The sequence below is a fragment of the Meriones unguiculatus genome, chromosome 1 (assembly GCF_030254825.1).
Source record: "Meriones unguiculatus strain TT.TT164.6M chromosome 1, Bangor_MerUng_6.1, whole genome shotgun sequence".
Lineage (NCBI taxonomy): Eukaryota > Metazoa > Chordata > Mammalia > Rodentia > Muridae > Meriones > Meriones unguiculatus.
This window is the reverse complement of record NC_083349.1, coordinates 69284303-69406198: the sequence shown is the minus strand read 5'-3', so window position 1 is coordinate 69406198 and position 121896 is coordinate 69284303. Positions and strand designations below refer to the sequence as shown.

The following is a 121896-nucleotide window of genomic DNA, read 5'->3' as shown; positions in this document are numbered from 1 at the left end:
AGATTCTAACATCAATTGTTTGGGGTTTATATCTTGTCCTGGCTAATGTGATGTCAACTTGACACAGGCTAGAGTCATCTGAGAGGAGGGAGCCCCATTTGAGAAAACACCTCCATGTCGTTGGATTGTAGGCAAGCCTGCAGAGCAGTGTTCCCAACTTTCCTAGTGCTGTGGCCATGTACTGGTGTTCCTCATGTTGCGGTGACCCCACAAAGACAAAATTATTTTTGATGCTACTTTGTAACTTTAACCTTGCTTACGGCTACGAATCATAATGTAAACATCTGTGTTTTCAATGGTGTTAGGTGATCCCTGTGAAAGGGTCTTTCAGTCCCCAAAGGGGTTACAACCCACAGGTTGAGAATCACTGATGTAGAGCATTTTTCTCAATTAGTGATTAATGGGGGAAGGCCCAGCCCACGATGGGTGGAGTCATTTCTGGGTAGGTGATCCTGGGTTCTCTAAGAATGTAGACTGAGCAAGCCATGAGGAGCAAGCCAGTAAGCAGCACCCTTCCAACCCTTTGAGTTCCAGCCCTGTCTGAGTTCCTTCCCTGACTTTATGCAGTGATGACTACAGCATAGAAGCACAATTCAAATCAACCCTCCCCAGGTTGCTTTTGGTCCTGCTGTTTCATCACAGCAAGAGTAACCCCAGCTAAGGCCTACCTAGAAGTGAAGTCGCTGGGGCCTGTGGTAGTTCTCCTTTTGAGGAGTGTCCATATTGTTTTCCATAGCAGCGACACCAATTTACATATTGCACAAAAGAGATGGTGTGATGGCAAGAAGCCTTTACACACAGCTGACACTTCAAAATGGGGGGTTCAATAGTTGCTGACCACATTTTACTAAGCCACAGAAGAATTTAAGGTTTTTAGCTTTGAATCTGATTTTATTGTCAGAGTGTGGATTTGAAACATACATAAAGGCAAACTCTAAGTGAAGTCAGCCCTGCTGCTGGGAGAAGAATGTGAGTGAGTTCACTCCAGCTGAACAGATGCTGCCTTACGTGATCTGTAGGAGAATAGGGCCGTGCTCTGCTCATGCCTGCAGGTGACTGCTGCCTTGCCTCATTTTAGCTTTTGGTGTTCTGCATTTGGGGTCTTTGACATTTCTTGGCTTACAGCCATGTCACACCCTTTTGTGCCTTTGTTGTCATATGACCTTCTTACTGTGTCTCTGTTCATGTGCCATCTTTTAAAGACACTGCTTCCCAGAAGCCATGGCTGAGTGCTTCAATGTGATCCTAGTATTAACTAATTGTGCAGTGGCCCTATTTTCTAATAATGTGGTTAATTTTCTCACTGTAAGATCCCTAATATTGAGAAGGACACCTCCTCTAAGCATTGTTGAATGAATGCATACAAAAATAAAGTGAATGATAACAACAGCTGCGCCTGCTGGGGGCTATCCTGGTCTCTTTGATTTGCTGCCTGTGGCTTCTGTGCATCAGGATCAGCACGGCTTGTGTCGGCTACTTTCTCTTCAGCCCAAACCTCTGATAAGCACCTTGTGCAGAGCAGAGGGAACAAAAGCTGTTTTAATGTTTTCCATCTGAACGCCAGGCCTGGCCTGGTACGGAGACGGCAAGTCGGAGGAGCTGAATCACCCTGGAGGAGCAGCTGATGACCCACATACAGATCCAGGGGCAGGAATAAGGGGAGAGGAAGCCTGGGCTCCCGAAGCTACAACAGCCAATCAGGGAAATGCCCACTTAGCTGCAAACCAAAGCCAAACAGGGAGGGTAATGGTGTTCAGTAGAAGCCCACTCTCCTTCATCCATCGTCTGTTCTTTCATTCATTCATTTGTTCATTCACTCACTTTCCAACACTCATTTGACAAATATCTATTAAGTACATTCTGGTGTTCTGTGTGCTGGGGCTTTAAAGGCAAATTCCCCTGTCTGAAATCTGTTCTCCTGAAGCTTGCTCACAGTGGAAAGCTTGATGATAAATAAAGATTGCCCAAGATGGGCAAGAAATATCTTGCAAGGCTCTCACCAAAACCAGGGAGGGAGCACCAGGAGCAAGAGTGGAGAAGCTTTGTTGGGTGGTGGGGAAAGTGATCTTGCAAAAGGCACTGTGCACTGAGGGGACACACTCCCCTCCCCCTCCAGAGGAGCACTCCAGGCTGAAGCGCTTGTAGAAAATATCTGGATCCTGAGGATAAGAGCTCACACAGAGCTTGAGAGAAATGGAGCACATAGGGCTGGAGTTGGGAGAGGAGGGGGTCAGGAGGGGCTAGCTGTGGTCAGATTGGTGGCTGGCCAAAGTGCAAGACTGCTCAGTGCTTAGGTTGTGTGGAGTTTGGAGCTGGGTCAGCCAAGAGGAACAAGAGAGACAGTGGACTTTGGAGGCCCATGTGCCTTATACCTGGGCCTCTTATCACACCACACATGAGACCAGGCAGGCTACAGGGGTTGGCACTGGCCAGCAACACAGTCAGGATGAGAAAAGCTGAGTCAGTCCTGCTCATAAGGAGTCAAGCCTCCTCCCACTGAAGCAACCGAAAAGAGGTCAGTTGTAGGGAGGAGGCACAGTGGGCACAGGTGCACCTGGTGCACGTTATGGAACCAGGAGCGGTGCCGAGGCTTGAAGGTGCAACCTTACTGCAAGGCTCACTCGTAGGGATGAAGAACTGTGCTAATGTCACACTGCAGAACGCAGACATGCTCTGATGCCTGCATCCTTGGCTCCTTTCCCTACCTTCATAGCTAGCCGGTAATCTTGAGGACATTCGTCTTCTGTCTATCTTCTGAGCAGTTCCTAAGACACCTGTCCAACTCCCTGACGCCACTTGAGTCCAGGGCCTGCCCTGGTTCCCAGAAGAGCTTCCTGACCCATATGTGCCCCGTTTGCAAAGAAGCTGCCCATTGGTCACTAGACCCTGAGCCCATGATGTTCCTGCTCAAGCCCTCAGGATTGCCTGCTCTGCTGCACCATATCCAGGCTCTTCCTGGCCCCTTACTGGCCTCTGTGGCTGTCCTTCAAGCCTCATTCTCCCTCACCTTATACCATGGCTACAGAGAATCACTTGCCTCTCTCGCCCTCCCCCTGGCCTTTTGCATAGGCTGTGCTGGAGGGAACCTTGTTTCCTTGCCCTCCCTTAGGCGACTCACATTCCATCTTTGGACCTTTATCTTCTCCTTCCATTTGTCCTAATGTCTGGCTTAGGTTAAGATTTCTTCTGTGGACAGTGGGGCACTTGCCTGAATTGCTAGTTTAAGATTTTTTGAGCACTAGGCAAGTGAGAAAGAGCTGCATCAACTGGAAGTGTCCGCTGTGGAAGGAGGAGGAGTGGGTGTGTGTGGTCCTAAGCTTTACCCTCCTGAGGTCATTCTTACCCTTTCCTGTGGTCTGTCTGCCCCTTCTCCATCAAGTGCTGCCCTAAGTTTGCTCACTAGATCATGCAATTGAGGCCAACTGTCCTGGAAGCTCTAAGCAAGAAGAGCTTTCCTTTCCTTTCCTTTCCTTTTCCTTTTCCTTTCCTTTTCCTTTTCCTTTTCCTTTTCCCTTTCCTTTCTTTTCCTTTCCTTTCCTTTTCCTTTTCCTTTCCTTTCCTTTTTCCTTTTCCTTTCCTTTTCCTTTTCTCTTTCCTTTTCCTTTTCCTTTCCTTTTCTCTTTCCTTTTCCTTTTCCTTTCCCTTTCCTTTCCTTTCCTTTCCTTTTTCCTTTCCTTTTCCTTTTCCCTTTCCTTTCCTTTCCTTTCCTTTCCTTTCCTTTCCTTTCCTTTCCTTTCCTTTCCTTTTCCTTTTCCTTTCCTTTTCCTTTTCCTTTTCCTTTTCCCTTTCCTTTCTTTTCCTTTCCTTTCCTTTTCCTTTTCCTTTCCTTTCCTTTTTCCTTTTCCTTTCCTTTTCCTTTTCTCTTTCCTTTTCCTTTTCCTTTCCTTTTCTCTTTCCTTTTCCTTTTCCTTTCCCTTTCCTTTCCTTTTCTCTTTCCTTTTCCTTTTCCTTTCCCTTTCCTTTCCTTTCCTTTCCTTTCCTTTCCTTTCCTTTCCTTTCCTTTCCTTTCCTTTCCTTTCCTTTCCTTTCCTTTCCTTTCCTTTCCTTTCCTTTCCTTTCCTTTCCTTTCCTTTCCTTTCCGTGTGTAGGGGAGACAGAGAGAGAGAGGTCACGAGAGAAACAGAGATAGACACAGGGACAGAGATCAGGAAATAGCTACTGGATTTGTACAGAGATTATCACCCCCACCTCCTGCGACAGCCTTTCAGCGGAGTGGCAAGAGGGTCACTTGAACATTGCCCTTCCTGCAGCCATATTTGCTGAAGCAGTGAGCCACACTTCCTGGCTGCCTCTCCACACAGGAACAAATAGCTCTCTATGCAGAGCTCTGAGGCCTGGACTTGAGAATCCCCTAAAGAATGTAAAGGGGGTTTAGAGTTTCTTAGCAGAAACTGCCTTTGTAGAAAGAAAAATGGGAGGTGTCAACATTTTACTCTGGCCCTCTGAGTCTAAACAATAAAAGGCCTGTTTCTCAATAGAATTCCCATTCGTTCTCTCTCCTCCCACCTTCCCTCCCTGTCCCTGCCTCTCCACCTCTTCCCAAAGCTAGTTTCTCAGTTTCTTCCAGGCCCATGAAAACAACTGCTCTACCCATGACTGTTGTTTGTTTCATATGTAAATAATGATCAATTTGGAAAACACCAAAAAGCAGAAGAAGAAAATGGAAATATCAACCTATACTTAAAACATTTGGAGGCATTTCTTCAGACTCTTGCTTTTCTCTATATATTTATGAAAACTGAGAACACATCACATATACTGCTGTTCCATGGCCACACACCACAAGCAATTACCAACTTTCTTCAGAATAGTTTTGCTTACTTATTACAAGGGAATACAGTTCTTTTATAGTTAAGAAGCAAAATTAAAGAATAAAACAGGTGGCATGGGAAAATTGACAAAAAGTACTAACATTCACCCTCTAGAGACAATTAGCACAAAGTATGAGTTAGCTGTTCCTGAAGATACAGATTCTGTGAGGGCTGGTGCTGCACACCAGCAATCCTAGTACTTTGGAGATTAAGGCAGAAGAGGTGTGTGCTTGAATCCAGCCTGGGCTCCATAGTGAAGCACTGTCTTGAACAACAATAAACACACAATAGCGTGTATGCACAAACACATACATTTATGTGTGCGTATGTGTTTGTACATATTAAGATCCAGTCATGCTCTCTAGTGGGACACTACTGCTGTCATTTTGGTTTTGGTGTGCCTGTCAAGCTCCCTTCTAAGTATTTCTGTTTCTGTCCATAGGTTAGCATTGCTGTTCGCTTTGACCAGAGAAGCTTCTTTCTGTAGTCTCTTGTGGTTACTGCAGACTCCTTAGTGGTCAAAATTCTGAGAGTAAGTAGCTGTTGAATAGTCAGCCTTAAATGGGACATCTGAATCACACACGCATGTGCACACACACACACACACACACACACACACACCCTTGCCACCAACCCCTCAAGGCTCAGAGAGCACCAGGGTAGACAGGAAGGGATGGGATGTTATGGGATGCTGCCTTTGGGCACGCCATGCTCATTTCATTCTTGAACTCTCAGAAGCTGTGGTATCAGCACAATATCAGCACATAATAAAACCTGTCAGCATCCTCTCCTGGACTGGGGAGGAAGCTCACAGGGCTAGCCCCTCCCCCAGGATCTACAAGCAGCAGTGGTTGCTAAGGAAGGGAAGACATTTTCTTCGGTGGTGTAGTTACAGGTAAATTGACCATGCTCTTGTAAGTGACCCTAATTAAACTTACTGGGTCACCAAGAAAAATAAATAAACATACACAGGAACATGGAAGGAAGGCTAGTTGGGAAGAGGACTGAGAAAGGGTAAAATATATGTTATGGTTGTTTAGCTGGCTTTTTCTTGGGGGGGGGGGGACTCCTAGCAGTGAGAGTGGGGCTGTCTCTGATTCTTTTGCCTGCTCTTGGAACCTTTTTTCTCCTACTGTGTTGCTTCATCCAGCCTTAACATGGGGGTCTGTGGCTAGTCTTGTTGCATCTTGTTATGCTGTGTTTGATTGCTATCCCTGGGAAGCCTGCTTTTTTTCTGAAGGAAAGTGGAGGAGGAGTAGGGGAGAAGGGAGGAGGGGAGACTTGGAGGAGGGGAGGGAGAGGGCACTGTATACTGTATGAGAGACAAATAAATAAAAAGAAAAATGAATTTAAAAGAGAAGAGGCAAGAGACTGTAAGGGTGGATATTAACATGATATATACCCACTATTATGTATTTATATTTGATAAAAGAAAAGAAAAACTTTCAAAAAATATCTCAGTTTAAGCACTTAGTTTTAGGAAACTTAAAACAGACCACATGATATGTTCACTGAGCCACTGATGACCTCACATAGTATGAAGTATAAAGCCAACTATTTTATTAGATGGCTCTTTTATGCTATTCATCAGAGGCTATTGACCCTTGGGGCCTACTTAATAACCTGCTCTCAGGCCAGGCCAGATCTCATGGCTACCTTGGCTCCAAGGAAACAGTATTTTGTAGTTTGCATGCTCCAAAGATTAACTTGGTCCCTCCTGTGAGTAACTGGTTCTTTTCAGATTCTCTGCCATGTTGTGATGTAGCTAAGGCATCCTCACCGGACACTGAACAGACAGAGCACCTGGTCTTGAACTTTGACTCTGCCAAATCATGGGCAAACAAACCTTTTTCCTTTATGCAGTATTTAGTCTCAAGCATTTTGACATATCAACAGAAAATGCACTAATCCAGTAGTTATATCACATACCCAATATCACATACAGAAGCTGTACCCTTCTGTGTGCCAACTGCAGCACTGTGCCTTGTGACTGGCAGGTGCCCAGTGGAACTAGTGGGTTGACTTTAATGCTCTAGATTTCTTGGTTGTGGACTTTGTGAAATTTCTGGAGACTGTACATTTAGATAATCTTTGTGGGCCTTTAAAATTAGCACATATTCATTATACAAAAAGGTGGGTTTATTATAACATTTTCACATATGTGCATCATGTACTTTGATTATAGTTGCCCTGCATTACCTGCTTTCATCCGCCTTTCCCCTCTGCTGGTTCCTTTCCTCTTCCCTGTGTGTGTCTGTGTGCGTATGTGTGTGTTCCTTTTGATATGATATATGAATAAAAATTTATCATTTGTCTGGCTTATTTTTTTAATCAATATGATGATCTCAACTTCTATCCACCTTCGTGCAATGATATAATTTTATTCTTCTTTACAGCTAAGTAAAACTCCACTGTGTGTTGCCTGTTATATTTTCTTCTTCCACTTGTTCACCGCTAAACATCCGGCCTGCTTATGTGGCTTGGCTGTGTACGGTACAGCAATCAGTGTGGATGTGCTGGCATCTCTGTGCTGTGATAGCCTCCTTTGTATTGTCACTCAAAGGGGCGGTATAGCTGAATCCTATGTTAGCTCTGTTTTCAGCTTTGGATGAACCTCCTGCTGGTTTCCATTGTGTCTACTCTAGTTCATTTTCCCACCACATGTACCAGGTTTGCTTTCCCTCTTCATCTTCATCCACACTGGTTAGTGTATTTTCCTCTTAGTGACAGCCATTCTGACTAGTTGAGACGTATGTGTCTCAATGTAGTTTTGATTTCTATTTCCTTGATATATGAGGGTTTTGAATACACACACACATACACACACACACACATACACACACACACGGAACTTTTATTCACATGTTTCAGTTGTCTCTTAGGCTTACTGCTTCTATCTGCTAACCTAGGTCTAGTCCCGGAAGCTTCCAGCCTCTGTACAGTCTAACCTAGGCCTAGAATGTTTTCTGCCTCTGAGACTTATTGTTTAATAAACTCATCCTTTCTTGTTCTTACTGAGCTCTGGGCTGGCTGGTTCAGTTCAACTGTTCTGGCTCCAATTCCTCCCAGCTGACTTAATCAATCTGGCTTTTCTCTTTGCCTCTGAATTGCTGTGCTTGGCCTCAAACTAACTCTTGGAATTTACTCTAATTTTCTGGCTCCTTCTCATTCTTTGCCTCATTCTGTCTTCACCTGTATCTAGCTTGTTCTCACATTCAACTTCTCTTGGTAAAACTCTCCTCTCTCTTCACATTGCCCTTAAATAGTTTCCATTTCCTTTTTCTTCTCATGAGAGTTGGGTGTATCCAATTCTGTCAACTATTTCTCTGATTCGTCACCTTCTCTGCAACTCAATTAGGTATCACTTTTAAACATGAGCACTTCCTACTACAAACTAACTTTACCTTAATTGTTTGGGATTAAAGGCGTGTACCACCACACCTGGACTTAAGCTTTTCTTTACCTGACACTTTCTCTATACTAGGCTAGCCTTGAACTCAGATCTGCTTGCCTCTGTCTCTTGGAATAAAGGCATGTTTGTATTCCAGCCAGATCACATAGACATAGAAGATCTTTGGGTATGATTTCTTGCCAGAGCAGATATGTTCTGAACACACACACACACACACACACACACACACACATTTAAATATGGTACCTGTGCTTTTTTGGAGGACATTTTGCCTAATATGTGGCCATTTATTGATTTGATTTTGGCATGTAATATTTTAAACATTCTTTATATTTTTATTCTATAGACTTAAACATATTAACAGAACCCATGAGCAGAAAATGTTTGTTTTTCAAAAACTTAAACAGATCTGTCAAAATGACAGTCACAACCTTTGATTCAGAGAGGATTTTCAGCCATCACTCAGTTGTTGCTGCAAACATGCCTGAAGCTGGTGTTGACATGATTAATTTTGAAAGGAAGGTTGTGTTAGCAAAGATCTGGAACTGATCAGTGGGGAGGCAGCAGCTTGCGCCTGTCTCATTGTGCCTTGGAGTGGGCCGTAGCTGATGGGTACACTGTGAAGCTCAGATCTTCAGAAAGGAGAGGCTGGTGTTCTTGCCTATCTGGATGGGCTGCAAGTCAACAGGGAGCCTCATGGCCAGGCAAAGAGGGAAGAGGTCAGCACAGTTGCCCAATGAGCCACAAGGGCAAATCAATCCAGACTGTTTGTGGTTCCAAAAGCCAGCAGGAATTTGCTGCGCACTTCTCCTTGTGTGTGATAGGGCAATGGTTTGGAATGAGGGCAGGGAACCTTGAGTTATTCCTCTCCAGGTGCAGTCAAGACAAGAGCCAATGGTTCAAGTGTCTTAACCTTGTGCCTTTTCTCAGCTTGACTCATCTTCTGTAGTCAGGACCAGCATAATGTTGGAGAAGTTGCTCAAGAAATGAGCCTTGTTGGGTTGTGACTGGAGGAGGCCACAGGGCCAGAAGTCAAGGCCTCTTAGTGAGTGTAGGAGCCTAATGGGCTTTGGACCTGATGACAATCAGATAAGTCACTTGAGCAAGAGAGAAATAAGGACAGCCAATGGCTGGGCTCTGGGAGGAGGTGGCCCCAGCAGGAATTTTGTAGTGGACAAGCGTAGGTGTGGATTTACAGATAGCAACAGAGAAAAGACAACTCTTGTATGCTCCTTCGTTCTCCTAATAATTTGAAGTCAAAGTTCAATTTCAGTGGACCTCCCCTGTGGAAAGACCAGTTTCAGGCTATCCTCCTTTTCACCCGCAGGGAGTAAAGAAGGAGTATACTTCATCAGTTAGCAAGTATCATCATCATAGATGTTTGTGTGTGTGAAAGCCTGAGAGGTCTTTTAGATGAACAATTGCTGTTGATACAGAAACAGCACTAGAGGAAGATTATTTCCCAAAGAAGCAGGCTTCACACTGGAGCTAGTGAGCCTACACCCAAGGCCAGAGGGTTGACACTAGGCCTAATAAGTATTCCCTCTGGACAAAAACAGCTCCTCTGTGAATCCTCACACTAGACCTCTGACTGTACCACTGTCCTCTTCTGACCCCTGCTTCAACCCACTAAGAACCCTCCCAATCCCAGAAGAGCAAAATGGTCAGGTGTCAAAACTATGGTCAATGTTAAGGCAGTGCCAGACCCCACCACAAACACACACACACACACACACACACACACACACACACACACACACACACACCACTGATGTGGGGCATGGCAGGGGGAGGAGAGAGGAAAGAAGAAAGGAGAGGAGAGAAAAGGAGAGAGGGGGACTAGAAACAAAACCCAAGCTGGATACTTTGCATGTGCTCAGTGCTATTCTAAGCTGTGGAGGAAAAAACTTTGCTCATCTTATCTGTAAATCCAGTGTGTAGCATGGAACTCAGCACACAGCAGGGCTTCAGTAAAACCGTTCTTGAGAGAAATGAATGGGCACCTCAAGAAAGTGGGAGTTCCTCAGAACAAGCTCCCAGAGGAGGCAGAGTCAGAGCCTAGCTGTAGACTTGTGGCCTCTGTGAATCCTGTGCCAACTTGTTAAGTGAATTTGGAAGGTACGTATTGTGTAGGCTTCCTTCCGGGTGGTAGGGACAGTGAGCAGACAAAATTAACCAGTGCTTCCTGCTAAGAAGCTGAGATCCTGGTGGCGGGCTAGATACAAACTAGAACCCTCCCATGCTATGGAGTGATTCTTGGTGATTTGTGGACTTGAGGAAAATGAAGGCAGATGAGGGAGATGGAGCCTGGAGAGAGCAGGGTAGGAGGAGGTTGCCACTTTTATATGAAGAGGTCAGGAGGGATTCCTAATGAGGGTGCTGGTCTGCTCTGGGGCAGAGCCTAGCACCAGGGGAGCCTCAAGTCTCTCCAGCCAATGCTCCCAGACATTCTTTCCCCTTTATGTCTTCACAGAAGCTCTAGGAATGACATGGGGCTGGGGGGCACCACGTACGGGGTGGGGACAAATGGAGATGGCAGATGAATGCGTATCTGGCATGGTGATAGGCATGCCCAGGTGGCCCGAGACTCTTCAGTATTTGAACCTCAGTTTGTGGCTTTTCAAGACTTTACTCAGTGGTCCCCAAGCTTGAGTGTCTGTTCTCCAGAAGCCAGTGGCTCTCAGGCAGTGTCATTAATGAGATGTATGTGGGTTGGAAAGGTGTGGCTGAGAGCATTTGTTTCTGCAGAGGACCCCAGTTTGTTTCCCAGCAGGCCGCTGTCTGTAACTCCAGTTCCAGGATGCACAGGATACAAAGACATTTATGTGAGTGGAACACACGCACACACACACACACACACACACACACACACACACACACACACACAAATCTAAAAACCTGATTAAGGAGGAGGAGGAAAAGAAGATCCTTGGCAGTACTTAGCTCTCCTCTGGGAAGCGGTGGGCAACCTTGAGCTATCTGTGCTGAGGGAGTGTGGTTAACACCTCACTGTGAAAAACACTCACACTGCTTTCCAGGTTGAACGCCACCACCCACGTTGCAGCCCCTGGTCTTGGAGGGACTCCCTGGCAGCTCTCCTGTCAGGCAGCCAAGCTGTCAGCACATGGGGCTGCTGGGAAAGCCCTAGCCAGGTGAAGTCATCTGAAAGCCCGTGTCATTGACCATGAAAGGAATATGCTATTAACTGGTTCGTGATTGTGGTTTGTGATCCTGCAGGCTGGGGAAACTGGGGTGCCTATTGCATGTATACCTTAACTGTGGAGAAACTCCATGGTCACCCTTAGATTCCAGAAGGAAAAGCTGGCCCCAAATGACAAGGGGTCACCTGTTTGCTCTTTATAAGGAACTTGACTTCCTTGGCTGGAGAGTGGAGTTTAGTACTGGGAAGCTGCATAGCTGCAGAAGGCTTTGATCTTCCTGGTGAAGAGGTTGAGGAAAGAGAGGAACTGTCAAGACTGCCTTTCCAGAATGCAGTGGCAAATAGCTGCAAGGGAGAGTGCATGGAACGCTGCTGAATACAGACTGGCTTGGAGAGAGAGGAGGCAGCTTGCATCTGCCTCCCACCACTTGCATGGTTCTATAGAAGAGGGAGCATAGACCCTGCCTCCTGGACTGTAGCCCAGGGCCAGGGAGCCTGTTCCACATTCTGCCAGTGAAAAACAGAGCAAACACCTGTTCATAGTAGTAGAATAGAGCCCTCTTTCTAGGGAGAGGGAGAGAGAGACTGAGTGCAGTTGTTTTTGCTCTAGACAACCATCATGATCACCTTGTGTAATGATTTAGATTTTTCTTACTATTTCAAAAATGTAAGTGGCTGGGTTTTAGCTCTGCATCAGCATGTTTAACATCCAAGAAGTGCCCTCTAGGCATTTCAAACCGCTTTTATCTTTGTTGTTACTGAATCACCAGCCTGTTTCTCAGTTGTGAGCTGTGGAAACAGAATAGGATTCAGAGGTGGGGCACAGATGCACATCACTACATGACCCATTTCACTTCATCTCGGAGGATTCTGGGGCCGCCTCTAGCACTTCAGGAAGGTGCTCCCAATTGATTAGCCAGATCTGTCAGGAATGAATGAAGAACAATTTGGGCTCCCATCATCATGATGCTTATAAACCTAACTGCAAGAGTTGGGTTTGCTGGCAAGCACCAGCAAATGAAACCCTCTACTGAGTCCATCTCACACTCACACAGTGGCAGAGACTCATTTTCACAAAGTTTTATTGAGACGCAGTCATACTCGCTCATGCACAACTCTGGGCAGCTTTTGCATTGTGTGGCAGAACTGAGCAGTCACAGACAGACTGTGGTCCACAAAGCTTCAAAGACCTGTCACTGGGCTCTTTGCACCAAAGGCTACCCACTATGCCTTCGAGCAGTCTATAGAACTTTATATTTTAAAAATTGATCATTTCAGTTTTAATTATGTGTGTGTGTTCTCACATGTGTACACATTAGTGACAGGGAAGAGCTGACTCTTCACTTCTGTGTTCAGTCACTGAACAGGATCAGTTTAAGCAGAACGCCATGGTGGACCCAAAGGGGTAGGGCTGTCAGTCAGCTGTGCTCCGGTAGCAGGTGGTCTGAAGAGGGATCAGAGAAGGCCTTTTGCAGCTGCTGTGGCATCCATCATTTATTCCCTGTGCATCCTCAACCAGGCTCTGTGCTAGGACTGAAGACTACCCCATGGTTCCTGTCTCTAAGGAGCTTGTGCTCTGGCTGGGAATACCAAGGGTGCATATTGGTGCAGGCAAAAAGGTGTTCATTGATGACAAAGACAATAATAAAAAAGCATGGGGATGTTTCAGTTAGATGGCAGGAACAAGGTGTTCTAGGGAGTCAAAGAAGAACCCTAGAGAAAAGCTTGAAATGTTCCCATTTGGCATTAGGCAGGCATGTGTAGTGTGTCTACATCATTAAAGGTTTTCCTGTGCCTGAGCTGCCTCCACACCACTGGCTCTCATTGAGGGCCTCTCAAGTACCATTCTGCATGCCAAGTTATGCAGTTTTATTAGCCATCATAACCTATGGTATTGAAGAAGCAATGGGCAGCTCAGCCTCATCTCTCTCCACGGAGCTCTTTCTCCTCCTACTATTGGGGTGGCCAGTAGAGCCAGGATGTGGGCTTTGGGATTCGACAGCTGAGGACAATCTGGCAGGACGCTCTTGCTCCCAGCTACCACACTGGCCGTCTCTGGTTGACTTTGTCCACAAGGTTCAGTCTGGCATATCTGACCAGGCTGCTAATCCAATAGCTTCAAGGATTAGGATACAACCCTTCTTGGCCACAGGCAAACCAGGATACTGGCCATCCTCCCAGTGTAACCTTCTTCATACTTTCTCTGATTTCTCTCCTGTTATTTTCCCCTGTCTCTGCAGACTTCCACATTCCCAAACCTACTTCTGTACCTCCCTGCTATGCACGCAGCCACCCTCGGCCTGTCTTACCCTAACTTATAGACACTCACCCAAAGTCCCTATCTCTCCTTCTTGAACAGCCAACACATTTGGGGAGACACCACTCTTAGCCAGCTGCTGGGAAGAAGACAAGCTGGGCCAGCTGTGTCTAGGTAAGATGCTCACTGTCTTCAGTGGGCCTGCTGGCTCTGGGCCTTAAGACACGGCATTTCATCCCCACTAGCTTTGTGTAAAAACCTTCAGCCACAATATCAACCTTTTGCTTCCTCGTTCACTTTAAAAGAGTCATCTTTGTTTTTCTCACCTTGAGCTATACGCATCCTAAGATCCAAGGCTGACACAGGACATAAATAAGATGTTTGTGTGAGGAGCTTGAATAGAAAGGATGTGGAGCTTGTGGTTTTGTTCCTGGATGAGTAGCTTTTGGTAAAGTCACACACACTTTCTGGCTTCTTATGACCACCTCCTTGAAATGGCAAAATGTCTGTCTTTCCATGTTGACAGGGGTGGAAGGAAATGTATGACAGGCCTTTATGTTCTGAGGCTGCTATGGTGCTGCTGTACCTCTGCTGAGGGAAAGCCCCTCCGTGGCTGGTTCTCTCACATGCTCTTCTTTCTTATTCCTCCTGTGATTTTGAAAGTAAAAGGTAGAGAACAATTGTCCATGAATATTCCACCACCACTATTCAGAGTAGCTAAACATTCTCTGTCAGTGGGTTAGCACATTGTAATGTATTTATAGGATGGAAATTTCTCACCAATAAAGGGGAAAAGAAGTATACTGGCTTTGAAAGCATTATGCTTAGCAAAAGAAGCAAAGCATGAAGGTGACGTATTTATGACAACCCTTATGGAAAATGTCCAGGAGAGGAGAATCCAAGCAGATTAGGGATTGCATAGAGCGTAGCGAGGCTTCTTCTGGGGGATGTGGTAAAGAGGGGAGGTGGAAGGGAAGTGAAGACACTTGAGGCTGACTTTGTCATCCCTGTGCATATGTATGCTCCCTCCACGCCACCCCCACACATGAAGACACAAATTTGAGTTTTAGTTTGTCTCAGCATTAGTTCTGCAGGCAATTCCTTGGGACACTGTGGGGGTCCTTTGCATTGTCTTCTTTAGACAGGCCCACATCTTCAGCCTCCTCACTGGCCCTGACTGCTCCTCTCTTTCGCTAAGGACCCTTTTAATGAACTCTCCATCCCTGAAATGTTCTCTGTGTGTGTGTGTCATAAAGGCAGAGAGCCACTCCAGCTTTGCCTCAGTTTTGTATCTCCAGGGATGGCCACTAACACAGGGGTCAAACTTGTTGAACGAATAGCTATAACAAAGTGGCTCTGTTTAATTTCCTTCCAATGTTCAATATCAGTAAAGGCTTATATTTCTATAGAGTTGGGGGAAGTCCACCTACATTTAGCAGTCAGGCCATATAGGGCTGCCAGGATGCAAGGACATTAAGCAATTCCAGGCTAGCTGACACCCCCATCCCCTGCCCCAAACCATCTTCTTTACCGGATGTCAATGATACCTTGGGAAAGAATGGTGGCTGAAAAGGCTGGGCAGATGGAGAGAAGACCCCATCACTACGAATAGGAAAGTTATCACCAACTAGAAATGGTGCAGGAGCTTGAACTCAAAGGAGTGAGTTCAAGTCACCAAGGCTCCCTGTCCCCATCAGCGCGACCAGCAGGGAGTTGCATACTCAGTGTCAAACATGCTTGCCCTCTGTTGACCCCCTTATGCTGCTCAGCCCCACTTGTCTCTTTCCCAGCTCTCCACAGGCAGTGAGAAAGAACTCTTGGCAACATAGACACAGCCAGGCCACAAGCCTAGAGCTCCACGTGACCCTGGGATCCCGAGCGCAGCCGCCCCCATGGAGAATGAGGCTATTGAACACAGGGCTTTGCTCCCCCATTAGAAAATCCCCACCAGGCAAAGCCAAGAAAACACACCAACCCTCCCCCCTCCCCGTGCAGCATCATTAAATTGTAACAAGCCCTAAAACTGGCTCCAGAAGCCCGGCTCTGCCTCTTCTCATGCTCTGAAGCTTGCGATTGGCTGACCAAGCTCAGCCTAGCAGGCCTTATCTCCGGCTGGTTATTATTTGATGAAAGAGCCTTCCTCCTCCTCTGCTGTTGCAAAACCATCCCGAGAGTGTTTGCTGCTGCCTGCGGTGCTTTTCTGGGGGTTACTGCAAAGCACCTGAAGGCCTCCGGCCTCCAGCCACTCAGACAGGCCTTTGGAGGAGCTTTTAAACCAGCCACGCCTGAGGCTGTCCTCCTCTGAGGCTGTCTGGGACAGCTTTGTTAATCAACTGACTGGAAATAATTCCTCAGACATCACACCAAGGACTCAGGTACTTGAGTAACTGGGGACACAGGGATCAGTTTCTCAGGGTATGATGGCTTTAGACACGGGGGGTGGGATGAGTCTGGGAAGGACATGAAGGGGAACACAGCACAGGCAGATGAAGGGGGAAGAGGCAGGTCTAAGGAGAAGCAGACTCCTGGAAAGAAGTTGTTGGTAGCTCGGGTGGAGTGCAGAGGGGGTTTTTAATATAGCTTTTGCAAGAGTTTGCTTGCACCTCAGGCAATTCTTCTTGAGGTCTACACACTCCTTAGACATCTGCCATCTGTCACCGCAGCTCAGAGGAAAAGTCAATGGCTTTCACTTGAAACATCACTAAATATGATTGAAAATGGGAATTGAGTTTCAGATGCTATGCTGAGTGATCAGAATCCAAATCCTGGGGTCCACATTTGGGTGAGATAAAGGAGCAGAGGAGAGGAGAGGTGCTGAGCTGAGTGCTCTGGGACAAAATTCGTCCCCATTTTACCTCAGATCCGTGTTGCACATGCCCTGGCTCTTCCCATGCCACCATCTCACCAGTGCAGTGGTGTTTTCTGATCTGGGCCTGGGAGAGTGCTCTGTGGTGAAGCGCTACTACAGACGAGAGCTGAGGCTCCAGGGTGGATGGAAGACAGATGAAAGGACCTCATGTTAGGTGGACCTTGAGATGGCTGAGGAAGAAAGGACATGCTGTTAAAACAAAGAAAGCCATTTTACTTTAGTGGTTGGGTGGGAAAGAATTCTTTCATGCTACTTTGGGTTTTGTTTGAGACAGGGTCTTACTGTGCATTCCAGGCTGACCTCAGACTTACAGAGATCTACTTGCCTCTGCCTCCTAAATATTGGGATTCCAAGCCTGTGCCACCATGCCCAGCTGCTTTGGGGTTCTTAAGTCCCTTTTCCCCCATCATCATAGGAATAGGAATTGCCACACAGATAGCCTTTCCCAGTCACCCAGGTGTCTCTCCTGTTGTCACAGTTTTCAAACATTTGGATCTGGATTGTCCTGCTTTGTTGTCTGAGGTGGAAGGAGGGGATCACTCCATTGCTTATGGTTCTACAGCGATGGTGGTCTCTCCTTGCTCTCCACCCGTGGGTTCCCCAGGAGCTTCTTCTGTGGGACCCCATTGGTATTTCTGGGAACAAGAGTCACAGAGCTGCGGTGCTCGTTAGAGTGAATCCTGCCCCTCATCATCCTTAAGGGACATGGCTGAGGGACAGAGGACAAGCCATGGCTCACCTCGCTGATTCTTCTCTGTCATCTGGGGAGCGTTTCCTTCTTTCCCGAGGCCTGGCCGCCCCAGGTTCTTCTTGCTGTGCTCGCCTTCTCCCTCACTCCTTTTCTTCTCTGTCTTGCTCAATGGATGGCACTTGAGCCCCATGACCCTTCATAGACATACTGCACCACATTTAACACTTTCTGCTTAAAAGTCCCTCCCTCTGCCCCTGATCCTGGGCCAGGTCAAGTCCAAGGGCTAGGAAGATTTCTCTCTGTTGAGGGGATCTTCTCTCTGCATTCAAGGCCATCGGCTCTGATGAACTTCCTAGACTACCCCAGGATGTCTTGTGATTGCCCCTTTCTGACACAGTGCTGGTGCCAGAATGACAGCTCTGCAAGGGTCGACTGGGCGTGGCAGCCAGGCTCTGCAGCAGCACTCTGTCTGATATGCAGTACTCTCACTGCTCATAGTAGCTAGCATTGATGGAGAACCTTCTCTCTGCTTAATACTCCTCTAAGTGTGTCTCACCGGCTGCCTCAGCCTTCAGGATGGGCTGAGGAAGAAACACAACAGCCTTGTAGGGGATGGCAGACTGTAAGTTGAGGGTTACGCACAATTTAGGGCAGTAAATGGAGATGTCAGAGTCCCTTATTTTCATGGCACAGAGTGAGTCAAGAAACAGACATGAGTGACAGCAGGCTAATATGGGTGTGTGGCTGTGAGGACACGGTGGTTAAGTGGGCAGAGACCTCCAGATGGCATGTTCTGGGGTCTGAGCTTCCCCATAGAGTGCTTTCCCCCCTCACTTCCTTCTGCAGACCGAGGGAGATTTTGCATCTGGCTTTGAAGTGAACCAGCTACCAGTGTGAATGCTCAGTGTCTCACAGCTGTGCTTTGCTCTGGTGACTCAGTGTTCTCCTGCATAGATTGGGGGGTTAGCAATCACCTTGTGCTCGCTGCTTAGAGCTGGAGCTGGGACTACACATCAGGCCGGTCTAGACTCAGCCTGGAGCTTTGTCGCTCCGTGTGAGCATTCCTTGCACCCTTGGCTTCCGTCTCACAGCATCCGCTGCCTGGCCCCCTGCAATCGTTCTGTCAGGCAGATAATCTTGCCCTGTCTGTGTCCCCTCTCACTGGAGGATCTATGTAGAGCGTCTCCAGCCTCCCTTTCTTCCCTGGCTCTCAGATCCGGCACCTGCTTAGGTTACCATGCTCGTGGGAGCATACTCTTCCCTGAAGATGTCCTCTCTGAGCTGCCCTCAGTCTTAAAGGGATCACGATCCCTTCTACTCCCGGAAAATGGTCTTGGTATATATGGCTTCTATACAAAAGGCCTCAATTTAAGGGATTATTCTTATTAGGTTAATCTTATTAAAATCATAGCATAACAGGGGTGAATAGGTCATTTATATCTGTAACCAAATCCTAGGTTTTTCCTTGGTTTTCCCATCTGTAAAATGGGCACAGTACTTCTTTCATGAAATGACTTTGAGAAAGAGATTCTGTGACAGACTTACTGTGTTTTCAGCACAAGGAACAGAGTAGAGAGGGAAGCAGAGAAACCGGTGCCCTTTTGTAGGCTAAGGCTGACTGTTACACCAGGCATTAAAAGCAGTACACAAACAAATAGGCCATTTACATCTGTGGAGCGGACAAAGAAAGAGGCGGACGAGGGAGTGGGCGCCAGGCTCGCAAGGCTTGTTTGGTGAACCACAGCACTGACACGTCTCACGCCTCACGCTCGCTTCAGCCTGCATGCAGCAGTGGTGCCACTCACTTTGGGGCTCAGAGTCTGTGAATAAGAGTTGAAATCTGGACTGAGAGGTCCCTAAGACCGAGTTGTTTATGCTGACAGCCGAGATGCTCTTGGCCCATGTCCAAGCACATGGCAAGAGAGAGCCACGTCACTGTTTCTGGTGCTTTTCTCTCCTGTTTCTGCTGACAGAGGGAGGCTGTTCCAGGGGGAACTTCATCTCCGGGAAGACCCTTGCCAGCACTTACTCCCTTCTTCCCACTGGCAGTGACAACTACTTCCCTTTCGATCTGTCGGTAACTATGTCCTCCTGCAGGCAGCATTCTGCACCCCTTCCCTCAGATCCCACAGGTACAGTTTGGGTGATAACCCACCCACTCTCTGCTGGGGCAGTTCTGAGAACAGGAGCCCTGGGGCTGAGGTGTGAGCTGACAATTAGGAGATGGCCCACGGCCTCTTCCTTGGTTGACCATGCGTGCTCCTAAAGCTACCTACTTGGCCTGCCCTAGGAGTACCGTGTGCCTCTGTCCAGCGTCTGTTATGAGCTCTCAGGCCAAGACCTTAGAGACAACACTTATTAAAATTGGTTAGCATATTTTCCAGACAAAAACAGTGGCTGGGGAGGTGATGAAAGGAGGCTGCTAACCCTGGCTCCTGGACAATGCCGAAGGAGCCTCTATCGTCCTCCTACCTTTCCTGTAGGGAGCTTGCACCCTCCCCCACCCTCCCCCACCTAGTCTCCGGCAGTGTATCAGTGCTCTCCATTTCCTTTTCTCTACCTGGGGCCTCACTTCTACCTTTAGCCGTCTATGAATCAATCCCTGGCCATTGCTTCCTGGGCCCCAGGTGAGAAAGGGACATCCCTGGGCCTGGAGGTTTTAGCCACAGATGCCTGCAGGAAACAATTACTGGCAGGATGGATCAGCACTGTCATTTCAAGGCACAGAACACTCGCACTTGTGTTCTGGATTTGAAAGTGCTCTCGGGATGGGCACTCAGAGGATCAAATGTTGAGAAAGGAACAAAGACGCTGTGCAGAGAAACACTCTACCAGGAGCACTTCCTGGGGCAGCCCAGAGGCTCATTGTTCCCCAAGGCGGCCACCTCGCCCTCCACTCTGGAGAAGAAAGTGACATTACCACTGTAAGGGGAGAGTCCATTGTCAACACTCAGTTCCCAGAACCTGATCACCCACCTCAGGGCCATCCAGTTCTTCAGTTGAATTTCAGATGTGGATTATTCTGGAGGTTTAGGCTGGCTGTGACCATGAAAGCACTTTGTCACCATTCTTGGGGGCCTCAGGGCAGCAGCAGCAGCAGCAGCAGTGTCTTGCACCTCACTTCAAAGCTTTGCTTTGTCTCCAGCCAGAATAGGGGTGTGGCTGTGTATTGGGCTTTAAGTGTCCTGCCCCAATCCAAAGCAGTCAACCTCCCCACCCCCAAAACAGCAAACAAACAAACAAACAAATCAAGCTAAACAAAAGCAAACCACCACCACCGGTCACATAGGCCCCTCCATCTGAGTCTTTCAGGGCCAGGACACCCGTTTTCCTGTGGACCCTTGAACTAGAGTCTCTGCAGAGGATGGGTGGCTGCCATGGATGAGGAATCTTGGACCCTGCTGGTAATGCTAACTATTTTGAGTCAATTCCAAATAGCAACTTGGAAGAACCAGGGCCTGAGGAAATGGGAACGTTAGCCTTGACAATGGAAAGCAGTAGCAGAAGGCTGGCTCCCTGTCCCCTGGCGCTGCTCCTAGATGGGTCTCCACAAGGACTTACAAGAGATGCTGAGATTTTGTTTACACGTGCCAAGCACCTTGCAGCAGATTTGACCCCAGAAAACTCCCCACTGAGTCACATGTAACTGTCCTGTTCACTGATGTTTAGCGTGAGCCTGCTGGGTCAGCTGAGGTACCTCCACACCAGGCAGCACAGCGGTCACCCTTAGATAACCGAGAATATACCATGGGTCTGAGAAGCGTCATTCTGGGTTCTTTGCTTCTTCAGCGCCCCTTTAGGAGGCCAACATCCCGATATACCTCTAGTTAGTCCTGGGACTCATCAACAAGGCAGAGTCAGCACACTTAAGGAGTTCACAACCGAGAAGAGGTGGCAGGTCATTAACAGGAACTGAATGTGACATTGCAGAGCGCGAATGTGGAGCAGGGCAGTGTGTTCACAGGGCAGCCCAGTCCCTGCTTTTGACTTTCTTTCCCTTCTCTGCCCTTGTCATGGTTTATCTTCTTACTCAGTTGAGTGGCTCAGCAATTTCTCCAACGATATTTAGTGGCTCTCAGATCCACACAGGCGATGCCTTTTCCAGTAAACTAAGGATAAAACTACAAGACATGTGTTTGTATGTGTGTGTGTTTGTTCACGTGTGTGCAGGTTTAAGTGTGAGGAGGTGAAGTGCAGGCCGAGGTCAAATGTTATTCCTCAGGTGGTATCCACCTAGTTTTTGAGACAGAGCCTCTAGCTAGGACCTAGGGTTTGCCAATTAAGCAAGTCTGTCTGGACAGTGAACTCCTGGCATCCACCTGTCTGTGCCGCCCCCGGGCCCCATCACACATGTGCACACCACATCCAGCCCTTGACTTGGGTGCTGCAAACTGAACCCAGAAATTCATATGAAGTGGCAAATGCTCTACTGGCAGCTGAGCCCCAACCCCCAAGTCTGCCTTTGTCTCTGTATCCCGGTATCCCAGTAAGTCTCGTCCAGCCAAGTGCTGCCTCATCACTGAGGTCGATGCCCATGTCCAAGCCCAGCAGGGCTCCCAAGAATGTATTCTATAGTGTCCCAGGCTCGCTGAGTGGCAGCGATGAATCTGAATTTTATCACTTCCTATGACACTCAGCTAGCTGTGGCAGTCAGACCATTAAAGAGAATCTACTGTCTTCTTAGAGTCCCAGGCTCCTGTATGTTTAATGCCTTGAGTATCTGCTTTCTGGGCCAAACTCATGAAACTCTAAAAGGAAAATACCCATCTCAGACAGCAGTTGTAATGGAAATAAAAGCCCTTGGTACCCCTATGTTATCAGGCTTCTGAATTTTTTATTGGTCAAGATAAAAGGAGTTGTGTTAACCCAGGTCGTCAGCTTCCTCTTAGATGCTGCTGTAGAGATGGCGGTAAAGGCTGCCGGCACCTGCCTAGGGTGGCTGGGTCCTCTGTGTACCTGCTGAGGTTGGGAATCATGGTGTCTTTACATCTGCTCTGGGTACACATGGAGGCAGGCATCTGCTTATCTCACTGTCTTCAGTCTGGTCCAGAGCTTTGGCAACCCTCACTCACTAGTGCTAGAGGGAAAGTACATACCGGGAGACCCAGATTCCAAGAATCTAGGTGGTAGTATCCAAGTACTGTGCTGCAGTTGGATGCTTCTGGGTTGGCGCTGTTTGAAGTGGGCAGCTCTCACACTGTGGTCATGCTTCTGGGTTGGCGCTGTTTGAAGTGGGCAGCTCTCACACTGTGGTCTGTGACGGGCGTTTAGCCACGTGTGCAAGGTTGGCTGTGCCGCAGCAACTGCATAGAAAAATTCACACTTGGACTGAGAGCTGTTTGGAGTCGGACTTGTGCCTCATATTGATAGATGCTTCTCTCTTGCTGTCGGCCCACATCTCTCCCTCTGGACTCAACACATCTCTTGGTATGTACCATAGTGGGAGGAAAAAAAGATGGGGCCTGTTGGGGATAGTGCAATAAAAAGTACTAATCTATATTTGAGACAACTACTTTCTGGAAGTTTCTACTTAAAAACTGTGTGGCCCTTGACTGGTACTATCTTTAACTTGCCTGTTTAGTTATTAGAAGTTTTTTTTTTTTTTTTAACTTCAGTACTGTAGTTGATCAGCAACCAGAGGAAGGGAAGGGGTGGGAATGTGAGGAGCAGGAAGCAGCAAAAGCCTGCAGCTGAGAGCTTGATGTTGGCTTGCTTCCTGGTCTTGTACTGTGGTCTTCTGGAAACTTCCTTGAGTGGTTGCTCCAGAGCAGGTCTGGACTGGGGAGCTGACACAGTTGTGGTGGACTTTCTTGGGCTGCTTCTCCAGCACAGCTTTCCCCACTGCACTCATCTGTGTAGCAGCTGGAGGGTGCATGCCCAGAGCCGTGTAGAAGGCATCAGTGGTGCTCTTACTGAGGTGTGACAGCAACCAGGTATGTGACCTGAGCAAGCAGCTTTCATTTTTTATTTATTTTTGTAGTTAAGACATCGTATCATCTTCATTCTTTGAAAACTTCACTCATGCGTGCAATGTTTCTTGATAACATCTACCCCAGCTCCCTCCTTCTGACTTCCTCTGCTCCCCTCAACACATCTTTCCCCTGTCAACTGCATCTCTTTTTTAAAAAAAATTATTCCCCACAGAGTACTGCTAGTGCCACCCAGATGAGAGTGGGTATGGGGTTATCGCTGGGACCCTAACCCTCTGCCCCCAAATAGCAGAAATAGCAACTGCCAATAGCTTCTCAGTTATGGGTAAGACCTTGGGAGCTCTTCCCAGCTTAGTGCTAGAATCAGTTCTTTCTTTCTTTCTTTCTTTCTTTCTTTCTTTCTTTCTTTCTTTCTTTCTCTCTCTCTCTCTCTCTCTCTCTCTCTCTCTCTTTCTTTCTTTCTTTCTTTCTTTTTCTTTTTGAGATAGGGTCTCATTATGTATCTCTGGTTCTTCTGGAACTAAATTGTAGGCCAGAATGGCCTGGGGATTCACAGAGATCTGACTTCCCCTGCCTCCTGAATGTTGGGATTAAAGGTGTGCTCTGCCACACATGGCTCATGTTGGAAGCTCTTAACTGGTTTGATCTTGTCCAAGGAACTACAACTGCACACGTACAACAGCACACTAAGTCCATAGAGCATTTCACAACAGTTCTCCCATCTTTCTGCTCGTACACTCTTCTTCCTTGAGTCTTGTGCGTGAAGAAGTGCATTAACAGATTGTTGATCTGGGCCTTCCTCAAAGCAGTTTCTTTTGAAGAAGATTCTGTGATGCAGAGATTGCAGAAACCTAGGCTGCTTACTTATGTATGAAAATGAGAAGGCACTGAGAGCAAGGACTCCCTCTATGGGTGCTACCAGACCTCTTCTTCCTCCTGGGCACCAACTGCTACCACCTCCCCTGAATTCTAAGTGTGGCCAGGCAGAGGCATGCCTTGGGCATCATGGTGGCTGTTGTGTTGACTCTGGGGAAACCACCCTGGTGTTTGGAACTCTGGCGTGGGGAGTCATGGTGGCTAAGTAATAAGGGCCTCAGGGTAAAGACTGTGAGTCTGTGTTTCTCTGCACTGAGGGAAGACTCTAGGGATCTTCTGGAGAGAGCAGTTCTTAACAAAATAAGTTCTCATCTAACCCCAGTCTTGCCAACTTGCTCATCTAACCCCCGTCCTTGGCCCATCTTGCTGAACCCAGGTCTCCTTTCAGAACCTCAAATTCCCATCAAAGCTGGGAAGCCCATGGTGAGGTCTATCATTGCTCAGAACATTTTGAAAATTAAGTAATATTATACATGGAAAGCACTGATAACATGTTCTTGTTGGTATCAAGTACTAAAAAGAAAACAGTTACTAATCTATACTATTTTTGCTGAGTTTATTGAAACTCATACAATATATTCTGACCATATTTTTTTCTTCTTCCAACTCCTTCCAGATATTTCCCACCTCTTCTCTTCCCTGCCCACCCAACTCCACACTGGTGGAGTTGAATAACTCCATCATGTGGAGGTGGTTTGAATAAGAGTGGCCCTCATGAACTCATGTTTGAGTACTCAGTCCCGGTTGGTGGAACTGGTTAGGAAGGATTAAGAAGTGTTGCCTCATCAATCCTCATTTAGAAAGACAGATAGGATGTGCATTGAACGTATGACAGGAGTCTACTGAAGGCATCTGAAAGACTCTAACTAGCAGTGTTTTCAAAGCAGATACAAAGACTTATAACCACACCTTTGGCAGAGTATAGGAAATCATATGAAAGAAGGGGAGTTAGTATGATGGGGAAAGGATAGGAGCTCCACAAGGACCAAATAGATCTGGGCACAGGGTCTTTTCTGAGACTGGTATTCAACCAAGGACCATGTATGGATATAACCTAGAACCTCTGCTCTGGTGTAACCTGTGGTAGCTCAGTAACCAATTGGTTTCCCATAGTAAAGGGAACAAGGACTATTTCTAACAGGAACTCAATGGCTGGCTCTTTGACCTCCCCACCCCCAAGGGAGGAACAGTCTTGTTAGGCCACAGAGGAGGACTTTGCAGCCAGTCCTGAAGATAAACCAGGATCAGATGAATGGGGAGGAGGTCCCCCCCTATCAGTGGACTTGGAAAGGGGCAGGGAGGTGATGAGGGAGGGAGGGTGGGAGTGGGAGGAAATGAGGGAGCAGGATACAGCTGGGATACAGAGTTAATAAAATGTAACTGATAAGAAAAAAAATAAAATTATTAAAAAAAAGAAACCAGTTAGGAGATTATAGTTATATAAAATTGAGGATTTTTGCTTATCCTACTAAATAACAATAAAAATTAAGAAATCTAGTATAATCCCACACTCATGTCAAACATGATGTAATCCAAAAAAGATCTTAGATGTTGTTATTCTGGAAAGTTATACTTTGGCTTTCAATAATTTTCAAAATGAATGCAGATCATTTCAAAACTTAATTGCAATAAAATTATTAATGGAAAAAAAAAAGAAGTGTTGCCTCGTTGGAGGAGGTGTGTCAGGCTTTGAGGTTTCGAATGAGCCTTACAATTCTCTTCTGTCTTGTGGTTGGGGGTTGAAATGTGAGTTCTCAGCTGTTCCTTTACTCCATCATCATAGACTCTAAACATCTGAAACCGTAAGCCAAATTAAATGCTTTCTTGTGTAAGCTGCCTTGGCCATGGTGATTTATCACAGCAATAGAAAAGTGAGACACTTCAGTAGCCACTATCTGCAAAAGTAAAGATATGGCAAACACATGGTTAAAAGCTCAGGAGTTTGGTGGAGGAAAGGTAAGAGGCTGACTCGTTACTGATTTAAAAAAAAAAAAAAGGAAGCTTGGAAAAGGAACAATTAGGGAGGGGTTTCCAGGCCCTGAGTACTGATTAACAGGAGAGGTGACACCTCTCTTGGACACTGGTTCCCCCATGCTGAGGTTTCCTTCTTGCTCAAACACTGAAAACCTGTGTTTAGAAAACTGCACAACAGTTAAAGAAAATAAAGCTAAGACCCACAGGTATCTTGTAGGAGAGCTTGCGTCGTAGCTGTTGCGAGTGGGAGAGCTTCTTCAGGGTCAAGGAAGTTACTGTCCTCTCTGCTATGTCTCTAATTACATAGCGCTACCCTGGGACGGGAATTAATTATCCATCTTAACAGGAAGAAGCGGCTAGGTATTACACGTCACATGCTCATACACACAGACTCATACACACAGACACACAGAGGTACACACACAGGCACATATGTACACACATCCTACAAATACCACACAGACATGCCATACAGATATACCACACACATACACTATACATACCATACACATATATCACACATGGATTATACATATATACTATATACCTCATATGCATATAGACTAAATAGACTATATACCAATCACACAAACCATACATATCACACATATCCACTATACATACCATGTACACACCACACACACATACTCACAACACGCACACCATGCTAGTTACATACCGCACATATCACAATACAGCATGTCCACATTACACACATCACACACACACCACACATACACTTCATCCATACCACACACACCATATATACACATACACCACAAACACTACACACACACCGCATGTGCCACACCCACTACATAGACAACACACACATACCATGTACACTGCATATACACACCACACATGCCATACACACAGTGTACATATCACACATGTACACCACACATATATCACAGAGGCATCCCATACATTTCTCACACATTTAGAGCACGCACACACCACACATATCAAATACATATATCACACATACACACATATACAACTCTCTCCCAGCACCACTCACTCCTTCTCTGAATGCCACATATACTCCATACATACATGTGCGTGCACACACTCAAACTCAAACATCAATTCCCTGCCTCTCTGAGCAGAGCGCCCAAGTACAGGCCCTTTAAGATCCAGCCCCCAGGTGAGTGCTTATGCCCAGCCAACACTGTAAAAACACATCCTTTGTCCTTTGGGCTCTCACCATCCCCAAGTCCAAACCAGATGCAAGGTACTGGTAAACCAGTCTATTGCTTTAAGCTGATACTCAGCATTGAGACCACTCTAAAGTACCAAACAACTGTGCACACACAGTTCCCAGCTTCCCCGGGGGCCAGCTGGAGCATGCTCTGTGCTGCTCGGAGCTGTGGTCCGGCTTTGTGGCTTCCAAGTTTGCTTGCTCAGAAAGGACCAAGTTGTCCAGGCTCAGTGGCTGGGAGAGGCAGCACTTAGCATAACTGTGTCCTGTGCTCCGTCCTCAGTGCTGCCTCTGAGAAGTGTGCAGACTACAGGGAAGACCACAGTCAAGCACAGGCAAGCACTCGCTCGGCCCTAATTCCTGTGAGAACCCCGAGTGGCCACCTCCCCTCACCTGCCTGCTGTCGTCAGTATTTGTGGACACTTACCTCACACAGATCACATGCTTGATGCTTTTCTTTCACTCTATGTGCTCTGTGTCTGTGTGTACATGTGCACATGTATTCTGCGTGTTCATGCGTATGTGCACAGTATGTCAAAGCTAAATGTTGAGGTCAGTTGTTTTCTTTATTACTTTCTGCCTTGTTACTTGAAACAAGTAACAAGGTCCTCTCACTAAACCTTAAGCTCACCAATTCAGTGAGACTGGCTGGCTGGCACACACAGGAACACTCTCTCCACCTTCATAGCACTAAGATTACTGGCGTGTGCTTCCATGCCTGGATTTTTATGTGGACACTGGGGTTGAATTTAGGTCATCATGTTTGTGTGACAAGCTGTGATGTCACATTGCCCACTGAGCCATTGCCCAAGCCTCTTCCCCCTCATTTTAATGTTTCCAGTAGGACATAGAATAAAGACTTCAAAAGGGAATGGTTAGTTGTAGCCCATTGGTCAATTCCTGACCATCACGTGCTTGGTAAATAAGGTTGTGCTGGCACACAGCCCCATTAATTTGCTTGTACTAACTGTGGCCTCTTCCACACAGCAGAACCAATCAGCTGTCAAGGCGACCATATGGTTAGCAAAGCCCAAAATACTATCTGGCTTTCTTTCTCTTTTCCTTCCTTCCTTCCTTCCTTCCTTCCTTCCTTCCTTCCTTCCTTCCTTCCTTCCTTCCTTCCTTCCTTCCTTTCCTTCCTCCTTCCTTCCCTCCCTCCCTCCTTCCTTCCTTCCTTCTTTTAGAAAACACTGACTCCTAACTTACAGTCTTAGTGTTGGAGTCAATCATGCTTGGGCTCAAATAGGGTTTTGGTTTCTTGTTAGCTGTGACATTGGAGAAGCTGCATAACTCCTCTATGAAACACATCTCCTCAATGTGGATGATAAATGCCTACTTTGGAGGGCTTTCGGGGAGGCTTGAATGAGACTGTATTTATAGAAACCTACACCCTTTTCCTAGCACCAAGTAAGTGCTCAGTCAATAGTAGCTCTGGTGGTCATTAACTCCACATCAAGCAAGTGTGAGTGTAGGTGACTGTTATCGTCTGCATAGCAAATGCCTGTCAGTAGTCTGCCCTTGCTGAGCTTCGTTCTGCTAGGAGCAAACAGATGATGATCAAGAAAAGAAAATGACAGGTTAATTTTAGATATAGAAAGTGCTGTAAATAAAACAGAATGACATAGAACAGAATGACAAGCCCAGGACAGAAAGTTGCAAATGGAACTAAGAGCTAAAAATAAGGATGACTCAGCCATACAGAAACTCAAGAAGGCATGTTCCTGGCAGGAGGAACCAGAAACACAGAGGCTCTGAGCCAGAGATGAGCTTAGACTGGTCAAGAAGAAAGAGGTGGCCTTGGGGACTTGTGGTCCTGCAGGAGAGGAGAGTTGCAAAGGACTGGTGAGGAATGGCAGATGGGTTAAAGAGCGTGAGAGCTTGTGCTCTGGGGAAGGGGTGCAGCTCAGAAGCTGGGAAATCTGAGACAGAGATGGGACAGAAGTGCAAGCACTGTGGCCTCATTCCTGATCTTTTGCTCCTTGCTGCTGCCATTGGCCCGTGTTGGAATCAGGAATGAGCAGGGGCTTCTGTTGTGAAATCCCATCACAACACCCTACTGAGCTCAGCCATCTGCTGGGGCTCTTCTCCATAGAGTGCCCCTAAGTCACCTGACAAATTAGGAAAATGCCAGTAACTCTTTGAAATCAGTCTTTATCAGGAATCTTGGTGCTTCTCCAGGCAGAGCACTTAAGGAGCATATCAGTCAATGTAATCTCAAAGCCCAGCAACAGAAGACCCCCAGATAAGAGCTTAGTCCCCAAAGGCCACTCAGAATTCATGGCTCTGGTTCCTATAATTAGCATTTCTATTTTGTCTGAATCACCGAACAGGCGTGAAGGGCCTTTGTGATAATATTTTACCTGTTTGAGGCTTGAAAGAAAGCATCAGATACCATCAGTTACCCAAACTGCCCCCACAATTGGCTAATAATAGTAGCCACAGTCACAGAGTGCAACTGTATTCACTGCTTGGAAGTGACAGTATACCCGCTGTAACACTTGGAAGTGACAGATTGCTACTGTGTTAGTTTCCTTGTTGCCATGACAAGATACCTGACAGAAGCAACTTAAGGAGACAGGGTCTGATTAGGCTCACAGTTTTGGAAGATACCATCCATCCTAGAGGAGAAGGTACCTGGAGGGGCTCAGTCAGCATGGCAGGAGCTGGTGGCACAGCTCATTCACATCTTGGTAGATCAGGAGGTAGAAATCTAATTGGTGAAATGAGGCTGGGCTAAATAAAAAGATAGGCCCCATGGGCCAGTGGTTCCTGAACATCCCCCAAAGCACCACCCACTGGGGACCAAGTATTTAAATGCATGACCCTATGTGGACAATTCTCATTCAAACCATAATCCCTACCTTCTTGTGGTTTAGATGAATTTTCTTTTTATTGTCTTCATTCTCCTTCTCCACCACCTTCATCATCCTCAAAATAAGCCTTTATTGGGGTATCTATAAATCAGCTTTTTGTCAGTATACCAAAGTACCCGAGGCAGGCTAATTTTATAAAGAAAAAAGGTCTACTTAGTTCAAAGTTCTGGAGGTTCAAGGTTGAGGGGCCACAGGTGGTGATGACATTCTTGCTGGCAACATCCTGTGGTGTCACATGGCAAGACGTGGAGGCTATGTGTATCTGCAATCCCTTCCTCCTCCTTATAAAACTTCCAGGATCTAACCATGGGGTATCCCTTCTGTGGCCTTATATAACCCTATTCACTTCCCAAAGACCCTACTTCTAATTATTTTACTTGGACAAAGTCTACATCCCTATTACCATTCACGGGCAACTTTGCTGATTAAGTTCTGTGTGCGGGGGGGAGGGGGGAGGGGAGCAGCCTGATGATATTGCAGTGGTAGAGCACTTGCCCCGTATATACAAAGGCCTAGGTTCAAGCCCAACATCTGTCTGTCTGTGTGTGTCTCTCTCTCTCACACATACCATATCCTATATCAGAAATAATGTGCAAATGTGTGTTTTTCAACAGAGCATGTCTTTGCCTCACATATGTAGCTTGCTTATTTATTTCTAATTTTGAGTAATAGCCTCATGTAGTATAGCCCGGGCTGGCTTCAAGTTGAGACTGTTCTTGAACTGCTGATCCTCCTGTCCTCTCCTCCTAAGTGCTAGTGTTCTGGGAATGCACCACCACACCCATATAGTATTATTTGGTGGTGAGAATAATCTACTACTTTTTTTTAAAATCTACTACTTTTATTACAGTATAAAGCAAATGTTATTATTAGCTTTGTTTTACAGATGAAAAGAAGAGAGTGAATGAGGAAAGATATATAGATAGAATTAAAAAACCTAGTTACATAATTGCATTTACATCAACATTCCTTCACAAAATGTAGACATGTGATTGGTCAGGCTATAAGTATTAGTTCAGAATAATTATACTTTGGGACATGTCTGAGCAGCAAATATGCCTTGCCATAATCCCAAAGCACATTCCTAATTAGCAACATGATACATATATATGCCACCATGGTTTTAGAATAATAAAAATTTGCCAGTCATATGTTAAGGAGAGCCAATTGATTGTTTTGCTAAATTACAATTTGTCTGAGAGTCACTCTGGTTAAATACACAGAGTTAATTTACTAAATAGGCAATTTTATGTTAGGTACCATAATCATTATTTGAAATTCACTCTAAGTACATACATGGGTTTGTCCCAACTCTGTAGAGCTAAGAGTCAAGTAAGACTTATTTCTGAGAAGCTAAAATTCCATTCATTCCAGGATTTGATCAGTTGCTGAGGCTTTAGATAATCATTGACTTTGGGTCTAGGTTGTATTTGTTCGATAGTTAATGAGCAAAGTGACCTAGAGCTTTAGATGGACTACTGGAAGGACTTCACTTACAAACACCCTGGAGAGAAACCAACTTCACTGGTCTGGACATTTATTTGCCTATCTGTGGACTGAAGTTACTAGGCATTCTGCAGTTCTTACGTGTGATCTACACACGACTCCTGGACATGTAGCAGGGCATGAACAGAACTGGTGAGAGCCTTTGACTGTGAACCTGCAGTCATTGATAAGTGGGGGCACACTGTACCGTGAGAAGAAATGAATGTGCAGCGGGGTGGACATGTTCTTCACCCCGAGTGGCAAGTTGGCGGGAGCAGAGAGTCAACTGCAGCCAACTTCACCTGTAATGCCGGACAACGGAAACCCTATCCCCAGTATCTGTGTTGGGAGGTGACTTTCTAGCGCAATGCGTGATAGCTGGACCAGATTTGACTAAAACTTAATCAACTGTGTTTTGACTTTGTATTCACATTTTCCTTTATATCAGATTTGTGTAATGAGACTTTACCTTGAGTGACAAGTTGGTTGATGACTCTTTACTTCGGAAAGCATCTTTTTGAGAATTCATAAGTTAAAAGCCAAAGACAGTTGCACAGAGCTTGTTTCTAATGCCCAAGTGAATATATTTTTTCAAAAGAAAATCTTTGAGCTTTTCCGTATCTTTGAAAATAATAAAACCACATTTTCTCAGAAGTATGCTAAAAAACTGTGACTGTTGGTGGCTCTTCTGCCTAATTAGACTTAATGAGAGAAGTCCCAGTTTTCTTTGAATTCATTAGAAACAGAAAATATGCAAAGTAGTTCTGACCTTCCTTTTTATGAAAATTCTTTCTTCTGACAAAGGCTGATGCTGAGAAAGAAAGGATAAAGACAAGACCATCTCTAGCCGTTTCTAGTTCTTCCTTTAAATATCTGAAAAGTGCTTTCATGGTTATTGGGCCGAAGTATGTTCAGCTCTCATCTTCACCTTGGTTTTGTTCATGGCTTGGACAGGCCATGGCTCCAGCCCTCCCCCTGTATTCTTGCTCATGTCTGGGTCCTAACACCTAGTGTCTTCTGTACTTACATTGCCCCTTAACGCTGACCCAGATGCTGGAAGGGGTGTGATATAGACAGGAAATCCACTGTCATTTTTCTTCATTGTTAGAAGAAGCAGTGTGCTTAAGGAAGTTCACATGCATCTTTCTTGAGGAATTGCATTAATTATTCTTCTGCTGCTTTGATAAAGCACTGAAGCCAAGGCAATTCACAACGGAGGAAGGGTTTATTGGGAATATGGTTCCAGAGGGATGAGGGCATCATGGTGGGAAGGACGGCAGCTGGAGCAGGGAGCTGAGTGCTCACATCTTCAGCCACATACTCGAAGCTAACCAGGCAAGCTGGAAGTGGTGCGAGGCTTTCCCAAGCGATGAGAAACATCGTAGCAAGGCTGTGCCACCAAAACCTCCCAGAATGACCCCATCAGTGTTCAAATGCCCATGACCACAGGCCCACTTCTCATTCAGACTAGCACTAGAGGCCTGGGTGGCTAATTTCAAAGAAAGGATGAGAAAAAAATGAGGAGAGGGAGTTAGGTAAAGGGGAACATTGACAGGCAGTGGAGAATATGCTTAAGACATTAGTATATAATGAATAACTGAGTGAATTTTAATTGGTTGGAGCAGAGATGGGTGTCTGACATGGCCTGTGTTGCCTCTTTAAATGCTTATTCTGGATAGTGTGAGGAGGGGATGCTTGTAAAGGCAGAGGATGGGAGAACTCATCAGGGGGACCCATGGTTAAACTGTTACGCCTCCCAGATAAGAGATGGTGGGTGGTGGCTTGGTTAGGCTCGAGTAGGGGGAGGGGGACATGTGTATGATGTCCCAATATGGGACTCCACATTGGGTTGGCTATGGGAAGAACTCCAGAATGATGTCTAAGCTCCTGGTCTGATAAGTAGAGTGTATAGGGTAGAATTAGAGAGAGCCTGGGCCCAGCAGAAGACATCAAGAAAAGTATATCCAGTGTGTAGAGAAGAATTCAGGAATGAGCTGTCAAGCCAAGGGAAGGTGTTTTCTTTTCACTCATCTTTAACTTATCCCATAAACCATCACACCTCATACAAGAGTGTAAATTTCCTTTGAAGCTGTTCGAATCTACTAGGGTCCCTCTGGGGGATAAGATGCCTACTTCCCTTTCATTCCCACCAGCACTGTACCATCACCTCTGTTATCTTCAGAGGTGCAATTCTGAGCCCAGTGAAGATGAAGACACACCTTTGTGTTAGCATGTGCAATGGCCTGGCTTCTTAGAGGTTCCTGCATCTCTTCCTCCAGATTAAGGCCTTTGCATTATATTAGCCCAACCAAAATTGTCACTGATTGTTCTGGAGGCCATGTGGGTCGTTTCTTTCCTCACATGCTTAGTGGGATTATGTAGTTAGTAAAATGTGAACAGAACCGACCTGAGGGTGAAGCCAGCAGAGCTCACTACGTTATCTTTCACCAGTCTTGAGACTCCGTAACGTGCCGTCTTTACGGCTTCCTTCTGCCCTGCTGGCTCAGTGATCTCCACAAGCACAGCCCTGTAGAACTGTTCACCAGTATCCATGCAGCATGTGCTCAGATGAACTTCTGTCGTCTTAACACTTGGAGCCACTTACTGTCGTAACTCAGCCCATCCTGACTGACCCAGAGAAACAAGCCGGAAGGGTTTGTGTGAGCTTTGAAATTTTAGAGAAAAATCTTTGCTGGGATCCAAGCTCAAAAGAATAGGAGCCTTATTTATGCTCCAAAGGACTCCACAGGGAGTATGTTTCCAAAGCTCAAGGCTCATTCCTGAGCTCTTTTGAGATGAGAGTTGTCAGAAAACTGGTTATGTCCACAGCACATCTCAGGAGGCCATAACAATGGCCATCACCGAGAAAATTCCACCTCAGGCAGCCACTGTGCTAAAGCTTTTTATAGATTATTTCATTCCCAAATACTCTAATCAGCGAGTGAACGTCAGACAATCAGCATTCCAGGTGGGTGAACTGGGGTCAGAGAGGGCTACAGCAGAGGCAGGTTCAGGAGGGGAAGCAGGTCCTTTGGTTCCACCGCCCTTACGGAACTCTCAGACATTCCGCTGTTCAGGTGTCTGTGTATGGGTGCGTGCGTGTGTGTGTGGTGTACGGATGTGTGCATGTGTGGGTGCATGTGTGCCTGTATGTGTGTGCAAGTGCATGCATATGTGTACGTAGCACATGCATGTGCATGCTTACATATGTGTGTCTGAGTGTGTATATGCACTTGTGCGTGAATGATGGGAGTGGGGAGCTCTGATTTCCCAGTGGACTATTCAGTCCTTCAGTTAGCTCCATCTGGATGACGAGGCCCTGTGCTCTTCAGGCAGGGGGCTCCATTAAAGGATCTGTTTTCTCAGGCTAAGGACATGGCATCCCAGCCCTCTTTACCAGGCTTCATAAGACTTATGGGCATATGTTCTGGAGTCAGACAGATCTGAATTACCCTGAGGGTCCTGTCCCTTAACTGCATGCACTTGACGGTCACTCTGTGCCTCAGTTTCCCCCCTGGAAGATAGATTTATAAGTAGTTCCTAGCCCATGAAGCCGTGGGAAGGACAGGTCCTGCCTTTCCCTCTCTGACATCAGGTCCTTTCTGACTCCTTCCCTGCTGTCCTCTATAGAATGAGGAAATGATGGGCTGGGCTCCCCTGCAGCTTGGATTTGGCTCATAGGAAGGCGGGGTGGTATTTAATGTGCTGAGAAAGGAAAGACAGTCCCTAGTCCACTCGGGTGGTGACCCTGGTTTAGGTTCCTCTTGGCATCCTACTTCCTCTGTCCCAGCTGACTCTCTCCAGACCTTGGGAGTGTAGGTTGTTTTCTTGCTAATCTCTGGTTGCCTCATACCCCTTGTGCTGCTTCAGTGATTCTTGGATCTTTCTAAGAGTTCCCTGTGTGAAAGTCCCACTCTCCAGCTCTCTGGCATGGACTGTTTTCCTGGCTGCTGCATGGCCGAGAGGCCTGGCTGGGATAGTGCCTATAATGTGCTTGGAAGTGTGCTTGGCAGGTAGCAAGAGCTGGGTAAAGGGAGCTTACCAAATGAACAGACTGCCCAGCAGCTCCTGCACTGCCGACTTGCCCCAGGCAGGCTCTTGGGGACATCAAAGCTCCCAAGCCACTGGCCACACCTACCAGATTGCTCAATCTGTGGTCCTACCTGTTTGTTGGCTTTTACCTAATCTAACCAGGTAAGAGAGATGCCAACTCCACCATGGCATTCACATGTCACAATTTTAAGTTTTCAAACTTCTTACTGTGGCTTCTGGCACATCGCTTTATCTAGTCCTGACTTTCTAAACCTCCTCTGCTCTTTTCTAACTGCTTCATTCCAGACCAGCTTTGGCTCAGCTTGCTGGCTCAGTCTTCCCTCTGGATCTGGCATGCTTCTTTGGCTCCTGGTCAGGTATGCTCTGTGAACCTTTCATGGGAAGGTAATTTTCACCCTGGGTAAGAATGGGGCCCTCTACCTAGAAACCCTCTCTGATTGTTACTGCGATTTCAGGCTCCCGTAAGGTTCTCAGTTCTGTGATGCTCATCATATGAATTTAGATGAGACAAGGCACAGTATAGCAGGTAGCAGACGTGGTTCTAGAACAGGCGGCACTCTTGAGGCTGAGAGTGAATGAGGACCAAAGAGGCCACCGAGGAAGGAAAGGCTCTCCCGGGGCAAGGGTGGACAATGGTCAGAAAGATGATTGTACAGGAGAGTACTCTGGTTCCATGAGAGTAGACAACAGCCAGATTAACCCTATGTTGACCCATTTGTTTAGATAGGCTTTCTCCATTCTTGAAGTTCCAGGAACAGATAAAGCTTTCCAAAGGGCTTATTCTTATCCAAAAATTGACAGATTGACAGGCCCATTTTTATTAATTTTTTTTTGAGCTGAACTTTCAGGTAGCCCAGGCTAGCCCTGAGCTGTGTATGTAACTAAGGGTGGCTGTGAGTCTCCAATCCTTCTGCCTGAGTGCTGAGATTACATAATGTGCAACAAGTGTCATCATCACTTAATAGAGGAGAAAATAATAATGTGTCTGGCTTCTACCAGAAAGCTAGATAGTAATCATGATCTTTTAGAAGTGTCATGTCGCTATGCAGGGTCAGAGATAGGATTCTTATTTCATTCTTAGGAAGACTAAGCAAAGTCGTGACATTTCTGTTCCAGAAGCTGATTAGGGCGGGAGCCACCTGCAATGATCTTCTGGCCTACTAATATCTAGTTGGCGACCTGCTGTGACCATCATAAGGCTGGTCTCCTCACTATTCTGCGAACATAGACTTTTATTTTTGAGACAAGGTTTATTTGTCTAATCCTGGCTGTCTTGAAGTTCTGTAGAGCAGGCTGGTCTTGAAGTCAGAGATCCGCCTGCCTCTGCCTCTGAAGTGCTAGGATTACAGGCACTTTACAGTGCAGCCAAAGAGGGGTGACATGGGTTCCTGATATTCTTTATTTTGTCTCTCCTGGTTTACTTTGTTCCCTCTAATCCTCTTGTGTGCCAAGGAGACTCTTTACTTGCCAGGACCTGATTTATGCATGACAAAATATTTTTTCTGCTGCCAACGTAGTACAAAGCAGACTATTAGTGGGCTGGGATGAGTGAATGTTGAATTAACCCATCTTTAAGCCATTCCCTAGAATTCAAAAGTGGTCATTTTCAGACATCGGCCCCTGTCCCTTACTTGAGTATGCATGTTGCAGGGGGCCATGGAGAGGTCCCGGCTCATTTTTGCTGAGTCTTCTGGTCCTTGCCTGAGCCCTGTGTGCCTTTCAGAGTTCCATTCCTTCTATGACAGGCTCTAGCATGTGGGCCTTCCTGAGGCTCCAAAGACCCACTGCACCCTGGAGGGCCTGCTGCCTCCAGTACTCTGCATCGGATGAGAGGATTCTCACATCTGAGCTAAGTCCTTGAACTACGTTCCCTTCTCAGTGTGTGGGCTATGCTGAATTCTACCCCTCTTTCAGCCAACTTTCCTCTCTAGCTGAACACAATCTAGCTGAACTTCCAGGGAGAAACAAAAGCTTAAAGTTTGTCTTGTTGACTACAGACCCCAGCGCAGTAGTTTCTTCATTCGTTTTTGCGTTCTATCTCAGATTGCAACCCGCGTGGCTTCCCTGAAGATTTTAGAGAGACACAGGACTTAAGAAGCTAAGACTGCCTATACTCCAGAACTGAGAGGAAATAGCTTTCATTCCATAAGAGTGAGCTAGGGTGGCTTTATAAAGACACACTAACTAATTTCTCTATTACCTGATTGCTCACCCTGCTTGCCTATGGCCAGTTTTTCTTTTAAAACTAATCCACCACCCTGAGGCACAGCTAGTGGCTGGTGGCATGCAATCCACCTAGTTTCTGCCTTTTTTTTTTTCTGAGAAGTTCAGCCTTGCCCCTCACCCTATCAGCTAGGCACTAGGCTATGCTAGAACAGGTTTTCCCAAAGTCTGACCATTTCGGGTAGATTTGATGGTCTTCCAGAAGGACTGTAGCTCCAACCAGCCTTGTCATGTGGACCCTACCCCATCTGAGCATATGCATTCTTTGAACATTATTTTTCAGTAAAATTAGACTCAGTGTTGGGGAATTTTTGTTTGCCTGTCTTCTCTCTCTTAAAATGAGACCCAGCATGCCTTATACCCCAGCCCAGAAGTTTATATTACAATCAGCCACTGTTCTGTCCACTTCAAAACTTGTAAAAAAGGATCACTTGAGGCTGTTATGTGGTTTGGGGCCATTGGCTGGGTTTACTTTTCATGGTACAACATTTTGGAGGGTCTAGAATTTTCTAGGAGTCAGACAGTCATTATTTGCTTCTCAGAAACATTCAGATTTGATATGAATCTTTAAACCAAAGGCCTTGTGTAGAAAGAGATGTTTTCAGCCAACACCATACTTCACATGGGACTACTCCTTTGAGGTTATTTGGAGCTTACTCTACTAATCCATTTACTAATGAAGCAACTTTCAGTGAAGGTGAGGTCCTTGCAGTGCTATAAGTGTGTCCAAAGTATTTCAGTGATGTTCAAACCCCTATGGCCTGAGGTTACTTCTGAAAGATATCAAGTCCACCCCTTCCACTGCCAGCCCTCAGTCTGCTAGGCTGACAAAGCTGATTTCTAAAATCCTTCTTTTCTATTTTTTTTAATTTCTTTTTTTTTGAATTCTTTATTAATTATACTTTATTCACTTTGTATCCCCCCTGTGGTTCCCTCCCTCCTCCTGTCCCAATCCCTCCCTTCCTCCACCCTCTGCATGCATGTCCCTCCCCAAGTCCACTGATAGGGGAGGTCTTCTTTTCTTTCCTTCTGATCCTAGTCAACTAGGTCTCATCAGGAGTGGCTGCAGTATCTTCTTCTGTGGCCTGGTAATGCTGCTTCCCCCTCAGGGGGAGGTAATTAAAGAACAGGCCAATCAGTTCATGTCGGAGACAGTCCCTGTTCCTATTACAATGGAACCCACTTGGATACTGAACTGCCATGGGCTACATCTGTCCAGGGGTCTTAGGTTATCTCCATGCATAGTCCTTGGTTGGAATAGCAGTCTCAGGAGAGATCCCTGTGCTCAGATTTTTTGGTTCTGTTGCTCCCCTTGTGGAGTTCCTGTCCTCTCCAGATCTTACTGTTTCCCACCTTTTTCAAAAGAGTCCCTGCACTCTGCTCAAAGGTTGCCCAGAAGTCTTAGCATCTGCTTTGATAGCCTGCAGGGCAGAGCCTTTCAGAGGTCCTCTGTGTCAGGCTCCTGACTTGTTTCCTCTTTTTTCCTTCTTCTGATGTCCATCCTCTTTGCCTTTCTGGTTAGGAATTGAACATTTTAGCAAGAGTCCTCCCTCTGCTTTCTCAGACAGCTAGGAATAGCGCGTCTTCAAGATCCAGCTATACCACTCCTAGGCATATACCCAAAAGAGTCTCAAGTAAACAATAAGGACATTTGCTCAACCATGTTTGTAGCAGCCTTATTCATAATAGCCAGAAGCTGGAAACAGCCCAGATGCCCCTCAGTAGAGGAATGGACGCACAAATTGTGGTATATCTACACGATGGAATATTACTTAGCAATAAAAAACAAGGAAATCATGAAATTTGCAGGTAAATGGTGGGATCTGGAAAAGATTATCCTGAGTGAGCTATCCCAGAAGCAGAAAGATGCACACGGTATATACTCACTCATATAGACATATAATATAGGATAAACCTACTAAAATCTGTACACCTAAAGAAACTTTTCTATTTTTTTTAATGTAGTTGAGTCATTCTAGCACAAGAAACTTGCCCACAATTAAAGTCAAAGCTGATGTGCCTTTGCTGGAGAGTGACAGAATTTTGTCACATGTTAGTGTTTACATAGGTGAGTCCCTGACAAAATCTGGACATCTTAAGGGAAGCAGGGAAGCAGGGAAGCAGCAATGCCTGCTGTGTTCCTTTAACTGGTAAAGCAAAGCTGGGCCAATCCTCACAGTTGCTTTTATTTTAGGTCACATTGCCCTGGACTACAGGTCATGTGATCATCTTGGCTGCAGCAACAGTTGCAATATTCTGCAATGAGATTATCATAATTGGCTTAGACACCTTGTTTCATTCTTTTCTCTAAGCCTGGCAAAAGATCACCCTGAACAAAATCAGAAGGAAAGAACAGATAGATGTTAGATCAACGGCTCTCTCAAGGAGAGAGACTAGGGAGATCCTAAAAGCTACGAGCTGAAGAGCTAGAAGCCGATTTGAATCTTTTGGGAAAGATTCAAACAGGAGTTGAGTAAGTATTCTAGACTATGTTCTCCAGAGAAGGGGCTTTACTGTCTTGCTAAAGCTGTACTTAAAGCAGAGTGCCTGGCATAAAGTAGAGGCTTTATAAACATTTACTGAATAATCAAATTCCTAAAAGGAACCTGGAGAAAAGTAGAAGATGAGAAAAAAGCCCGGGTCTCTTCATCATTCAAATGACTTCTCCTAATAGAATTTTCTAGAAGAATTGTTATATTTTAGATCAAGCAATGCCATGGATACTGCATGATTGAGGTTTGAAAAGTCAGCTAATTGTATTCTTTTGTGGAGAAGTGTACATTCATAGGTGGATCGGTAGAAACTGGAACAAATGTCCTCAGGTTCCCTTTGATCATCAAGGGAGGCCTTTTGAAGAGGGACTATTAAATAGGCAGTGTAAATATTGGAAAAACTACCAGAGCTTAGTGTGAGAAAGGCTTCAGTTCTGATCCTTCTTCACCTTCTGTCTTTATGCAGTTAGACTCTCTGCTGTTGTCACGTTAGTTATACACGCTATAAACTGCACAGTATATTGTTTTTAATTTTTTGTTGTAAGTAGTCTGCCATCTTTTAAAGATATTTTAATAAGAAATTACTTCAGGTCCTGAAGGTCTTGTAAATTCTTGGTGTAGGTTCAGATTTAAAATCTATAGCATTTGAAAATCAGTAACATTTATTATATAGCCTATGTCTTCTAGTAACGAATTCTTTCAGTGGTTACTTTTCCCCTTTCTTTCAGCGACACCAACCACACACACTCACTCCAAATTCCCTGATGCTACATTGATTATTTATTTCTAGTTCCTCAGTGCAGCATTCCACATAGCACTGACATAATGTTTTAAAGTATGTTATTTTATTTTTTGGTGATGTTTAATCTGTTGTTAATTCATTACAAGTGTTTATGTGTGTTTTATGTTTTAAAAAATCTCAATGGTTTTATGTCTGTGTGTTTGATTTGGATTTTTTTTTTTTGAGACAGGGTCTCTTATGGCCCAGTTAGCATTAAACTCACCTTAGAGTGGAGGCTGACTTTGAACTCCCGATTCTCTGCCTCTACTTCCTAAGTGCTGGGATTGAAGGCCTGCTCACCATGCCCGCTTTTATGTAGTGCTTTGTGCAGTCTACATGATTTCATGCATGCTCCCGGGGTAAGCAATCTCCCTCTCTCCCAGCCTCGTTTTTGCTGAATCTTTTCCCAGGTCTTTATTCTGCTTGCTGTTAACTCCACTATCCCTAGCACTCTCAATTTATGGGTTTCCCCACTTCTGCTATGCATTACTCTGTCACTCTTTCTGTTTTTTCCTCTGCATGCCTAAGAATTTCAATTTGACAACACTGGGAATCTCCCTTTGTGAGGGTCAGGATATTTTCATATTCCCTCTAAGTACTGTCATGCTTTATTTTTAGGTTTTTTTTTTTAGCAATTGATCAAGGGGTAGGGGTGGTACAGGGTTTTAAGATTTGTTAAATAGGACCATAATAGACTTTCCTGTAGGGCTAATTTTGCCCTGCTACTGAGGTGAAGTCATTTATGTCATGAAATATGGGGTTTCCAGACTCCATCTTAATGGTCTTGTACGACCACGGAGAATCTTTTACCGGTAGAAACAAGAATGTCCCTCCCCCCATCTTGTGCAAGCCACAGTGAGCATTCATTCTTCTTTTCAAGTTTATGTGCTCTTCTTCCCTGGATGTGGAAGGCCCAGATATGTGCAGGTTAATTAGCTGAGGACTGGACTCTGCGGGTTTCCATGGCTCCTTTAGCCACTTAGCTTTCTCCTCTCTGGTATGTGCTCCAGATCTGACACCTCCGTTCCCCCCAAGCCAGTCTACCTAAACCTCCCCGAGTTTCTCTGTTTCATACTGAAGCCTGAGAACTCTCTCTAGCTGATAGACCGATGTAATTTAAGGCTTATCTCATTTTAACCCCTCCCATTGGACAAGATGTCTGCTATTTGAATGTCATTGTTTCACATCTGCCTGTTTGGTTCTGGCTGTCTTAGATAAGACGGTTAAGTCCACTCCCATTGCCCCATCTGAAGTGACTGGACTGGTTACTACAACTCACTCTGTTGATAAAGGACATTGTTTAGGGAGTTGCCTGCTTCCAAAGCAATGTTCATTAAGTAACCTGAACTTGGCATGGCAACCCACACTTACATATATATTAGCTCTTGTGCAAGAAGAGTTCCTACAGCTGAGTTTTACATAAGACACATTTTCCATCTGGCTTATAGTTCAGAATTTTTCTGTGTCAGTCTTTCTACTATATTTCTTGTTGTTTGCTTTTTACCAATCTAAGGTTTTTCTTTTTCTTTCCATGTTTTGTTTTGTTGTTTGTTAGGGCACAGTATTCTGTGAACAAAATTTCATGATGTTTTGTGATAAGAAATTTACTCTTTGTAGCCAATGTACAGTCCTCTAGAACGTTAGTGAAGTGTATTTGTTTTTTGCTAAGGTACATGTGAGGCTAAGTAAAGGCAGGTCTTTGACTTCAAGGCCTATAATACTTATTCTATGAATACCTATTTCTATTCTCTGGGGCTGTTTCCCAGAAGAAAATATTTTACAGGATGGGTTTATAAAGAGAAGTGGAAACTGCAAGTTAAGGAACTCTTGTTTTTCTTGTTGAGCCTTAGCTTCAGATATTTATGGGGTGCTTCTTATAACACAGCATTACACATTAATTAGGACCAGCGATGCAACGCACGGCCATCACCAGTTTGTAACCCTCAGCAGGTCTGACACAGGTTGATATGGTGCTATGGTTCACCTTCGAGATGTCACAGAAGCATGTGATAACTGAGGACAGGAGTAAATAATGCTTGTAGAATAGTTCAGGGACCACAGAATGCCGGGATGAATGGGGCACGCATAACCAAGGTGGTAGCACGTCTCAGGAACCACCTTAGGGACAACTGCTGGGGAAGGAGGCCTCTCTGTAGGCCTGATGGGCCTGGCCAGACATTTGGACTCTAGGGAGCTATGGACATGCTTTTGTTGGGCTATTTGTGCACAGTTTTATTCTGAGCAGAAGATTATGCTGACAGCATGCAAGCTGGACAGGAACCAACAGCAGGTGCCTGAGGACAAAGACCATGTCTTAGTCCTCTCTGTGTTCCCAGATTCTAGTTCCTGTTCAATATGTGTTGAGTGATGTATCTTTTTCATTTTAAATTGCTAATACTTCTTGATAACCATTGGCCTTGTCAATAGCGTTGGCAAATATTGCAAAAGAGCCCTTTCCTGCCCAGTGTTGTTCTGTTCAAATGGCTTAAGGGAGGTAAAGTTTGACTCGGACTTCTTCAAGCCATTTTTAAAATAGGTATTTACTAGTAAATTGAAATATAATAGTTACACGTGATATGGAATGATGTTAATGATTTATGAGTGCAATGCAAAGTAAGTCATGCTAATTAGCATGCCATTATTTCACTTACCATTTTTTTTTTTTTTGTGGCGAAAACATTTGAAATGTATTTTTCAATACTCTTAGGAAGCTAGGACGCGGTCATTTAACACAGTTACCGCAGATACTGCTTTGTGCAATGTACCTCAAAGGAAAACAGCCGAGTGTTCCTGCCTAGGCGGCTCTGTACTTTCAAGTTGTCCATTCTTCATTTTTTTTTCTCCTTTAAGACTGAGTCATCATAGAAATTTCACAGCGTTATTTTTGAATCCCTGAGTCCTCGTTCTCAACAAATTCAGCTTGGCCTCACACCTCTCACAAAAGGGCAAGCTCATGCACAGGGACCTAAAATAACAGCCCACATGCACTCCACTACAGGGCCTGGCCCTGGTGGGACCACTCAGGTTAGCTGAGGCCGCCCAAGAAAGATGACGGACAGACAGACCCTCCGACCGATGCCAGAACGGACCGTGAAACCATCAGGTTCACTCCGCGGGCTAGGCACCACCCTTCCTGCCTGCGTATTAGGCAAGGCTCCGCGGCCGGTGGCCCCCGACGTCACTGTCCCGCGCCGCCGCGTCATCACGGCGCGTCGCTGCAGCAGGCGCAGAGCCGGAGTGCTGGCAGCTGCGGGTTCCCAGGCGCGAGCTGGCCCGCGAGTGTTGAGCGCGGTGCGGGCTGCGGGACGCCGCTGGGCCGGAGCGCGGGGACAGGTGCGTGGGCGCCCTTCTCCCCGGGCCCGCCCGTGGCTTTGCAAGTGTCCGGGGCGGACCCTGGAGGAGGCCGGGCTCCGGGAGGGCTGGACACGTTGGTGCCCGAGGGAGCCGGCTGCCACCGGCAGGGTTGCCGTCTCAGCTCCCCGGCAAACCGAGGCGGCAGGGGCCTGCGCGAGCGGCTGGCCCGGGCACCGCCCGCCGACAGAAGCCACGCGTGGTGCGGCTGAGCGCCCTGCACCCCACGGTGTCCCGGGCGTGCTGTGGAGACCCCCTGTCCTCCCTGCAGCCTGTGACGGTCGAGTCGGATGGTATGCTGCCCATTTTCCGGATGGGAAAATGAAGGTGTAGCAAGGTGTAGCACTTAACCGACTTGTCCAAATTCACACGCGTGATGTGCAGCTGGGCCCTTGAATTCCAGATGGGGGCCCATCTGCCTCTGCCTGTGTCTGACTGTCAGATTTCGTATTCTCCCTTGCTCAGCGCAGCTGTCTGGAGAGTTTGGGATTTTCCCTATTCCTTTTTTTTTTTTTTTTTAATTCTCCTCCCAGGTCCTGTAAAAAAATCTGCCCTGACCTCGGATAAACCCTGTGGTGTGGGAGGAGCAAGGCGTGGACTTCTCTTGGCACAAGCCTCCTTTTCCTCCTCTGATCGCTTCATTTCTTTTCTCAGGCAGCAGTGCTCCCCCTGTTGTGTGGCCGTTCTGGACGGGAAGTTGGTAGCTGGGGGTCAACTCTTTATGGCACAGAAGAACTTTCCCCCGAGGTGCGCTGCCTTCCTTTGGTGTCAGCTCATTACTCATGCTGAATGGCTAAGGACATGGGCTGTTGGTCTGAGGCTAAACAGTTACTGGAGCAAATCTACGTGGGCACTGTAAAGAGGCCAAGTGTCAGTTCCTTGTAGAAAACACTGTTCACAAAGGTGATCTTTGACTTTAAGAGAAGAATCTAATGCTGGTGAGAAAAAGCCAACAGCTAAAGTACTGAAATAAAGATCACATAACAAAGTCTTTAAAAAAACAACAACAACAAAAAAACGCCCTGTACTTATACCATGTATTACACCAAGTACGCTTATGCTGGGTCTGGAGAGGTGGGTCATCGGCTAAGAGCGCTTGCTGATCCTTCAGAGGACCAGGGTGTGGCTCCCAGCATACACATCAGATGGTTCACAACTACCTGCAACTCTAGCTCCAGAGTCTCTGATGCCCTGTTTTGGCCTCAGGCATCTGTATGTGTATGCATATGCATGCACACATATTCATAGAGTGCTACAGGTGTATCCTTGTATATTCAGGAAATACTGGGATATGAATGTTGATCTTTGGGATAGCTTAACAGACATGTAAACACATCAGGCCAGATAAGTGTTCTGCCACCAAGCTATGGTCAGTTCAATCAGTCTCCTGTAACAGATTTGTGTAGACATCAGCATTTTGAGACCTCATGTTAAGTTTCTGATGCTTCCTTGAGTAGTACTTATTTTCTTCCAGCACATGATTTGGGACTTCTACGTTGTGACATGGATGAGTCTTCAGTGATACGTGGCACAATAGATGTCTCTTGTTTGCCCAGTTCATCAGAATACAGCCTTGGCCGATGCAAACACTCAAGTGAGGATTGGGTGAGTTTAAGAGAAGCCTTCCAAACAGTTCACTTAAACATTTGCAGTGCTATCAAGGAGAGATTAGTCATCACAGAAACAGCTTCCAACTTTAAAATACCGCAATACAAGTTTATATCAATATTTGGTTATTTTTAAGTATGTCATATCAGTGAGAGCTGAACAATGAATGAAACCGAAGTTAAAGAAAACTCTTTAGAAGAGTAGGACAGGGTTGGCTCTGTCAAATGGTGTCACTGTCATTTAAATTCTAGGCTTTCAAAGCTCTTGATAACAGAATGTTATTACACGTACTTGGTTTTTCTCTCAATATTGTAAGAACACTTGCTCACGGTGTCAGGCCCTCACTGTTCTCCTGTGGGAGTGTGCTTTGAAAGGGCATGGGTAAGGTGGACTGAGCATAGGGGTTCAGAATGTGTTTTCATCCCACTTTAAGAAGTCCCTTTGACGCTCCACAAGGAGAGCAACTGAACCAAACAATCTGGGTACAGGGGTCTTTTCTGAGACTGATAATCCAAACAAGGACCATGCAAAGAGATAACTTAGAACCCCTGCACAGAAGTAGCCCATGTCTAAGAGGGTTCCCCAATAATAGGAACAGGGACTGTCTCAGACATGAACTCATGGGCTGGCTCTTTGATCAGTTCCACCTGAGGGGAGAGCAGCCTTACTAGTCTATAGAGGAAGACAAAGAAGCCAGTCCTGATGAGACCTGATAGACTAGGGTCAGATGGAAGGTGAGAAGGACGTCCCCTATCATTGGACTGGGGGAGGGGCATGGGAGGAGAAAAGGGAGTGAGAGTGGGATTGGGAGGGAGGAAGCTACAGCTAGGATACAAAGTGAATAAACTGTAATTAATAAAAATAAAAATTAAAAAAAAAAAAGAAGTCCTTTTGGCCTCTACAACTTTGGGTTACTATTCTATTCTCTGCTTCCATGAGGCCAACGTTTTCAGCTTGCACATGTAAGAAAGGCACTAGTTGCCTTTGTGTGCCTGACTGTTGTTGAAATAAGGAACTCCAGGCTTGGTTTTTATTCCTTTTTGTGGCTGAATAATGTCCCACTGGGTAACATGTGTGTTGTGGTTTCTTTCTATTCAGTCTCTGGTGAAATCGCAACTTTATAATTAAACCTGTGAATGCATGTAGCAGCTGTTAAAAACTATGATTGTTTTTAGGAAATCAACTTTCTATGTACCAAACTTTTTTCCAGGTTATGCTCATGGGATAAGACACCTTTCATGAAAAATACTCAAGGCACATGTAAATTATACTGCCAAAGAAGGGAAACAGCATCATTTTCTCTTCTGTTTCAAATATCTTAGTTTTAGAGACCAAGGGGATCAAAAGAACTCTCTTGCCATTTAGACACAAGTTCTGCCTTCTATTTCTTAGGGTGACTGTGGGTTCAAACCTACCTTCTTCAGATCTGCAACGCTGAAATGGAAGGAGAGCCTTATGAGCCGGAAGAGACCCTTCGTGGGCAGGTGCTGCGGTTCCTGCACGCCACAGAGCTGGGTAAGAGCTCTCTTGCTCACACACGTTCCTGCCACATAGGGTTTTGGTTTTATGGATTTAGTTGTTTGTTCTTAATGGACTTGGCTCCTTTAGGACTGAGACTTTGTAAGTCAAACATTTCTGGACTTAAAACTTTCATTGCTGCTCGCTTGGTGAGTAATATTGGTGTGGGTTGGGGGGTGGGAAGTCTTACTCTGAGTTAATGTCTGTAGAGTTGTAGTGCTCAACACCCGCTAGCTTCTGACTTTCTGGCCCCAAGAGTGTCTGTGGTTTCTGTTATTTTGTTGAGGAATAAACATGCCACACCTTCCTTGAGGATTGCCGATTGGGTGAAAGGTGAGCTTCTGATGGCATTTGGTAGAGGGATGAGTTAGCAAACAGAATTTCCTCCCCTACTGATCTAAGGTGAGAGTTATGTTTTGAAATGTATTAGATGCCAGCTCTTCCTGAGATGGACCAAATATTTAGGATCAGAAACTGTCATGTACAGAGGTTGCCTATAACTTGTGTGAATGGCTAACTGTGCTGGGTAAATTCTCCACCTGAGGCTGGCTTAGGAGGCGGTTCCTTTGTGAGCCTGGCATCAAGGGATTTACTACCCTTAGCAAGATTTAGGCAGAGCCTGAGTAGTTCTTATTCAGTGTTGAGGTCTGCCCAAGAATGGCTTGTTAGAGATGCTTCCTTTAAAGTGTAAGTGCCTTAATGCAAGATTTGTTATAGGTGAAGGATTATGAAAATTGCCAGACCAGGACTGAGGCCAGCTTGGATTTAGAGGATAGTGGAAACAAAGATTTAAATAGAAGGCCATGTGGCTTTTCTTTTTAGACTGGCCTCTCACCTAATTCTAATTTTGAATGCAAGACAATACCTTAAGTACAGTTCTGCTCCCAACAGTACTGCAGCTGTGGTGCTACAGGGTGTGATAAGTCAGAGCTGCCTGGGGAGGGAGGGTGCTTACTGCTGGTGATGCTAGGCCTGGCTTAGATGGATGGATTGTAGCAGGCTGTTGCTTTTTTGTAGAGGTAGTAAAAGATGGAAGTTCATCTTGAATTTCCTCCATGTGCATTTAAAATACTTTTTAGTGACCGTTTTTAATTTATAGTCTTTGATATTTGCCTCCATTCTTTGAAATCCTAGTTTTCTATAAAGAGATTAAGTAATTTATGTATCTTGTTGACACTTCTTTTGCATTCATTTTTGAACTTCTACTGTTTTGCTTACCTTGATAAAGGAGTACACTGTCCTTTCAAGATTACCTGTCAGGAGAGAGACTGGTAGCTGCACTTCTCACTGTCAGGTGCTCAGTCATTCCAGGGAACAGAAAGGTCTGAGTGTTGGTAGCCTCAATTTTTTACCCCTAAAATAATCATAATTCTCATGTGCCTGGTGGTCGTGGTCTGAGGGGTTTAATTCAGTAACTGGCTTTAGGATGATACTTTGTATTTGGGGAACACTTAAATCTGTGACTGAAGCTGACATGGGTCTCTGCTCTAAATGATTGGGTGGAGGAGTGTGCAGGGAGGGAAGAGATACCATTGCCTTTGGCTTTAGGGTTTCAAAGTAAGATTTGAGTTTGTGACTATCTTTGAAGTATAAAAAGTACTATTCAATAAAACACATTTTCTTCATTTTGTAAGTTTTGAAGCAGCAATTCCTGCTGTTGTGCTTGGATTTCAAATGTCACCTAGAGATATTAGTGGGATTCTGGACCGTAAGTCCAGCTGTGAATTCATGTCTGCATTCATTTTCTTTTTATAGGAAACTTTTTTCAACCCCAGTATCCCCTCTCTGGGTTTGCGGAATGTTATTTATATAAATGAAACTCATACAAGGTAAAAAGGCATTTCTTATACTTCTAATAAGTTGTAAAAGTATGCTAATTAGCATACTTTAAGATGTTCTGTGGTTTCCAGAGTGGCTGGAATGTGAGCTTTGATATACCTGACTTCATCTAAAGATTAGAAGCAGGATTAGAGGCCTGCCACTGTTGATTGCTGCTCTTCTGTCAGGTATCCCCATGTGGTATAGATGCCTCCTGTGGTGTTCTTATAACACATGCAGATACTGACTTTGCTAAGAAGTAGGAAGTATTTCTCTGACAAGAGATATAGGTTTGTAATTGTTACATACTTCAAAACAAATGTGGCTTAGCTCAGTGGTTCTCAACCTGTGGCTCACACATCAAATATCCTGTTTATCAGATATTTACATTATGATTCATATCAGCAAAATTACAGTTATAAAGTAGCAATGAAATAATTTTATGGTTGGGGTCACCACAGCATGAAGAACTGTGTTAAAGGATCTCAGCGTTAGGAAGACTGAGAAACACTGTCTTAGCTTGATGATCTCCTGAGCTTGGTTTTCAGAACACATCATGGAAGGAGAATGCCAACTCGTGAAAGTCACCCTCTGATTGCCATGCATGCTTGCATGTGCATAGTGCCACACAACACAGGACTTTAAAAATAAATGATGAACAGCTGTCCACTCTAAGTACTGAACACCTTCTCTGTGGAGTAAATGCACCCTTTGTCAGTGTGCATCCACTGTACAGAATGGTGGGTCTCAGGTTTTCATGGTGTGTGTCACTGTACTGTGCTTAGCGTCAACGTTCCCTCCTGTGGCCCCTCCTTGCAGTAAATGTTCTTTGGTTTATTTATCCAAGATAATAATTATAATAATAAAATGAGTTCTGACTTCTAAATTTCATATATTCAGGGATTTGATAGGTGCCAGAGAGAAAGAGGCTTTTGCTCTACATAGGTCAAAGTTAGAGGTTAAGAAAGAGTTAGAAGGCTGTATGTCCATGAAGCAAGAGAAACAGCAGCCAAAGGGGGGGAAAAGGCCTTATGGGGTTCCAAGAGCAGATGCCCAAAGGCAGTAAGAGGTGTGCCCGGTCATGAGAAAGGCTTGAAATTCTAGGAAAGGAATCCAGGACTTGGATTTGGTCCTCAATAGTGCTGCTCCTAATTTGATGAAGAGAGTCTTGTGTGACCATCGCAAGACTGGCTGTCAGTGTTAAAGTTTGCTTTTGTGATAGAACCAGTGTCCAAGGTCAAGTTTTTAAAAAATTTTAATTTTTTTCCCATTGCTCAGGTTCCTCTCTGTCTAAAGCAGAGAGCAGAGATTGGTCGATGAAGTTTGTTTTTATCTTCTTTTTCTTAGTTGACATGCCTGTGGTCCTAAGTAAAGAAACAGTTTCTTCTTCATGTAAATAGACGTTTTACATATGAAGCCAACATTTTTGTCTGTTACCTGTGATTAGAGCAGTTTTTAAGGCTTTTTAAAAAACATTGGTTTTGTTGACAATGGCCCAAACTAGTTACCAAGTACAGATGCTTGCCTGTTGAGTGAGGATGCCTAAACGATTTTACCAGCAAGGCCACGTCCTGTCCTGCTGCACACACTCAGGTCCATCCGCACACCTGCTCAAGGGCATTGCTTGCTTACATTCTCAGGTGCTCACTCATGTACACTGTCACTTCCACACAAACTGTTTCAGTCGATACAAAGGGGTGTCAGAGAACACTTGGGTGTATATTGTAGTAGTCATCTGAAAATGTTCACTGAACACCACACTGGGTTAACCTTTCAGAAGATGGAGACAGAAAAGGAGGAATCAGAAGGCAGGTGAGCAAGTTATTCACAGACAGTTCCACTCTTTGCATCTTTTCAGAGTTATTGACCTCACATTTGAAATCTGCTGTCAGTATCACTATGGAGCAAATAATAATGTTGCCTTATACCATTGTCACACATGGTTTCAAATTATCACATAGTGAAATTCATGGCTGCTTATTCTGAAGTGCATCTCTGTGTACCCCCAGCTAAACACCTCTTACTCATCAATAAGAGTATGTAATTTTCCTTAAATAGACCTGATGTATATTTACAGTAGTGTAAAATGCAAGGATTTTTTTCCCCCATGCCTGTTTTAGCTCTCGAATAATGATACAGAGACCAAATATTTTTATTCAAAGCTTCAGGCACTATAGCTGGGCAGATACTGAGCTAGTCTAACCCAGCTGTGCTGGCCTGGCCCTAATTCCTATCCTCATGGCCCATTACCTGCCATCTTGGTCTCACTTTGGCACACCCGTGTTCATCTGCATTCTCATGGTGACTCCTCTTCCCTGGTACTCCCCAAGACCCCCTCACTGGGTTTGGAAGTCCCACCTTAACTGTCCTGCTCAGCTTTTGGCTGATCAGCTCATTATTACTCAATCAGAAGGTGATGGACACTTTTTCTTACAACATTGAGACAGGAGATGCTCCATAAGAATGACAATGCCAAAGTCCAAGTCTAGACTGCATTCAGATCTCTGGGTACAGAGATCAGCATTTGAATGCAGAGTGTACAGAAACATGCTGCAGCACAGTGGAAAAGTGTAGATATTTAGAAGCCAGGTGTCTTTGATCTGATTAGGTTTTAATTCAGTTTAAGACTCAGTGCTTATCTTGGATGAAAGCTCTAATACAAAAATTGTCCTTCTTGTTGGGAAGAGACCTCAGGCTTACTTATGTAGCCTGGAGTTGCAGCTGTGCTGTGTGTTCCCTCCGTCTATACCTGCTCATACACAGCTAGTGGGAAACATCCTACTTGTCTTCGTAGTGCTGTTCATGAAGTCACGTTCTTCTGTTGGGTTACTATTCAGCAAATAAGACAATTTAGATATGATAAACAGTCTCTCAGCTTCACTTTTACCTGTGAATTTATGAAAGCAATTATGAGTCAAAATGGCTGCGTAGCATCCTGACCTCTAGGACTGTTGGCAGGAATAAGTGACCTGAAACTCTCTCTGTGGGCAGAAGAGCACTAGGTAGTGGAGGTGTGCTGGGGTACTTGCTGAGAAGGCTGGTTTATGTGTTGCAGGCACCGAGGATGGCTGGCAAGACGACTTTCTTACATCCTTTTTGTTCAAGAGCGAGATGTCCACAAGGGCATGTATGCCACTGGTGTTACTGAAAACGTACTGAACAGCAGCAGGTGAGGGCGGGCACACTGGATAAGGGGGGCAGGGTGGATGTGGCGATGGGAGTGGGAATTAAGCCTCTTCTGTTGGTTTCTTTGCTTCCTCTAGGGAAGTGCTTGCATTTCTAAACATTAACTGTTAACCCACAAAAGAAATGGAGGAAAGTCAGGATAGTGGAAAGTGTGGTAAAGAGTGCCAGGGGGGCGGATGGTTCTGTTCTGTGCACCGTGTACTGAACAGGTTTCTAGAACGTGCGAGGCAAGTCATGAGCCAAAGTCAGAGATGTGCACACATGTGCCTATTCAGTTTTTAGATATGAATGTTGAATACTTGAGCCCAAGTCCTTGTAGTAGGAAGCCATTGCTAGAATCTTGGGTAATAAGATTTTTTGTTCTCAGAGAAACTTGTTTTCCTGAGAGAGAGGCTTCCATCAGCAGACTAACAAGGGAAAGAGCTTTCTCATTATTGTGTACCAGCCTCCCTGAAAGAGGTTGTCTAACACAGTGAGAAACTGGAGTAGCCTTGGGGGAAAGGAAACTAGATGATTTTGAGGTGTAGTAAATAACTTCAGGGGGTTATGAGGGAGCTAGGAGAGAGGTAGCAGCAGGGACAGAGTTTTACTCTCTGAGGGAGTAAATGAGCAATGGAGCTTCCCTGGGGATGGAGTGATTAGATTACTCCATCAGGAGACCATCAGGAGACCAGCTGCAGCCGGCCTGATGTTGCCTGGACTTACCCAACCTGCTTAGTAGGATTCTAAGAGTTTCAGATAATCTTGTCTCTTTGGGGAGAAGTTTTCTGTCAAATAAGGGAATTCCAGGGAGCCCCTCCCAGTGCCTTAAGTCAGAGGAGACTTCAGAGAGCTGGGAAGCCCAAGGCAGTTTTTAAGGCCTTCCATTTACTTTTAACTTAGAGAAGCTCAGCTTGCTCCATGTTTGAGGGTGGTTTTCTAAACCTCAGAGTATGGGAGTTTGGATGAGAGTGTTGCTGCTCTGTCTTTTGTGTGTGGCCCAACTCAGAGTTGTAGCTGGAGTTGTGAGTTCAGAGATGAGGTGACTGAACATTTAGAATTCATAAGGTTTGTTTGTAGCTTTTTGGGGGCTTATGGCTCTAACCCCAGTGGTGCTGATTCATGGTAGGAACTCAGGAAAAACATTTTAAATGAACTATTGAATAGTTGACAGTAGAGATATCATATTAAATTCCCAGAGATGTATCCTAGGCCCATTCAGTAAATGTTTGCTTGTTAAAACTTCAGGTAACTAGGGTGATGGAACTACTGTAGGTCAAGAAAAGCTTTGTCCAACTGGGATGAGCTTTTTCTTTAGCACATTTCTTATTGCTCAGTGCTGATTTTAATCCTGAGCTCTGCCTTTGTAAAATGACAAATGGAGGAAAAAAATGGTTCAAACGAAAGAAAGAAAAAGTAAATAGTTATGTCTGTTTTAATGCTTCTAAGAGTTTTACATATAATTCTAGTGGTGACAGTATAAACAAATGACAAATTTTGGTTGCCAAAGAAAAATCATACATTACCTTGACATTTTTTGTGGCAGTTTGCTGTACTTTGTTTATTATACTAAAGCCATTACATAAAGCTATTTTCATGACGTCTGCATGTATTTCGAGTACAGTCTTCATTGTGGGTTATGTACACAGGGTAGCTTTCCTTTTCTCTTTTTCTTTGCTAAAATGTACCATGACTGGGGCATTCATGTTCCACAGCAGTCAGGCCTGTCCAGATTTCTAAGGGATTCTTTGGCTTAGGAATAGGATATTCATCACTTTAAAATGTTGTAGCTGTTATTTATGTATGTATGAGTATGTGTCTGTATAGGAGGAGGCCAGAGGAGTGTCCAGTCCCCTGGAGCTGCAATTGCAGGCTGTGTGAACTGCCTGATGTGGGTGGTGGGAATCAAGCTCAGGGCTTCTGCAAGAACAGTACATACTTGTAATTACTAACCCATCACTCCAGGCCCTGGCCATCAGTATTGATAGACAGCAAGAGCTAATGCTCCTAAGTTGTGTTTTCTCTTAAAACTCATATTTCTCTCTCAAAAAACATATTAAAAAGAACGTGCATTTTCTGCATATTAAAGACAATGAACATTTTATTGTTTTTTGTTCTATTCATTTGTAGCTGTAGTTTAGGAAATATCAAATATGTCCGCTAAATAGAGTCAGTTTCATTGTCTGACTTTTACTTTCACATCAGAGTCCAAGAGGCAATTGCTGAAGTTGCTGCTGAGTTGAACCCAGATGGATCTGCCCAGCAGCAGTCCAAAGCCATCCAGAAAGTGAAGAGGAAAGCTAGGAAGATACTGCAGGAAATGGTTGCTACCGTCTCTCCAGGGATGATCAGGTATTACAGGGCTAGGATGGCTTGATGCCAGAGCTAGCGTAGGCCCTTCAAGTAGATTAGAATCACTGGATCTTCCTTTCCTAGCTCAAGGAGAAGATGGGAGGGAGCAAATATGTTGATGTCTTTCAATGTTCAGTCTTTCTGCTCACGTGTGAGCTAGCACAGTGGTGGCTTTAGTCCGCTTTCACAGTGTTTTAAGTCAAGCCTGGCTCCAACAACCTCTGCTGCTGATAGGTAGCAGTTAACTCTATTATGGGTGTCTTCTGTTCTTCTCAAATGGCTGAGTCAAGCCTCACAGATCCATGTCGTACAGGGAGGGCTTGAGTGTTAGGAGGATCCTTTTGCTTACTAAATTAGCTCGGCCATTCACCGTCGAAGTACTAGGTGCCACTAGTCACAGCAAGTCGACATGTCTGTGAGAGGCTTCTGTTCACATGAGCACACTCATTCTTCAGATCATTCCTACATGCACACACATGAAGTCATTTACAAGTACTTTTAGGTTGTAGACTCAGAAGCTGAGGGTGGCAGATTTATAACATACACATGTGTCTGTGTGCATAGAGATTTATATGTTTTTATTTCTTTTAGGCTGACTGGCTGGGTGTTGCTAAAGCTCTTCAACAGCTTCTTCTGGAACATTCAGATTCACAAGGGTCAACTTGAGATGGTTAAAGCTGCAACCGAGGTAGGATTTCTGTGCCCCATCACCCCGTTTCCCCAGAGTGTGGATTCTGTGTTTCCCTTGTATGTGTGTTCTGTGCCCCATCACCCCGTTTCCATGATGTGTGTGGAGTTCAGCTAGAGCTCATTCCGAAGGTCTCTGTGCTGTTAGCTCTTTGAATCATTTGGAAGTCCCCTCCCCCTTGTGAAAACAGGGCCTATCAGATGTGTAGAACTCCTTTTGTAATTTACCTTGCAATAGTCCTGAACAGCAAGTCATGCAAATCGTGAGGCACAGGTAGACATCAGCCCTAGCTACAGATAGCCCTAGCTACAGACAGTGAGTGACTTTTCTCAGTGTTTTAAATCAAGCCTGGCTCCAAAAACCTCTGCTCAGTTTTCATAGTCAAGCTGCCTCTCAGGAGAGGTGTGGGTCAACTTGAACTGTTATGTATCCCCCCCGTCAGCTGCTGCTGGTGTAGTAGAGCGTTAGCTGTGTAGTAGTGGTCTAGCTGTGTGGCCATCGATAACTGATTGGAGCAAGTTTGTAGAGAGCAAATCAGTGGTTTGCCAGTGATGAGTGACTGTAACCAAATGCGGTGGCAAAGTGGGACTGAGCGTCAAGTCCTGAACTTTCAAGCTGCTCCTTCCCTCTGCCCTAGACGAATCTGCCGCTCCTGTTTCTACCTGTGCATAGATCCCATATCGACTACCTGCTGCTCACCTTCATTCTCTTCTGCCACAACATCAAAGCACCATACATCGCCTCGGGCAATAATCTCAACATCCCCATCTTCAGGTGAGATCAGTTTAGGCTGAAGTTAAAGACCGTGAAAAGAGAGTTTTGCCAGACATATTGGACACACCTTTAATCTCAGTATCCAGGTGGCCTAGGGAATTGGATTTCTGTGAATTTATGCCATCTTGGTTCACACTGCAAGTTTCTGGCTTGCCAGAGTTATATAGTGAGTCTCTGTCTCAAACAACAACAAACAAACCAAAACCAAAACTGAAAAAAAAAAAAAAAACAAACCAAAACCAACCAACCAACCAAAAACAATTGTTTTAAGTTTGGGATTAGTTTTGTTATATTTTTATACTTGTCATTCATAAAAGTGATATTGGCCTTTTTATTATAAAAGTAATGCTTCCTTGTTACATTATCAAAGTATCCTTTGGATGGTCACCGTTATTTCTGGGCTGCTTTGTGAATTGTGATTGGTATGCTTGAAGGACAGTGCCACATGGATGAAAGGCCATTAAAAGGCAATGGAGTAGCTTATGGTACCAGCCCTGTCCAAGGAAGGTGTTTAAAGGTAGAGAAGAGTAATCAAGAGTGACCTCATGATGTGGAGAATCCAATGTAATACTTTTTGCTCGGTAATTCCAGAGGATGCTGTGAATTCTACTTAGAGGGAACAGGGTGTTCGGAGGCAAAGACTCAAGAGCATGGTGGCAGGAAAGTGAAGGACAGGCAGGCAAGTTGGACTGTATCCTGGGAAGCCATGACTCTCAGCTTCACATCCAAGCTCATCAGCATTACAGACAGAGATCTGCAGGCAGGAGCAGAATTGTTTTATTCCTGTGTGTGCAAATGAGCCCCCTGGAACCAGAGTTACAGAGGGTTGTGAGCTGCCATGTGGGTGCTGGGAGTTGAACTCAAGTCCTCTGGAAGAGCAGCCAGTGGTTCTAACCGCTGAACCATCTTTCCAACTCCTGTTTCCTGTTTTGTAAAGATGGTTACACTTGATTTCAGTTTGATAAAATTGTTCTTATCGCATAGAATTATTCTTATCCTCTTTCAAGCATCAGTTGTTTGAGAATATTGTCCCCCCAAGGCATATTTGTTCACTTGACAAATTTGGCATGGGTCAGTGTCTATGTCTCATACTCTGTCTGGCGACCACAGGCAGCATGGTATAAAAAATTTTATATACGCACACTATATGTATATGTATATATGTACATGTTGTTACATGTATATATGTTTACATATATACAGTATAATTACACACACATACATATGTGTGTAAATAATTTCTGAAATAGAGTTTTATTTTGTAGCTCTGGCTGGCCTGGATAGACCAGGCTGAGCTTGGATCTTGTCTCAGCTTCCTGAGATTGAAAGCATGCACCATCATGCTCAACCACTGATTAACTTTGTTTGTTGGCAATTTCATAGATGTATTTAGTGTATTCTGACCATTCTTCTCCTTATGCTCTTTCTTATCTTCCTCTCATCTCTATTAACCCCACCCCATTTCTACTCAAAATCTCCTTCAAATCTGTGTCATTACCTTTGCAATGACCTCAACACACTTGTTTTGACTCAGAAGTTATGATGCAGCCAGACTCCAAAGGCTGAGGAATGCGTGAGATCTATCAGCAGCATGGAAAACGAACACTTGCATTTCCATTGTCAATGTTGGAATGCCGTGTTGGGTTTCTTTCTGGATGGCAAATGCTTTGGAGTATCTTGACACTTGAGCCTTCTTTTTACATTTTTCCTGATAATTAATTCATGCGTTCTCGAATTCGCAGTACCTTGATTCACAAGCTTGGGGGCTTTTTCATAAGACGGAGACTTGATGAAACTCCAGACGGACGCAAAGACATTCTGTACAGAGCGCTGCTTCATGGGGTGCGTATAGGCCATAGTTGTCCTCACCACCGTAGTGCCGTGTGTCCTGGGAGAGCAATGGAGATATGTTGGAACTGTTCTCGGATTTGGGAGATTACTGCATAGATAGGGGTGATCATTTTTTTTTATCACCCAAATACAGCTTTGGTTAGATCCTTTGATGTAATGGGTATGGGGGAATGTTTATGGGATGGTTGTCATCTTTGTGTGTGTGTGTATGTGTGCGCGCATGTGTGTTTTGTCCTAAGATTTAGCTGTCCTGAGCTCGCCTGAATTGCGTGGTCTGCTTATGTGTGATTCTCTTGTGTCTCAGCATATAGTGGAACTCCTCCGACAGCAGCAGTTCCTGGAGATCTTCCTGGAAGGCACCCGCTCCCGGAGTGGGAAGACCTCCTGTGCTCGGGCAGGACTGTTGTCAGTGGTAGTGGACACTCTGTCCTCCAACACCATCCCTGACATACTCGTCATACCCGTGGGCATCTCGTACGATCGGATAATCGAAGGGCACTACAATGGTGAACAGCTGGTAAGGGCCAGTCTGCACCAGGTTGTCTTCAAGCTTTGCTCTTATATTTAATGATGCCGTTTCACTAAACATGGTTTCTGTGTTGCACATCTGAAACCTGCCTGGCTGGGCCTGGTGAGTTGCCTTCCTTTGGTTTGCTAGCCTGTGAGAGAGAATCACAGGTGTTTTTCTGGGCTTGGAGAAGTGTGTGAAGTCCTGGGTCAGTGCTGTCCTTGATCATGGGATTGGAGGTGGAAAGCCACTTGTCCTTGGGTAGTGATTTCAGGGTTGATTCTGTATGTCTTTTAGTGAAGCCTGAAGATTGGCGGGGCCATGTTTGCAAAGCAACTGCAAACTAATCTGCGAAACGGAAGTAATTTTTTCAGTACGCTTTTACCAAAGGATGCAGAGTCATAAATACTTAGATTGGATCATTGCAATGTGAACTCACCTATATGACTAGCACCTGTGTGAAGGAATGATCAGGACCCAGAAATCTTACCTGCACCCTTCCTATTTGCCCCCTTAGCAGAGCTGTGTGTCCAGCCTCTTACAGGAAGCGTGGTTTTCCCCATTTTTGAACTTTATATGGTAATAATAATTTACGTGTGAGCACAGGTGCTTGTGAGGCTCGGCCATGTTGCTCCACTCAGTTTAGACTCCACAGTGGGGGATGGTCCACTGTGTGAAGAAAGCACACACACAGCTCTTTGAAAAACTCTGAGCACATTTCTCTTAGAGCTTTTGGGTTGACTTTGGTCTGTGCGTACCAAGGCAGTAGCTGTGAGCTTTGGTGTGCTCAGTCGTAAGCACTGCCAGCACTTGGTGCACGTCACCCCAGTGGCTTTACTAGGCCGCAGAGTTCAGCATTGCTGATGGAGTGTGCACAAGGGCCCTGCTACCAGTGTGTCACAAGTTCTAGGACACTTGGCAACCTGAGGCTTTAAAAATCAGGGCACCTTGTGGGATGGTGTGTCAAGCAAATCTTTTCTAAGTTCTCACCAGTGGAAAGACCACCATGAGGCTGGCTGGCGTTCGGTTGCCTAATGTGCACACAGCCTCTCGTGATCCCCACTTCTGGTAAATGGTGTCTGTCCCCTTTGTTTTAGTCCCCTTTGTCCAGCGTAGCAGGACATTTTTGTCCTTCACTGTTCTGTAACTGTGTCTTTATGAGTTGTGTGAATACATACGAAGTATACTAGCATTAGGTGTTTCTCCTTGCTCAGTTTCCTCTCCTGAGGACAAGGTTGTATCTTGTGAGCATCTTTGAATCTAGACATGTTCTGGTGATTTCAAATTGAAACAATCAGACATGTGCAGCCCACCTGTGAGCCGAATGGTCTCAGGGTAGCTGTGAATGTAGCCTGGCCCATGGCTCCCGGCCACTCACTCTTCTTTCCTTGCTGGTCATTGTCTGTTTTTCAAGGTTCAGTTCAGGTTTGTAGCAGAGAATCGCTCCAGCCAAGCAGTGTCTGCCGTCTCTTAGCAGGTGGGAGGCTGCAGGAGAGTTGCCTGGGGAGACCCAGTCTCAAAAGAAACGATAACCACACGGAACACCCTCCCCTCCACTGTTGTGTTTAGGGCAAGCCCAAGAAGAACGAGAGCCTTTGGAGTGTGGCCAGAGGCGTTATCAGAATGCTGCGGAAGAACTATGGGTATGTCCGAGTGGATTTTGCACAGCCATTTTCCTTGAAGGTGAGAGTCTGCTGTAGCACAGGCTGAAGCTTGTTTTTAACCTTCTAACCTTTGAAGATCAAAATATAGTTTATATGTTATTTTGAAGGGTGTTTTCCTTTCTTTTAATTTTTCCAGGAATATTTAGAAAGCCAGAGTCAGAAGCCTGTGTCTGCTCCCGCTTCCCTGGAGCAAGCACTGTTACCAGCCATCCTTCCCTCAAGGTAGGCTGTGGGCCTGCGCTAACTTAGCCATCCATGACTCTCGTGCTCTGTTGCCTGGGACAGCAGCTTAGCCTTAGACGAGAGCTCCCATCTTCATGGCAGTAACATTTCTCATGATTTAATAAGTACGTGGGAATGTGCCCTCTCTCTCTTTCTCTAACACACACATTTGTGTGTGTGTGTGTGTGTGTGTGTGTGTTTATGCATGAGATAGAGATAGAGAAAGGGAGAGTATGCTTTGTTTAATTATATGTAAAACCTCTTTGATTTTGTTATGTTGGATTATTTGGTTTATTGCTTTTGATTATGTGAACTGGGATTTTTGGTGATCTGTTGGGTAAGTGAGTGAGATGCATAGAAGAGTGTTTGCTAATGATTGAATTTTCCAGAACTGAAAATGCATTGTAATTTAGAGCCCTTTCTTTATTGTAGCAAACTGTTGAGTTTTCAGATGTTTAATACATGATCTCTTGCTTTATGCATTCTTTCTGCCAGTGAGTTTGGAAGTGATATACCAAAAGACTGTTTAGACATTAATAACGTTTTCTGTCTGAAAAAAATTAGGCTCTACATTGTAAAGGAAAACATTCCAGAGAAATGATCTATTTATGATTTAAATTTAAGATGTGTGGTGATCAGAGCTATTCATACATTTAGGAATTAGTTCTATGTTGTGTGCCTATAAAACCTAGCACTGGGTCTGTGGGTGTCATCCCAGCAGGCGGAAGGCAGGAGGAGTGTTACAGGCTTGAGGTGGACCTAGTCTGTATAGTTAATTTTAGCTTGCCTGGGCAATGGAATGAGTTGTCATCTCAAAATTAAGAATAAAAATAGGCTAGGGTCAGATGGAAGGGGAGGAGGTCCTCCAATACAAGTGGGCTGGGGAAGGGGCAGGGAGGAGATGAGGGAGGGAACGAGGGTGGGGCTACAGCTGGGATACACAGTGAATTAACTGTAATAACTAAAAAATTATATTAAAAATAAAAAAATAAAAATAAGACTGAATTGTGGGGCTGCAGAAGTTTGATTTTATCTTTTCAGACCTAATGATGCTGCTGCTGAGGGTCAAGACATGGAGCCCAGAAACACAGCGGATGAAGCCTTCCGAAGAAGGCTGATTGCAAACCTAGCGGAGCACATTCTCTTCAGTGAGTGTGGCTTCACGCTTCCCTGCCCCCCCAGTTCACACAGCACGTGTAGCAGTGTAGGCTATGCATTGTTGTGGTTAATTTAATGCTATGTCTAATAATGTTTATTATTAGCCCTGTAGTTATTATGGTGGTATATATAACCCACTATCACAATCAAGAAAAGACACAGATACCTGATAAATTTTGGACTAGCCTTATCTTAATTGGGCCTTTACCTCCCAGCCCTACCCCAGGCTACGTCCATAATTCCACAAATACTTGCTTATTCTTTATCTATTCATGATAGCCATGTGCTCCTCCCAGGCTAAGCCAAGGCAGTTTGCATCCTCCTCCCTCCTCCTTTGAGATCTTGTCCCCTTCCCAAGATCCCCCTGTCCCCAAAGCCCTTGAACCTTAGCCACACCCACTACCTTCTGCTCTTCCCAAGCATAGGCCTTTTAATCAGGCAGTCAGGGATAACTGGGGAACATTCCTTGGCAGCACATGGGTACAGGAGATAGTTCGGCAGGGCGGTAACCAGATCTCAAGGCGTTGAAGTCAGCCTTTGACTACTTAGCCCCAGACCAGGCCCTGACAGTGCGTGCTTGGAACTCTGCTCAGGTTAGTTCCTCTTCAGGATACATCACCTACTCCGTAAGTGACAGGCAAGATCCTGGAGGGAAAGTGATGGCTAGGGGTGAGTGTCTGAAAATTCAACAAGACACCCAAGAGTGTCTGATAAGAGCAGGTGCTCATGCAGTGGTCCTCGTGCATATTGTGGATCCTTCTGCTTGTGACTGTGTCCCTGAACTACCTTATGGAATGACATCCAGAGAAAGAAAAAGCTGGCTGTCTTTCTTTGCTGACCCCATGCACACTTTTATTCAGTAAATATTGAGCGGCTGCCCATGCTAAAGCGGTTTTAGTGTGGGGTGCAGAAGGAGCCCTTAGTGGTTCTGCACTCTCACAGCTTCTGCTTTTGTCCTGGGATAGCTGTGCACAAACAGTGCCACCAGACTAACGAAGCAGAGGTGAGCCTGTCGCCATCAAGCTGTCCTTAGATTCCAAGTTGCAGCACTGCTCATTGTGTTGCTCGTGAGGACCTGGACATAGCACTGTGCGGTCCTGGGACTCAGCCCTAGTGGGCTGTTCTCTTCTCCATTTCCTGGCCTGCTTCTGGTCAGCTTCTCATGGGTTATTGTGGACACGGTTGTACAGGGCTCCTTCCTTTGTTTGTGTCTCCCATTCTCCCACTATGGCTGCCTTTTTCCTACTTGACTCCTGGCCAGAGGATTCTTTTTGTGTGTCTGTGTGGGTGTGTGGGTGTGGATAGAATTGTGGGCTTTATATGTTCTAAGCAGGTGTTCACCCCTGAGCCAGGCACTTGCCCAGGGAACTCTCCATTAAGAATATGTGATTGTGTCTCCCACACATACTTTTCAAACACTGGAGGCAGCTTGAATTGTGAGTGAAGTATTTCTAAATTCACTGTCATTTCAAAAGATTCACAAATGGCATCTCTGTTTCATATTTTTCTATATGATGATAATTTTCTACAAATTAAGAGTGCTGAGCCCCAAAGCATCTGTTCTAGATGTATCTCCCCTTCTCCCCGTCTCTCCGGGCCACACTGAAGAGTGGAAATGCAAGCACACCGAGCACCCTTTCTGAGTGTAGCCAGGCTGCACCCTTACTGAGTGTAACCAGGCTGCACCCTTACTGAGTGTAACCAGGCTGCACCCTTTCTGAGTGTAACCAGCTTAGGGAGCGTATTGATGTTTTCAGAATGGAGTCTCAGGACTTTGCGAATTCAACTCCAAATCAGGAGATTAATTAGTGTACAAGTTAGGGTTGGAGTCCTTATTTTATGGCTTTAGATCTGTTGCTCTTTTGCTTTCATTTTACGCCATGGAGACCCACAGGAAGAGGGAAATAAGACTGCAGCCCACAGTGTGCCAAGGCTCACAGTTGAGGGCGCCTTGGAGCTCCAGAGTGCATTTATATTTTGGGTCTTGGTATTTCAGTAAAGATGTTTCATTTCCTGACCTCATCTACTTGCTCTGCACTGAAGCTGGACCTGTCTTAGAATGTGGCCTCATGACTCGTGATTGCTTTGAGGCTTCATTGTGCCAGGACACTGCACATCCAGGGGTATTTCCTCTGTAAACTGCAGTTGTGGGGACTGTAGTAAAAGACTTAGTTCCCTATGCTCCTGTGTAAAGCTGAGGTAATTCTAAGGCCCGCTTACATTAGAGCAAGGCCAACTAACTTAACCCTGTGTTTTTTCCAGCTGCCAGCAAGTCCTGCGCTATCATGTCCACCCACATTGTGGCCTGCCTGCTCCTCTACAGACACAGGCAGGTATGTCTGAATCTCCTGGTGGTTCAGCAGGAAGCCTGGCTGTTTGCAGCCTCTTCTCAGCTAAGGCTGTGAAATGAGCAGTGAAAGGAGCAAGGAGTCCTACCCTGAGGTCACCATGCCAGTGAGGGAAAGAGCCAGACTGTAAATGCATACAGTGGAACGGTGCCCTCTCTGGTTGCTGTAGTTAACATCAGTAACGCAATTGCATACACACTTAGGCATTCTGCTGGAGAACAGTTTTCAGGCAGTTTGCTTTCTGTATTAGAGGCCCCTCTGTCCTCCCACAATAGGCTTGTGTAGCTCTGCCATGGGAGAGACCATGTCTGCCATGATCTTTAAAGAAGTGTTTGTGAAGTGTGTTTAAAATGAAGGGAATCCTCATCAGCACTCAGCACTACTTTCAGACTGCATCTCCCTCCCTTTTTGGTTCTTGTGCTCAGTTTTGTGATGTGACATCTGCCCATGACATTCCTGGGAAGCAGGTTCTTAGTGCCTTTCCTACTTGCTGGCGCTGATGGTCTGGGCCTGTCTCTGTGGGTCTTGCAGGACAACCACAGCAAGAAGAAAATCTGGAGAAATCAGGTTTTCTGTTGTCACAATCCATTTTTGTCTCTCTAGGGAATCCACTTGTCCACATTGGTAGAAGACTTCTTTGTGATGAAGGAGGAAGTTCTAGCTCGTGATTTTGACCTGGGCTTCTCTGGGAATTCAGAAGATGTCGTCATGCATGCTATTCAGCTTCTAGGAAACTGTGTCACAATCACCCACACTAGCAGGAAAGATGAATTTTTTATTACCCCCAGCACAACTATCCCATCAGTCTTTGAACTCAACTTCTACAGCAATGGGGTACTTCATGTCTTTATCATGGAAGCCATCATAGGTACGTTAGGGCCTGAAACATTCTCAGTCTTTCTTGAGACTACAAGGGTCTGGAACCCGTAGTGATGTCTAGTTGTTTTAGTTGCTAGCCCCTTGTTGAGGGAATGCACCACTGTAGTTTAGTCTCTAGAGAAAATGTTGCATGCTCAATTACCCTCCATAGTACTGCGTTTTTCACTGTGGAGGCGAATTAAGAGAGTTGTAGGAGAATAAAGGTCCTTAGCTTTTGGACACTGGGACCTCATGGAATGGGATTCTGTGGGACTTAACTTAAATTTCTCCAGCAACTGCAGACTATTACTTTTTATTTGTTTATAACCTCTAATGGTAAGTTAAAAGTCAAAAGTTTCTCTCTGAGAGCTGGCAGTGGTGATTGCATGTTCCTTGTTTCCTCAGCCTGCAGCCTTTATGCAGTTCTGAATAAGAGAGGCTCCGGAGGGTCTGCTGGCGGCCTTGGCAACCTGATCAGCCAGGAGCAGCTGGTGCGAAAGGCCGCCAGCCTGTGCTATCTTCTTTCCAATGAAGGCACCATTTCTCTGGTGAGTGAAGGCTCCTCTGTGCTTCCTGACCCTTTCTTAACTGTTTGCATGGAAGTGTGAAACACCTTTACTTTACTTTTCTCTTAGAGAGTACTTGCCCCATTGCTGTAGCCTTCTGTTCTACTCCCAAGTCTCAGTGATGGCTGAGCCAGTATGGCCTTGCCTGTCTTGGTTTGTGTCTGGTTCAGTGCCCAGGTTCTGAGGCATGAGAGCTGCTGTCAGTTCTCAAGACTGTGCAGAAGGTCCTGTGTCAGGTGTCCAAAACCAGCACACCCACTTGTGGGGGTTGCAAACCCAAATGATAAGTGGATGAGCCCCAGAAATGAGCTTTTTGACATCCAGAGGCTCAGAAGTGTGAGTGCGCAATTTATCCCACCCTGCACCTGTTGATGTGTAAAATGTGGCCCACATAGTAAGCAGGTTTGGGGTACTCAAAACCACGTAGAATATTTCTGTGCACTGCACTGTTCTTTTTCTTTCATATAACTGTATCTTAGCACATTTACGAGTGTAAATTGTGAATGTGACCTTCTTGAACATGCTATTTGTGTGTGGTTGACACTCGGGTCGCAGGATCACGAGGGGTGTGGGTAGGCAAGGCTCCTAGAGTGGGCTGCATGTTTTTTATGGGTCCTTTTTGAGTTATTGGAGTGTTGTGTTTCTTCGTTCATAACTTGTGTGGACTATCTTCATTGTAAGCTAGCTCCTGCATGGAGATAATCTTAAAACAAAAGAAACCAAATGTTCCAAAAGGTCCAAGAAGCTGATCCTTGCAGGGATCATGAGCTCAGTGTTCTCTCTATAGTTGGGACCATACCACATGTACTGCTGCTCATGGGAAGGCTCTTTTCTCTGGCCTTGTCATGGCCATTTCTCAAGACAGTGGACATCAGAGATCATAGGACTTTTTCAGGTGGTGCTGAGGTGGTGGGATGGAAGGACTGACAGCTGCTCTACAGTCTTGAAGAAAAGTATGGGGCCGATTCACCTGTAAATGACTTTTCTTTTTAGCCCTGCCAGACTTTTCACCAAGTTTGTCACGAGACCGTAGGGAAGTTCATCCAGTATGGCATTCTTACAGTGGCCGAGGTAAAAGAACAAACCTGCCTTTATTTTCTTTGTTTAGCTTCTTGCTCTCACTTTTTCTACCAGTTATTTATTTAAACCAGTGTTTCTGCCACCTATTTTAAGCAATAAATACATTTGCTATGTTTTATGTCCAGATGGTAAAGAGGATAGTAAGAATGGGGTACAGTTGTCTTGGGTGTTTAATATTTGATTTCTTTGTAAATGTTATTTTCTAGATTAAAGTATATCTTGACTTGATTCTCTAGCATCCAGAGGTTGATTCTAGGATGAGACATGAAGCATATCTGGCTGCTTGTACCTTGTGCATAATATATTTTTCTCTTGAGATTTCAAGCCTGGTCAGATAGATGCGGTGTGGTTGAGAGGGACTGGTAAAGCAGCTATTCATTCAGAAGATATGAATAAGTTCTATCTTGTAACTCCCTGGCCTCCATCCATCTTCCTCCCCGTTGCCTCCCAAGTGGTTTTGAGTTTGGAAATGTGTATGAGAGATGTGTATCTGAGGAAGATCAGGCTGAGAAGCTGCTTTGTTGGGGTTGGCTGGCCGAGTGCTTGGCTGTGTCCTTAAGAAGACTTAGTTACTGTCAACCATCTTCTTGGCATAGCAAGATGACCAGGAAGATGTCAGTCCTGGCCTTGCAGAACAGCAGTGGGATAAGAAGCTTCCAGAACCTCTGAACTGGAGAAGTGATGAAGAAGATGAAGACAGTGATTTTGGTGAGGAGCAGCGAGATTGCTATCTGAAGGTACTTTGGTGAAGGATTCTGGGTATATAACAGTGACACATTAAGTTCATGCTGCAGCTAGATAAAGGGGACTAGTGACTGACTCGTGTTCAAAGGACTTCTGAATCAGCTCTATCCAGCACTGGTCCTTTCCCCCAGTAACTCACTAAATTGGATAGTTTGGGAACTGTTAAGTGGAAAGAGAATAGGATTTGAAAAGCCAGAAGCAGAAAGGAGGTGACTTTCTGCATCTACATGAGAAGCAAGGTCACCACCCTGCCCCCACTCTCCACAGGAATGACACATGGGGACTCCCCTCCCTCCATCTGGGTTTTACTAATTTCACCATTGGACAGTGGTCTTGCTTCATGCGCTTGAATATATAATTGCTCTTCCCTGCTTTTTGCATGTGTGAGTGACTATTACGCTTGGATTGTATACCCTGGAGGACTCAGCCCCTAGACTGAGAACTTGTTATTGTCGAAGGCCGGCTTTGACAGGTCAGCATGCACTGAGGCAGGCATAGAGTCAGCAGCTGATCACTCAGCTGACTTTTCTTCTGAGGGTAGAAAGCTTGATTTTTTTCTGAGCCAGTACTCCAGTGACGAGTGGCTGGGGGCAGGTTCTGCTTATGGTCGTTGAAGAGAAAGAGAGAAAGGGGGAAAGGAACCATACACTTAAACACACACACACACACACACACACTTTTGATGGGTCAAGTGAGCTTCAAGAAACTCCCATATATATATATGTATATATATATATATTTAATATTAATATATTTAATATTTAATATATTTAATAAATAAATATATTTAATATTTAATAAATATATATTTAAAAATTTTCCTCCCATAGTGCATATATATATATGTGTGTATTTTATACATATATGTTATATGTATATATCTCCCAGCAAAATCTTTCAGGCAGCATAAAAATTGCAATCTGGTTACATTTTATTTTCCTTTTAGTGAATGATCATGAAAAAAACAGTATATTCCCTAATACCTTTACATAAAAAATATTTTACATATTACATGTGAAGAAAAATTATTCCCAAGGACTCACATACATTCCTAACTAAGCAACCTGTTATAGATTAACAAAGTGTAAGCAAGCAAGCTAATTTTTTTCAGCCAGTTTCTCTTTACTGGCAGGCTGTAATTTGTGGTTATAAAGAAAGGATCAATTATTTTAAAAAGTAGTCTTATGAAGATCTTAAGAGAATCACAAATCTAAACTTTTTATAAGACACAATCAGCCATTTCTACTTTAAATTCTCAAGGTGCACATCTACTTACTAACGACTTTTATTAAATCATATCAAGAAGCTGAGGGCAAAAATGGGTACAAGAAATTAACCATCACCTTGATCACCAGCTCATCTTTAGCGGGTCACATCAGCAGGGCTAATTGGGGCTGATAGTGTTCTTGCTCCCTGGTTTCAAAAAGTCCCGAGCTCAACTATTAAGAGTGTGCCTTTCTGAACTTCAAATTGTTCCTCAAGATTTTCTACCTCAGAGCTACCAACAAAACCATCTTAACCTAACCTTACTAACAGTCTATATTTCCAAATACTTTCTAAGGATGGTGGTCATTGCTAACACTCTACATCTCTAAATTCTTTCTGAGGGTGGTGGATGAATCATTAATCTGCTCCAGCAGCAATGCTTGAAAAAGACCAAGCACTGTTATTCTAAATGCCAGTGATCCTGCCCAGCGAGGGGGTGGAAACCCTTAGAGTTTTCATACAACTCATATGTTATGAGGGATGTGGTGACTGCAGGGACAACAAGCCGCACAATGCTCCATAACAGCCTGGAGTCCTCAGGACGTGTGGTGTTCGGGGCTCTGCCTCTCTGTGGTACATCCACCATGGTTGTGCTAACCCGTGGGCCACACTCCATGAGTTCTAGAGCCTTTTGTTGTTCCTCTTGACTGGGTCTGGACATTTTACAGTCCTGGCAGTCAGGACAGCTTCTTCTAGATGACTGTTTAGTGACACGCTCCCATGGAAGGAAATGACTGCACTGAGGAGTGTTCTGGTCCCCGCTGATCTTTAATCCTGTGCCTGAGCAGTGGGCTGCTGTCTGCAGTGCTAGTGGGAGGGGCTTCTTCTTAAGTCCTGGGTTCTCCCAGAATTTGCCAGCAGCTGTGTCTGCTTTCCCATTCCTTCCTGTGACCTCCCCTCCTCTTACACTCTCAGGTGAGTCAGTCCAAGGAGCATCAGCAATTCATCACCTTTCTTCAGAGACTTCTGGGCCCCTTGCTAGAGGCCTACAGTTCTGCTGCCATCTTTGTTCACAACTTCAGTGGTCCAGTTCCCGAGTCTGAGTACCTGCAGAAGTTGCACAGATACCTTATCACCAGGACGGAAAGGAACGTTGCAGTGTATGGTATGTGCACTCATAGTTTTGGCTTTTTAAAAAACTTTCCAAAAACCAACAAATGAACAAACAACAAACCAAAACAAAGGCTGTGTGTTGGTGGCACATGCCTTTAATCCCAGCGCTTGGGAGGCAGAGGTGGGCAGATCTCTGTGAGTTTGAGGCCAGCCTGGTCTCCAGAGCGAGTTCCAGGACAGCCAGGGCTACACAAAGAGAAACCCTGTTTCAAAAAAGCAAAAACAAACCAAACAAAAAGCCCAAAAATGAAAAAGAAAACTGTTTTCCTATTATTAATGTAATTCTATTACCTTTGGGAAATTGGGAAACGTGCAGAATTATGCTGACCTCTCATTCCATGGATCTGCCATATGAAGTGAGCTATGTATACAGTTATCTATTCTGTCTGCTGTTTTTCAGCTAACATGATGAGTGAGAGGCATACGTGTTCGTGTGGGTCTGTGCTGTGTAGTCTTTTACTGTACAGGTGCCACCGCTCTTTCATTCTGCTGTTGGAGGGTGTTTGAGCTGTTGGCAGCAGAGAGCTCCTGTGTACAGTGCTGATCTGCACTTCCCAGAATCCAAGGCATAGGCTGCCACTGCTGGGCAAATACCCTTGCATTCCTGTAGGACAGTCAGTTTTCAGGACCGAAGAGAGCAGAGGTTCTTAACCCTTTCATGCCACTTTAGAGACACCTGTCCCAGGCATTTGGCTAATAGTGGCAAAGGTGAGTTGGCAGCCTTGTTTCCTGAACTCTGCTCTTGAGCTTCCTGTGGTCGTAGGCTCACCTTTGTGTCACTGTCTACCCTCAGGGAATGTTTATTCACCATTCTTGTAAGACTGCAAGATGGATGCTTCGTGCATCTTCCTTCTCTCCTCCCTGCCTCGTCTTTTCTCTCTTTTCTTTAGTAGATGGTAGGGTAGGTTTAAAGAGATAGCAGGTCACTTGAAGAAGGCTGTGAAGTTTCCTGTAGCAGCAGAGAACTTGCTGGCTTCCTGTTCTCATCCTCTGTGGCCTGTGATGTGGGGACGTGTGTGTAGAGCCTGAGCACTGACAGGCCTTGTTGTCTCTCTGCAGCCGAGAGTGCCACGTACTGTCTTGTGAAGAACGCTGTGAAAATGTTTAAGGATATCGGGGTATGTGTCCGCGGTCACGCTGCCCTTTGTTCTGTGTAGCTCTGAGCTGTTGCTCAGCCTTCATGGATCTAGAAGAAACACTCTCTGTTGAGCTAATGGGAATGTAATTCCTAGGGTGAGGGTTGGGGCGGGACATGCTGAAGGCTTGTTTGAATGCACCAGGATTTTTCTGGTTTCATACTCATTCCTAAACTACAATAATAGGCTTTAGGCAAGTTTCAGTGTTAACTATTCTGTTATTTTCTTGCATGTTCACTAGTATTGCTAAAATTAGTCTCAGGTTTATCTTCATGTATGATGAGTTCCACAGAGCTGCATGTGGCCTTTTATAAAGGACTGACTGTAATCTAATATAAGTTGTGAACCCCAACGTACTGCCTGGACAACCCCCTGAATCCCTGTCCTCATACCTCCAACGCTTTCATCAGACAGCACACCTCCATGCTTGCATTGGACAGCACACCTCCACGCTTACCTCACACCACACACCTCCACGCTTACCTCACACCACACACCTCCACGCTAACCTCACACCACACACCTCCACGCTTACCTCACACCACACACCTCCACGCTAACCTCACACCACACACCTCCACGCTAACCTCACACCACACACCTCCACGCTAACCTCACACCACACACCTCCACGCTAACCTCACACCACACACCTCCATGCTTGCCTCACACCCACACACCTCCACGCTTGCGTCACACCACACACCTCCACGCTTGTGTCACACCACACACCTCCACGCTAACCTCACACCACATACCTCCACGCTTGTGTCACACCACACACCTCCACGCTAACCTCACACCATACACCTCCATGCTTACCTCACACCACACACCTCCACGCTTACCTCGCACCACACACCTCCACGCTAACCTCGCACCACACACCTCCACGCTAACCTCACACCACACACCTCCACGCTAACCTCACACCATACACCTCCACGCTAGCCTCACACCACACACCTCCACGCTAACCTCACACCACACACCTCCATGCTTACCTCACACCACACACCTCCACTCTTGCCTCACACCCACACACCTCCACGCTTACCTCACACCACACACCTCCACTCTTGCCTCACACCACACACTTCCACGCTTACCTCACACCACACACCTCCATGCTTGCCTCACACCCACACACCTCCACGCTTACCTCACACCACACACCTCCATGCTTACCTCACACCACACACCTCCACGCTAACCTCGCACCACACACCTCCACGCTAACCTCACACCACACACCTCCACGCTAACCTCACACCATACACCTCCACGCTAGCTTCACACCACACACCTCCACGCTAACCTCACACCACACACCTCCATGCTTACCTCACACCACACACCTCCACTCTTGCCTCACACCCACACACCTCCACGCTTACCTCACACCACACACCTCCACTCTTGCCTCACACCACACACCTCCACTCTTGCCTCACACCACACACTTCCACGCTTACCTTACACCACACACCTCCATGCTTGCCTCACACCCACACACCTCCACGCTTACCTCACACCACACACCTCCATGCTTACCTCACACCACACACCTCCATGCTTACCTCACACCACACACCTCCACGCTAACCTCACACCCACACACCTCCACCCTTGCCTCAGACCACACACTTCCACGCTTGTGTCACACCACACACCTCCACGCTAACCTCAGACCACACACCTCCACCCTTACCTCAGACCACACACTTCCACGCTTGTATCATTTCTATGAAGCAGCCTTAGCATTCTCTTTCCTGACTTTTGGGTTGTGGACATAGGTCAAGGGCTGGTAACAAAAGTGCTTCCTTTGCGCAGTCTGTTCTTTGACTTTTATTTTTCTTATTTTTCTCTTCAGGTTTTCAAAGAGACCAAGCAAAAGAGAATCTCTATTTTAGAACTGAGCAGTACGTTCCTACCTCAGTGCAACCGGCAGAAACTCCTAGAATATATTCTGAGTTTTGTGGTGCTGTAGGGATCTCTCAGCACCGATCTCAAGCAAGGAGCTGAGGAGTCCCTTGCAGGCTCCAGTCTGACTCCGAGTGGCAGGTGTCCTGGAGTGGCCCAGCCTGCCTTACCCCGAGGAGACTTCCAGAAAGACACGTGCCTTCTGCCCCCCGTGGACTTGTACTCCTCCCAACACAGACGCAGTGGGCTGTGCAGAACACTCGTGCCGGTGCCATCTGCGATTCATGATCACTAGGTCACTAGGTGAAATCTCAGTAAGTTATTTTGGAGTTTATTAAAGATTCACATTTTAAGTATGGCTGTTCAGGACTAGTTACTGTGATGGACACAGAGGTGTATGTAGAGCTGACCCTTGTATAGTAGTATGTGCTAGCGTTTCCTTTAAAATGGCTGGGTCACCCGTTCTGTCTCCATCCTATTGCTGTCAGCGAGCTGTGGCTGCATGTGAGCCTTTATCTCAAGTGCTTGACTGAGGAGCAGCGCTGCCCTGGCTGGAGACTCAGCGTGCTTGAGTAGCTGCCGGGAGCAGACATACTGTGTAGGTCAGGAAAGGAGATACTGTGAAGAAAGAGCTGGCATAGGAAGTGAGTGTGGTTGGCAAGGGTGAAGCTGCACCTGCCAGGAAAGTGGCACCGAAGCTTTGCTCTCGGGAGGAGTGCCATTGAGCTGTAAGGAGCACATTTTCAGAGTTCCCGCTGTCCATACCTGCACCCTCCCTGTGCTTTGCGTGGTGGGCATCAACTGCTCCTGAAGTACCCTTGCCAACAGCAGCTTGCTGGCTGGCAGCACAGCTAGAGAGATTGCTGGCTGTGGCAGGCACTCTCACCCAGTGGGTGCTGCACCCCAGTCTGTGTGACTAGTTCTGAGTGGTGCAGTGTACAGCCTGTGTGGCACAGGGAGCCTGCTCAATGGCAGGTGGTTGGAGGCAGGTGTAGGTTTAAGCTCTGAGAAGAATCCTTGCTTCTATATACCCAAACTCCATTGCCACTTAAAGGCGAATAATTATGAAAATATTTCTGTTTTAGTGGGTAGGTGCTTTTTTGAGATCAAGGAGCATATAATTAGATATTTGTGGTAATTATGGCAGTTTCTTAATGATCATGTGATAATACAATTTCTAACAGTCTACAGTCCATATCCATGATTTATATGGAATTATGAATTTTTCCGATGAGTGTTGTATAGATGATTTGAATATATAAAAGTATTAGGGATGAAGTTTGTACTTTCTTGAACTTGAATTTTAAACACTAATTGTATCCTCTGAGTGACATGTGGGTGTTGGGGGAGGTGGGGCCCCACCTGGCATTCCACAGTGCATGGAATGGCTGGTTTGGAGCTCAGAGCAATAATGCTGTGCTGTGGTGGCCGCCTCGCTTCCCCACTGTGCATGTCAAATCTGTTCCTTTGCGTCAGTTCACTGTCAATTGTAGCGACTTTGGAGCGGAGATGTTCACCTTTGAGCCTTCTGTATTACTGACTAGGGTAGAATGGCACTTCCTTGGCTGTTCTTAGGGGATTCCCGGAGAGTCTGGTCTCCCTTGGGTGCACCTCATCTGGGGACTCAAGCATTTTGTTGGTCTCTCTTCTTTCTTAACCCTCTAAATGGAAATTGAAGGCGCCCCTCTGTCAGGTGGCCGCAGCGCCCTGGACCGACCTGTCAGAGCGTGCTGCCGCCCTGCCTGTTTCCTCTGCATGTCACTGCTGCTCTCCAGCCCGCACAGAGAACGTCCCTGCCCCGATGTGGTCTCCCTTTCGGTTGGTTTCTTTTAAGGGACTGCAGTTCACTTGCTGTCGCCAGACACTTAACTCACTGTGAGGATAAGTATGCATGCTTTTGTAATTAACTGGTGCTTTGAAACCTTTTTTAAGGAAGAAAAATCTCAACCAAAGTTATGCTCATCCTGGCAAGCTGACCCTTGAGTTCATTTTAGCACAACTCATTCTTCAGTGCCTCATTATGAAAGGAAAAAAAATCCACAAAAACAAACAACAACAAAAACCTGCATCACAATAAGGCTTCCAGGTAGCCCTGTTCCCTAATAGAAACATTCCCCTTGTTTTCCAGCAGTGGGTGGCTTCCTCGAAAGGTTAAACAAACTAGGTGCTTGTATATAATTTATTACAGTTTACTCTATGGCATTTCTGACAAACTGAAATGCATGCCCTTCAGGGGAAGACTGTGAGACAAGTAAATAAAAGCCTAATACTAAGCAATATGAAGCTGCACCTGCTTTTAGGTGGGGCTAAGCCAAGTAATTCAGAGGGGGAGTGGTATTTGCTCTCCAAATCCTAAGGAGAATGAAGGCAGAAACAAGTGTTAGTGACCTCAGCCAGGAAAGCATGTCAGACCTTGGAAGTCAGTAGGGTGAGCGATAACAGGGAATGGAGGCATGGACAGGCTGTTCTGTGGCCTCGTTTCCTGCAGTTCCGTATCACATGAGTGCTCTGAGATGTGTGCCCGCTCTGATACATGGGAATAGTAGTGCCCTCTGTGCTGAAAGTGTCTAGCACCTGGCAGTACACAACCCTCTGAGCACAGCAGCTCCCCACCTGTCTTCACCTCAGGACCTTTCTCCTCTCTGGGACACCCCGATGCTCTCACTGCATGCCATGGAAAACATTTTCAGAAACTACATTAGCTCTTTAAGCAGACCAATGGTCACAGTGACCCCGAAGCAGAATTTTGCATGCTTTTTGTATTGTCCATGATGCACCAAGTGGACGAATATTTTTCCTCACTGGAAAGAGTAAGTAAGCACAGAAAATTGGCTGAAACGCTTTCCTTTGATGGAAAATCAGCCACCTGTGACCCTGGCTTTTTTAAAACTTAAAAGTAGCAGAATTAATAGAAGGTTTAATTGAGGTAAATAATAAAGGTTTTAATTCAGTTCTAGAAGAAAACACTGCACAGTTGAATGCAGATTTTTTTGTCCATAGATAACTGTAGTGTTTTGAAATGATAAACCCTATCTTTGAAGTTTATAAGACTTACTATGGGATGTAAATCTGTTTTTTAAAAACACTTTTTAGGGGCTTGAGAGTTGCCACCTGGCATTTAGTTTAGTACAGCCAATGACTGCTTCCAGAGACTCTTGGCCTTACTTCTCAGCAGCTAAAGGGCTAACTGTGGCTATGGAAGGCGTTTGCTTCGGCATTTGCCCATTGTGCAGAGCAGTGTCAGGTCGTTGTAAAAAGAATCGCTACTGTAAGACATTACTGTATGATTTTGTTAGTGACACTGCCTTGGAAATGTTGACAGATTTTTATGTCTGTTGGTGGTGTATTCTGAGAAGCATGGAGATGGAGTTTTGTTTTAATAAACCAGAAAAAAAACCTTCACTTAATTTTTATGTCTTGGATTTGTTGTTAAGACTTTCGTGTTAACCATTTTCTCATGTTGATTTGACTTCACGTAGAACTTTAAAAAAATGTTACTGTGTAACCTGAGGTCAGCTTGTGAGCCTCCCAGCCCTAAGTTTGGCTCACATCCCTACAACCTTGGAGTGTTTGAAGAGAGAATGCCTGCTCACATCGCAGAGATCCCCTTTGGGCTGCTGAGACCGTTCGCGTGCTTTCTGCCATCTACGTTTCATATGTATTTAACTTCACAAAAAGTGCAGTGAAGTCCTAGGTTTTCCCACTGGTTTATAATAGCTGCTCAAAAGTATTAGCTTACTTTTTCTTTTTAAGAACCAGTAGTTTATTTTATGAAAGCACATGTATTTTGTAGCTCCCTTGGGTGTGCCCAGATGTAGCCGGCCCTGGCCAGTGTCTGGAGATGGTGGTGGAGCGCACGTGAGTGTCCGCCGTGGCTTCCAGCTGGGGGTGCAGACGCGTGTCTAGCACCTGGGTCACCATCGAGCCTTCTTCATGTTCCTGCATGGGTGTTCTTGTTCTTCATGTTCACTGAAGGCACGAGTTTGGCCTAATTTGGGAAACTATGTCTAAAATGGATAATGGAACACACCCATTGTGGTTAGGGTGCAAGTCAGTATTTTATTGCCAACATCTTTGCATTTGGGCGTTTCTCTCTAAAAATGTATTTTGTTTTCCTCATCTGTTAACTCAGGAGGGTCAGTTTCAGTGATGGGTTACTAGTTGCTGTTTTAATAATAATAAAATCTTGGCACCCACAAGATAACTTTACATAGTAGTAGAAAGTGGCAGCTGAAAGTAATAGAAATGTCATTTTGAAGGAGAGAGCGAGAAAGAGAGATCTGTGGTTGACAGTATGTCCTGCTTAGCTTTCATTGTCAACTTGATCCACCTGTGAAGAGGGAATGTCAACTGAAGAGTGACCTCCATCAGGGTAGCCTGTGGCTGTCTGAGGCTCTGCCTTGAATGCCGATGGATTTGTGAGAGGACCCTTCCCTCTGTGAGTGGCCCTCAGCCCTGTAGGTGGTCCTGGGCTGTGTAAGAAAGCTAGCAAAGAACAAGCCAGCGAGAGCCTGTAAGCAGGTTTAGTCTACGCCCTCCACTCGGGTTTCTGCCTTCAGTTCCTGCCCCGACTCCCCCTAGCTGTGGACTGTGACCTGGAAGTAGAAGCTGAAATAAACCTTTCTCCAGGTGCTTTTGGTCAGAGTGTTGGATCAATGGAATAAAACTTGAGCAGTGGGCAAGCATGGGGATCCGAGTATGGACGTTAGCACTGATGTACGAAGCCAGGCTTGTGACCCCAGTGCTGTGACCCCCGTGTTCTCTGTGGCGGGGACATGAAGATCCCTGGGGCTTGTAGCTTCCAGTCCAGTTCTTGGTTCAGAGAAGAGCCCATGCCCAGGGACTAGGTAGACAGTGGTAGAACAGGACTTCCAACGTCCTCCTCTTCCCTTCTCGTGTGCTCATCTGCACATGTGCATATAAAGCATGCATATATACCACATGAACACATATGACGGGGGGGCTGTGTTTGGGTCTCATGGCTCTGTGAGAAACTAGAACTTGGGGATCACGGACCTTGGGGTCTCCGTAGCCAAACCAAGTGCCATTAGACACAATACCAACAAACATGATGTGTTTTGGAATGGTGTTAAAAAATTAACTATAGAGATTACAAAATAGGGCCTGGAGAGATGGCTCAGAGGTTAAAGACACTGGATGTTCTTCCAAAGGTCCTGAGTTCAATTCCCAGTAACCACATGGTGGCTCATAACCATCTATAGTAAGATCTGGTGTGCAGGCAGAATGTTGTATAAATAATAAATCTTAAAAAACAACAACACAGAAATATCGGGGCACGGTGGCGCACGCCTATGATCCCAGCACTCTGGGAGGCAGAGGTCCGTGGGTCTCTGTGAGTTCAAGGCCAGCCTGGTCTACAAACAAAACAAACAAACAAAACACCAAAAAAAAATACAAAATAGAAGGTTTGAGTGCTACGTGAGAGAATTCCTTGGCAAAGTCTTTAGTAATAAGTTCAGCAACTGCAAGTTAGAGTTAGTAATTGCTTACATGACTTTGGACACAGGATTGAATTCATTCTTTTATAAGTTGGGGCTAATAAAAGCTGGCTAATAACTACTGGGTGAGTATGTAGAAGTGTCCCCACAGTATAATTTGCTCTCAGCATGAAGATGGGCTTCTTTTATCGTACTGCTGTTCTGAGGTGGGTTTCCCAGTGGGTTTAGAAGGTCTCATATCTGTTTCTGTTTGGCTGCTCTGACAGTCCCCTGTGGGAGCCCCTCCACCCAGCTCTTCCTGAGTCTTCCTCAGAGGATTCTCTTGCCTCTGCAGAGTGCTGGTAAGCCAACGTCTCAAGTGTGACCTTCCGTTCATATGGCGGGGCTAAGCAGTGACACGCAGCCTTGCTTTCTTCCTCAGGAGCATTTTGAGGGTTCTGATGCTACTGGTTTTCTATTGCCCATGGCACTGACCCACTCATCAACATCCCTCTCTGACCCCTTTGATTAGTCCCTTTGCTCCTTCCTGGCACCAGCTTGCATATAGATGACTTGTTGCTAAATTCTTTGCCTTTTGACTGGTTCTAGGAACAACAGGTAAAGACAGTCTTCTTTACTCTTCCTGAGATGGTGTTGAGCTGTGAAGCTATATCAAGAGTTAGCATTTTAAAGAGTTGGACAGTTGAGTATTTTATGTGTGTGTATGTGTGCACGAGTGTGTGTCTGCACCATATCTGATGTGCTCTTGGAGGCTGGAAGAGGGTGTTGGATCCCCTGGAACTGGAGTTACAGACATGTGAGCCACCATGTTGGTGCTGGGAAATGAACCTGGGTCCTGTAGATCAGCCAGTGTTCAGAAGCACCTCCATTTTGGATCTGAGAGCCTACGAGAAGATAAAGATGGAAAAGGGCCCCTCTGTTGACCCCTGCAAAAGGTCTACCTACAGTGGTTGGAGGCATCAAAAGCTGAGTTAAGTGTCTGGAAAGTGCTGGTACTACCCAGAGGCAAGCTCAGAGCAGGTGAGATCACACAGGAGGCAAGCAGCACTGTATCTCCCAGGGGACTTGGATGAGGGTGGATCCGAGCGTGCTGGGCTGCTGTAGAGATGGGGGCATGACTGAGGGGTTCTCATCCAACAGACTCTTCCACTCAGCCTTGAAGGAAGGGGAAGGACAGTTTAGGTGTCACCTGCCAATGCAACTTGACGAACTGTTAAGTGACTCTCTACAGGATGTCTATGCTGTGGCATCATTCACTCTGGTGACATGGAGGCGCCAGGCTGGTCCCCTTGCACTTTCCAAGCAAGTGGAATGTATTTTCTAAGCTGTTGAAAGATTCCCCCCCCCCCCCTGTAAACTGGCTGTGGTTATAGTTGTTAGATCTATACTCCTACCTGGAGTCATCTTTCTGTGTCTGCCTTTGCCTGTGAGTTCTGTCAAAGGTCATTTGCCCATAGGGCCTGGGCAGTTGTTTTCTAAAACAGTGGTATCTCAGAGTGCACACGTTTTTAAAAGGGAGGGGCAGCGGTCACTTGAGTCCACAGATGGAACAATCTGCTCTTTGCCATTTGCTTTTTATAACACCAAGAAACACTAACAGTCAGTCACGAAGCTGCTGGCTCTGTGGGCAGGACCAGCCACTTCCCATTGTACAGATGAAGAAGTGGAGGCCAAGTTTTCAGGGAGACTCTTCAACATCTTCAGGGAAGCTGGCAGCTAGGAGGCTGAACCCCAGATTCCTTCAACCTTGACCTTACTGGGTGTGTGTTTGGATTTCAAGGCTAGTGTGTTAAGCCTCATTGGGTGGGGAGGAGGAGGAAGTAGAACTGAGATACTAAGAAGGAGAAAGTTGCTCTCCCCCCAGAATGTGAGGTTTCATGCCGGGATGCAGCCCAGGGCAAGGGGGTGCTGCAGCTATGGCTGCACGTGGAGTCAACCCGGCCAACTCTGCTGCAGGTGATGAAACGGCCACTCACCTCTGGGCCCTCAGGGAGAGGAAAGGACGGCCACTGCATGGAAGGCCATCGGCCGAACAGTTCCTCCTTGTTGCTTTCTTTTGGCACGGAGCCTAAATTACTAGCACAAAGCTTTGAACCCACAGAAATCGGTGCTAGAATCTGGAGACACTAGCTTCGGCTGTAGCTGTCTGCATGGTGTGTGTCCAGGTGACCGAAGAGCTGCTACTCTGTAGCAGAACCTGGAGAAGACCACCCGTGTTCAAGTCCCAGTTCCACACTTACCAGCCACGGGATCTTGAGCCTGTTTTCTGAGGTTGCGCCTTCACCAAAGGTGACCGCATGAAGGAGGGAACACGCTGGAAGCCACAATGAGCCCAGCCTGGCTTATTGTGATGGTCACTTTAAAGATGTTAGTGTAGCTCAGGGTGCTTCCCTTCAGATAACCCGGCAAACTCGGTTTTCTTCTGCCCACTCCTTCCTCGGCTGGAGTTTGACGGACCCTGGTCCAGCCCCGGGATAAACAGGCTTTGGGATTCCCCAGTCTCATTCTGTCTTAAAGGCAGACATTACTTTTCCTTTCCTTCAGGCAGGCCCACCTGTACCAGGATGCAGGGCGTGGTCTTGCCGCGCTTTTTGGATCTGCTCACTAGGTGGCGCTAGAACTTCATCAAAGGTTAAACAAAACAAAACAACAAACAAACACCCCACAAAAAACCGTGGCCGAGGCTGCTTAGACAGCTAGGGTGAACGTGTCATGAATACTCCGTCACATGCTGCCACACCTCCGATGGCTTCCTCAGATTGCAGGCAGGACCAGGAGAGCTACAAAGCCGGGGCACGGGGCGTGGCAGAGGGCGTGGCTCGGGTAGCCTGCGGTCCGCAGAAAGCTGGTGGCCCTGTGGCCGTGGGACACCTACTGTGGGACCCTTAGGAATGAATACCTGCCAGGACTGCAGAAGGTGGGGGCGGGACAGGCCTTTGCTGTTTTCCCAGCTTTCCATTCGCTGGTGCCCCAGGCACTCCAAGCCCTATCACCCAGCTCAGGGTCAGTCTTACTGTAGGAAAGTGGGGTGCAAATAATTCCCGAAGTCCATGATGAGGGCGCAAGTGCCTCCCGGCCAGCTGGAAAGCACCATATGGAAACTTGACTCTGAAAGGAAACTTGACAGCTGAAAGGAGTTTCTCGGGATGAGGCTCCCATTTTAACCTCTTTATTCACCCAGTGTGAGTTTATTACATCCATTACGTGAGAGCAAAAGGGCAAGTTGCGAGGGGCTGTTGGGAGGATGTAAGCTCGGCTGTGATCGGTGAGGAAATGGACCGCTGAGGAGGAGCGAGGGAAGGGAACCCGGGCTGGAGTCAGGCGTAAAGTGATCCGCCTTATTCTTGGTTGCCCTTTTCTGGGTCTTCTCCATCGCAGGAAGGAAGAGGGCCTCTGGAGCCACTAAGACTATGGCCGTTCTGTCCACTAGAGGGCGCAAGCGTCCTTCAAGGTAGCCTGGAGTTGGCGCTGGCTTGGGAGTGTGTGAGATTTGGGGAGTCTCAGGGACCTCAGAAACACCGCGGTCTGCACGTTATTCTCTTGCACCCCCTTAAAAGCCTTAACCCCCTTTCTGCTTAAATGTGGCTGTTGTTTCCTGGGTATGTTATGCCCAGATCTGGTCCCACCGTTGCAGGGGTGAACGCTGGGGAGGGCGGCTTTGGGCTGCTCTGGGGTATACCATAGGGACTCAGACAGCCCTCGTAGGTGTAACTTAAGTTGGCTTTCCCAGGAGCCTGTGCCTCACTCTGGCCTTTTCCCCAAGCAGGAGCGTCCTGACGATGAGGCATCTTTAGTATGTTATTTTAAAAGTTTTTTTAATTAGATTTTTATTGTGTGTTTGTGCGGGTGTGGTGGGTGGGCATGAGGGTAGAGGACAAGTTGCTGAGTCTTTCATGAGAGCCTTTCACGAGGGAACTCAGGTTGCAGGCTTGGCAGCAAGTGGCTTTACCAGCAGAGCCATGGTGTCGGCTTCTGTTCCTTCTTTATCCGCTCCCGGCCTTGCCTGATCCACCACTCAGCGATTATCACACGCTGGGCTGTGTGTTCTGGAACCGGGCTACCGGTAGACAATGATGGCTCCCCCAGCTTCCCGAGCCCTTTCCTTCTGCTAGGCTGTTCTAAGGTAGGGAACTCCACCCACCCTGTTGCAGCCTGGCCTTCAGTTGTTCTCTGCCAAACATTTTGGAGGAGCCATGGACACCAGCAACCGGCATCTGTGAGTCTCTGTTCAAAGACTGTTTAGACACAGCCTGCCTGGCCTTTCCGTTGGGTCCTAACAGACTCTGTCCCCACAGTCCTTGGTACTTGACAGTGGCAGGGACAGGTGTTATGCACTGTAGAGGCTTAGGCTGGTGGGACTCCTGAGGGCTAACTCTACACAGTCTGTCCTGTAGGAAGGGATGCACTGTGGTCTCGGATGGGGCGATGGCGTCCTTAACGTGGGCTCTGGGCCTGCTGGCAGACATGCTGGCCAAGCCACACCAGCCAGGCTATTTTTTTTTTTTTTCTTGTAGCAGGTGAAGCTTCCTCTCCTACCTGCTTCCTGCAATACCCCACGCTCCCTAAGAACCCCTTACTGGGTTGTGTGGTGGGTTTGTCTGCAATGTTAACCTATTCGTTTTATCATGACACTTGGAGATGCTTTCCATTGCAAGAACCTTGGAGAAGAAACTTGCTCAGGACCTGAAGTCAGTGTATGGAGCCACTGTGGACTTCCAGGGAGTAAGTACCAAAGAGAGGGAAGGCTAGAAGGTTGATAGCCCCTGTGAAGCTGAGGGCTGTTTTGTGTAGGGACTTGGTAGTTCCCACCATCGCAGGTCTCTGCTCTTCCTGGGGAACAGCAATGAAGGGTATGCTTGAAGCCAGCAGGCAGGAGGCAATTTATAAGAGAGGAGACTCAGAGTGATTAAGATTCTTGCTCAGAGCCACACAGAGACAGAGGCAGACTTTTTATGTATCATAACCTGCAGAATCTTGTCTGCAAATGGTGTCCAAAGGCTAGGAGTCCAGTGTTCACCTATCCACCCTGTCAAACACATTTGTGGGATACTTAATGCAGGCTAGAGGCTGAGCAGAGAACTCAAGGGGATGCCCAGGTCATGTGACAAATCCATGCAGTATGGGGGGACCTAGAGGAGAGGCCTCCATCCTGAGCGGGAAGTCTACACATAGTAGGGCTTTTGCACGATGATGAGCTATCAGCTACTTGTCCTGGGCAGCAGCGCTCCTCTCCTTGCTTCTGAGAGAGATGTGGAGAGACTTGGAACATTCCAGTCTCGAGTCATCCTGGGATGAGGGTTTTTACTCTCATCCACTTAAAAAGAAATCCTTTCCATCCTGGGAAATTCCAAATATGTATCAGAATGGTAAGATCAAGGTCTTGTTGCCAGGTCACATTCCAGTCACGTTCCAACTCTTGTCAACCCAGGGTCAGCTACCTCCCAGCTCCAGCCCTACCGGCTCGCCCTCCTCTGGACTGCCTCCAAGGAAATTGCTCACATCCTATCATTTAACCCATAGAGATTTCGGCAGATAGCTGTGGAGGACAATGAAGCCTTTTAAGAATCATCCCATGATCACACAGGCATTAATTCCAGTGCTCAGTTGCTTCCCTTTTTTAAATAATTGGTCCAAGTTAGGATCTCGACAAGTGCTGCATGTAGTGAAGTCTTAGTTTCTTCTGAACTGTCAATTCTCTCTCCCTTTCTTTCCCTTATAACAATTCCTTTAGAAAATCTGGTTGATCTGGTTGTGTCTTGGGCAGCTTCCTATACCTAGCCCTTACTTCCTCCATCCTTGGGTCTTGTCTCGAAAGCTCCTGTGCCTCCTCCCCCTGTATTTTCTGTAACCTGGTATGTGTGACTCTGGAGGCTTAAACAGATTCTATCTTAAGATTTTGGAGTGAGGTATTTGGAAACACAAATCAAAGGGCATTCTGCTGGGTAACGTGTGTGTGCGTGTGCATGTGTGTGTGTATGTGGCGTGTGCACGTGTGTACGTGTGTGTACACATGTGCTTGTGTCTGTGAGTGATTCTCCCCACCTTTGGTCACTTTCCAAATCCTTGTCTGTGTCCACAGGCTCCTCTTCTGGGCTTGGCAAAGGGCAGGTGGAATTCCACCCCCCATCCCATCAGACAAAAGCGGAGCAGTCCAGCCTTGAATTCTCAGAGGCAGAGCAAAGGAGGTTAGGCTGGAAAACAATCACAAGCGTCTATGGAGTGTTGAACTGACGAGGAAGTTTGGAATAACAATGCAGAAGTAGGGAGGGCTCGAGAAAGGGGAATACTGGTCAACCTCCATTACCAGCCTCATCACTTGCCTGAGAATTACCTGTGGGGCGTGCTGTTAGGTTGTTTCCACCGAGATTTAACTGAGAAGGGGGGACCTACACTGAATGTGGGTGTCACCACCCTGTGAAATGGGATTGTAAAGTGAATAAAAAGGAAAGAGTAGAGAGCAAACTGAGGACTAGCATTCATCTCTCTCTCTTCCTGACCAAGGACACACTGTGGCCAGCTACCTCGCACTCCATCCCTTTCCCCAATAGTGGACAATAGTCCTCTAGACTGAGCCAGAACAAACCCTTCATTAGGGTTTGGTCAGGACACAGACTGGGGAGAGTAGATGGGGGTGAGGAGGAGAAAGCTAGAGCGAAAGAGTGAGAGAGCTGGCCTGGGAGAAGGGAAAGGAGGGAGGGAGGGGATAGGGAGAGTATATATCAGTCCCTAACTACCACACAACTACTACAGCCCAGCTGGTGGGTGCCAGAGGGGAAAATGATGACCTATATATCATGTCCTGTTGACAAGACAGATGGCAACCAGGAGAAGACACCTGCAGCTGGCTTTGCGGAAAATCTGGGTAATTCATCTAAGGAACCGTTGAGCTGTGAACTCGCTAAACTGTGCCTGCTGGAGGCCCGAGCTAGTCTAACATGGTGGTGTAACGGGCAATGTAGCCAGATGGTGTGGGGCAATCCTTGCAGTGGACTAGAGCACTGCAGGTACCCGGGCGTGCAGAGTCTGGGGTGACTGAGCTTGCTCTGCGAGCTTTTCTAGAGAGAATCGCGCATGCGCACGCGTGTGTGTGTGTGTGTGTGTGTGTGTGTGTGTGTGTGTGTGTGTGTGTGTGGCGGGGGGCAGGGCCTACAGTCCAGTGTTCACTTTGCTTTGTCTGGCATATGTTCTGATGGATCGTGGTGTGCCTGTGCACCCTGCCTGTCAGGATGAGGTTGGTTCTCCTCAGGAATGAAGGTTGCTAATGTGGGAAGGGGTGGATGGTATGGCATAGGGGATGCCAGAACACACTCCAGATGGATGTGGCTCTTAGTCTTGGCTTCATGCATGCCTGTGGTACTTTGGGACAGTCATTGTAAACTTCAGTTACTTCTTTTGCCAAATGGGGTATTGAGTCTCATAGAATGGCTTCAAGGCTTACATGAGGTAATGTAAAGAGAAGGCACCTGGTACCTACTGGTGGAACAACTTCCAGACTGCAGGCAGGCATGCACAGTTGAGTCTTATGTAGTCTACGCCAGACACAGGCTGGGTGAGGCCAGGCTCCGAGTCGGCACTCACTATCCAGAAGGGTCTGTAGTTCTCAGACCCTGGCGGCTGTCTTTACACCTGCTTCTCCTGCTCCTGGAATGCTCTTCCTTTTACTTCCTCCAGGCCAGACCTCTTACTTCTCCCCGGCCAGACCATGCATATCCCAGCTGCTTGCCATCATGGGTGCTGACCCTTCTACACAGAATTGTATTAGAGGTTTCCATTTCCTGAATCCCGGCCTGTTTCTAATTATTGTACCTACCCGTAATTAGATGAACGTGGACTGAAAGAACGGCAGCCACCTGGCCTTGCCGGCTTGGCGTGGAAACTTTCAGCCTCCTTAACAATAAACATTTTGTTGATGAACTTTTGACCACAGATGCGTCTTCCCCCCACGAACATCCTGTGCTCAAAGACAGCATGTGGCTGGCAGAGAGGTGGCATTCGGGTCCTCCACTAGGGCTGAAGATGCTTCTGTGTGCCCGAGATTCCTCATCTGGGAACTGAGAGGTTCAGACCCCACAGCCTCTGCAGTTTGTTCATTACCTTAGTGAATTTCTGAACTTGCAGAAAACATTTAAATTGCCCCGGTCTGGAGACAGCTGTCAAGCACAGTGGCAGGCGTTTAGTGCCGGAGCTTTTGAAGTCTGCTTCTCATGACTGACCATGAGAAAGCAGTATGTTCTGTGGCCCTTCGGGAAGGAGAGCGTAGCGCGGTGACTAGCTGGATTGGTGGTTTTTGTATATCCATTTCAAGGGTGTTCTGACTTGGGTTTAATTACATCCTTTTACGTTGTCCTGAGCCTGGGTATCTGGAGAGCTTTTCAATATTTGAGGTTCAGGCTCTACCTTGGAACAACCTCAAGGGGGCTTGGGGAAATAGGGGTGTTGTTCTGAACAAACTCTGTAAAGATCACCCAGGTGATCCTGTGTGAGGGCAACATGGATTATCAGCTACAGAACAGTGTGCTCCAAATGTGTCAGGATGCGGGCATGGACAGGGATCCTGGGAATGTGTGTGCATCCTGACTCAGTGTGAACTGGCAATCAGTTCAATGACAGTCTCTTCCTAAAGTGTGACTTTTAACTTTTTAAATCACTCATACTGAGGAATATTATATACTAAAGAAATCACAGAACTGAGAATTAGGCAGCATTCTTTAAAATATGTATGTTTCAATGGCTCTTCTAGAAGAGGTGGCTTCTATAATATCTTGCAATTCATAAATGCCTCAGGAACCAGGAGCCTCTCAGAAAGCCGAGGCAAGAAGGGCACACAGCACTGTGCTCTTGAACATGGTCATGATCTTGGTGACAACTGATCTGCAGCATCCACAGCGGCAGCTTTAATATGTCTGGCATACTCATTTGCTCTTGGTTTTCCCGAGATCTGATCTCTCGTCTAGTGTTAAAAGTCTCCCTGGGGCTGTTCATAATATTACATTTTGCTCTTTTCTATTCCCATTTTTTTTCTTGTTGTTTAGAAAAATGGGTGACTGCTTAAATGGGGCCCTGGCCTGACTCCCTCTGATTGGCAGAACCTTAATGCTACTTTTTGCTTGTTTGTTTGTTTCTGAAATCCTAACATCAGCATATTCCATCCACAAACATATTGCATTATTGCATTATTAATGATTCCCTCCAGTTACTGGTACCAGGGCTACTGATATCAAAGGGGCCCAATAAATGCTATGGTTTTATATTGGTAAATACTCAGAAGACAGTTTTTCATTTCAATGTAGGAAAAAAAAGATATGAAAGCCACCCCAGAACTTTAGGCATCAAAAGGCCACCATATTTTAGCCAACAGGGAAATTTACATCCACAGTGAGGCTCCACATCATTCCTACTGGGATAGTGACAACAAAAGGATGGATAATCACCATTCTTGAAGGGTAAAGAGAAAATACAAACCCCACACCATTCTTGGAGGAATTACAAAGAGTTCAGTGCTTTTGAAACAGTCTTGCCATTCTTTAGAAGGTTAGGTAATAGCATGCTGCTGGCATAAGAACAGACAAGCAGGCAGATGGAATAGAAGAGTCTAGCAATAAATTCACAATATGGTCCATTGATCTTTATGGATATTAAGAAAGACACGGAAAGGGGACTGCCTCACCAGCAAGTAGTGCTGGAAAAACTGAGTCAAAGGCAACCTATGAGGTATGAGAAAATATCTGTAATCTATGAGACAGATATGGGGTTAATATTCAAACAAACAGAAGCTATATTAAAAAAATGGGGTACGGAGGTGGCTTATCACCCAACAATTCAGGCCTAGGTATATAGACAAGATATACCTATAGGTGAATGTTCATGGCAACACTATTCATCTTAGCCCCAAAGAAGGAATAATCTCCATGGCTCCACCAACCACGAATACATCAACAAGATGTGCTCTATCCGTGTAATAGAATAGTAGCTAGGCATTGCAAGAAAGTATTGATAGATTGTATAAAATCAGTAAAATTTAAGGATATTATTCTCTGTAACTGCAAAGCCTAGGGAAAAAGACAAATGAAATGTAGGATTCTGTTTATATGAAGGATCCAGTCTGAGAAACCCTATATAGACAGACAGATATAGACAGATATGGATCAGCTATATCCAATGGCTGGGAAGAAAGGGCTACAGCTACTTTATATATGGAGTTTCTTTTTGGCAATAACAAAACAGTTCTGAAATTGGAGATTATGGTTGTATAATGCAGATAAATATTAAAAAGCATTAAGATGCACCCTTTAAAATGGATGAATTAAATAGCATATATATACATATATATATATATATGTGTGTGTGTATATATAATCTGATTAAATGTGTAAGCCAGGTGTGATGGCACCTGTTTTTAATCCCAGCACTGGAGAGACAGAGGCAAGTGGATCTCTGTGAGTTCAGAGTGAACTTGATCTACCTAGTCAGTTCCAGGCCAGCCAAAGCTACATAGTGAGATCCTGTCTAAAATAGTAATAAATCTCCCTCTGTCTCTGTCTATCTGTCTGTCTGTCTGTCTGTCTGTCTCTGTGTATCAGGGTGAGGGGGGAAAAGAGTGATAGAGATAGATATATGGTAGGTAGGTAGATGGATGGATAGAGATGTAGATAAATGGATAGATAGATGATAAATAAATAGATGACAGACAGATAGACAGATGGATGAATCACTCCCTGAATCTTGGGTAAGAGTGTTCAATGTTCATGGTTTAATGTGCATAATTTTCCAATGCTTGTAGATAGTAATCACAGAAATACTCAGTGTTAAAACAATTTTGTAAATTGTGATGATCCCCAAGACTAATCAGTTCTGATCATGTGTTAGGCCTCTATTTCCCTTAACCAAGTTTTGGAAAATTATTGTTTTGGGGAAGACAAATATAATGGTAACAATGTCAAGGACAAATACATAACTCTTGGCTTGTTGTTGTAGGAGGGCAGGTGAGGGCTGGAAGTGAGCAGTGCTGTTTGATTTCCAGGTGCTGGGGAAACACCGAAATGGTAACAGCAGAAAAGGAAACTCAAGGACGTCTCTTGCTTAGGAATCAATAAGGATAGCACTCATAAGCCCCTGTAAGAACAGTTTAGAGTGCCGTGGGCGTTTCCGGTCCTGCCTTGTGTGAAGCTGTTGCTGATATTTCCCCTGGGGAAATGTGAATGTCTACTTGTTCCTCTGAGGTCCTAATGGCAAACCAAAACTCAGTTCTATTGATGCATCTATTAGGGACCTTACATGGGGTATGGGGCAGAGGTTAAAGCCAGGAGCCTGAGTGAGCTCAAAGTAGCCACACTGGAAAGCTCACCTAGTATGGGCTTTGACTTCTTCATAGTCACAGAAATGGAGTGGGTCTCCTCTCCCGAGCCTTCCCACCACTGTGGTGCCTTCTTGAGACCCCGAGACCACACATAATGAGCATGGAGTTCCATACAAAAGAACGAGGAAGAGTGTCTGCAAACTGAAGCAGGGATGCAATGACTACACACATGCTCCTCTGTGAGGGAATGTTAACACTGCACATCATGCCAACACTCAGGACAGACCCTAGAGCAGACACAGCGGATCTCATGAAGATGGGGAAGGGTGGGTTGTTCTACAACAGGCATCTTGTGGAGCTTCCTCTACCTGGGCTGTTTTTAGCTTTAGAGAAGGACTCTCCAGTGGTTGGTGTAGAAAGGCCAAGAAGGTTTCTTGGAAACAGAATCAGAATCAGAATCAGAATCAATGCACTTAGTTAACCATGAAGATAAAAACTGAGCCGTCATTGACTATAAACAACCCAGTGGTAGGAACCAGATCCCATTAGCTCACATCCCTAGGGTTCAGCATGGTGCCTGATACACAGTGGGTGTTGAATAAGCTTTTACTAAATTTTAAATGTCAACTAGGATGCTGTAGTTACACAAATAGGCCTGAGAAGAATAGGAAGTCAAGTGCCATTTAAACAGCCACATGTGTAGTTGTAAACAACAGAATACATTGACAGAAAAATATGAAGGGGCAAGTGGCGTCAATGACCAAATGGCTGCAGGAACCCCTGTGTTTTTTTCCTGGGTTCACTCGTAGGTTCCTATTTAGGAATATACCTGTCCCTTCATATATATTATGAGCCTCTGAGCATTGCAGACAATAGAGTAAACTTACTATCCCACTGGCATTTTTTGTTGAGGGAGCAAAGGGAAAATGGGCAGGGCTCCTCTGGGGCCATCTTGCAGGCCGAATACCATTCATTGGGAGAGCAAAGTGAGGCCAGAAGGGACTCTGCTGCTCTCTTGTTCATGATTCTGGGAATCTCACCTCTCCTTGCTTATGGAGCTTCAGGGTTGCTCATCCAGGGACACACCACAGGTTCCTCACACCAGGAAGCTAGGGTGCTTTTGTCCGCAGATTTCCCCCTTCACTGTATTTGGTGTGTGCTGCTGCCTCATCCACCAGCCTGCTGGATATACCTCCATGGAGATGTGTGTGTGTGTGTGTGTGTGTGTGTGTGTGTGTGTGTAGAGACCAGAGCACAACTTTGGCTGTCTTCCTCAGGAGTTGCTCACCTTGCATTGTAGTGCATGGAGCACACTAAGTAGGCCAGGCTGGCTGCCTATGAACCCTGGGACCTCCAGTCCTCACCTCCCCAAGCATGTGACAACAGCCAGCATGCACGCCTCCCATCACTGTGTATTCTCTGAGTGACCAGGGTGGCTAGTGACCTCTCCAGGCCCCCGTTTCTCTCTTTAAAACATGTAAGTTATAGCGTCTGGGTCACAGGCTACTCTCAGAACCATATAAAACTGGGACATGGGCACCATCAGCAAATACACACAGAGTTTTGAACCACAGGATAGTCTGACCAAGTTTTCACACGAGGCAGGTGATGCTGGAGTGTGCCCTTGACTGTGCTGTGCAACTAAACTAGATTAAGCCTGATGAGGACTTTCGGTGTCTAGAACAGAGGGGGAGAAATAGCAGAGGTATAATTGGTCCACAGTTCACTGTTGTGTCTCAATGACTCTTTGGAGACTAATGGAACCGCTGCCCATGGGCAGTGTGACTGGCAGTAAGTGGGGCGTGATCTGAACCTCAGCGCAAAGGATGCTGGAGCATGGAATCCTGGCCACACCTTCGCTCTTAGTTCCTTGGGATCTCAGGCTGGAACAAATCTTGGTTTTGCTTATTTATGGAAAGAAGTCTGAAATAATTATATTATAAAATTTAAAAAGCCAAATATTTTGAAAACTTGAAATAAGCACTCAAGAAATATGTGCATTATAAAGTACATAGCCTCTTGTCTTATTGAAAGCTCTTGGTTTAAGCCTCTGAGTACAGTGTTTTTATAGTATAGTGTATACTCTATAGTCTAGCATATATAGTGTTAGTATAGCATACAGTACAGACTCTGAGAATAGTGTATAGTATAGGATAGCCTCTGAGAATAGTATATAACCTCAGCACTTGGGAGTCGGAGGCAGGAAGATTGCAAGATTTATGTACCCCTAGGCTGCATAGCAAGATCTTGTCTCAAATAAAACAGAAACGGGTCACCATTTAATTTGCTGTTGGTCAAGGTAATTGTTGTCTGCAGAGTGGCTTTTCTAAAAGTAACCGAGATCGGACTGGTGGAAATGAGCTTTCTCTTGGCAACACAAGTTGTACCTGCACCGCTGAGCTGGAAGGGAAATACAAGCACCGTGGCCCAACAATGACTTTATTTTCAATGTGGCTGTAAATTTAATTAGAGAAAGACAAATACTTTCTTGTCTGGGAATTACAGCATCTTTCTTCTGTAAATGTCACCTGTATCTGTCTTTGCATCTGGAGGAATATGTGTTAAGAGGAAATGTGAGCCTTGAAGAAGGCCATCATTCACTGGAGTTTTCCAAGCCTCAGTTTGTCAGAGAGAAACAGTGTTTTGTCTAGGACTGACCACCAACTGATTGACTGGTTACGAACAATACGTGATATTTAAGTGGTATTTATCCGTAGAGACTTTTCTCATTTAGCTTGCGGTATCGTAATCTATCATCCCAGTGATGACGTGACCGCTCCCAAGTCTCAGCTGTAGCAGCTTGAGTAACATTTATTTCTCTGGAGTAGTTTAGCTTGCAAATGGCCACAGAATGCAGGATTAAGAAAGGGTTCCCACCGTTTGGATTTCATTAAGAATTACAACAACAACAATAAAAGTAATTTTTTCTCTTTGTTAAAATAGTCCCAAATTTCTAATACCTCCATCATCTGATGTTGCCTTGTTTTCCTCTTAGATATCTGTTCCTTCAAAACCATGGGATGCTAGATCTGTGCAGAAGAATTTTCCTATTATTCCCAAATGGACTCTTCTAGAAAGATTGAGGGCACCTTGGTGTTCTAGGTGCAAAGTTGAGAGCAGTTGGACCTAACAGACTCCTTTGTGCTAATAAACCCACTGTGTTCTTATTTTCTTTGCCTTGTTTCTAGTTTCTCTGTACAAACAAGACCATAGAATTACGGCTCATCGCTCTTTCAGTTTTGCCAGTGAGCTTTGACCAGGAGCTCTAGTCATGAGTCCTACTGAGATGCCTTATTTCTCAGGTGTCTCTAATAAACACTGCTCTGTTGTAGGTGGAGAACCGAAGCAAATGAATTTTCCAGTGATGTATAAAGCCAAGCACCTGGAGCTACTTTTGTTTTATTGAGTTATCTATGCTGTTTGGCAGACGAAGTTATGTTGAAATGCTTACCACTTCTCTGCCTGTCTTTATTATTTTGAAATTTAGATTTTTTTTATATTGGTGGTGGTGCTTGGAACAGGTTTTAAATATGACATGCAATTATCTTCCTGTCATGTTCATTTTGGTTTAATCACCAATTCTGTATCCTAATGGGCCAAGTCAGCAGAAGTCGATGTCCATTTGCCTGAGAGAGCTAAGCTCCTCCACCCCTTATACAGCACCATAGTAATTCCAGTGCCATTGGAACCACCGCCTCAGAAACACATCCCTCCCTTCCCCCAGTCAAAGCTGCTTGACAACCTAGCATTTTTCTGCGTGCTCAGATAGAATTTGATTCAATTGTTTCTTTGTTTTTGTTTTTGCAGTGTTTGGTTGTACTTGCAATTTTGATTCCTGCTGCATTCCCATCAATTTAAACACTCTTTGCTGTCTGCAGGCTTCTAAACTCATAGGGGTTTGTGTTTTCTAGAGGCACCGTATTTGTAGTTTTGCCAAGACAAATAGAATTGTGTCTATTAAGCATATCTAGCTGATGGGTTAATGAGAGGCCATGCATGAATAAAGACACCCAACCAATCCAGCCCTTATGATAGAGTCATTCTTCACCCATGGGTTTTAGATTCATCTGCATAACAAGTGTTAAACTAAGTTATAGATTTGAAATTTATTTTTAGGTTTACTTATTTTATGTGACTTTTATAGTATGTGGCTTGCACATATGTGTGTGCCCTGAGAAGTCAGAAGAGGGCATCACATCCCCTAGAACTTGAGGTACAGATGGGATGGTTGTGAGCTACCATGTGGGTGCTGAAAACTGAATTCAGGTCCTTCTCTGGGGCAACAAGTAATCTTAATCATTGAGCCATTTCTCCAGCCTCCTAAGTTATTGACTTTAGAGTGATATATGGGCATGGGCTTTGAGCTACTTTCAGACAGCTTCTTGATTCTTTTAAAAAAAAATGATGCTCGGAAACATTTTTCCTAGAAGGTCTAATTCATTTGTGCCAGAGGGACTGAATATATGCACTTACAGTAGCTGAAGTTATAGATTTGTTAATTAGTTTGACTTCGTCATTATGCTTTATGAACACAAACTAAAACATCATATTGAGCCCCACAAATATACACAACACACATACATGTATAAGTCATTTGTTGAATAAAGCTAAGACAAACAGGTTAGGTTGGGCTGTCTGCTGGAGTCCCCGTCTGCTGTGAATACCCTGTCAAGATACCAGCGTGCTGAGAAGGGAACCGCAGAGTGAAGGGCCAGTGCAGTGCACGAGTGGCCGGTGATTTGTGCAACGAGCAGCTTGCGGGGCTGACACAGGAAAGGGTGTCAGATCGGAGACGAGGATGTGACACCACATAACCCAATCCTTTCTCCACTAATCTACTTGAAAGTTTTGGCTGCCAAGTGGGGTTTTTATCCTTAGTCTCTCCTGTGCTCCCCCTTTTCCTTCAACAATGTTGTGTCTGGGCTGGGTGATGGCTCGGTTGGTAAGCTGCTTCTCATACAAGTACACAGTGTGCTTTTGGACTCTCAGCACCGTGGGAGAGGCTGTGTGAGGCAGCGCTGGTCTGTAACCCTAGAATGGAAGCCAGCCAGTCGAGGCAATCAGTGGGCTACAGGTTCAGTCAGACATAGTGTCTTAAAATTTGAAGAGCAGAGTGACTGAGGGAGACATCAGGAGACCCCTTGACTCTTGCACAAAACATACAGCACTTCCAAATAGGCTGTGCCCTTTAAGATCATGTAGACAGCCCCTGATTCAGGCCTCGCTTTCTCTCTTCCCTTCACTGCGCAGCGAAGAGCCCCTGCTGCACACTCCCACTGCTGTGAGCTCCCATATCCCTTTCCCACAATATTAGAATCAAATCTGAAGTCATGAGTCAAAATAAAGCTTTCCTCCCTTCTGTTTTGTGGTTTCTATAAGGTATTGTGGCCACGGGGACATAAAAGTAATAAATACAGGATCCCATGGGTTTTTGGGTGACAGCAGAGATGTGCAAAAGTTCTGTGGGTATGTTCCATTGTCCAGGAACTTCAACAAGGCTGGAGGAGGGGAGACGGCGAGGTCGCCCATGTTGCTGGTGAATTGGCTTTAGGTAATGAAGATTTCCCCTTACATCGGAGCAGCACTTTATATACTCTGTAAAAAGTTCAATTTGTGAGAATCCGTTTAAAAGATGTCACCACACACACTAGGAAAGAATATTCACCCAGGGAAGGAATTAGTCATGTTTCACTTTACAGACAATTTGGAGGACTGGGTTTCGGGTGGCGGGACATGAGTGCAATACAAATGTAATTGTTTGGAGATAATTTGAAGAAAAATGAAGTGTGCTTGTCCCGGGAGTTCAAGGTCATGGAGCAGCCTTATGAGATGGAGTTTGGGGAGGAAGCTCTCTTGGAAATTAAAATCTGAATTTTGAGTTGCCCCTCTGGTACTGGGTTCATTTTGGTGAACTGTCAGCTCTCCAAAGGGAAAGTGGCTACTCTGAAAACCTCTCACTGCTCAAGAGGTTCCTCTTGCAATCTCACACAAAGATACTTTATTTCTCAACACTTTGTAGTGCTATAGCACAGAACTCTGCAGGCTTCTGGTGTCAGAACTGTGCCGGTCAGTTCTTCATTGTTAACCGGCTTCAGCCTAGTTAACAATGGGCCTGAGAAGAGAGGCCCAGCTGAGGAAGTGTTTAGAGCAGGCTCGTCTGTGGGGCCTGCCTGGATAGCTAGCTGACTTGAGAAGACCCGTTCTGCTGGAGGAAGACCCGTTCCGCTGGAGGCAGCACCGTTCCCTGGATAGCACCTCTTGAGTTACACAGGACATCAGAAGAGTATATGAGAGCAGAAGGAAGCAGACAGTGTGGCTATATGTGTTTCCTGCTGCTCTGGACAGCAGATGTAATGTGACCAACTGTTTGAGTCCCTAAGTGACACACTGTAGGCTGAAATTGTAAGCCAAGTCAATGGTTCTTCTCCTAAGTTTCTTTTCTTTTTTTTTTTAAAGACAAAATTACTTTTTATTTCATTAAACATTTTCCTTGAGGTATCTACATCTTTTTGCTTATACATCTTTTTTTTTTAAAAATTACACTTTATTCACATTGTATCCCCCCATAAGCCCCTTCCTCCTCCCCTCCTGGTCCTATCCTTCCTCCTCCTTCTTCATGCATGCCCCTCCCCAAGTCCTCTGATAGGGAAGGTCCTCCTCTACTTCCTTCTGATCTTAGTCTGTCAGATCACCTTGGTACCTAAACCTCACAAAGACTCAACAAAGAAAGATAATTTCAGGCCAATCTCCCTTATGAACATTGATGAAAAAAATACTCAACAAAATACTTGCAAACTGAATACAAGAACACATCAAAGATATCATCCACTATGACCAAGTAGGCTTCATCCCAGGTATGCAGGGGTGGTTCAATATACGGAAATCCATCAATGTGATCTACCATATTAACAAACTGAAAAAAAATCCACATGATAATCTCCCTAGATGCTGAAAAAGCATTTGAAAAATCCAACATCCATTCACGTTTAAGGTATTGGAGAGATCAGGGATACAAGGCACATATCCAAACATAGTAAAGGCGATATACAGCAAGCCTATAGCCAACATCAAACTGAACAGAGAGAAACTTAAAGCAATCCCACTGAAATCAGGGACAAGACAAGGCTGTCCACTCTCTCCATATCTCTTCAACATAGTTCTGGAAGTCCTTGCTAGAGCAATAAGACAGTTGAAGGAGATCAAGGGGATACAAATTGGAAAGGAAGAAGTCAAATTATCACTATTTGCAGATGATATGATAGTATACATGAGTGACACCAAAAACTCTACCAGGGAACTTCTACAGCTGATAAACACCTTCAGCAAAGTGTCCGGACACAAAATTAACTAAATAAAAGAAAAAAAAAATCAGTAGCCCTCCTGTATACAAAAGACAAAAGGGCCGAGAAAGAAATTAGGGAAACAACACCCTCACAATAGCCACAAATGACATGAAGTACCTTGATGTAACCCTAACCAAGGAAGTCAAAGATTTATGAAAAAAATTTCAAGTTTCTGAAGAAAGAATTAGAAGAAGATATCAGAAGATGGAAAGATCTCCCATACTCATGGCTTGGCAGGATTAACATAGTAAAAATGGCCATCTTACCAAAAGCAATCTGCAGATTCAATGCAATTCCTATCAAATTACCAACACAATTCTTTACAGACCTGGAAAGAAAAATTCTCAACTTCATATGGAATAACAAGAAACCCAGAATTGCTAAAACAATCCTCTACAATAAAAGATCTGTTGGAGGTATCTCCATCCCTGATCTCAAGCTGTACTATAGAGCAACAGTTATAAAAACTGCATGGTGCTGGCCTAGAAACAGAATGGTGGATCAATGGAACTGAACAAAGACCCAGAAATAAACCCACACACTTATGAACACCTGATCTTTGACAAAGATGCCAAAACCATACAATGGAAAAAAGATAGCATCTTCAATAAATGGTACTGATCTAACTGGATGTCTACATGTAGATCCATACTTTTCACCCTGCAGAAAACTGAAGTCCAAGTGGATCAAAGACCTCAACATAAAACCAGACACATTAAATCGGTTAGAAGAAAAAGTGGGGAATACCCTTGAACTCATTGGCACAGGAGAGAACTTCCTGAACAGAACACCAACAGCACAGGCCCTAAGAGCAACAATCAATAAATGCGACCTCATGAAACTGAAAAGCTTCTGTAAAGCAAAGGACACCATCATCAAAACAAAACGACTGCCTACAGATTGGGAAAGAATCTTCACCAACCTTTTATCTGAAAGAGGGCTAATATCCAGTATATATAAATAACTAAAGAAAAGCATCAAGCATCAATTAAAAAATGGGGAACAGAGCTAAACAGAGAACTCTCTGTAGAGGAATATCGAATGGCAGAAAACACTTAAAGAAATGCTCAACCTCATTAGCCATTAGGGAAATGCAAATCAAAACAACCCTGAGACCTTACACCCATCAGAATGGCCAAGATGAAAAACTCATGTCACAACACATGTTGGAGAGGTTGTGGAGAAAGGGGAATCCTCCTCCACTGCTGGTGGGAATGTAAACTTGTACAACCACTCTGGAAATCAATTTGGCACTTTCTCAGACAACTAGGAATAGTGCTTCCTCAAGATCCAGCCATACCACTCCTAGGCATATATCCAAAAGATTCTCAATTTGCTCAACCATGTTTGTAGCAGCTTTATTTATAATAGCCAGAAGCTGGAAACATCCCAGATGCCCCTCAACTAAAGAATGGATGCAGAAATTGTGGTACATCTACACAATGGAGTATTACTCCGCAATGAAAAACAAGGAAATCATGAAATCTGCAGGTAAATGGTGGGACCTGGAAAGGATCATCCTGAGTGAGCTGTCCCAGAAGCAGAAAGACACACGCAGTATATACTCACTCATATAGACATATAACATAGGATAAACCTATTAACATCTGTACATCTAAAGAAACTAATCAAGAGAGAGGACCCTGACTAAAACGCTCAATCCCCATCCCGAAAGGCAAAAAGGATGGACATCAGAAGAAGAAGAAAACAGGAAACAACCTAGGAGCCTCCCACAGAGGGCCTCTGAAAGGCTCTGCCCTGCAGACTGTCAATGAAGATGCTGAGACTTATGGCCAACTGTTGGGCAGAGTGAATGGAATCTTATGTAAGAAGTGGGAAATAGTAAGATCTGGAGGGGACAGGAACTCCACAAGGAGAGCAACAGAACCAGAAAATTTGAACACAGGGGTGTTCCCAGAGATTCATACTCCAACCAAGTACCAGGCATGGAGATAACCTAGAACCCCTGCACAGATGTAGCCCATGGCTGTTTAGTGTCTAAGTGGGTTACATAGTAATGGGAAGAGGGGCTGCCTCTGACATGAACTGATTGGCCTGCTCTTTGATCACCTCCCCCTGAGTGAGGAGCAGCCTTACCAGTCCACAGAAGATGATAATGCAGTCACTCCTAAGTTTCTTTTGATCAGGATTTTTTTCCCCCATAGCAACAGAAATGAAGCTAGGATTAAAGTGTTGGTAAATGAGCATTTATCAATGATGGTATATAGTGGTGTGATATTAAAATACAAAATATTCCCCGACCCTGTTTCCACTGTCACATATCTTTGTATTTTTCTTTTAGGACTAGAGCCTCTGCCTTACTACAGGAATCACACTAGCTTTTTGGCATACTGTACTCAACAGAATGCAGAGAAAGTGGTATTTTTCAGGTCCCAGGTTAGACCACAAGTCTTGTGTGGGTCTGTCCTCTCTTGTAACACTGACTGCTTCTGTCCTGTGAAAAATCCAGAGCTCACGTGCCGGACTGTTTAAGTCGGTGTGCACTCTCAGAGACCCCTCCGTCAGCAGTGCCAATACACAGCAGCAGAGATACGGTGCCAGCTCACAGTTAATAGGTGAAGACTGTCTGTGTTAATCAGCTCATTGCGATCATAATAAAATGCCTGAGAAATTGGCCTACTGGATGAAGTGTTTCTTTTGGCTCATGTTTATAATCCATGATTGCTTGGCTCCATATTTTCTGGGCTAGCAGTGAAGAAACACATTGTAGCAAAGAGGTAGGTCATTTAAAACCCATATTACAACCTAGGCAGTACCAGAAAAACATACACAGCTGAGTGCAGGTTAAAATCCCAACAAGTGCAGAGCAGTGTTACCCTCAGCAGTCAGGTGATCCCGCTTAGCCATTGCAAGCAAGCTCCCTACCTGCTGTGATGTGTGCATTGTGGTACTGTGAGCCATGCCTGTGAAGCAGAGGACTAGTGCTACAGGATACACAGGAAGTGGCGACGGAGAGCTTTTTGGCTTCAGGGTGATTCAGAGTGAGGCTCCAGCTGAGCCTCATCTGGAGTCTGCTGCTCAGCGGTCTGTAACAGAGGAGAGCCCTGTAGACTCTGATTGCCTTGCTCTAACAAAGAAAGGGACACAGGGAAGCTGGTCGAAGAAGTCAGGGTGTTTCTCCCACTCTGAGGGAAATAAGAAGAGGGTGAGGGACAGCTGTCTGGCAAGTTCCCAGAGGTAGAGACCCCAGAGCAGTGACAGAGACAGTGGGGAGGTGGCCCATGCCCCTCTGGCCATCTCTCTGCAGTGTCAGTCTTGCTTTCTTTTGCTGTGCAGGGTCTGAGCTTTCAGTATAGTGTAAAGTTTTGCAGAGCTCTGGAAAATTCAGGAGTGCCTATTTGCAAACAATGTCCTGTGGCTGGTTCTCTCAGAGGCCCAGCCTGTTAGAAAGGTTCATCTGCTGTCCCTGCACCCCACAGCGGTCAGCCCTTAGGAGCTGATGTGTGGGCTCCAGAGCAGTAGACAGAGCAGTAGACGGGTGTGACAGAGGCTGCATCTCAAGCTCTCCTCAGAGCTAATGTGCAGCTGGCTTGGAATGCTCACTTGAGTGGCAGGTGCTTTTCAGACAACATGTGACAGAGTTGGTTGGTTAGCTTATGGCTCACAAGTTATTTCAGGAACTCACATGCTTTCCTTCTGTCTTTTGCACCATCTTCACCATGTCGGTTCTGTCCGTAGCCTTAAGGTCATAGATGTGTACAGGATCGTGTTGAAGAAAGTATTTCCTGAAATCACCAAGGAATACCTTTTATTCCTCTGTGTTCAGAGGCAGATCACCTGCCAGAACCTAACCCAGTCTGGCAATGACTGATAGGCTGAGATCAAGTCAGGATTCACCTTCTTGGTGCAGGAGAGGAGGCCACTCTAAGCGTGTGCCTGGGTGGAGAGTAAATTGTGCGCGATTGGGACTTTGACAGTAATAGCTGTTGAGACAAAGATGGCTGGTGCATTGTGTATGGCAGGATAAGTTGAGCTGTGCTGAGGTGACAAGTAAGCCCTGCAATCCCAGTGGCTTAGCACAGCACAAGTTTACTCCACACAAGGAGATTCTAAGAGGTGCCAGGTGGAGTCTGTTCCCCACCTGGTGACAAGGCTCTTGCTCCTCTGTTTCTGCATCTTGAGAGCTTCCCAGATCTCCATGTGGCCTCCTGGGGCTCAGTGTGGCCTCTCAGGTCTTAATGTGGCCGCCTGAGTTTCCATGTGACTTCCCAGATTTCTGTAGCAATGGGAGATTATTTAGCTTATTTAAAACATTCTTTACTTTTGCTCTGTGTGTCTAAGTGTGTGTGTGGTGGTGGTAATCTCCACATGTTGGCAGGCAACTGTGGCAGACAGAGGAGGGCATAGGGTCCACTAGAGTTGGGATGGTGGGAAGTTGTGACCTGCCTACTATGGGTGCTGAAAACAGAGCGTGGGTCCCCTGCAAGAGAAGTATTTGCTCTTATCTACTGAGCTTAGAAGGTGCTAATTTTTAAACTCGATTTTATTTGGGGTTTCTTATTCCTCTACCTCCCTTCCAAGCTCTCCTCCCCTCCCACCCCCAGTTGGAGAGAAAAAAGAGTAGAAGGGACAGGGGATGTAGACCCCTTTAGCGACTTCTGGCTGTTTAGGGCCATCAGGTTCTTGGGGCAATAGCTGTCTCAGTCATCAGGATACTCAGCAGCCCAGCAAACCAACAACCAACAAATGGCAAACCTAGCAGCGGCCTTCATCCTTCTTGGAGTATCCTTCAAAGCATCCTCTTTTCTCTCTGGTTCTGGTATTTTTACCCTCTCCAAGTCCTCAGAATTCCCTAACTGCAGCTGGCAAAGACTATGCCCCTCTGAGGTGCAGGAGGCTGTTATCAGCTGCGGATAAACTAAAAGCAGCTCCATATCCCACACTTGGGATTAAAGCAAAAACCTGTTTACATAACATAACTGAGTTTTTAAAGAAACCAAAACTCCCCCTACAGAGCTATCTCTCTAGCCTGGAACCAATTATTGAAACTGCCTCAACCCAGGAGTGACACAATTCACATTTGTCAATGAACATTCTTTTTTTTTTATTGTTAAAACTTTACTTTGGCTTTTAAAACATATTTTTTTTTTCAATGCAGTTTATTCAGGAACCTTGAACAATCATCTGACCCTGGGGAAAGCCAGCCCACAGCTTAAATAGCCTCTGGGTAGCCAACCCCAGCGTGCCTCGTGAGCAATGCAGATAGGTCCACATACATGGAAGCAAGCCAGATCCTCAGCCTTAGCCAAATGTGGAGTTGTTTGTGACAGAGAGCACTCACCATCGGGAAGGTGGAAGGCGGAAACCAGCTCCATCTTTAAGGTGCGGCATTACGCAGCTCTCTACAGTTCCCCCTTTTTGTTTTAGACGCATCAGGCAAGAGTAGAGGTCTGACCTCTGATATTAGAAATAAATTGGGACTTTGTACCGATGTTCATTTAGGTGTCATCCACCCAAAGAGCATCAGACCCGTCCGATACCTTTTTCTCAGAGGCAGGACCTGGGGCATCAACCCGCATGCAACCAGACATGCTCTTCTCTGGGTCTACAGCGGCTGACCCTGAGTGCAGTGCTTAGCCTCGCATCCTGAGCATAACATTTTAGCTTTTTATGGTAGCCAACCATGCTTGGGGAGACTGTCCTGCTTCAATGGCTGTAAAGGCCTGAATGGTCATGGCTGCATTACGCTGTTGTGAGACTCTAATCTTGCATATATACTACAGGCAAACCAAGAAGACCAACACCAGAAGGCCTGCTAACGCTCCCATGCCCGCCCATTCCTTCAGACGATTCATGGCTGCAGCAATCCATGGTGATAATCCTGTGGCTAGTCCTGCGTCCACTCTGGTAGAATTTACTGTGATAATGGCCACTCTCAGCTGCTCCATCGTAGTATCGAATTCTCCAGTCCAATTACCTAAAATATAGCTAGACAATTGTTTAGACAGATTTGCAGCACAGGAAAAATTCTCATGTTGTATGCTAGTGACACAAAGTCCAGCATACTTTCATTGACAGCCCGGTTGAGCGATTTGCCATAGGGTATCAATTTGCTCCTGCACGAGGTCAATCCTCTGATTGAGCACCATCAAGCCTCCTTTTAGTTGAGCATTAATTCCTTTTTGTACATCTAAGGCATGAGCTACATTGGCTAAAAGATTATTCAGGGTCTGAGCAGTCTGCACAGTATGACTCATGGTTAATGCCACAGTGGTAGCTCCAACAGCCGCCAATGAGATGGCAGTAACAGTGGCGGCTGTAGTTCCAAGATCCCTTTTCTGTCTGAAGAGAGTCATAGCGTGAGGGGCATCAACGGGCACAGGCACCCAGCAAGGCATGCGAGTAACCAGGGCATACCTAAATTCACTAGCATTCCAGCATTGGGCAAAAAAGCAAGTATCATCACCACAATTACTTGGCTCTATCTGGCTAATAATGAATAAAAATGGGGGATACAAACAAACAGGTGTGGGCTTATAGGAAATATTATGAGAAGCCTTAACCCCCTCGTTGGAACATCTTGCATCAGTTCTAGAACTAGCAGTGGTGGTGTCCGAGGTCTGAGTAGGTTCAGGAGACCATTGCCCCCAGGGGCGAGACATGCTCCATATAAATTGACTAACTCCATGTTTTGCTCCACTTTTGAAAGTCATTTAAGGTTCTTAAATTATTTCCCCCCCCCTTTTTTTAAATTTTTCCTCAATTACACTTTATTCATTCTGCATCCCCCTATGTAGTTCAGTGGCCCCAGCCCAACCCTAGGGCTGATTGTGAAGTATTAGTGGCCACTTGAGAATCTCTTAAACATCGACTGTTTTTCCATAGCGGGCAATCAAGAAGCAGAGTCAGAAAACAAATATAAGCTGAATCCAGAGGAAGAAAGGGGTGCTGGGTGCTAGCACAATGCTGGCTGTATGACTCATCATATACGTTATGGAGATGGGTGTGCTGAGTGTTATGGAGATTCTTGTTCATAGCTTACAAAAACGGTAAAGAACCTCTGAGCAACCCAGGTGTAGGAACCAAATAAACTCTCTTCCTTAAGTTACTTTTGATCCTGGTATTAAATAGCATCAACAGAAAAGCAGCAGACTCACTGAGTGGTCACTACATTCTGATGGTTGGTATTGTTGCCATCTGGCCTTTAGCTATAGAGTGAGTTGTTTTCAAGTTAGTTAGTGAGCACTAGACCTCAGTGCTGCCAGCCAGAGGAGATATGGTTCCAATGACATTTACTTTGCCCAGAAAACACTGAAATACAGACTCATACCCTGGCCTCGGCTATAGAGAGGTCTCTAGAAATGGAGACTGTTCTAGCCCCAGAGTGAGACAGAGTGGATGTCCTCCATCAAATCATGTTTGTGGAGCTCTGATGGTAAGCCTGAGGCTGTGCTAGGTCCTGTGCAGGTAAGTCATACTTCTTGCTTTAGGAAAGCTTATGTTTTTGTACTGACAAGATATTTATACCCAAACAAAGCTCTGGATCCCAATTCAGTCTATGGCCCCAAGGAGATACAAACATGCCTGCGTCAATCAACAGAGCTGACCCACCATCTGAAAAGTCTGATGAATCATTGTGATGACACTGTGAAGACAATTTAGGACTTAGAGGAAAGTGACTAATCTCACAGAGACCAAAGGGTCTTCAGGGCTATTGAGCCATGGCAAGCAGAAACTAGGCAAATCTATAGAGTCATTTTTCTCTCCAAAATGAAGTATTATCATTTATTGCTGTATTGGGATGTAGACATGCAGCTGAGTAATAACTGGAGATTGGGTCATCAAACAGCATGATAACCACACCAAATATTACGTATTACCTACCCCTGGGTTGCTGTACTGAACGTTCTAAAATAAACAGTTACGTGATCTTACTGCATATCATAACAATGGTCAGGACAAACTTGATTAAAGATTTGAGGATTTCCATGCAGTGGAAGCAGCCCTTTAAAATGACAACAGACTTCTGTCTTGAGTACCATGGTAATATGTCTACTGTCTAGGCTGAAAAAAAGAAACAAACAAATGACGTTTATAGAACAGGATGTAGGGTTTCTCTGTGTTAGAATGTGAGTGGATATGACCAGGGTACATATCGCAATAGCAGATTACACAGAGCTGCTCTTTGGCCTCAGAGTGTGGAGTCCAGAGGGCGGAAGAACAAAGTTAATGTTAGTCACAAAGTCGGAGCAGGGAGAGGCTGGAACCTTTGTGTTTGCTTCATGAGAGCGCATGGGAAGATCAACTACCCAGGAAGGAGGACATCAAGGAGAGCTTCCTGGAATCAAGCAGTTCCTTCATTATAGCATTCTTTCATGTGGTAGCATAGCAATCATGTGATGTGACTCAGTGTGTAAGGTAGAGCCTGGAAGGAGATAGGAAGGAGGCAGGTGTGTGGAAGAGGACAGCCTGCTTAGACAAAGGGGTCTGCTGTGGGAACCTTGGGAGGCCAGTGACATCAAGCACAGAACAAGCTTATTTGGTTCTGCAGTGTTGCCGAAAGGTAATGCTAATACTTTTGAATATTGAAATTTTTAGTTTTATTTGCTTTTTTCTTTATGCACACCAACATTTTGGGGTATATTGAAATCACTTTGCTTTAAAGAGAAATAGTTCTATATAAGCAATTTTGTTCTAAAAAGAAAAAAAACAGGGCATGTTTTGTTGATCAGATTTAGAGCCAGGGAGATGGTCCAGTTGGCAAAGTACTTGCAGTTGATTAGGCATGAGGATCTGAGCTTGATCCCAAGAACCCACCTGAAAAGCTGGTTGCAGGTTTTCAGTTCCAGGTCTGAGGAAGTGGAGACAGTAGGATCCCTGGAGCTCACTGGCTACCTAGAGTAGACAAATCAGTGTGCTCCAGAGTCAGTGAGAGAATGTGTCTCAAAACATAAGTTGAAACTAGATAGTGACCCCTGCTCTCCACGTGCGTGCATGCATGTGTGTGTGCGATACATGCACAGATACACACACAGATACAGACACACACACACACACACACACACGTCCTGGTCATGGAGAGACAGCTCTAGGCCTGGGCTGATAGGAGATGCAGTGGGTTCCTCTGAATTGTAACATGTCAGCAAGGGCCCTGGAATCCAGCTTTCTGCCAAGCATTGGCCCTCAGCTGAGTACGACATCGCTTCCAACATAGGCCAGTATATTCGGATGCACTTTACATGTGCCATGCACATTACTTCCTAAATAAAATGAATTCAGAGTAATTCTCTTTGGGGGTTTTCTCAATCCAACAACACAAAAAAGTTATTGCATACAGATGGAACTCTGAAAAATATTTTGCCACTAAAAATATTCACAAGGCCTAAAGGTCAAGAAGCACATTATTGGGAGCGTCCAGCCTGGGGCACACCACCTGGCCCCAACCAATAACCCAGGTACAACCCAAACTGCTGGTGTTAAGTGAACATCTATGAGGCTCAGGGACACAGTGGGTGGGTGAGTGGGCAGACTGAACCACGGTGCAGATGGCAGGCCTCTTGATTCTGTGGCTTCTTCCTCTTTTCATCTCGCTCTGATATTTCCTCCAGATAGCCGATGGGGCTTGGCCAGAGTGGGCCCTTAGTGAGAGTGGCAGACATTCAGAGAGAATTTTACAGCAAGCCCGTAAAAAATCTTCTGATTTGATTCGCTGATACTAACAGCTGTAACCAGCACAGAAATAATGTGAATATCAAGAAGCTTGACATTTATAGAGCCTTAGAAAACGAGAGGGTGACTGTGTCAAGCTGGCCAGTCTGTCCGCAGGGGCTGGACATGCAAATCAGGAGCAGATGGAGCTGTTTATGGTGGGAAACGGAGAACGCAGCTTTGTGCTGGAAAATCTCCAGGACCCTTGAATCTCGTTTCTCAGTAGCTGACTGTAGGTTTGCCTTGGGAACTACTAGGTAGTGGCCTTCCTTCTTCTTTTAATCATTTATGTATAATAATATAGTACAATATAATAATATAATTACTATACCACACATAACATAATGCATTATGTATAATATAGAGGTATATGTATATTTTATAATTATGTAATGTAATTTATATCACATATAATATATCATATATATAATGCAATATATATTATATAATTAGATATATGGGTACCTTGAGAGCCCAGTGACATTAAGCACAGAACAAGCTTATTCTGGTCTGCAGTATTGCCAAAGTGTAATGCTAGAATTCTGGAACACTGGAATTTATTATATACCATATACATAATATGTAACATTTTATATTAAGATTGTTATAGTATATGTTTATTATATGTAATTATATACTATATTACACTTTCATACACAAATACAGAGTAGTGATCATTTTACCCCATTATCCTCTCACTAAACCCCTTCTTGGCCACACGTCCCCCTTCCTTTCTAACCTTTTTTGTGCCCTAGTCCACTGAGCTAGAGGATGGGAACTTACCAGTGACTACAGCACTGAAGACTACGCTCTGTCTCCAAGTAGCTGACTGCCCAGAGAAGGTGAGGCCTTAAAAGCTCTGCCACCACTCATGACCGGTGGGGGCCATCTTGTGCAAGTCTTACGCAGCTCACCACAGCTTCTGTGAGTTCATGGGTCCAACAGCCACATCATGTCCTATAGCTGACTGTAGGTTTACCTTGGGAACTAGGTAGTGTTCTTCCTTCCTTCTTACTTTAATCATTTATATAGTATAGTATAATATAGTATAGTATAATATAATGTAATATGAATAGATATTATTGACTATATAATATATAATAATTATATTACATATTATAACACAATATATTATTATATTATGTTAAATAGATACTATACAGTGCTTCACAGCACTCTTGTCTTTACATTCTCTGCCCCTCTCTTTGGTGATATTCCCTGGACACTGGAATATGTAATGTAGATGTGCTGTGGCTGAGAACGCACTCAACAGCCACTTTTTCTTTTGCACTTTAGCCAGTTGTGAGCCTCTGCATTAAGCGTCATTCTTCACAGATGGAGGCTTCTCTGATGGGGCTGAGAAGTCATCAGATTGCGGCCCTCTTGAGTGTTCTTTACCCTTTACTGTCGGGTCTGTGGCCCTCCCACCCCTGCCGGGGGCCTTTGTATCTGAGGCAGAGTCTTACTATGTAGCCCAGGGCGGCTTTGTGCCTGGGGCGGTCCGCCTGCTTCTGCCGCCCAAGCACTGAGATTGTAAGTGTGCTGCCGCACCTGGGTTATGTAACATGGCAGGTATGCCGCCACACATTCCTTACACAAGACTGTAAGCGTGTGCCGCCATGCATGGCTTTAATAAGACTGTACGTGAGCAACCATACCTGGCTTCTGCTGGGAATTTCTCAAGTATGATGCCCAGATCAGAATCTCAGGAAGGAGCAGGGAACACCTGAACTATTTTAATACCTCCAGGACTGTCACCTTACTGGAGATGGTAAAAATCCTCGGAAGCATCAGGCTCTGCAGGGCCCCCTGGGCCCAGATTTATTGGCTTTGTTTCCTTGTGGCGCTCCTATCTCCTCTGGGTCCTTCTATCCTCTCTTCTTCATAAGGCTCCCTGTGCTCTGCCCAAAGTTTGCCTGTGAGTCTCTGCATCTGCTTCAATCCCCTGCTGGATGGAGTCTTTCAGAGGACATCTGTGGTAGGCTCCCATCCTGTTCCCGTCTTCCACGGCTTCTGGTGTCTATCCTGTTTGCCTTCTGAATGAGAATTAAGGAGTCCTCCCTGGAATCTTCCTTGTTGTTTAGCTTCTTTAGGTGCACAGATTTTAGTATGGTTATCCTGTATTATATGTCTAATATCCACTTATAAGTGAGTATATACCATGCGTGTCTTTCTGGTTTTGGGATACCTTGCTCAGGATGATCTTTTCTAGTTCCATCTATTTGCCTGCAAATTTCACGAGTTCCTTGTTTTTAATAGCTGAGTAGTATTCCATTGTGTAAATGTACCACAATTTTTGCATACATTCTTTGGCTGAGGGACATCTAGGTTGTTTCCAGATTCTGGATACTACAAATAAAGCTGCTATGAACATATTTGAGCAAATGTCCTTGTATGGTTGAGAATTTTATGGGCATATGCTCAGTACCATGCATGTAGAGGACCTAGACTCCCTGCTCAGATGTAGCCCATGGCAGTTCAGTCTCAACGTGGGTTTCTTAGGAAGGGGAGCAGCAGCTGTCTCTGACATGAACTTGGTTTCCTGACCTTTGATCATTTCTACCTTGCCAGCTCACAGAGGAAGAGAATCCAGGCAGTCCTGATGAGACTTGATAGGGTAGGATCAGATGGAAGGGGAGGAGGACCGCCCCTAGCAGTGGACTAGTGGAGGGGCAAGGGAGAAAAAGAAGGAGGGCAGGATTGGAAGGGTCAGAGAGAGGGGGCTATAGCTGGGATACAAAGTGAATAAGTTGTAATAAATAAAAAAACACAGTAAAATAAAAAAATGAAAGATGGAAGGGTCTACCCTTCAGAGCATATGACTCAATGAGGATGGACAGTGCCTGTAAAAATGCATATGTAACGGGTTCCTAGTTGATGTGCAAGAAAGATGCTGTTCTGAGCTCTTTCGCTTAGAATTTCTCTCCATGGAGGGCGAGTGCTCACAGTTCTTTCCTTCCACTGTACCTGGACAAACTCAAAGATAAGTTAGTAGTGTATTTCCCTTGATAGTCTACAACCAAGTTCATGGCAGAACATATGGGTTGAGCAAGGGTTCCTCACTGCTTGTTAGCTGGCATAAGAAGATGGCTGCGATCATTTCCCATATAGACTCTATTCATTAGAGTTGGATAAATTTATATTGCCTGGTTATGTCATAAAGTATTATGTCCCTATTGTGGAGGGATGGCTGCCATTTGTCCATGGGTGTTTTGTCCTTTCAGCTTTCATGAATGTGCCGGCTGATAAGGAAGTGGGTGTTGATACAGTATGGTTGTCACTGTGCATGTTGGTTTATTTTGTTATGTACATCTGCATGGGTCAGGCTAGAGCCAGGTGAGATTGCTCTCTTGGGGAGGAATAAGGACCAGTGATATTTTCTGGATGAAATGTAAGTGAAGGAGTGACCTCTTACCCACTGCCAAGGAGAGTCATTCTAAAGTTCTGGGGCAGAGTGGGTTTTGAGTTTGGGAGGAGACAGAATTTGGAGATATTGGCTAATGGCCCTGGTGAAAATCCAAGGGCCTCTGTCATTGGAATAAAATCTGTCAGAACTCTAGTAGAGGGCTGGTCAGGGCAAGATAAGGTGCCAGTTCCCTAGAAGTGGTGTACAAAGGAAGGGTTTGAGGTGGGAGCATGTAACAAGGTTCTCAGGATTAATCAAGGTTTTTCATTTGGAGGAGAGGGAAAGACCCTGTTATTTCAACAAGAGCCTGGCGGGGGGGCAACCAGAGTTCTTAGAAAGTGTGCTTAAGTACCCCTTACCTAAAAGCAGCTTTGCTTCCCAGGCAAACTGGGACCGGCAGACATTGGCACAGCTCATGTAACCTTTGGGAAAAGGTCTTCAATGGAGTTTTCATTTACACAAGGCATGGCACATAGTGGGAATCCTACCCATTATGGAACATAATATGCATTTCTCTTACAAGTGTTTGTGGAGTGCTCATTAATAAATGGGACATCTATTTCATAGTCTCTACTTCAGAGGTCAGGGAGCATTGTGGAAGAGGAGCCAGTAAGATTGCAAATGCCAGTAGTCAGAGAGGACTGAGGTGAAACAGTGTCTTCTCGATATAAGATCCTTGTACTCAGGAATTCACGGTGGCTATGGCCACTATACAAGACTTATATAAAACCAACAGAAGTCATTATTTCAGCAGATGGGGAAAGGACCTGTTAGCGTCCACCCTCAGCTGAGGAGCTATTGGCAGCTGGTCAATGCTAGGTGAGGGAAAGTAAGTTTTCTTTAAGGGAATGAATGGTACCTGGTAGGCTGAACATGAGAATGAGTGTCTCCACATCCATGCATCCAGGTAATCCTAATTGGACATCATAGGTTAAAAAAAAAGACATGAAATTAAGAGCAGCATGTGAGGGTGAATCTGGACGGCAGGGGTGAACATGACTGACATATATAAGGAATATGCACTATGAAATTCTCAAAAAAAAATAAAAATATTGTATTAAAATATGCATTTCTCTTCTGAGCTACCTGAATATTCTTCGGTGGCTCATGGAGAGCAGGCTTGAGGAGGCTCTCACCATAGGTTTTCTGTCTCATGCTCTTCAGTGGAGTGTGCTTTGCTGAGACACAGTGGATCATGTCAGTTTCCCACGGATTTCCCCACAGAGATGAGTTGAGCAGATTAAGCAGTCCCTTTGTTTACAGAGAAGGTGTTTCTAAAAAGACCTGGACCTTCTGTCTATGGGAATGCTCCTGTAATCCAGGCACAGCTGAGGAACACCAACAGTGATTGACAGATGGGTGGGTAATCCAAGAGTCAGTTGGAGTCCTTTTCCTGGGATCAAAAGAGGAATACATGATTCTCCTAATTTGAGTTGAAAGACAGCCATCTTCCCACCAGGTAAAAATGAGCTTGCAGGGGTGAGCACAATGGTACACGGCTGTCATTCTAGCACACTGGAAGCAGAGGCAGAAGGATCTGAGTTTGAAGCACACTTGGGAGAAACTCAGTTCCAAACCCGAAGTACAGTAAAACCAAATAAATAAATAAACAAACAAACAAACAAAACAAAACAAAACAAAACCAAAAAGAAATGGGTCCTGGGAAGAAGAGCTGGCATGTTAAAGCAGGGCAGAGATGAACAGGCCAGGAGAGGATCCATGTGTCTGGCAGTGCTGTCTAGTTCCTGTTAAGCTCAAGCTCTCCTTGCAGTTCTGTGAGGGGTAGTCCCGTGATGACGATCTTGGCATGTCCTCCTCCACTTGATCAGACTTGATTAGCTGTCAGAATCCCCACTTAATAAGCGGGTTGATTGGAATCTCAGCTGACAGGGAAGTAACCCAGAGGAATGGAGACTAAGGATCAGAAAAAGACAATTTTCTTGAACTCACTTATGAAGAGAAGTAGTTTTTTCTTATTTTTCTCATTTCTCCATTTCTTATTCTTAAAAACGTCATTTTGGAAAATGGAAGATGTGAGAGAAGTTTAAAACATATGGCTCATTTTTATGCATTATTTTCTTGAACAGCCTGATAATGCAGATCAGTTACCTGCCATGTGCAGAGCTGGCTGTGGCCCCAGTACTGTAAATATCCCACCTTCTGTGGTTTCCCTTTCACCTAAAAATTTTAAGTCAATTTTAATTTATTGAAAAACACACACACACACACACACACACATACACACACACACACACAAAACATACACAAGAAGAAAACTTTTTTTTTTAATAGTCAGGTGTTTCATATATATTTGTCTTTATACCATTTGCAACCTGGCTCCCTAAGAGGCACCATCTTAAAATTTTTAATGATTAACTGTCTCATAATTCATCCTGTCTTCTTATCTAAACATGTGGACCAAGGCATTATAAGCATGGTTTGACATCAAAAGCCTCCAACTGTCCACCCATTCTTCCGTCCATTCTTCCATCCATCCTTCCATTGATCTATCCATCCATCCTCTCATCCATCCATCCATCCATCCATCCATCCATCCATCCATCCATTCACCCACCTATACATTCTTCCATCCACCCACCCATATATCCATTTCCCCACCCATCTATCCATCCACCCACCCATGCATTTATCTGTTCATCCACCTACCTATCAGTCCACCCACCCATCCATCCATTTGCCTGCCACTCTGATTCCACTTCTCCCCTCAAGGTACCCAGGCCCATTGCTCACTGGGCTAAACTGAAGGGAGTGATGGAGTGAGTGGGTGAAAGCAGGATCTTAATTGGCTCAGTGAGTGTGCAGGCAAAGACCACACACCCAGGAACAGCTTTGGGGAACTGGTTCATTTATTGGAAGGGGATATTCATGCCCCTGGGGAGGTGGCCAGCGTTTCTGGGGGAAGATTTGTGTGGTCATAAACAACTGGCCAGGACAGGGATATTAGAAGATACTTCATCTGCATACTCAAGGGCTGGGTTATGGTGAGACATTATAAGGTCTAGGTAATAAATAACTGATAACTGTCAGTTTGGGAGGGGAGAGGGAGCCAACTCCTGTTGTCCTTATCTGAGATATTTGGGGTTGAAGCTATTCTCAACCCTTCCTCTGTAATCCTGGGCCATTACAGTCACCTAACCATCCATCCATCCATCCATCCATCCATCCATCCATCCATCCATCCACCAACCCACCCATCCATCTGCTTAGTCATCACCCACCCATCAATCCATCCATCTACTCATCCCTTCATCCATCACTCACCCATTGGTCTATCTCCCCACCCCCCCCCACCCTCTCATCAACTGAGCCACCCAAAATCCATTGTTTATCTGTTCTTTTAGTCAGAACTTGCTGAGCCTGAATTTGCCCTGTCGCTGTTTCAACTTTCGGGCTAGAGACCCAATCTGGAACCGCTCAGAGATGATTTCTTGTGCAATGGAAGAGGTGGAGTCCCACAGAAGAGTCACAGAATGAAGCCCATGACTTCTGTGATAAACAGGAGGAAGATCAGTCTTCTAACCAATAGGACAGAATCCCCTTGAGGGATTGTGGAATTGAATAGGAGATCTGGAGCCCAGAGCCCTAGGCCTGCTCTGCACTCAGCAGGTCACATGAGGCTCAGTTTCTAGGCCTGTCACTGCATTCAGGATAGAGCACACAAAACAGGTTTCTTTCCGTTTAACCCAGGCAGGTGAGTTTGCTTTCCTATATGACATAGCCTGGAGGCTGGGCAGCACATAATTTCTGTGCCTCTGTTTTAGCACCTGACTTCATGGGTACATTTCATCTCTCTGTTGCCATCATCTTAAGCAAGCTGCACCTCAAAATCACCCAAGTTGCCAACACCGAGTTTCTCCATCAACCTTAGAGACAATCCCAGGACTAGACTGAAGAGTCTTTCTTTCAGACTCAGCCACTAAGTACAAAAGAGCAGAAGTCTCAGCCCTTTCTGCCTTTATCCCAATGGAAAATTGAAGCCCAGAGAGGCCATGGCTTGCAGAAGCCAGAATCAGGCTTTGCCTAGGTGGTCTGCATATTCCCAGAGCCACCTGTTGCAGAGAGGCCCCAGCAGTTTGATGCCCACTGCCATTCCTGGCATTTATTCCCACCAGTTCCTCACCCGATGCACTCCACTTTTCTCACCTGAACCTTTGGAAGCTGCACTGCTACCTCAGCTCATCTGAAGGTCAATGTCTGTGGCAACTTCTCCTGGTCAGGACAAACTGTTCTTTTTATCTCTGCGTGTGCACTCCCTGCTGTCCTCAGAGTACTCCCAGTGTTCCCACTGGGGTAATAGGACTTCCTTTCCCCGTGCAGGGGGAGCCTTGGTGGACAGTGTGGAGCACAGCATGTGTTTCAAATCAGGGGTGCCTGGTGGGTAGTGTTCACAGATGCCATCGAGGTGATCCCTGTCAAAGCACGCCAGTCCCCACACCATCTCCTCCACAGAAGTCTTTTTTGAAGTCTTGTGTGCTTGGAGAGAATTCTTTTCAGAATGCTAATATTTTGGTTCATTTAGCACAGGTCAATAACACTTTTGAAGTCCATCGAGCCCTGGAAAATACAGTGTTGGAACTGGGTGATTTAATTAGCCTGTACAGACCAATGGGATATATTTTGAGGACACAAAATCTATGGCTGGGTAAGGCCGCTGTATGCTGGTATGGAGTGGGATGAAGGATGATTTGTCTCACAACCCAGGGACTCTGATGGCTGCATCAAAGACATGAGGATAGTGATGATGTATAGGGCATTGTCATGAGCTATTATCATGTTGGGGGACAGAGGCTGGAGGCATAGCTTGCCACTGTCACCTGAAGCAGCTTGAGAAATTACCTGTTCTTCCTGGACCAAGATCTATGGCTTTATTGCAGAAAAGAATTTTAGCATTAGTGTAAGAAGCAGAGGTGGGGTTTATAAGGGTACTCTAACCTAGACTTATGCACAAAGGTTAAGAGAAAGATAGGAGCTCAGGGGAAAGTAAGACACACACGAGGGCATGGGTGTGGACTTGTCAAGAGTCACGGAGAGAAAGACCTGCTCATTGTGGGCAAATCTCCTCAAGGGAGGATCACAGCTCATTGTTTCTCATGATGGTCATGTATAGAATTTTGATGGAACTGACTGTCTTTAACTTGAGGGGTGACTAAGGAATCTTGATGCAATCATGAAGTGATTCTAGAGGAACACAATATAGGAATGTAGTTGATTAAATCCCTGGGATGAAGGATAGAATATTTCCTCTATAAACAAAGGTAATTGCTTCAAGTTTTAGATGCTAAAACAATGGGGAAAGGAATGAAGCCCTACCCGTGGAGGCCTTAACCCTGGTTCATTGTGAACTTAATATAAAATATTATATATGAAAGGGATTTATTTATTCTAGGTTTTATATTAATAACAAACACTGTGGATTGTACCACAATTCTTGCTTTCTGTTGGTGAGGGGCTTTAATCAAACTCTGGGATGAGGGGCTGCTTTTTTCCTATGTTTCCCTAGCTCTCCTTGTCTTTCTGTCCTTAATGTTTTTTCTTCCATTTTAACTGGGATTGTGCTAGCAGTAATCATGTTTACCTTAAGGTCAGGCATTGAGGTTGTCTGAAATGGGAGGCTAGGTTTGCCTAAGAGATCATGACATAGCACTTCTTGGTTTGGGGTCTTGTGGAGGGCTGAGACGTTGGTCTCCATGGCTATGCGGGGACTCCATCTCCAGATAAGTCTATGCTACTGGTTCCTCTGTACTTTGAGACTGGTGCTGGGAGCACACCCTCTCACTACAAAGGGAACATGGACAAGGCACACATTTTCCTGCCTACTGCATGCTTCTTCATGAGCTGTGAGCCACAGGAAAACACACATGCCTTCCCCATGTTCCCAGCAAAGCCAGTCAGCAATCTGCTCCCTAATGGGGCGATTTACAAGAACCTAATTTTTGCTTTCCACTTTGGGGCTCTTTTCATTGATCAGTGCAGCAGCACCAGCTGAGTTGTGCTGCAAGATGAACGGCTTCCCATTGAGGTCCAAGAACAGGGAGGTGAGAGGGAGTGGGGGAGAGGAGGGGCTTGGGGGTGAGGAGCTTAGGCCATGGGAAGGTGGCTACTGCTATTTCTTCTTTAAAATTTATCTGCTGGCAAATAATTGAGGTTTACAAGTGATGCATTCATCTCTATATGTATTATAGGGAGACTGGCTAATTAGCAATTATCTATAGCTTAATGTATCACTCTTTTGTTTAAAAAATGTTAAAACTTCACATAGCCAGAGTCTGCGAGCTTCAAGAAATGTCTGTTTCTGTTTCCATCATTAAAGTACACCACAGAGAGATTCCCATTTGAAATGAGATTAGCCAGGACATGACCTATTTGGCTCCAGCAATTGCTTCCTAGAGACCGCTGGTCACGAGGCTTGTTGTCACAAGGTACCTCTGATATGTAGGGATGAATGAGATGCAAAGAAACTGTAACTTCTCTTTTTTAAAGAATGTATATTTTTAATATTTTTAATTATGCATGTGTGCACGCATCTGTGCAAAGTGTATGTGGGTGTTGTTTTCATAGGCCAAAGACAGCATTGTACCCCCTGGAGCTCCAGCTACAGGCTTTTGCAAGCCGTCTAAGAAGGGTGCTTGGAACCAAATTCAGGGCCTTCCCAAGGGCAGTGTGTGCTTTTAACCACAGAGTCCTCTCTCTAGCCCCTGGTTTCTCCTCTTAAAAGAAGTGCTTTAACTTAATTATCCCAGGTTCATCATTATTGCTTCATCAACACACACGACCAACTTGCTTTACATATGGTGCAAACCTACTCCAAGTCTCTGCTTACAGGGGAATTCTGAAAGCTGAACAGTGTGTGTGGATGTGTAGGAGCTGGGCTAGCCTCTGACCCTGGCACTTAGGTCAAGGGGGAAAGAGAAGTTTCTTCCCTTAGATTCTAGCAAGAATGATTCATGTAAGCTTTTTGGAATTCAAATTGAACTCATTTATCAAAATAGATGTCTTGAAAATCCAATTAGAAACCCAGGGAACTGCCAATCGGCTAATTTAATCTTCTATATAATATTTGTAAGAAGGAACAGTCCCCTGTCATTCCTCACTCTACTTCCGACACTCACCCTTGGAGGCAGTTAGTACCTCTGTCTTTACCAGCTTCTCCTGGATTTCATTGCTTATCTCTGAATTCTCTGCAAATGTATCTTTTCCTTTTTCAGCATTAGATAAACTATTGATTTCCTACCATAGACAATGATGATTGAAATCTCTCATGGTGTCATTTCCTCATGACTCCATTTCTCAGCAGTTGTTTTAGAAACTTAACACCCAGTGTTTATGCTAAGGTAGCCACGTGTTATATACACATGGTGTTAATTACTGTTTGTTGCTGTGGAGAGACGCCATGCAAGAAAGCATTTAATTTGTTGCCCATGGTTCCAGTGGTTCCAGTGGTTCCAGAGCCCAGTAGAGGCCACAACTGTCCTGACAGAATGCAGACAGGCATGCTACAGGAGCAGCAGCTGAGAGCTTTACATCCTGATTGGCAGGCAGAGAGAGAGACAGAGAGAGAGGGAGAGGGTCTGGCACAGGCCTTTGAAACCACAAAACATTTCTCCAATGGCATACCTCCTCCAATAAGGCCACACCTCCTAATCCTAAACCCTTCCCCAACTGGGGACTAGGCATGCAAAATATATGAGCCTATGGGGACCATTTCATCCAGTTCACCACATAGATGTTTGACTAAACTCACACCCATGTAAACATGCACACACGTGTATGTGCTGCTCTCTCTACTATTTTAGTACATTCCTTTCCCTGTCTCTTGGATTGGATTCCTCTCACTCATTCCCATAGCTCCCCACTTGTTATCTGGTGATTTGCATGAAGAGTATAATTTTCTGAGAAACGCTAGTGCTTAATGTACCTTTGGAAAGGTTTGGCTGTGTTATTCTTGCTGTTCAAACGTTTACACTTGATCAATGGCCAGACTGGGTGCAAGGATCTGCCTGGTAAATGACTTTTCCCCAGGTTCTAGAGCTGAAGCCCAGGGCTTTGCACATGCGAGCAAGTGCTCGACTGGGATGTTGTAGCCCTAGCTCTTTCCTCGGGACTTTAGAGTCATTTTCCACTTCCCACGTATTCCTTCCATCATCTCCAGGAAAAATGGTTGTGTGTGTGTGTTTCATGAGAATCTGACTTTCCTGTCTGCTGTATTTAGGGGGTCTACACTCATTCCCACTGTTTGAGACATGACCATGGCTTCCTGTGAGTCCTTCATCTTCCTCTGGACTATGTTTAGCCAGTCTTTCAAATCTACAGCTCACATTTTCTGGGATATCTTCCTTAAGTTAGATTATGTTCTGGCAATTTCTTCTTAGGCTCTGTTTTTATTAGCTCTGGAGGCTCTTATTAGCTGATTTGCCTTGTTCTTTGTGCTGATTTTTCACATTTTCTCCTCTTATTATACCCCCTCCCTTTTTTAAAAACTTCCTTAGTTTTGTTTTGTCCTTTACTGAATTTTTTACTTCTGATATAATTTTCAAATTCTTAATTTATTATAATATTTATGTGTTCTTTTCAAAAAATAGCACCACATTCTTGTGTCATGCTCCGACGATATAAATTACAGCATCCATTAGATGTTTTTCTCTGCTCTCTACACACTGTTCTTTTTTTCCAAGTCCCCCACCCCTTTTTAAATTCTGTCTTTCACATTAGACACTTTTCTCAAGGGCTGAAAGATCCTGAGATTTCCACTAGTTTTCTTTCATTGATGGGTAAGAAAGTTACAGGGGGAAGGGCAATGAAATCCTAGCTCTTTTGGCACCAGGTCATTTTTCTAAGACTTTTTATTTTCCCTAGAGAAAAAGTCTTCATCTGTAAACTTGACTAAGGAAGTTTACAAATCTCTTATGAGGGGAAATTGGAAAGGTGCAAAGCGGTGGGAGAGGGGAGGGATAGGCTCTCAATATTCTTCCATCTAGATTGTCCCACAGCCTCCTGCGTTCAGCACGGCTCTTAGAGTCACCCCTGAGCCTCCAGTCCTGTTGGTTGAGAATATAAGATCTTCCTTAGCAGTATGCTCTAGGGTGTGGTAGGGATTTCTGAGTCTAATTACCCCTCAGACATTTCTCTTATCCTGTCCCATGCCTTTGCATTAAGCCTTTTCAGTATACAGCTGAACCCTCATTTTTCTTTGCTTTTTTTTTTTTTGTTTGTTTTAATTTTTTGTTCTCAGATGTACCAGGATTTCTTCCTTTTGGTTTCTAAATCTTGTTATTGTTGGCTTGCTCATCTTGTTAGATTTCAAAATGCTCTTTTAAATCCGTTTACTAAAATTGTAGAGAGATTTAGATTTTCCTTCTTTTCAGACATCACAGTGAATGCTTCTTCTACCACGTTTAATGGAAACTTCCCACTCTTATTCCTTTATTATGGAGAAAGGGACTGGACGGACGGTAAGGCTCAGGTCAGGTCATGTGGGGGCACATTTGGAGGAAGAGTCCTCATGTGTGTCTCTCAGCCTAGTTTACATCCTATGTTCACAAGAGGTTTTGTTATATTCATATTTTACCTCCATGAATCTTGTTTCCAAATTTTCTCTGCTACCTTTGCCAACATCACTGCCAATAAAAATCTGTATTTGTTTATGTAATGTCTCTTTATCTCCCTAAATTTTATTCAGGAGAATTTTGATCCAATTACTCATTTTTTAAATTGGTCACACTTGCTCTTTGACAGCTTCATACATGGATGAGGTGTGTTATGCTACTGTCACCCACCACCTCTCTTATCTCCCCTTCCCACCTTCATGCCTTGTTGCTTCCTGTTGAGACCCACTGACTTAACCAGGGTTTTCTCTGTGGCCCTGAATTTAAAACTATTCATCGGTGCCCAGTGGGCTCATGAGTAGGTGCATAAATGGGCACATTGCAAGCTAAGGCAGGGGCAGCTTATTTGTCTCAATCCACATTGCTACCTCTAGATTCCTAGGATCTGGACTTGTCCTTTTGCTATGCTGTACTAGGTTGAATAGCAGCACACAAAGACACAGACACAGAGAGATATATATAAAGAAAGACAGAGAGAGAGAGAGAGAGAGAGAGAGAGAGAGAGAGAGAGGACCTCAAAATATGATGCTATTTGGAACTGGAGCACTTGAAAATGTAGGAGTTCCTAAAGATGAGGACAGACAGACTGGATTAGCTTGGGTCCAAATCCGAGGGCTAATGTCCTTGTCAGCAGGCCATAGGGGGGAATTAAAGCAATAAAACTACAAGGGAATGCCGGGCTTGTCTCTTCCCACCAGAGACTAGTGAGAGTCATGGGGGGATTCTTTCTTTGCACCTTCTGAGGGGGTGTGGTCCTGCTGACACTGATTTCACACTTCTGTCTCCAGAACATAACAGAGTAAGTCTGCATGGCTGTGAGACATCTAGTTTGTGATTTGTACATGTCTCTGTGTGTGTGTGGGGGGTGGCATGCACATGTACATGTTTGTGTGAGTGCACATGTGTGTGTGTGTGTGTGTGTGTGCCTATATGTGGACAGCAGAGGTCAACTGTGAGTGTTGTTCCTCAGGGCCTGCTCACCTTGCTGCTTTTGTTTTGCTCTCTGAGCAGCTGTGCTTCCTGCCACCAAGCCCCAGGGATCCACCTCTCCAGCAGAGGGATGATGACTGTGCTGCTACACTGGGCTCTTTGGGGTGGAGGGTGTGGAGTAAGAGGATTCTTGTGAACATGTTTGTTTTTATCTGAATTTGGAAGTTGAACCACAGCCTCCGATGGTCATGAGAAATTATGGGCTGTCAAAAGAGGTGTAGAACCATACAATGAAATGTTATGAGTCAAAGCCATGTAGCTCTTAGAAGAAAGCTGATGACTGCAGGAGAGAAAAAGCAGAAGAGCTTGGTTGCCATACTTGCTTTGTGTTAGTTGGACTTCTTTCTAGGTGACTTACAGACTGCTTGGGAGCAAGAGGAGAAAGGGTGTCTCCGTCATTCAGCAAAAGGAAGAGAGCCCTTTGCCTTGAGTACACTACAGTGAAAACAAAATTGAAACAATTGACTAAGGTTAGCAAGGGTAAGCCAGCCACTGGCATTAGTAAAGCAAACCTCGCTGAGAATAGGGCACAATCGTGGGCTCAAGGCTTTCTGGGTACCAGAAGGATGGAGTCATGATCATCACAAGAAAAGGAAGGAGCTGGGGTGGAGGAGAAGGCAGGAATTCATTGTGGGAGTCTGTTTTGTCTGCAGGACACGGAGACAGGGATAATTCTGACTTGCAGAGCTGTTTCTGGTTTGTTAGGAAAAGAATTATGAATATGTAAACATGGAAATATCTTTTAGATATCAAATGTAAACAAACCACCCTGGGACATAGGTATCTTCTGTCTGAATTTCCATAGAAGGAGAAAAACATGAGTCAATAAAAGATCAGAAGGAGCTTGCTAGAAGAACATCAAGGGAGGCCATCACCCCATCACTGGCTCCATCTTTCTCTGTGTGGCTGGTGGCTTATGTTTTAACTGTGGTGGTTGTGCCTTTCTCTTCCTGACCCTGTTCATTTTGGATAAACATTGCAGTTATTTCAATCAGATTAATCTAGGTGGAGATTTCTTGGCAAATTTAAGCAGTGGCATTTAAAGGGAAAAGCAAGAGAATGATTACTGCTCAGTATACAACCGTGGCTCTTTCTGGGAAGAGAAGGAAGGAACAGGAGGTGGCAGTATGTGGGGCAGGGTGTGGCCAGGTAAGCCTTACGGAGATGCTTTGTTCTTAGAGGAAATTTGTTTTCTACTTAGTGCAGAAAATGACTTGGGCTTATTGCACACACTAGTGCCGTTCTCAGGAATGATGTCTGAGCATTGTCTGCCTCTCCTCACAGAGTCAAAGCTGCTTGTCCCTGCTC

General features: G+C 45.3%; 1 protein-coding gene and 1 long non-coding RNA gene across 7 annotated transcripts; one reads left to right on the top strand and one right to left on the bottom strand.

The window, feature by feature from the left end:
* Positions 1 to 12475: 12475 nt before the first annotated feature.
* Positions 12476 to 20378, bottom strand: LOC132656447 (uncharacterized). 2 transcript variants are annotated; one of them, XR_009594213.1, is made up of 3 exons: positions 20177 to 20378; positions 16496 to 16679; positions 12476 to 14288 (listed from the first exon to the last, which is right to left on the bottom strand). It is a non-coding gene; the product is annotated as an uncharacterized LOC132656447 (long non-coding RNA). The 2 variants fall into 2 exon arrangements; XR_009594210.1 differs by lacking the exon at positions 20177 to 20378 and adding an exon at positions 17249 to 17556.
* On the top strand, positions 15699 to 76209 carry Gpam (glycerol-3-phosphate acyltransferase, mitochondrial). Of its 5 annotated transcripts, none has more exons than XM_060391178.1 (22): positions 15699 to 16015; positions 45097 to 45189; positions 45917 to 46047; positions 47443 to 47565; positions 49324 to 49397; positions 52442 to 52555; positions 54757 to 54903; positions 55495 to 55591; positions 56229 to 56365; positions 58108 to 58207; positions 58521 to 58733; positions 60294 to 60407; positions 60525 to 60610; positions 61652 to 61758; positions 64031 to 64101; positions 64720 to 64984; positions 65380 to 65522; positions 66534 to 66611; positions 67217 to 67357; positions 69546 to 69735; positions 70803 to 70861; positions 72753 to 76209. In XM_060391178.1, the coding sequence occupies exons 3-22, from the start codon at positions 45946 to 45948 to the stop codon at positions 72867 to 72869; spliced, it is 2478 nt and encodes an 825-aa protein (XP_060247161.1). In that variant the 5' UTR covers positions 15699 to 16015; positions 45097 to 45189; positions 45917 to 45945; the 3' UTR covers positions 72870 to 76209. The 5 variants fall into 5 exon arrangements, with proteins under 5 accessions (XP_060247161.1, XP_060247175.1, XP_060247172.1 ...); XM_060391189.1 differs by lacking the exon at positions 15699 to 16015 and adding an exon at positions 22982 to 23133; XM_060391185.1 differs by lacking the exon at positions 15699 to 16015 and adding an exon at positions 40148 to 40291.
* The last annotated feature ends 45687 nt before the right edge of the window (positions 76210 to 121896 follow it).

Coding starts and splice junctions, on each gene's coding strand:
- Gpam (XM_060391192.1), top strand. CDS start 45,946: ATGGATGAGTCTTCAGTGATACGTGGCACAATAGATGTCTCTTGTTTG. Junction 52,556..54,756: donor AACGTACTGAACAGCAGCAG/GTGAGGGCGGGC, acceptor CTTTCACATCAG/AGTCCAAGAGGCAATTGCTG. Junction 60,408..60,524: donor CACAGCCATTTTCCTTGAAG/GTGAGAGTCTGC, acceptor TAATTTTTCCAG/GAATATTTAGAAAGCCAGAG.